Genomic DNA, 129,554 nt, shown 5'->3' with positions numbered 1-129,554 from the left:
GCCAAGAAAAACCCATGATAGATTTGCTTTTGGATCACCATAAGTCGGAAATGACTCCGAGGCCCATAACAAGGATCAGAAACTACTTGAAAACATACAACCAACAATGTTTTTCTGGTGCACAAAGTGGCCTGTCCATATGTGAAACCAGTGGGATTTTTCCCCACATAGAGCCATTTTCTCTCTTGTATGACTTAAAAAAATGGTACTGTGTTTTCGAAGGCTTTCATGGCAGGAATCACCGGGTTGCTGAGTTTTCTGGGCTATATGGCCATGTTCCAGAAGGAAACCATGAAAATGAACAAAATTTGGCTACCAGTATTTAAAAAAACCCTCTAAAATCAGGACAGTAAATAAAGAACAAAATTCAAAAGATGGGAATTCCAGACAATAAACAATCAGGGCCAGTTAACACCTCTCAACAAAGGATTCCCCCAGGCAGGAAGCAGCTAGGGTTTGAAGCTGCAAGGCTATTCAATGCTAATTAAGGTGGCCAACAGCAACATTCACACCTGCCTCAAACAGACAAGAGTTCTTTCTCCCACCCTGGCCTTTCCACAGATATATAAACCCCACTTGTCTAGCTTCCAACATATCTCACAACCTCTGAGGATACCTGCCATAGATGTGGGCAAAACATCTATCAACATTGTCACGAGAGCATGCTTCTGGAACATTGGTGGGGTTCAAGAGTCTCTTTGATTTTAACTGAACTATACATCCCAGCAACTACAACTCCCAGTGTCAAGGTCTATTTTCCCAAACTCCACCAGTGTTCAAATTTGGGTATATTGAGTATTTGTGCCAAGTTTGGTCCAGATCCATCATTGTTTGAATCCACAGTACTCTCTGGATGTAGGTAAACAAAACTCCAAAACTCAAAGTTTCTTCCAGTATTTTCTGTTGGTCTTGGGAGTTCTGTGTGCCAAAATTGGTTCAATTCCATTGTTGGTGGAGTTCAGAATGCTCTTTGATTGTAGGTGAACTATAAATCCCAGCAACTACAACTCCCAAATGACAAAATCACTTCCCCCAACTCCACCAATATTCAAATTTGGGCATATTGAGTATTTGTGCCAAATTTGGTCCAGTCAATGAAAATAGATCCTGCATATCAGATATTTACATTACGATTCATAACAGTAGCAAAATTACAGTTATGAAGTAACCACAAAAACAATTTTATGGTTTTGTGGGTCACCACAACATGAGGAAGTGTATTAAGGGGTTACGGCATTAGGAAGGTTGAGAACCACTGCTCTAGAGATTGCAGTCCAATAAATACATATTTCCAAGTTCTGGGCTCTCAGGCCAATGGCACTAGATCTCTAAACTACAACCTTCCGATCTGAAATCACAACTAGGAGTTAGAAAAGCTTAGCCTACATGAGAAGCATTTTGACCAGCCTTGCACTTGGAAATGACTGCAGAGATGCCAGTGATTCTTCTTATTCACAAGAATCTGCCATTTGGGGATTCAGAGTTTGTTGTTGCTGTGAACTGCCTCTCATTCTTGGTGGCCCTATGAATGACAGACTCCCAAGTCATGAAGAGCCCTTCTACCATACCAAGCATTACTGTTCTTTCTAGGGAGTCATCTCTTCTCAGTCTGAAGGCCTCTGCCATTTGCAGATTGGACGGGGTGTTGATTTCAGAGGACCTGAGACTACAAACTGTTTTAAATTCACCCTTTTGAGGGCATATCCCTGTGACCCCATTGTATAACCGGGGGATTTAGGCCAATACTCTTAGGGATCCTGCATGATTCAAAAGGAGGGTCTTGGTTCAGCTCAAAGTAGTCCATGGCAACTGAATTTTGAATCAGACATCCATGGGTGACCCTATCATTAGGCGGAGTGAGACACTTGTCTCAGGCAGCAGATGGTAGGAAGTGGCAGCAAGCTGTTGGGTGAGATCTGGGTGCCAACCAGCCTCCACGGAAATAAATCCAATCAGACATTATACCTGAAGTGGTGAGGGCACCATTTTTCCCCTTTGCCTCAGGCAGCAAGTGTCTTGGGCCAGTCCTGTGGATTAATACATAGTTGTCAAGGAGAAATACAAAAATAATGGACTTACTGATTTTATTTCCCCTACAGCATGTAAATCAAATTGAAAGGCTACACAGAAGAGAGAATGCAGATTTGATGACTCCAGTCTTTTTTCATCTGCTTTTGAATTTGCATTTAGCAATGTTCACAGGTATTATATTAGGATGCTTGCACAAGTGACAGGCACAATATTATGTACCAGCTTATATAAAGCATATGACAGCATGCTTACTTGGAAGAAAGCCCACTGAACATTTTAATAAATATGCAAATGACCAGGACACAAAAATGTTTTTTTCTTCTGAATTGTACCTCCTATGATTGTCATTCTGAAATTAATTTTATTGGATCTAGACAGAGACATGCTTTTGGGAAACCCACTGGCATTTATAGGACTCAAATTAGTCACTGTGAAAGTCATTCCTATTGTTTCTATTGGAAATACAAATAAGGATTCAGCCCACCAATTTGTATGCAGTTGTGGAAATCCATGAATTCTGCATCCACGGATTAAACCATCCATGTCTGGAAAATATAACCCTTCACCCGCAAAAACATTCCAAAAAGCTAACCTCAATTTTGCCATATCATTTAAGGGACACCATTTTACTAAGTCATTGAAGAGAATACGGTTTTGGTATCTAGGAGTCTTGGAACCAAACTCCAGCAATTACCAAGAGTCCACTGGGCAGATTTTGAAACTATGGCTTAGGAAAAAGAAAAAGTGTAATATAAAATGAGAAAAATGATAATATTAATAGGGAGGTAGAAAATTGGGCATTTTAATTTTTATTTATCATGTCAGAAGCAAAACATGGGTACAGTTATAATGTGTTTAAAAACACAAAGTTAAATGTCCTTTGACCAGTAGCAGGCCACTGTGAGAAAGTCCCCCATTGTGGCAGGACTCAGGCTGCATTATAGTAGGTACAGTACAGTACAGTACAATACAGTCTGTGGTTTGCTCTTCTCGACACTTGTCTGTCGTGGACTCCACTTTGTGGCCCCATTTCTTAAGGTTGGTTCTGCATCTCGTGGTGCCAGAGCTCAGTCTGTTCAGCACCTTCCAAGTCGCCCAGTCTTCTGCTTACCCAGGAGGGAGTCTCTCATTCGGTATCAACCATGGCTTGAGGTTCCGGGTTTTAGCCTGCCACTTTTGGACTCTCACTTGCTGAGGTGCTCCTGCGAGTATCTCTGTAGATCCTAGAAAATGATTTCTTGATTTAAGGCATTGGCATGCTGGCTGATATCCAAACAGAGGATGGGCCAGAGATGTCAATGCCTTGGTCCTTTAATATTGGCTGCTACTTCCCGGCAGATGTCAGGTGGTGCAATACCGGTTAAACAGTATAATTTTTCTAGTGGTGTGAGGCAGAGACATCCTGTGATAATGTGGCATGTCTCATTAAGAGCCACATCTGCTGTTTTAACTTGGTGAGATGTATTCCATGCTGGGCATGCATATTCAGCAGCAGAGTAGCAAAGCGCAATGGCTGGTTGTGATCCCCAGGTTGTGCCAGTCAGTTTTTGTATGATATTATTTCTAGCAGCCACTTTTTGCTTGATATTCAAGGAGTTCTTCTTATAAGTCAGAGCACGGTCCTGGGTAACTCCCAAGTATTTTGGTGTACTGCAATGTTCCAGTGGATTTGTTCCCACATGATCCTCAGAGCTCGAGATGCTTGCCTGTTCTTAAGGTGAAAAGCACATGTTTGTGTTTTAGATGGATTTGGAATCAGCTGGTTTTACCTGTAACAGGCAGTAAGAGCATCTAAAGCTTTGGAGAGCTCCTGTTCAACCATTTCAAAGCTCCCTGATTGAGCGGTGATGGTGCAATCGTCAGCATAGATGAAACTGTCTGTCCCTTCTGGCAGTGGCTGATCATTTGTGTAAATGTTAAACATTGATGGAGAAAGCATGCTCCCCTGAGACAGGCTCTTCTTCTCTTTTTGCCATCTACTTCTTTGGCCCTAGAATTCAACAAAAAGCTCCTGTTTTGTAGCAGATTTCCTATGAAGCGGGTGAGGTGGTAGTCCTTTGTGATATTATAAGTTTTTATCAGGAGAAGGTGATGATTTACAGTGTCATAGGCTGCTGACAGGTCTATGAAGGAAGCTCCTGTAATCTGGTGCCTTGGGGATAATTAAGTTAATTTTTTTTTAAAAAAAATCTACACAATTTATACATGCTATTCAATTACAAGTTGAATAATAAAGGCTTCTGTAAAGGCTTCTGAGAAGTTACTTGAACAAATGAACAATCCTATACAAGTCTTTTACAGTAAATCCACTGAGTTAAATGGGGCTTACTCTTAGCATAGACTTACAGAATGAATATTCTATAGCAGTCCAAAGTCCCCTCAACAGGGAATTCTAGTTCTTTCACTCAGCTGCTTTCAAAATGTTTCAGAAGGGATGGGGTAAGCAAGGCTCCAAGTCCTGATATGGTTCACTTCATTTTCTGAGAAATCTAGAAAGTCAAAGGATTCTCTCTCTCTCTCTCTCTCTCTCTCTCTCTCTCTCTCTCTCTCTCTCTCTCTCTCTCTCTCTCTCTCTCTCTCTCTCTGTGTGCCTGTCTGTTCTGCTGTACTTATGAAAATTACAGGTTCTTTCAAATGAAATCTCCATAACTGGAAACTTGTAAGTAGCTAGAAAGCCATCTGTCAAGATGCTTAGCTCAACTTTCCTGCCTTGAGGCAGTAGCGAGTTGGACTAATACCTTCTGTGTTATTTCCTATGGTTGCATTTACCTAAACAAAAAGCAAACTGCATTAGGTAATTCTTACCAGTTTGCCAAGGAAACTTGTATCTTGTCTGCACTGCTCCCACCCCCTATGTACATAAATGTCATTCCCCAATTTTTACTTGTAGTGAAAAATTGTACTTGTAATTTCAGCAAAGCTTTGAATCAATGTAGTTCACTTTTAGTCAAACATACAATCTGCTTTTCAACCATTCAAAAGGTTGTAGTCATAATAACACAAGACAATACCTTATCCTAAGTCAGGCCATTAATCTGTTTATTCCAAAATGGTTAACTTTGACTAGCAGCACCACTTTCTTCCTAGCCCTCCTTGAATACCCTTGGTGTATATTCCCTGGTAGTTTCCCAGATTATTCAGAAAGCTCACTTGTACTCAAGGTGGCTCACTTACACAGGTTAGCCTCCTGTTGCCCTCCAGATGTTTTGACTTCATTTCCTATTGAAGTAATAGACTAGGTAAGTCAAATTGGATTTTCACCTTTAACAACTCGTTTTTACAGTGGTTGTATAGGTTGGAGTTTTGTTCTGACCATACAGTAACAATATCCCTTCTACAAATGCCTGTCAAGGCACATTCAGCTGAAGGAAAATAGCTGGAAATATCACCACTCATTCCCTACTCTCCAACAACACAGAGGGGACCTGCACTGCTTACAAGATGGAGAGAAGGGGTAACTAACTACATGATCCATATACATATTTCAATGAGGATTTAGCTTTAGTATATGCAAAGACTGAGGTAAGGTAAAGGTAAAGGTTTTCGCCTGACATTGTCTAGTCGTGTCCAACTCTAGAGGTTGGTGCTTATCTTCATTTCTAAGCCGAAGAGACTTTGTTCGCAGACACCTCCAAGGTCATGTGGTTGGCATGACTGCATAAAGTGCCGTTACTTTCCCTCTGGAGAGGTATCTATTTATCTACTCACATATGCATGTTTTCGAACTGCTAGGTTGGCAGGAGCTGGAGCTGACAGTGGGAGCTCACCCCGCTCCTCAGATTCAAATCACTGACCTTTTGGTCAGCAAGTTCAGCAGCTCAGCAGTTTAACCTGCTGCACCATCGGGGGCTCCACACAAAGACTGAAGGGTGAAAAAAATTAATTATATCATTTATAGACATCTTGTAGTGAGTGAATCACTCACGCTTAATGAGAATGGCGCTGAAAGTATTTATTGTTTTTCAACATATGTTGTCTCAGGTAGGTTAACAACATTGTGCAGTGACAGGGCTACCAATGGAAGTGTATGCTCCACAGCTCTACTGATTTACACGTATCTTCTCAAATTACTACAGCAGCAAAGAAAGGCCCACCATAAAATCAGAACTTTTGGCTGATATTATTCCTGACAGGACCAGTACTCCCTTAAGCAGAAGAAAGTGACAGACGCTGGAGCAGGTGTAACACTGGAGTACAAGAGATCTTTTGCTCACAAAAATATAAGGAAACAAAGCGCATGTTTGAGCAAGAAGCTGTCCTAGAGCACCCACTTCGCTTCATTTGGCAGCTTGCAAGTTGCAGACATCATGATTATGATCTTGTCTGATAGGTCTCATGCAGGTGAACTTTCCACATGGTTACTCTAAGGGTATCCGTGCCGTAAGGAGAGGAAATCTAATTGCTCCGGAAATTGCCATCAAATAGTCTGGGGAGTATAGAGAATCATGGTCGGTGGGGCCAACAAAGGGTAATGAAAATAACATTTCTGTTGTGATCCCTTGCAAGCAGCAGAAAAGCAAGAAAGGCATATAGCAGGGGACCATCCCATGGAAAAAAGATCTTCTAAAGTTTTGGTTACCCCTGCTGCAGAATTGAGTCTACTGGGATTTTGCTGGAAATGTGAAGAGCTCTATAAAGGAAGAGATGGTGGAAGAGGGCTGAGTCCATCTTCCACTTGTGGGAGGATAAGTTCACAATGTTGAGATCATCAACACTTGTGAGATGCATCACCAGGAGAAATATGCCCCTCCATATGCACCAATCTTTGAAGGAGAGAATGTGTGTCCCTTGCTTGTTGAGGTAAAAGACTACCGTCATCTTATCTATTGTCACCTGGATGATTCTGTGGCAAAGCAGCCTCTAGAATACATGAAATTATTTTCACATCACAAGCAATTTGAGATTGTTGATATAACACAGTCACTACAAGTGTAAACTTGAGTTGATCTGACACAATATAAGATTTAGTATTGACGTACTCACACCCGGTCAGGTCCAGACTGTGGGCACCCCATCAAACACTGATGTGTATGCCGTGAAGACCAGGGAAAGCATAAGGTGCGTGAAAGGTATGCGTTTAATGATTTGGGAGAAATCCATCCAATGGAGGGTGCAAAGTACTGTGTGAGGCATAGCTTAGATTGTGTTGCTCAAGATCACAGTGATCCAGAAACCATTTGCAAAGACATCACATGTGGAGTCAGACAAAAGGAATGGCCATGGTAGTTGTCGCCATGACCCTGAATGGATCTGGTCTTGATGCAACTTTCTTCTCTGAAAATAGATTGGAGAGTACTGGTAGCTATTTCTTTCAAGATCATCCAATGTGTTTCATGGTTTTTTTAAAAAAAAATAGTCTCCTGTCCCCAAATACAGTGCACTGTCCTTCAGGGTATTACAGAAATGCAATGTGCATTTTTCAGAAAGTTGCATGTGCCAGGCAAACTGTGAGCCAACAGAGTGTCTGGATATAAACACAATGGTATAGGGCAGCATTCAGTTCAAAGTCAGTGATGAAGAAAAATAAATACAGTCATCCTAAGTAAAAAAAAGTTTCTTTTACATATCCTCAAAAGTACCACCAAACCACTAGTCTAGGACTTTGATGTTTATATTGCTTATAAATTTAACACTTAGGAAGGGATTGCAAGTGATCATTATTCATTGGTGAGCAAGCAGTATTCACTCAAATTTCATGAAAAACCTATTTCTCATATAATATGAAATCTCCCTGCACCCTCCATCCAGAGTTAAGATATTCATAATTACTGTGAAATCATTAAAGTCTGAATTTTACCACAGAACCACAATCATACAGTGTTTTATCTCCCCCTCCCCCCCCCCCCCGATTACCTTTTGTCAGGCAGTTGATGCATCCCGTCTCTCCAATTCTAAATAAAAAGGCATATTTAAAATATGCTTCTCTCACTTTAGTTCATCAAAATGTAATTATCCACTTCAATCTATCTCAGATCAATAATGAGTCATCAGATTTATCTCCTAACAGAAGCCATATAGTTCCTTACAGCTGTGCTGTACCATCCCATAAACTTCCCACTTGAGCAAAGGAATATGTCTATTGAATCATTATGTAAATGAAATTGTAATGCAGTTTAATAAATAAGTTGTCACACTGCAAATTGTGTTATGTAAAGGAACATTTGCATATAGATGTTAACATTACATATGTGTATGGAAGAAATTCTATCTGACAAAAGAAAAAAAGAGGAATTCCAGTTAAGGATCAAGAATAAACTATCCTATGTTATAGAAAATATATTTGTTTTTCATTCATGAAGATCAGCATTTCTACAGTTTCTTTGTCATTTGTTCTATGTTTGCAATATTTGCTTGCATCCTGACTTAGTTATGCACAGAGTAGCCTTACAGAAAAGAATGAAACTAAGTTAAACAAACTAAACCCCCTCCAATTTCAGTAAATCTGCTACTAAGCATGACTAGCCATATGGATTCCAGAACATATCCAAATTATCATTCCCAGTAATAGCAAACTCAGTGACCCTGTATAAACAGATATGGAGAGAAAACAGGAGCACTAGAAATAAGATGAAGACACTGGCATGTTCAGGAAAACCTACTTTGCAAAGCTATAATTAAAAACCTAACCCAAAAGGGCACATGTTCCTCCACCACCACCACCATAAAAATACAGCTCACTGTGGCCCAGACATGATTAATAGACATCAGAAACCATGAATATTGATTGTTTCATCTGGGAGCAATAAAACAAAGGGAGAGGTAGCCGGAAAAACAAATTTCCAGACCAGAACTCTGAATAAAATGAAAAATTTTGTTAACAGTGCCCATTTGTCCCTAAGAAAATGCTTGGAAGAAATACCGTATAAGCCAACCAGAACATAAGCCAAGATACCTAATATAAGCTGAGGTACCTCACAACCTCTGAGGATGCCTGCCACAAATGTGGGCAAAATGTCAGGAGAGAAAGCTTCTGGAACAGAGCCATACAGCCTGAAAGACTCACAACAACCCAGTGATTCCAGCCATGAAAGCCTTTGACAACGCACCTAATTTTACCACAAAAAACTCGGAAAACTTGTTGACTCGAGTATAAAATGACAGTGAGAAATTCAGCACCTACTGGTAAATTTAAAAAATAAAAATAAAAATAGATACCAATAAAATTACATTAATTGATGCATTTGTAGGTTAAATGTTTTTGAATATTTACATAAAATAATAATTTAAGATAATAATAAGACTTTAATAAGATAAGACTGTCCAACTCTGATTACCTATATACTCAAGGATAATCCGACCCGAATATAAGCCAGCCAGGATCCTCACTCGAGTATAAGCTGAGGGGATCTTTTTCAGCCCTAAAGGGGGGCTGAAAAACACGGCTTATGTTCAAGTATATACAGAATATCTTTGCTTTGCATGTTTGACACTTAACTTGTTAGTACAATAAGGTTAGTATAAAAAGGTAAGATGAGCCTATTCCTCTGATTACACTCTGCAAAAACAATTCAGACAAAGTAAAGTGTTTCATTTCTCCCTCACCTGAAATCATCATGAGCACTTTGTCTGGGTTATGTTTTCTATTGTTTTGTTTGTACAGGAGCCACCGAACTGAAATGGCTGCAAGACTTCTTGGAGGCCTTAAAGGGTTGGTTCCAGGATCCACTGGCTGAGCTGAAAACCAATGGGCAAATCTGGAAGCTATACCAGGGAGCCCTTCTGGTTTCGGAGTATGCGCTGGAGTTTAAAGCTGTGGCCAGGAAGATCCGAGACTGGTTGGAAGCTGACAAGCTTGAATATTTTAAAATGGGATTATGCTCTGATCTGTTGGAGTGGGCACTACACCATAATAATCCAGACACGGTGGAAGGTTAGATTATCTTAGCAGGAAAGGTGGAGTGTGACCAGGAGCAGGTGAGAAGATGCCCCAGAGACTGAGACCAAGGAAGAGCGCCTTCTTTGGGAGGGGAAAATTCTCGTGTACACATGAAAAGGCACAATATGTAAAAGTGTCCTGCTCTCTCAGTGCATAGTAGAATTTCTCTTCTCCCAAAGGGGGGATTTCTGCAGTGACAGAAGAAGAGAAAGTGCTCCAAGCCTCAGTAATGTTCCACTGTGATCATCAACGATCCTAGAGCTCAGGATCATACATCCTGAATGGGAAATGCATTCAGTAGCTAGGAGGAACAGCTTCTTCATTTTTCACAGCTTCCTTCTGTCACTCCTTGTAAACCCCCTGCCGCAGGTTTCCTGCCTCTTTCTTGCCAATCATTCAATTAGTTGGTGTTCTTCTTCCTTTACTGTGTTATTTTGCAATGATGAAAACTAGTCAATTCACTTGTCAAACAACAGCTGAATTGTGTCTGTACTTTGCATAATTTATTCTGATTCAGAATGTTTAAACTAAAGAATAGAGCTTTGTTGCTCAAGAACCATTAAGGAATTTCACTTTTACATAATCACTACATCACTGAACCTAATGTCGTGATAAAAGCATATGTTGGTAAATACATGAATTTTATTTGCATGATATTAACAATTTTATTTTATTTTGAGGAGATAGGAAGAAAAATCACACAACAAACTGGTTTTCTATAAATGGAGATGTGGCGCAGAACATACCATTCATCATATTAGATATGTGGCATAAAGCTGAATGTATTTTTTACCAAAACCTAGGAACTAGATAGGTCCCAGCAGTTATATCAACTCAACGAACTCAGTGACTTTTGATAATGTTGACCATGTACCCAATTAAAATATTCAACTCTAATAATACCCTAGAAACTGATCAGTTCCAGCAACTACACTAACTAAACTAACTTAATGTCCTTTGACAATGCTAACCATTTAACCAGTTAAAATGTTCAGCTCTAATAAAAGGAATGATATATGTTAAAAACTCATATTGTGGTGCACATAGCATAAAAGCATCTACTGCAGTCTAGGAGATCAAGCCTGAAACAAGTATCAATGTTAAGTTTTATCTTCAATGATACACTTTAAAAAGTGATTGAATTAATATGTTCATGTGAAATATCGTGAAGTTATAATACACCCTGTGATTTTTGCTGAGTTGCAACTACAAATAAGGCAACTACTCAGTACCTATGTCATGTTCTTATTTGGGGGATGTTAATCTGATTACTTTTAGCAGTCTGTCCTGTTAATATAATTTGTCCATGATCATGAAATGTTCCTTCTAATTACTTTATTTATATGAAGCATTTTGTCCTGCTCTTCAGCCAAAACAGATTCCCCTGGTCACTCACAAATAACAGACAAAAGTAACCCAGCTTAGCAAGCTTGGAGTCTAATTCAAACGAAAAGGGGAGCAGGGCACTCGTTCTTAGCTGCACTAGAAGTATGAGATGTGGTGATGGTAGCTCATTTTCCCTCCCACTTTTCCTTCAAAATCTGTTATGTATTCAATCCTCATTCAGCTGTTTTGAAATTTCTTTGCCTTTTTGTTGAGGCTTGGTTTCTCTGAAAGATTTTTGGTATTTCCGCACTAAGTCAGTGGTTCCCAACCTGTGCTCCACAAAGCCCTAAGGGTTCCATGTGCACTTCCCAGGAGCTTTGTGACTGCTCCAGGAAAATAATAAATAAATAAAAATCAAATTAAATTAAAGAATAAGAAACAAAAGTAGAATCAAAATAAGAAAACTAGAAATTATATTCTAAACAGAAATTTGCCAAGTTTAATTTTGTGCCTCCTCTAGCAGTGGGTGCTTGACCATTCTGCTGCCACTGACTCCAAAATTATTTAGTCTGAGACAGTCAGACGATGAGACTGAGCAGTCTGAGCAGGGCTATACATACCAATATCATGTGTATTGGTGGTGATTGCAAATAAATTGAGATATTTATGGAGTTCAACTCCACACTGCCCAAATCTGCAATCCTCAGCGAGGAGGAGCTAGTTAGTTAGTTTAGAATAGGCTGAAAGAAATCCCTTCTCCCCCCTCAACTCCTGAAAGTCAGTTGGAGTGTATCTATTTCTTCTCTTCTCTCTATTTCTGCTCTCATTCTGATTGGTTGTGTAGAATGGATACTTAACAGGTGCGTGCCTTTTATCTTTGACTTTCTATTTCCACATCTTGGTGTGTGCTGTGTTTGTTGAGATCTCTCTCTGCTAGCACGTCAGGAGAAATGTAATGCCTGGAGATTTTTCACTCTCTTTTGAAGACTAGAAGAGATGGAGTTTAGAGTAGCTAGGACCCAGTTCTTTGCTATTAAGAAATGTAGATATTATTTTTGAAAATAAACCTTTTTGTTATTTTGTAGACAGAACTCTGGATCTTTGCCTCCTAAGCTCTAAATTCTTTACAGCCACATGGCACTTCACACTCTGCTTGCTGTGAGCTGAATGCTCAACTATAAGTATCCTGTTTTTGCATATTTTTGGATGCTCTGCTGTTTTTGGGTAATTTTCCCTTCCAACAGACATCACAGACAATCCTAACAATATTATGGTAAATTTCAAAGTTTAAAAAATACAATTTCACTGCATGGACATTGCACAATTGTTTAAGATATCTTTTTATTTTACATTCCCTTACTATCTATCTCCAATTCCTCCTCACGTAACACTATTCCTAAACACCATTAATTTGTAAAACATAGGGCAAGCTTAAGAGGCTCCACCCCAAAAAATGATTCCAAAAAGGGCTCCGTAAGTCAAAAAGTTTGGGAACCACTGCTCTAAGGTTTTCCTCCAAGGTTGCTGACATGGTCCTCTGTTGTATGTGGACAATGTATTAAGATTCTAGAATCCTCACAGATAATTTAGTTAATTCTTAGCATAAAGAACTCAAAGACAAACTTGCTGTTTCTACTGTTAGACTTGATTTACAGCTGCACTTCTATGCTCAGCATGATTATCCTGTGACATAATTATGTTTTATCACTTCGAGAAACTGGCATAAGCCCATAGAGAAAGCTGGCTCATCCTCATGGTGAGAATGAGAACTGTTTTAGTCTCTGGGAATAAAGTGATTACGTGATTTTAAGTGTCATGGCTTAAGTACAGGAATAATAATCCCATTATCAATCAACCAGAGCTCACTGCCTTGTTGTAAGTACTGATGTGGTTTCATGTAATTTATATCCATAGGGTATATTCTGAGATATCAGATAAGAAAGAGCATATGTTAAACATGCCAAAAATGCCTCAGGTTGCTCCCACGCATTACTTGCCTATGATCAGAACCATGCGTTAATTGGTAGCTCAAATCTTGCTGAGGATAATTAATCATATTCCTGACATTGTGAAGGCACTGAAAAATACACAATAAAGCACATTATAATTGAGAGCTTGTACTCTGTATCACTGAAACCAGGGATATCATTACGTACTTGTAACCTCCTTATGCTTACATTAGGAATGAAAGAATATTATTTTATGGTGATATAGTTGGGATCTTACTTCTCCACCTGTTGTATCCTTTATTCATTTATTCCATAACAGTTCTGTAGCAGAAAGTCAATAAACTAACCATAGAAATCTCTTTTTTAGCATGCTGGAATAGCTGATCTTCAGTCTCTTAAGTGATTTGTTCCCTAAGTGCAGATTTATACTATCTGCTCCTCAAAATATGCTGACAGTCTCCATTACAGAAGAACATTTAATGCTGTCGGTGAAATCTCTCTCAAAGATCCTTACCTAGCTATGTTCCTATTGGACTAGGAAATAACATAATCATTAATTACCAGAATTCTGAAAGCTATTTATAAGAAAAATAAATACTGTATAGACTTACTAAGGGATTCAAATTAATTATATCTCACTTATCTGAGACAGTTGGTATCAAGGTCTCCTTGAAATAATATTACTGTCAAGGTCTCAAAGCGGATAGGATAATAAATTATCTTTAACCATAGATTAAGGAAGAAACCACAAACTCTAGGCTGTAGAACTTCTGAATAGTTCTCGCAACATCTGCAATCGCATGAGCAACAACAACAACATTGCTGTAAATCTTGAGGTTTCTAACTGGCATTACCCTCAGACAGACAGAACACAGCAAGGCAACCAGTGAGAGGAGTGGATTGCCAGGCAATCAGAGACAAGACTTTCCATGCTGCAGAAGAGAAGGTTGAAAGGAGACATGATAGCCATGTATAAATAAGTGAAAGGAGGTTGTAAGGAAGAGGGAGCAGGCTTGTTTTCTGCTGCCCTGGAAACTAGGACTTGGAGCAATGGGTTCAAATTACAGGAAAGGAGATTCCACCTGAACGTTAGGAAGAACTTCCTCATGACCACATGAGCTGTTCAACAGTGAAACTCTCTCAGAGTGTGGTGGAAGCTCATTCCTTGGAAACTTTTAAACAGAGGCTGGATGGCCATCTGTTTGGGATACTTTGATTGTGCTTTTCCTGCATGGCAAAGGATTGGACTAGATAGCCCATGTGGTCTCTTCCAACTCAATTATTCTATGATTATTCTAATGTATCTTGGAAGAAAACTAAATTTTATGGCAAAGTAGTGGTCTCAGTGCTGGTGCCATCTGTTTAGAACTGAAGGTGTCTTACAAAAGTAAAAGCAAAAAATACAGTAGAGTCTCACTTATCCAAGCTAAACGGGCCGGCAGAAGCTTGGATAAGCGAATATCTTGGATAATAAGGAGGGATTAAGGAAAAGCCTATTAAACATCAAATTAGGTTATGATTTTACAAATTAAGCACCAAAACATCATGTTATACAACAAATTTGACAGAAAAAGTAGTTCAATGCGCAATAATGTTATGTTGTAATTACTGTATTTACGAATTTAGCACCAAAATATCACGATATATTAAAAACATTGATTACAAAAATGGCTTGGATAATCCAGAAGCTTGGATAAGCGAGGCTTGGATAAGTGAGACTCTACTGTACCTAAAAATCAATCAGACCCCACAAGCCCTGAGAGGGATCTCAAACAGAAGGGTCAATGATTCTTAGTTTGTTCTCCAAGTCTTCTGAACAGATACATACTTGCATCATTAACTCTTTTTCCTAACTATACATTTTGGATTTTTCTTCATGTTTTTGTTTATATAATCATGAGTGACCAATACAGTATATATTTTACAGACTTGTAAAAGTTACCTCTTGAATCTGACTTTACAGTTACATAAATTCCTTAAAATAAAAACAGAAGACTCTATGGAATAGTATATGTGCAAATGTAATCATACTGATGTATTAAAATGAATATTGCTATGTACTCTTTGGCTACTACTGCATGTAAGCTTCTGCAAGGAAATTTTTTCTACTATGTTGTATCTGTGTCCATGCGCAGGTAGGAAATGGAGAAACAGAATTTTTATTCCATAGGAGCATATGAAATGCTGTATTCATGCATTTCCTGACTGCAAATAAATTATTCTGCATTAGTATACACATTTTATTATGCATGGAATTGAATACATGGGGATGGGGAAATCCCAAAATGTAAGGATCACAGCAAAGGTTGTTCATAAACCACTCTAAATAACCAGGAATGTAAATCTTTACCCTAAGGCACCAGATCCCAGCTGATCTTGAAAATTAAGCATGCTCAGTTCTAAGTATTATTGGGATGGAAGATGGCCAACACATACCTGGTGCATGAGGCTATAGTTCAGAGAAAGGAACCAGCAAAATTGCCTCTGAGTGCTCCTTCCCTAAGAATGCAATCGGCAGGTTTTTTTTTTTATGTCAGGAGCGACTTGAGAAACTTCAAGTTGCTTCTGGTGTAGAAGAATTGGCCATCTGCAAGGATATTGCCAGAGAGGACACCCGGATGTTCTGATGTTTTTACCATCCTTGTGGGAGGCTTCTCAAATGGCAAACTGGAGCTGACAGGGGGAGTTCATCCACACTCTCCCCAGATTCGAACCAGCAACCTTCAGGTCAGCAACCGAACCTTCAAGTCAGCAGTCCTGCTGGCACAATGGTTTAACCCATTGTGCCACTGGGGGCTCCTAAAAGCGGTAGGTGACTTGAAGGCACACGCATGCACACACACACACACAAATCTTCAAAAACAAAGAGTTGAAATAGTTTCCTTCTTGTTTAAAAATATTTTGTACACAATCTATTTGTACAATCTATCTGTTGCACTTTCTGAATTTCTATTTCTGAATTTGCAACTAATAATGTGCACTTTGCTTATCCACTATTACAACCTCATTGTTTTTAATTTAATGTTTTAATACTGCGTTTCTGTTTTTTCGGTTATTGGATATATATTATTATTAGTTTTTTGTTATTGTATTTTGATGTTTTGTATTCTGTTATTGTTTTGTATCTGATTTTGCTGTAAGCCACCCCAAGTTCCCTTCGGGGGAGATGGAGGGGGGATATAAATAAACTTTTTTTTTTATAGTCGTTTTTATTGAATTTAAAATTTTTCATACAATAATTGCTTTTGTCACATAGCAGATATTTAATTTATCATACAATACTTGCATCATTCTTTTATATCTACTGTTGATTAATATCTACTACATCATTAACCTTTGTCTATCTATATTTCTTCACCACTGTGTATCCCCCCCTCCCTCCCCGAGCCATTTCTTATGTATGGTCTAACCAAAATCTCATTTCTTCCTGAGGCGGTAGCCCTCCATCCCTTTTTTGGAGTCCTTTCTCAATAAATTTCCCCCATACATCCTCAAAATCATTTTTTTCCATATCCCTCTTTTAACTTTTAATTTACATGTTAGCTTATCATTTATTGCCAATTTCCATACTTCCTTGTACCATTCTTCAATCTGTACATCTATTACTTTTCTCCAGTTCCTTGCTATAAGCAGTCTTGCTACTGTCAATAAATTTGTTATTGCTTCTTTTTCTTTTTTATCTATCTTATTATTATTATATATTGATAATAATGCAATACCAGGGTTTCTTTCCAATTTGATGTTCATTATATCCTCTATCTCTTTAAATATTTTGTACCAAAATTTCCTAACATATTTACAATGCCACCACATATGTATATATGTTCCCACTTCCTGACAGCCTCTCCAGCAATGTTTTGGATGGTTTTTATTAATATTTGACATTTTTAATGGCGTTAAATACCATTTCCAAATTATCTTATAATAATTTTCTTTAACTCTTATTGATAAATTTTTCAAGTGCCTTTGTTTCCACAATTGCGACCATTCCATTTCATTTATTTTCATCTCTAACTCCTCCTCCCATAATTCCTTAAGAGTAATATTTTTTCTCTCTCCTACTTTTATTCCACCCAATATTCTATAGATTCTACCAGTTACACCTTTCATTTTTTTATAATCATCTATATCCCTTCCATTTTGTATTATTTGTTCAAATTGGTTAGGTTCCTTCCCCTCTTTATTATTTTTTACCCAATTCTTATACCATTGCTCTAGCTGAACACCATGGAACCATGTCAATTTTATTTCCCCAAATTCTTCCTTTATCTTTTCCTTCTTCATTCCCCTCTTAATCCAGTCCCCTATTTTGTCTAGGTTTTTTCCCTTAATACTTTATCCAATATATTTTTTAATTTTTTTGGGAACTTCCTTTCCATTATAACTGGGATTATTCTTGAACCCTCCGGTATTAACTTTTTCTTATATTTAATCCATATATCTAATACATTCTTTAACATTGGGTTTCCAATTTCCCTAATTTCCTTTCTCGTGAAATCCTTAAAAAATATATTCCGAATTTCTTCCTCTACTTTTTCAGAATCTATTTTTAACCATTCTATATCATCCTTGTTTATCATTCCTTCAATAACCAGTCTTATTCTATTAGCTTCATAATATTGTTTTATATTTGGGAGTGCTAGTCCCCCTTCCTTTTGCGGTCTGTACCATAATTGTTTGTTTATCCTATTTCTCTTATTACCATTACAATAATTATTTATCATTAGCTGCCATTTATTCAATTCTTTTTCCGTAATTTGGAGTGGTAGCATTCTAAATATAAAATTTATCCTTGGAAGTATTTTCATTTTTATTAATGCAATTTTACCAAACCATGATAAATTTAAATTTTCGTATTCTAATAATTGCTTTTTAACCTTTCCCTTAAGACTATTATATTTTCCTCTTCCATTTCTTTTAAATCCTTGGTTATAATTATTCCCAAATATTTTAATTTATTCTTAATTCTTATTCCCATCTTGCTCTGTTCTATAAAATCCTTTTCTTCCTTTTTTGTGTAATTCAATAGCATCATTTCTGATTTATTCCAATTTATTTGTAAACCTGTTGTCCTTCCAAATGTCTCTAAATAATCTTTTATCTTATCCATTTTATCCACCATATTTTTTATACAAAACAATGTATCATCAGCAAATAAGCTTAATTTTTGTTTTGCCTTTGTTCCTACTCCCTCCAAATTTGTATCTTTCCTAATTACATTTGCGAATAGTTCAATCACCATAGTGAACAAAATTGGTGATAAAGGGCACCCTTGTCTTGTTCCCCGTGTCACTTCAATTTCTTTAGTCACTCCATCATTAATCGCTACTATTGCCGAATTTTTTGAATAATATTGTTCTATTAATCCTTTTATCCTAATTCCCATTCCAAATTTGTTCATAATTTCCTTTAATGTCTGCCATTCCACACAATCAAAAGCTTTGAATATGTCTAATGCTAATATCCCTACTTTTATCTTTTTCCCTTTGAGCCCTCCATATTTTATTTATTACTCTCCCTATCAAATTTGACATTTGTCTCCCCTTTACAAATCCACATCGGTCCATTTTTATGTATTTATCCATACATTTATTTAATCTGTTAGCTATTATAGCTGATAATATTTATGCATCCTGATTTACTAATGATATGGGCCTATATGACCCTGGATCTGTTAAATCTTTGTCTGGTTTAGGTATCAATATTATAAGTGACATTCTCCACGATTCTGGAATTTTCTCACCGTTCATTATTCCATTATACAATTCTAACAATTTTGGTATTAACATTTCACTAAAACTTTTATAATATTCTGTTCCTAGTCCATCCATACCTGGAGCCTTCCCAGCTTTTAAATTCTTAATAACGTCTTCTATTTCCTTCCTCTTAATAGATTGTTCCAATAACTGCTTATCTTTTTCTTCCAATTTACACTCCCAGTTTTCTTCCACATATTTCCTAATTTCCTCAGTACAACCAGCTTTTGTCTGATATAAGTCACTATAAAACTCCTGAAATATTTTTAATTTTTCTTTCATCACTCTACATATTTTACCTGTTTTATCTTTTACCATATTTATAGTATTTTCCATTTTCTTTTTTTGTGTGGAATTGCTAACATTTTGGAATTCTTGCTGAACTCAAAAAATTCCCTTCTTAAGTATATTAGATTTTCTTGTACCTCATCTATTTCCATTTTATCCAGTTCCTCTTTCTTTGCCCTTAGCTTTGTATATAGTTGTATATTTTTCTTTATTACGTATTCCTTTTCCAACTCTCCTATTTCTTTATCCAATTTCCTTTTCCTATCTTCTTGCCTTCTTTTCAAGTTTATTGTTTCTTTTATACACAACCCTCTCGCTACTGATTTCATTGTGTCCCATAATGTACCTTTTGATACTTCCCTGTCATTCAATTCCCAGACTTCTTGCCATTCCGTTTTTATTCTATCCACTATTTCTTTGTAATTTAAAATTTTCGTATTTAATCTCCATCTTCTCATCTTATCATAGTCACATTTTAAAATAATTTCAGTTGATACCATAGCATGATCAGACACCTTAATATTCCCAATATCCACATTCAACAATTTGCTTAACATATTTTTAGAAACAAATATATAATCAATTCTAGTATATACTTTATGTACAGTTGAGTAATATGTGTATTTCCTCTCGTCACCCTTTATCACTCTCCATACATCCTTTAATTGCCATTTATTCATCACTTTGCTTAACTCCGTTGATTCACTGTATTTCCTTTCCGCTTTTTGTGTAGTTTTATCCTTTATATAATCCATACAACAATTACAATCCCCTCCAAATATTATGTATTGTTCATGAAAATTACTTATCTGATCTAATACCTTTTCATAAAATTCTTTTTGTTTTACATTTGGTGCGTATACATTTATTAATACATATTTATCCTCTCCCAATTCGCCGTACATTATTATATATCTGCCTTCATCATCTTTAACTACTTTATTTATTACCAAATTACATTTTTTTGCAATTATTGTTGCCACCCCTCTGGATTTTGACATTCCATATGATTTTTCATAGTGTCTAATCCATTTCGATTTCAGCTCATTTGCTCCTGGTTTACCCTGGTGAGTCTCCTGCAAGAAGATCACGTCTGCTGCTTCTTTCCTCAGTAACGCTTCTATTCTCCTTCTTTTAACCACCGTCCCGAGTCCTCTTGTGTTCAGTGTTAAAATTTTCAATTTACTAGACAACATTACCGTTAAATATATTTCCTTTTTTTGTGGCTCGGACCCCTGTGCTCCATTGACCCTTACCAACCCTTTGTTCCCCACCTTCTTCCCCCCTCCCCCTCCCCTTCTTACCCTTCCCTCTCCACTTCATTTCTTCAGGGCTTTCAGCCCCAACCATGGCCCCCGGCCTTCCCAAGTGGTGAGGTGGTTGCGAGGTCTTCCTGTGGCCCAGAAACTCCCTCCCCCCGAGTGCTCATTTTTTAAAAAAAAATTAAGACAGAAAGAAAGGAACAGAAACAACCATTTTGATTGAAGAACTTCTAGTTTTCCTCTCAGAGCTCGATTCCGCCCACAGCGCCCAATAAGACTTCCATTTCTCCTTCTCCTGCTCCTGCTCCTTCTCCATCAGGTTTCCTTCCTTTTCCAGCTCCTTTCTTTCCATTACCGAACCCCTCTTTGTCCTGTCCTTTTATAATGCTGAGCTCTTCCAATAGCCTTACTCCTTTGTCCAACTCATCAATTCTGTATTTCTTCCCGTTCCACTGGAATTTAAGAAAGATTGGATATCCCCAAGAATATGGGACTCCAGCCTTCATCAATTGAATTGTTATTGGTTTCATCAAAAGTCTCCAATTCTTTGTTTCAGTGCAGTAATCATTATACACTTCCAGTTTTGTTGTTCCCATTTCCAAATTTCCAGGGTTTTTCCTCAAAATGTTCATTAAAGTCTCCTTTTTAGCAAATTGCATAATTCGAACTATTATATTCCTGGGAGCCATTCTGTTTCTTCCTGCTGGGAGACGATGTACACGTTCCAGATCTACTTCTTGCCAATTTAACATTGGTGTGACTTTTTGCAACCATTTCAAAATTTCGGTTTTCAGATTTGTTTTTGCATTTCCTTCTGGAAAATTTCTAATTATTATATTGTTTCTTCTCAGACTGTCCTCCATATATATTAACTTCTTGTCCATATCTGATAGTTTGGTCTCTCTTTCTGCAAATTTCTTTTTAAACAGTTCATGTTCAGATTTGTTCTTTCCAACATCTGATTCAATGGTTTGAATAATATCTTGTAGGGTTTGTAACTTTCCTTGCAAGATCTGGAACTTCTCGTCTGCTCTTTTTCTCTCTATTTCCAGTTGTTCCTTTAACTCTCTGGAGCTGGTTTGTATTTCTGATCTCAATGATTGAAATTCTTTCTTTCTTTCTTCTCTTTCCTTTTCATTCAGTTGCATCATAGTAGTTGTTATCTGATGCAATAGCTGTTCATTGTCCATCCTATCTTGCTTCTCACCCCTCGTAGCTTCACTTATTCCTGCACCAGATGGCAGTGTGCCTGGAGTGATTGTGGAGGGGGGAGAGCTCTGCAGTTTCCCCATTTTGGGCAAGGGTGGACTCCTTCTCGTTATATTTTCAGTGCCTGTTGGGCTTACTCGTTGCAATCTTGCAAACGATTTATCTGATGGTTTTATCCGATTCCAGGAAGGCTGTTGCTGCTGTTTTTTATTCATGCACGCATACAAACTGCCAAAAGTTATCTTTTCTCTTCCAAAAAACTTTCGCCGCCAACTCTTACTTTAAATATAACTTCTCCAATTACTTATAATTGATTTACAATTGTTTTAATACTCAATCCCACCACTTTCTCTCACTTCTCCTTTCTTTCTTCGCTTTTAAAGTCGGTATATTTAACTGCGTAGCTAATTAATGGCGGCTGTTATCTTGTCTCATTCCCTCTGACCTGTTTCCTCTTCTCCATAAATCTCCCAGCTTACCTCATTCACAGGTTTTTAGCTCATTAGATCGGCTGTTTCTTTATCTTTCCCTTCTGAATGCTTTCGATTTCTTTAATCTGTCTTTAAATGTTCATTTTTGCCTTTTCTCTCTCTCTTCACTCGGCCGGCACGGAGGAACGTCCTACTCAGCCATCGGCTTGGCCCCGCCCCTAAACTTATTATTATTATTATTATTATTATTATTATTATTATTATTATTATTATATATGTGGTGACTTTGAGGTTTGTTTGTTTGTTTTTGCATTGTTTGACAGAGACACTCCAAAACAGAAAAAAATGCCACAGTGTTTGAATGCTCCCTCCTACCCAAGAATGAAAAAAAAAATGCATGTATTCTTTATATACTTAAATAATGCAACAAGGAATGCAGAACCCTAATTCTTTAGAACTGGGATCAGAATACCTGTGATTTCCAAAATGTCAGCACAACACAACACACCAAATCAGATTGTTCTATTTAATTTGCAGCTGTTCAAGACAATGCTAATACTGGTATACCCATAGTCCCTTGTTGCTATGGTCATCTCAGTGGAAGGCCAGGAAAGGATAAAACTGAAAGGTTTGTAGAATGAAACGATTAGATTCAAGATAAGAATTATATTTTATAAGACTCAGATACAAGGATATCACATTTTATTGCACATGGACATCTCCCATTCATCAAATGTTGCGTTCTTTTTGGCTCGTGAGTTTTTACAGCTGCTAGAGAAGATGCAGAATCTGGACTGGTACATTTTAAATAGTTTAACATTTTAGCACTGCCATTCTCCCAGAATGATTTGAAGGTTTGTAAGTTTGCTTAGTGATATGATCCAGGAGGAGGAATAACAATTTTGAAAGTATTGTTTTACACACTACCAAACCATTAATTAAAAACCTTTCTGTAAACCTATGTTTGTTTTTAAAGCTACATTTTGCAACGTAACAAAGACACTACTTTGCTAAGACCCACTTTTTATCGGTTTCTCTAATGTGATTTTTGTTTGGAATTTATGGCCAAAATCCAATTGCCAGTCTGAACTAATACAGATTCAATGAATCAACAGTTGACTGCTAAGTCTATACTTATGTAACTCTCACTTATTTAAATTAGACTTTTTAATACTATATATTAGTTTGTAGCACAGAAAATAGCAATCTTTCTCTGTCCCAATGATATTTTTAAAAAAAATCTCTTACCCCTTCATCACATGCATTAAATACTACTGAGCCACCCACTTAAGAAATGACAACCTCCTGTGTTCATCACATGACGTAGGCTTCAAGTGTAGGGTAGAGACATCTTGGCATTTTAAAAAAGGTTGCAAAGGGTTATCTTTTCAGATGCCTTCTAAGCTGGTTGGCAAGTGACTTTTTTGCACATTATCTGGATAGAGATGGGCAAAATGGTCAATTCTGTCATGTGATGGTATTAATCATTCTCAGTTTTAAAATGATGTTTAAAAAGGTAAAGGTTTCCCCTGATGTTAAGTCCAGTCATGTCTGACTCTGGGGGTTGGTGCTCATCTCCATTTCTGTGATGCCTCATGGGCCTTGTAGTCCTGTTCCTAGTGCTATCGTGGCAGATGAAGATGAAAACATGGGGTTTTCGCCGGTTCAACAAGAACCGGAGTCCTTTCACCTGCCGGATGTTGATGTTTGTCCTCAAGAATTCAGTAAAACAGACCTTGGGCATTCCTTGCCTCCGTTTCCCAGGAGGGAATCTTACTCTAGAGACAGAGGAGTCAGAGAAGCAAATCGCAGGAGTTTATGGATCGCTGCCAAACAACAGGCTGATTAGGCCTGCTTCCCTTGGGAAATTCTAAGGAGTCTTGCATCTGGACAGAGTTGGGTTTCGCTTCTCGTTCTCTAGGGAAAGAGATTGTTGGCGGGAAAACGAGACCCAATATAGGTGTTTGACGCGGGAGATTCTTTGCGGAGTCAACAGAGCTGCTTCAGGAGTGAGATCGTGTGTGGACTTCGTAACCCCAGTTCCTTGCTTCCCGGATCAAGAATTCAAGTACTGCCTTGCTTTGCTGTTATCCACGGACCTTGTTCCAAGATTCACTGTTTGCCTTGTTTCTAGTCACGGACCTTGTCAAGAACCAAGTCTATTTCCAGCCTTGTTGTCAAGCTTCCTTGGACTTCTAAGACTCTGACATTTCCCCACACTATTGCTTGGCAATAGTGTGTGTTTCGGTATTGGATAAAGAACTTTGAACTCTAATATCATTTATTGGACAATACATTTTTGGACTATATTTGACCTCATTTGAAAGGTCTGCTTCTGAACTATATTCTTCACTTGATTTTATTGCTTTTATATATTTCCTTAATAAAGATATTAGATAGAGATTGGCCTCCGTGTATGGTTCTTGGTGCCCAGCTGCCAGGGGTCTGACAATTTCTAAGCCAAAGAGCCGGCATTGTCCAGACACCTCCAAGGTCATGTGGCCGGCATAACTACATGGAGCGCCGTTACCTTCCCGCCGGAGTGGTACCTATTGATCTACTCACATTGGCATATTTTCAAATTGCTAGGTTGGCAGAAACTGGAGCTAACAGCGGCCGCTCCCGCCGCTCCCAGGGTTTGAACCTGGGACCTTTCGGTCTGCAAGTTCAGCAGCTCAGTGCTTTAACACACTTCACCACCGGGGTTCCTTTGTGAGAGGAGCCAAAATGCCCCTTTGAGAAAAAGCTTCACCATTACGTTTTGCTCACAGAGGGAAGATCAGCAGTATGTTGTGTTCCTTTCTGCCTCATGCACTTTCTGGGGGCCTTCCTTCCTTCTTTCTGTGTGTTATGTGTGCCATGTGTTACCTCCTCCTCCTCCCCTTCTTTCCCTCCTTCCTTCCTTCCTTCATCATGGGGAAGAAGAGAGAGAGAGAGAGAGAGAGAGAGAGAGAGAGAGAGAGAGAGGATTGCCAGAATGGTGGCGAAGAGAGAGCGCCCAGACGCCTCCTTCCCTCCTCCTTCGGTTGACCACAAGGGCCATCTAGTCTCACCCCTTTTTTCTGCCATGTAGCATAAGCACAATCAAAGTACCCCCAACAGATGGCCATCCTCCCTCTGAATAATAATTATAATAATAAAGAAAATATGATCCTAGTGTGCAGGTCCTTACTTTTACTTCATTTTTGTGCCCACAAACTATGTTAAATTGGTGGAGACTCTGTAAGATATTTATTGTGTCAGAAGCAAATTGAGGGTAAATTTAAAATGTATTTTTTTTTAAAAATTAAATTTGACATTATACTAAATGTCCTTTGACCAGTAGCTGGCCACTTGGAGTGCCTCTGGTGTCGCTGTGAGAAGGTCCTCCATTGTGCATATGGCAGGGCTCAGGCTGCATTGTAGTAAGTGATCAGTGGATTGCTCTTCTCCACACTTGCATGTCGTGAACTCCACTTTGTAGCCCCATTTCTGAAGATTGGCTCTGCACATCGTGGTGCCAGTCTGTTCAATGCCTTCCAAGTCGCCCAGTCTTCTGTGTGCCCAGGAGGGAGTTTCTCATCTAGTATCAGCCATGGGATGAGGTTCCTGATTTTAGCCTTTTGGATTCTTGCTTGCTGAGGTGTTCCTGTGAGTATCTCTATAGATCTTAGAAAGCTATTTCTTGATTGGCATGCTGGCTGATATCTGAACAGAGGATGGAGTTGCCACTGCCTTAGTCCTTTCATTATTGGTTGCTACTTTCTGATGGATGTCAGTAATGCAATACCAGCTAAACAGTATAATTTCTTCAGTGGTGTGGGGTGTAGACATCCTGTGATAATGCAGCATGTCTCATTAAGAGCCACATCCACTGTTTTAACGTGGTGAGATGTGTTTCACACTGGGCATGCGTATTCATACAAGATATTAAATCATTGAGAAACCAGAGCAAAATGTACTATAGCAGGATGTCCCTCCTACAAATACAAAGTTTTTGCAGTTTAATAAACTTTTCCCATGTGTTCATGATAGAACCAATTAGGAAATGACATTTATAACCCAGGAACAAAAATCATAGTTCATGAGAGGAGGTGTTTCTTTTCACAAAGAAAACAGTGGAGGGACAGCAGCCAGGAACAACTCTCTACAGTGTGATGACAAATCAACTGAGAACTCCTAAATAAAATGGATGGTTTGCTAGTGTGTGATAGGAAAATCGTCCATTTAATTTCAAAATGGAGTATACTGAAGTAAACCTACTCTCCTAAACACTTGACCTGTTCTGTGGGATGAAGTCATTAGAATTGTCTAACAGTTTTCAATGAATTGTATTACCTGTTATTCATCACTATCTGGTCATCAATAAATAGTAGATTTGTCTCGGATCTCCACGAGTGAAAAACGACTCAGTAGCACACAACAACAAAACAGCAGCTGATCTTTTCTTAAGTGGGCATGAATTGGGTTATTCCATAGTAGAAAACACTATGTCTTTTAAAGACTCTCACAAACAAAATGTTAGTATTTGAATAGAGGCAATGTGAGTGAGTGCATTTTGTGTCATTGGCCGGATGCAGAAAACCTAAACATTTACAAGTGTAAAATGTTCAAGTGTACAAAAATAGTAAATTCCACTTAAAATGGAGATACATGAAAATATTAACAACTAAGAAAATGCCTCAGCAAAAAAATCTTTAGCTGGCGGTAGAAATGTGCAATGTGGAAGCCCACCTAATTTCTATAGACTGGGGCACAACAATAGCAGGACCCAGACAGCCATCCTTAATAGGGTAACCAAATCAGTCTCACTTGACCATCTCAGATATTCCAGCTCTAGGGCTATGGATATGAAATATATTCAGCCACAACTATCTGGATACACTACAGAAATTATGTGACCATACCACCCTGTCCAATACAACTGCACCAGTAAAATGGAATAGAATTATAAGTAAGGAAAGACATGTATAACTATATCCTATATTCATTTATTATGCTCCTAATAAGGATGCAGGCTGTGGAATTTCTAGCACCAAGCATCCTCATTCCACTGAACTCAATGTAGGAAGATTTTTTTAATGGTGCCCTTAGGTTACAGCTTGTGTGCAATCAGCTGTATGCACAAAGGCCTCCACTCCACAGACACCTGCAGTGAGCATGCAGGTGTGGAGATACTCTTCACAGTATTTGTAATATTGAGGGCACTGCTCAAATCTGCTAATATGTATTTTTAATGATGAATAGGACTTGCCAAAACTTTAATGACACCACAAGGGCACCATAGATGCATAGACCTCAGTCCTGCCAGTCTTTAAAATCTGGGTGACAGGTACCACCCACAACATTACAACATTTCTTCAATTGCCAAAAACCCAGGTTCCACCAAGGAACCTACACCTGTTCCTTTAATCTGTTTTGTGTCCCAGTATGTCCACACTCTAACTATTAATATTACTAACACAAAGGAGTGATAGTTCTCTGAATTGAGCGTTTTCAAAGCCTAAACTGCATCTTGTAGTTTCATAACATTATAATTACACCCAATTACATTGCTCACATTGTATTTTAAGGCTTCAAAACTCCTAATAAATACTTCTGCTATTTTAAAGAGATAAAATTAGCTTCACTAATCTCAACTTGTTTTATTTGAAGCCCTAAGCACAATTTCTCTCACTCATTTATGTGTGGCATACTGCAGAAAGCCTTTAAAAAACAAAACGTATTTTCTATTTCTTTCAGAATCATTTGCACACTACACTACCAAGATGTGCAACAGGTTGTGTCCAAAGGCTGTGGGATCTTGATAGAAGTCATATATAACAATTCTCCACAGAATTGTTAAAATATAAAGTTAAGTAAAAAAAAAAATTAGAAATAGAGAAAAAAAAACAAAAAACCTAAAACCAAATTGACTTCCGCTTCGCCGCCATAGAGATTGCCGTCTACTTCCTCCTGTTTTTCATTCGTCGTCTTCACTCAATTCTTCTATTTCTCATATATGGGTTATTCGCCTGGTGTCCGAGGTGGTCTTCTATTTGTTTATTAATTTGGTTTTGTTCCTACTGTTATTCTTCGTCATCTTCTTCTTATTGTTTTTTTTTTTGTTTTTCTTTCCTTCTCCTTTTTTCTTTCTTATTTTTTTTTCCTGTCTGTTCTTTCTTCCTTTTTTTCCCTTTGTCCACCAATATTTATGTAAACCCATCACCCCATCCCTCACCCCCCTCTCTTTTCAGTTCACCTGAATTTTATTGTATATGATTGAAATTTAATAAATATTATTTTTAAAAAAATAATAATAAAATGGCAGCAATTGGATAAAAAAAATATAAAGTTAAATATCCAGAACTTGCACAAAGATTAAATAATTTCTGATTTAACCATATAATTGTTGGAATTCAACCCCACACTGCCCAAGTCTCCAGTCCTCAATGAGAAGTAGTTAGCTAGCTTAGTATGTTACTTATTGTTTATTTGTTCAGTTGCTTCCAACTCTTTGTGACCTCATGGACCAGCCCACGCCAGAGCTTTCTGTCGCCGTGGCCACCTCCAGCTCCTTCAAGGTCAAGCCAGTCACTTCAAGGATACCATCCATCCATCTTGCCCTTGGTCGGTCCCTCTTCCTTTTTTTTTTGTAAATAAACCTTTTGTAATCTTCAAGATTGGACTCTGCATTTTGCCTCCGGAGCTCTAAATTCTTTATAGCCACATGGCATTTCATGCTCTGCTTGCTGTGAGCTGAATGCTCAACTATAAGTATCCTGTTGTTGCACATTTTTTGCTCTGCTGTTTTTGGGTAGCTTTTCCCTAATACACCCAGAAAATTCTAAAAGAATGTATGTTTTTCTATAGTATCTTTCAAATATGTTCACCTGGTCCATCAGAGAAGGAAATGATAAGTATATAAAGAAATAAAGGCTTGCGCCTAAATAAACTTGAACACAAGGCAAAAAAGAATCATAGCTATTGTATGAACTTGTATGCACTATGCTAGTGTTAGTGGAAGATTTCTTCCAGTGAAATGTCACAGTAGTCATATTCAGGCTTTAACACTTCATGGGATAAACAGTGTGAAGAAAGGGGGAGGTATCTCCTAGCCCCATCTGTGCAGAAAAATGCTGTCCCTTTTAGTAATCTTCCTCCTTCTAGCTAAATGTCTAGATGAGGGACAGACAGCTTGTGGTCCCCCCACTTGCTTTTAGACTGGAATACCCACTACCAGTAACCACCATACCCCATCTCTACTTTATTAGAATAATGCAGAAGTTTACTCTTTTAAATGTTGTTTTTTTTAAAAAAAAACAAGATTTTATCAGTTTATTTACATATTAGAAATCTGAAAGTTTTAGTTATTTTTTCTCACACGCTGATCTTAAATTTTTATTTATTTATTTATTGTACTACGCAGCTTATTCGCGATTTTTAATATTATATTATGGGCAATGTAACATTATTATAGACATAATGATGGAAGAGCACACTTCCACCTATTACGAATAAACTATTATTATATGCCTTAATTGTAACTTGCAAGTACAATGTTGATGACTCAGATCATCACTATCCACCCCCTGAAGCTGCAGGGAGCAGGGCAATTACTGTTGGCAAAGCCCCCCCCCCGCCCCCCAAGTCTACAAAGTCTCCCTGAAGCAAGGGGAGCTGGACAGCACTAAGTGCCCTTGGGCCTCAGGAGGCAGGCAGCAAATGGTAGGAGGCTACACAGGGTATGTCTACACCTTTGTGTAGTGCAGTGATGGCCAACCTATGACACGCGTGTCAGCACTGACACGCCTAGTGTGATGTCTCATGGGCCATGTAGTCCCGTTCCTAGTACTATTGTGGCAGACGAAGAGGAAAACTTTGGTTTCCCACCGTTTCAGCCAGAATTGGAGCCCTTGCACCTGCAGGATGTTTGCCCTCCAGAAGTCAGCCAAACAAGCCTTGGGCAGAATTCTCCCCTGTTCTCTCGTAAGGATAATTATAATCGAGATAGAGGCGCTAGAGAGGCGAATAGCCGAAGCGCCAGAATCGCTGCCAGACAATTAGCTGATTAAGCCTGTTTCCCTTGGGAAATCTTAAGGAGTCATGCATCTGGACACAGTATGGGTTTCACTTCTTGTTCCCCAGGGAAAGTGTTTCTTGGCGGGAAAACAAGATCCTATATAGGTGTTTACCCGCAAGGAGATCCTTGCGGAGTCAATTCGTCAGCTTCAGGAGTGAGATCGTGTGTGGACTACGCTACTCCAGTTCCTTGTTTCCAGGACCTTGCCACGGACCTTGTTCTAATTCCAAGCCTGCCTTGTTCCCCAGACCTCGCCTCGGACCTCGTTCTTGCTTCTTGCTTCTTGTTGCCACGTATCAAGTCTTGTTTGCCAAGAATCTAGTTTGTTTTCCAGCCTTGTTGTCAAGCTCCATTGGACTAAAGGACCCTGTCATGTCCCCACACTTGCTCGGCAAGTGTGTGTTTCGGTTATTGGATTATAACTTTGGACTCTAATATCTCATATTGGACATTGATTTCCTGGACTATATTTGACCTTTCCTGAAAGGTCTACTTCTGAACTTTATTCTTCACTTGTTTTTATTGACTTTATATATTCCTTTAATAAAGATATTAGATAGATTCTGGTCTCTGCGCATGGTTATTGGTGCTCTGCAGCCTGGGTCTTGACACCTAGCCATTTTTGCTGACACGCTGCTGCATGCAGATTGATTGGATGACTATGTCTTTTGTGGCCAAATTCGGTGTGATTTGGTCCAGTGGTTTTGTTGTTTACTCCATGGGAATTATGCACATTACATTATCATTATATCATTCTATTATTATTCTATTATTATTGTAGTATATTATCATACTATTACTATTATATTATTATATTATTCATTATTCATTACTACATTGAAACTAGAATAGAGAGAAATCAGCGTGGAAACTGCAAGAGGTACCCTAGATGGTTGTACATGGAAATAATGGTAGTAAATAGTTTTTGATTTATTAAATACAGTTATATATTACAATTATACATTTTTTTGTTATTTAAACTATACATATTGTGAAATTATGGGTTTTTTTCTCAAAGTGACACCACCCAAGTCATGCAAGGGTTTTTTTTTGGTGAATTTTGACACACCAAGCACAAAAGGTTGCTCATCATTGGTGTAGTGCTTGACACATGACAAAATAAGGTTTGATTTTGAGACTTTTTTCTAACTATTTGTGGTTGGTTGACTCTATGGCTATAGAACCTGTATATATAGATGGCCAACTGTAGCTGAGTTTTTTTTTGTTGTTTACTCGTTTAGTCAATTCCGACTCTTCATGACCTCAAGGACCAGCCCACGCCAGAGCTTCCTGCTGGCCAGCTCCTTCAAGATCGAATCAGTCACTTCAAGGATAACATCCATCCATCTTGCCCTTGGTTGGCCTCTCTTCCTTTTTCCTTCCATTTTCCCCAGCATCATTATTTTCTCCAAAGTATCCTATCTTCTCATTATATGGCCAAAGTATCATTGCCTTTAATATCCTTCCCTCCAGTGAGTAGTTGGGCTTTATTTCCTGGAATATGGAATGTAGTTGAGGGCCCTTCCAGACAAGCCCTATATCTCAGGATCTGATCCCAGGTTTTCTGCTTTAAACTGGATTATATGAGTCTGCACTGCCAGATAGCCGGGGATAAACAGAAAACCTGAAATCAGATCCTGGGATAAAGGGCGTTTCCGGGAGGGCCCTGAGAAGCAGCAGTATATACAGTACTTCCAAACTGACCAAAAATATAACACTACAAACATATAGATCTTTAAGTATTGTTTGAAAAGCAGATCTGATAAGTACTTAGCTGTTTGGTTAATTTCTATTTTCACTCATTTCCAAATATGTTTTTCAACTAATTCAAGAACGAAGACATGTATTGTTATTTTACAAGTAAGATAACATGCATCTGGGAGTTTTGCAATTAGGGCTGAGGGCTTAGGAGTGCTGCCACAAGAACATGATCACAGATAAAAAATAATCTTCACATAAAACAGTATCTAGAACTTACCAGGCAACAGCCTAATGGAATAAAAGTTTTTCCCAACCAGTAAAAGATAAGCCAGAGGGGGAGATGTCCATCTTTCACAGGGCAAAGTGTTGCACAATGTATAGAAATTCATACAACGTAGGTGCTATGCTTAGTCTGCATTCAGGATTCATATATACAGAACTCCTTTAGTTCTTGAATCATTACTCCTGCTGGTCTGCAGATGTTCCTTGGGAATAAAAAATAAAATTTGATATATTTCTCTTTAAAGATGAGTGGTTCAGCTAAGGGAGAATTAATAGACAGAGCAGAGGCAGATTTCTGTTGACCAGAACAGTACAAAGGGTAGAGGTAGGATCCATCTTACCGTGAGGGAAGGTCACCTAAAGCAGGCCTTCTTAAACTTTTTCCTCTCATGACCCCTTTTTGCCCAAGAAATTTTTACATGACTCCAGGTATATAGGTATATAAATCAAACATTTACTGACAATAAATCAGCATTAGCAAGACTTGCTAATCAAGGCTGCCAGGCAGACTTTCCTTTTTATAAAGCACAGCTGAAACATTTTTATAGATGCTCTAAACACCGTATATTGCTGCTAACAGATTTGTGTAATTGGGTTGCATTCAAAAACCTTTTACTGTTGCCAAATTTTTGTGACCCCAGCATTGAGCCAAGGGGACCCCATTTGGGGTTGAGACCCACAGATTAAGAAGCAGTGACCTAAAGGAATGTCTTTCCATAGGGCAGGTTGAGAGGCCATTTAGCCCTTCCCAAACAACCCTTTCACCACTAATGTATAAAACAACCACCCACCATCATCTTGCTTTAAAAACAGGGTGCATCTTATATTCCATAGTACTTTAGATTTGTTGGGGGCTGCGGTGGTTCAGTGGATTAAGCCACTAAACTGCAGAACTTGATGATCGGAAGGCGTAACCACACAAAATAGAGAAAGTGTAAAAACCAACAACATAAAACAATAAACAACAAACATAAACAACACAACTTTGCAATGCCCCCTGGTTAAAATCAATAAAATACACCGATAGCTGCAGGTAAAAACAACAGTAATCAGTCTTGTAAAGTGCTTGATAAAAAAAAAATCTATAGGTCCTCACCTATATTCATTAAAGGAATCTAAATATGGTCAAAGACTTGTAAAAAAACAACAACATGTCTTCAAGTGTACATGGAAAAGTGGGAGCTAGTCTGATCTCCCTCGGAAGGGCATTCCACCACCGAGAAGGCCCCCTCTCTTGTCACCAACAACCACACTTGAGACAGGGGTGGGACTGAGAAGAGGGCCTCCCCAGTAGACCTTAGTGCCCATGCCGGTTCATAGAAAGTGATGCAGTCACAAAGATAGGCTAGACCCAAAGCATATAGGACTTTATAGGTAATCACCTGCACTTTGAATTGGGTCTGGAAACTCATCGGCAACCAGTGGAGCTGCTTTAGAAGGAGTATGGCATTCTCCCTATAACCAGCTCCCATTAGTAATATGGCCACTGACCTTCTCACCAACTGCAGTTTCTGAGCCGTCTTCAAAGGCAGCCCCATGTAGAGTGCATTATAGTAGTCCGTTCTTGATGGGATTAAGGCATGGACCACTGTGGCAGAGTCAGGCTTTTCGAGATACGGTTCCAGCTGGCGCACAAGTTTTAATTGTGCAAAGGTCCTCTCAGCCACCACCGTCACCTTCAAGCTTCAAGAATCAGTGATGGGTCCAGGAAGACCCCCAGACTGTTTCCAATAATAGCTATTTAAATATCTTCTTGCGACACTCCGAAATTCCTTTTGATTTTTCTCCCATTCCCTTTTATGAGGGTTGGAAACAAGAAACCGCTTTGAATCTCCTTTGTGGAGAGAAAAAGCGGTGTATTATTATTATTATTATTATTATTAATAGTGCTACTACCCCTCAAGAACTGTATTTAGGATATTAGGGGTTGTATTTAGGCTATTGGCAAAGTTGCACTGGAGCATATTCAAACAGAAAGGAAAGGCAAAAGGAAGGAGGGACATTTTCATTCTTTTTTGAACTTAATTTCTTTTCTTAACAACAACAAACTTTATTTTGTTGATGAGCATTACATTGATTAGCACTGAATAGCCTTGCAACACCTAACACCTCCCAACAAAGGATTCCGCCAGGCAGGAAGCAGCCAGGCTTTGAAGCTGTCAGGCTATTCAATGCTAATCAAGGTGGCCAACTGCAATATTCACAACATTCTCCCACATTATTCCACAGATATATAAATTCCACTTGACTAATTTCCAACAAACCACACAACCTCTGAGGATGTCTGCCATAGATGTGGCCGAAACGTCAGGAGAAAATTCTTCTGGAACATGGTCATACAGCTCGAAAAACTCACAGCAACCCAGTGATTCCGGCCATGAAAGCCTTCGACAACATATTATGTTATTATGCTTCATTGGCTTGCATATCTTCTATCCAATTTTCTTTGCCTACAGTAGCTCTCAGTCTTAACCGGAACCCGGAAGTCGGTGCAGAAGAGGACTCAGAGTGAGTCTAACCTTTAGTTTATGATTCTCGATAGGCGTTCCGTCGGCCCGGCTACTTCCGGGAAAATGGCGTCGGCCGGGAGAGCGGCTTTGGCGGCGGTTGCCAGGGGCTCCGTCAAGCGAGGGGCGGCTGGGCTGGGCGCTCCCCGGGCCCGCAGGCATAGGGCGGGACCCTGGCTGGCCGCCGCCGCCGCCACCTCCTCCCTCATCGGAGGGGCCGCTTTGTTGGACGCTTCTTTCCGAAGGTGGCGAGGGGGCCCTGGAGGCTTGACAGTCCTGGCTCAGGTAAAGCTGCACGCACACACACACACACACACACATATATATAAACCTGGCACCAAACACAGGTACAACATTGACATATAGTAGCAAGGTAAAGGTAAAGGTTTCCCCTGACGTTAAGTCCAGTCATGTCTGACTCTGGGGGTTAGTGCTAATCTCCATTTCTAAGCCGAAGAGCCGGCGTTGTCCGTAGACACCTCCAAGGTCTTGTGGCCGGCATGACTGCATGGAGCGCCCATACCTTCTAGCCCGAGCGGTACCTATTGATCTACTCACATGGGCATGTTTTTGAACTGCTAGGTTGGCAGAAGCTGGAGCTCACAGCGGGTGCTCACTCTGCTCCCGGGATTTGAACCTGGGACCTTTTGGTCTGCAAGTTCAGCAGCTCGGTGCTTTAACACACTTCGCCACCGGGGCTCCCATTAAGTGGCAACAGACTGTAAATCAAAGGGCATGACTGAAAGTTGACTGAGTGGTTGGTAGGTCTGCCAGATGAGATAATTCCGACAGCTCATTTAGCTGTCAGAGCTCTTCTGGGTGGCCATTCCATATGAATCTACACTAGGCATGGGCAAACTTTGCCCCTCCAGGTGTTTTGGACTTCAACTGCCACAATTCCTAACAGCCGGTAGACTGTTAGGAATTGTGGCAGTTGAAGTCCAAAACACCTGGAGGGCCAAAGTTTGCCCATGCCTGGTCTATACTGCCATATAATATCGTTCAGTGGTTTCCAAGCTTCTTTTGACCTGGGACCACTTTGACCAGGGTCTACTCTCCAGCATTAATACCAACAGGGTTATAAATCAGTTTTTGGTCAACTTTAGATTCAGGTTGGTTATTTAGGGTGCTGATTCAGAAAATTGCATTGGATAGACCGCATCAGCTCTAGTTTCTGATACAGGACATATGCCATCCAGTAGTCGCCATCTACTCGCCCACAGAAAACTATATTTCTAGAGTTGAAATGCAATCCAATGCAATGGTCAGCTTTGCAGAAAGGAGCGGAAATAAAATACAGTAGAGTCTCACTTATCCAAGCCTTACTTTTCCAAGCTTCTGGATTATCCAAGCCATTTTTGTAGTCAATGTTTTCAATATATCGTGATATTTTGGTGCTAAATTCGTAAATACAGTAATTACAACATAACATTATTGCGTATTAAACTATTTTTTTTGTCAAATTTGTTATATAACATGTTTTGGTGCTTAATTTGTAAAATCATAACCTAATTTGATGTTTAATAGGCTTTTCCTTAACCCCTCCATATTATCCAAGATATTCGCTTATCCAAGCTTCTGCCGGCCTGTTTAACTTGGATAAGTGAGACTCTACTGTAGATAAATAAAAAGGAAGGAGGTTCACAGACCAGATTTTTGTTCTCGTGGCCCACTGCTGGGCCGCAGCCCATTGGTTGAGAACCACTGATCTAGTTCAATGCAGTTAATCTGCATTCAGAAACTGGATTATATGGCAGTTTAGATGGGGCCTTATTATCCCCAGTTTCCAACGGTTTGTTGTTGAGGCCCTTCACGTTTTTTCCTCTGGGTACATTTACACCAGGCATGGGCAAACCTGGGCCCTCCAGGTGTTTTGGACTTCAACTCCCAACATTCCTAACAGCTAGTAGGGCCCAAGTTTGCACATGCCTGATCTACACTGTAATGCAGTTTGATATCACTTCAACTACTAATGGCTCAATGCTGTGGGATCCCTGGGAGAGGTAGTTTGGGACCAGCTCTCTTTCCTGAGGGAGGCTAAAGAGTTTGTAAAACTACAACCCTCATGATTCCATAGCAGTGAGTCATGGCAGTTCAAGAACTGCATTAATGCTACAGTGTAAGTGCAGCTGTAGTCCAGTTCTCAAATCACTACACCATAGTGGTTGTACCAAGCCGGAGAGCAAGATGGAAATTCTCTATTTTTGGTGGATTTATTTCCAAGTCAGGAGAAATGCCCAGCTCCACTAGGAGAGCAGTAGCCTGCAAGATCTGACTCCTTGCAGCAACTTGCAAAATCTCCGGTGGTTCTAATGTATGATGAAGAAGTTGAAGAAATGTATTACCTGCCTCTCCTTGTTACTTTATTGAGTTATCTTATTTCTGTCCTTCCAGTTGTGGTATCAAGACTCACTCTTCTGCTTTGTATCCACCTTCTGGGGCCCAGAGTGTGAGATTATTCCCTCTACCACCATGTCGTCTTCTGTGCATGTCTTGGCTTTAGGAGTTTGGCAAGAGTTTGAGCTACTTCTGTTATTGTTTTGTGTCCTCAAGTAACATGAACAAAATCTTGTCTGTAAATCTTCCCAAGAGTCCCTTCTTTTCCATTTGCTTTTTTGCATTATATCTTCTTTTGGATGGGTTTAAAATTTCTGTAGAGTTTGTTAGCCGGTGTGGTATCCACAGGGGTACCTCAAACCAAATGCCAATTGACATCAACTTCAATGTAAACCACATCACAAGATGAAATAAGCTTTGCAGAATGCAAATCGCTGTCCGGACACCCAAAGCCCTCCTCACATGTGTGTGGGGTGGGGTTAAAACACATTCTCTCTCAAGCTGTGGATGCCACAGATTCTAAAACTGGTACAAGGACATATGGGCCTCGAATCAGTTCCAGGATTTTCTGTGTAATCATCTGGACAGCAAAACCATTTTCTTCAGTACCAGGTTGAAACTGACCTAGATGTGCCTTAAGTCACCTAGAACATAATGAGACACACTTCTAGGTAGGCATGTATTATTTATATGCCAAGAGAGAGATTTCCATTTTCAGATACAGAGAACATGTTTCCTGTATATGTGTTAAGCAAAGTACCAGAAAAGTACTTAAGCTTCTTACATTTCTTTGTTGGGCAGTGCCTGTTCCCATGTGCACTGTAGAAGAATATAGATGACTAAATGTCATATTTGTAAATATCTCATATGATCTATCAGCACAGTATATATAGGGACTTTGAAATAGTCATCTCTAGTTATCTCTGCCCAACTGGTTATCTTGGTTCTGTTTGAACTGCATAGCACAGGCATCTATATAGAATTCTAAAAATAAATAAGAGCATATATGATTTTTAAAAGAAAACACTGTTGGAAAGCTTCTTTTTCTGCCTGTCTCTGGACTTATAAAGATAGGATTTTGCGGTTGGTGCCTTGATTTATTTCCTGTTTTTGCCAAAAGCAAGGTAAGAGATGTCCTACCTCTCCAGGAGCACTGTATCTGTTTTTATCAACGCAACAATAGAAGAGTTTGTAGCATAACACCTAAGAGTAGGGTGATGGGATGTTCATGGTTGGAATCTTAACCATGAGTTGGCTAACAGACCTCAGAAAATCTACTGTTTCTCAAACCAAGCACCTGCCTCTGCTAAATGTAGAATATGCTAAGCATTTACTTCCCTGTGGTTCTTATAAGAATCAGCAAAACATTGTGCATGTTTAAACTATGGTGATCTATATGAATGCCATGCTGATGTCAAGAGTCAGATGCCAGCCAGTTAGGTAAATTCAGTTTATTTAGTAATAACTCAAAAAAGCTTAACAAAAGGTCCTGGGAGCTTGCAACACTTTAACTTCAGTGTGATTAAACAGTGTGAAACAAAGAAACCCCAAAAACGCAAACCGGAGTATAATCCGGATTATCTGGAGATATAATCCGGATTAAAACTAGGTTGCTTAAATTCAGCTCAAAATTGCAGCACAGTGTCAAAATAGCAAAACAAACACAAGACAAAGCGCCCCGAAGTTCCAAAACGTTCTGAAACCCAAAATATACGGAAAAGGTCCCAAAACTGAAAGGAAGCCCAAACCGGGCTAGAGTAAACCGCTGAAAGCAGTGTAAACAAACCAAAGCCGAAAACCGCTGAGACAAAAGCGAAGAGTCGGAAGCCGGGCCAGTGTTCAAAGGAACGGAACGTAGTCACAGTAGTCGTAAGCCGGTCCGGAGTCAGGGCAGGAGAGGAATGTCAGGGTCGAGACAAAGCCAACGGTCAGCACAGGAAGCAGCCACGGGGACGGGAATGAAGCCAAGCCAAATTCGGGAGCGAAGAGATCCACCAGGTCATAGTCCAGTCCAGGGTCCAAGGAATGAAGTCGTCACAGTAATGTCCACATCACGGGGTAACACAAAGAGCGAAAACGACGGATGCGAGCAGCAGCTAATGCAAAATAGTAATAACAATGCAGTCCAAAGAGAAAACCCACAAAGTTCCAGCCCTCCATCGTAGAATAACCCGGATCAAACTTACATCGGTTGCAAAGTTCCAAGCCAGTCTTCGGAGTCACGTACAGGAAACCCAATGGTGCCCAACAACACCTTGCCACACACAAGGAACAATGGCCAAAAATCCCCAATTTATTTAGGTTTCCTTGGGCATCCAAACAACCAATGCCTTATGATCAGGCGTCCCAAGTTCCTCATCAGAGCCAGAATCGCCCTGCCCACACCCAACCCTGTCCACACCTGCGGAATTGCCCTCATTCCTCCAGGCAGACCATGTGGGGTCTGCTTCTGAAGAACCCCAAGCTTCTCCTGCGTCCTCAGCATCCATGGACCCAGTTTCCTCCCCGAGATCCTCCGGAGCCTGTGCCCAATCTATGCCAACTCCTTCCGCCGCCACCGGGTCCTCAACAGTCATTTCCACCTCAGGATCTCCTTCCAAATCCCCAAATGAATCCTCATCTGAGGATTCCTCAAGTATCTCCCTGACCCTTTTCCTGTGTAAGTCTTCCAACGAGCCCTCCTCGCGAGGAGTCTTCCTTCCCCTCCTGATCCTACCATTGTCACTAACAGCCTCAGAAGACTCATTCACAACAACTGATGAGACATGGTGCAGTCCACCTCCAAAACTATTTTTTAAGCTTTCTTCATTCTCTTTGTGGAATTTTAAAATACTGTTAAATATGGGTTTTTCAAATTGTAAACAATTTTACAGACTATCTGCTTTTTTATGCTACATCATTCTTTTTTTTAGAATTTAGCATGAAGATAAAACAGTTTTCCTTTGATGGCAACTGGCATTTGGTTCCAAGATCCCCTGCGGATACTAAAATTTTATATAAAATAACAAAATCAAGCTCTGCAATTTATGTTGTTATTATTTTGAATATTTTCAAACCATGGGTGTAGAATTTGCAGACACAAGCTGGAATGTGTCCAGAGGAGGGCAACTAAAATGATCAAGGGTCTGGAGAACAAGCCCTATGAGAAGTGGCTTAAAGAGCTGGGTATATTTAGCCAACAAAGGAGAAGGCTGAGAGGAAATATGATGGTCATGTATAAATATGTGAGAGGAAGTTATAGGGAGGAGGGAGCAAGCTTGTTTTCTGCTTCCCTGGAGACTAGGACATGGAACAGTGGTTTCAAATTACAGGAAAGGCGATTCCACCTGAATATTAGGAAGACCTTTCTAACTGTGAGAGCTGTTCAGCAGTGGAACTCTCTGCCCCAGAGTATGGTGGAGGCTCCTTTTTTGGAGGCTTTTAAGCAGAACCTGGGTGGCTATCTGTTTGGCTGCTTTGAGTGTGATTTTCCTGCTTCTTGGCAGAATGGGGTTGGACTGGATGGCCCACGAAGCAGACTTCTAAAGTACTTGAAATAAACTTTCTTATTCTGTGTGGGCATTGTGTAGCAATTATCACAGTCATTTTCCAGTATTGTTGAATACTGAGCATAGTGATAGTACATAGTTGTATATCTTTAGCACTGTATTTGCAATGTACTGCAGAAGGCTTAGAAATGACATGCTTCTAGCAAACATCTGTTGCTACTTTGACTTAATGTTTATTTTCAGGCAGCTTGCAGTCCTCTGCATTAACTTGCCATTCTTCTATCATTAACATTTTACTGCCCTATAGATACTGAGATATAGGATGGGATATAAATAATTTAACAAATAAAATAACCAAACTACTGTAATTTGGGTTTGGAATGCCTTGCTTTTAAGGGTTTACTTTTGTGGTCCGTAGCCTTGAGCTCAGCCAGGGCTTTTTTGGCAGTGTGATTTATTTTGCATTTAATGCTTCTTCTAAGTGTTCTATGTGCACTCTAGCTTCTGGATAAGAAAAGGTCAGATGATCTCAGTGTGTTTTATAAAGTTTTTGAAAAGTACTGCCTCCATCAGATTAAAAAATCTGACACATGATTCAGAGATGATAGAGCACTTTGGGCTCTGAAAATACTGTATTTTTTCAGTTCTAAGACACTTTTACCCATATAAAAGTGGGTGCGTCTTAGAACCACAGGCAGTAGGAAAAGAGAAAGATCACACCCATATCTAAAATGAGGTGTGTCTTTGAACTACAGGTGTTCTTAATATATATTAATAAAGCTTTTTTCTGTTGGTGGTACTGAAATGAGTGGGCTTCTTAGAATTGGAGAAATATGGTACTGTTAAAAAGATTATCTTGCAAATGAATTTCAGCTAATATGCAGAACATTACATTTTTAGCTGTATCTAAGGTAAAGTGTATTTAATAAATGCAGTCTGTGAATGTCTAAGTTACACGTTCCCAAACAACACTTGGGAGACTAGAAACAGTCACTATAATAGACTCAGTAGGAATTGGTGGTTATTTTTCTTTGAGAAGTTCTGACACTGAGAATGTCCTTCTAATTTTCAACCTTCAAGTTTCCTCTCAACTTATGGCAACCTCATGAATTTCATATAGTTTACTTATATAAGGAATACTTAGAAACAATATTTCCTGTTCAACCCCTATAATATATCCTACAGCACTTGTTAATTGGCAGTCTCCCATGTAATACTAACCGGGGTTGACCCTGCTTAGCTTTCAAGAACCAACAGGATCTGGTGTCTCTAGGGTATTTAGGCCTTAATTTTCATCCTTATTTCAACCTTTCAGTTCAGGTTACTGTTCTGCTGATATCCTAGATCCTTCTTTGCTGTTGCTAGTCTTTAATTTTTGTGTGCCCTAATTCTAGATGTTGCTGCTGCTGCTCAGTCACATAATCATTTCCAACTCTTCATGACCTCATGGACCAGTCCATGCCAGAGCTCCCTGTCGGCCGTCGCCGCCCCCAGTTCCTTCAAGGTCAAGCCAATCACTTCAAGGATACCGTCCATCCATCTCGCCCTTGGTCGGCCTCTCTTCCTTTTTCCTTCCATTTTCCTCAGCATCATGATTTTTTCCAAGCTTTCCTGACTTCTCATGATGTGGCCAAAATACTTCAACTTTGCCTCTAATATCCTTCCCTCCAGTGAGCAGCCGGGCATTATTTCCTGGATGATGGACTGGTTGGATCTTCTTGCGGTCCAAGGCATACTCAGGATTTTCCTTGAGCACCAGAGTTCAAAAGCGTCTATCTTCCTTCGCTCAGCCTTCCTTATGGTCCAGCTCACTAGAAAAAACAATAGTGTTTGGTAGGGAAGTAGGTGGTAGGAAAAGAGAAAGATCACAGTTGGACAGATGCAGTCAAGGAAGGGAGAGCCATGAGTCTGCAAGAACTTAGCAGGTTGGTTGGTGATGGGGTGATTTAAATCTCTCTCATTCATAGGGTTGTTATAGATCAAAATTGACTTAGGCTGTAGCTACACTGCCCTGTATCCCAGGATCTGACCCCAGATTATCTTCTTATCCTAGATTGTCTAGCAGTGTAGACTCATATAATGCAGTTCAAAGCAGATAATCTGGAATCAGATCCTGGGATATAGGGCAGTAGAGATCCAACCTTAATAGTAGTGAACAACAACAGAATTCCAGCTGCGTATTTCAGTACTGTTTATTATCTAAATTTAAAATGATGCTTTGGAACCTAAAATAAAGATGAGAGCCATTGTATTGTAGTGATTTCAACATTGGACTACAACTCTGGAAGCCTAGATTTGAATCTCTTCTCAGACAGGGAAATCCACTGGGTTTTGGGGGGCAAGTCATACTCTCAGTTTCAGAAGAAGGTTAAAACAAATCCCGTCTGAACAAATCCTGCCAATAAAACCATGTGCCAGATTTATCTTGGGGTCACCATAAGTCAGAAACGACATGAAGGCCCACAACACCCAACAAGATGAAGATAGCTTATGCCATTATATATTTCTTGGTCTTTAAGGGCTCGATTTCCCAAGCTGTACTTTAGCCATCTTTGCTTGAACTCCATTAAAGTATTCATTGATTTCCCCCTTGTATTTGTGTTGCAGCAAATAGGGAAGAGTGTTTATGAGGTTGCCTTAGCTTTCTGCCTATGCTCGGTGGTTTCTTTTTAACACTTTGATGGCTGCATTATTTGCAGGAACATGATTAGCATATATTCATAAGGTTATTGACCGAAGCCAGACCATTATAAGTATAAAGATGTCTGTCAAAAATTGCTATTAAAGCATTTAATTTCAACAGCAATTTTTCGAGCAATGTAATAACTGTTGCGTTATCTAAATGATTTCCCCCTCTATATTCTATGGCAGAAAGCAATATCAAGCTTCACAGAACTAGAGGATGTATTTGTGAAGTCTGAAGAAGTGCTTGATACACTGCCAACATCTTCCAACTGATTAATTAATTGACATGATGGGAAAGCTCAGATGTTCCATTTGAACTCAATAAAACATCAACAATTGAGAGAAAAGTTCCGATTTTCTGGTTAGTCCACATCATGGGAAATAAAATTCATTATTTCTTTCAAGCCAATCTCCATATTCTGTTGACCAAAATGAACAAAATTTCCAGCTATGTGCAAATTGTATCATAATGATCTGTGTTTATAACTTGTATTTTCTTATAATAGTATAGTTTTGTTAACATTCCCTTCCTATGAATTATCTATAGGCAATAATGGTATACATTATTAATGTGAGCATTGTTCTCTAGTTTTTGTGTACAAAATTTTAGTAGTAATGTTAACACGGATTGTTTCCTCTTAAACTGAAATGCAACTGAAATTTTTGTCAAATGGTTGTATGTTTTCCTCTGAGGATGCCTGCCATAGATGTGGGCAAAACGTCAGGAGAGAATACTTCTGGAACATGGCCATACAGCCTGGAAAACATGCCACAACCCTGTGATCCCGGCCATGAAAGCCTTCAACAACACATTTTTGTCAAATGTTTGCTTATTGTACATTATAACTGAAGTATATACTGTTTGAATTTTATCAAAAAGTGTTTAGCAGGTTATTCAAGTTTCAGATAGCCATGGTGTTGAATAGCTGGGCCATAACTTGCATTACTGATATAGAAAAATTGTGCTAAGCAACCAAAACAGACAATAATATAGCAAGTATGGAATTTGTAAGGTCATACTGTTAAGTTTAATTTTAGGAATTTATTTTACTTTGCACTTGTTTCACAATGTAGTATCACTTACAGCTTTTTGAATGCAAGATATAAATAACATGAGTCTTTAACTTTGGAAATACCACACAGTACTCATCATGCTTTATGTTCCTTTCAATCTCCAGTACAAAAGTTATTCTACTGTGGTTTGACACTATGATAGGATTTTCTGGTCTTTCTATATTGTCAGTATATTAAAGGGTGTTGGTTTTTCTCTCTCTCTGTAGAAATATATTGGATGTAAATAAATGTATCTCACTGTTTCTTAAACTATGGGTTCCAACCCATAATGGAAGGCCGTTAGCTCAATTTGGCAACAGTAAAGATTTTTTTTAATGTTACCTAGTGGCTGTGTTAGATGTTTGCATGAATCAGCTGTGCAGTTTTTACAGTGAATTCTGAAGAAGATGCTTCAGCTGGGCTTCATAAAAAGGAAAACCAGCCTATTTAGTAAGCTTTGCCAATGCTGATTTCCTATCAGCAAATGCTTGTTTTTATCCTTTTTTATATACCTGAACACCCAGGGTCATGTAGAGATTTCTCAGGTGAAAAGGGGTCATGAGTTTAAAAGTTTAAGAAACCCTGGTCTGTATGGCAAAAGTTTGATAACTTTGTGGTCATTAATTATTTTGCTCCTCACCAAAACAAATTAGTATACCAGGCTATTACTGGGCTACTGAACTAAGTTAATTATTGGCATTCTCAGAGATTATCTACCTTGAGACCTGATATTCTTGAGAGATGCTATGTGACCATTGTTGATGTTTGCAGCAGTGAGCTCTGTACTATCAAGTGCAATCAGTACCCTGTCAATGATTTGGTCCTTTTAGACCGTAATGAGCTGATAGATGTTAGGGAATATAGTGATAGAAACATCATTTAAGGAAGAGTTGTGTTTGTTGTATAAACAGGCATTAAGTTCTTGCGTATATCCGCAAATTGTATATATGGTTACAGATCTCTGTGTGCTATTGATAGAAACATCAGTTAAGAAAGAGTTGTGTTTGTTGTATAAACAGGCATTAAGTTCTTGTCTATATCCGCAGATTGTATTTATGGTTACAGATCTCTTGTGTACTAGAATCATAGAATCATAGAATAGTAGAGTTGGAAGAGACCCCATGGGCCATCCAGTCCAACCCCCTGCTAAGAAGCAGAAAATCGCATTCAAAGCACCCCCGACAGATGGCCATCCAGCCTCTGCTTAAAAGCCTCCAAAGAAGGAGTCTCCACCATGGCCCGGGGGAGAGAGTTCCACTGTCGAACAGCCCTCACAGTGAGGAAGTTCTTCCTGATGATCAAGTGGAATCTCCTTTCCTGTAGTTTGAAGCCATTGTTCCGTGTCCTAGTCTGCAGGGCAGCAGAAAACAAGCTTGCTACTAGTGCTGTTAACCCAATAGTAATATGGTGGCTGGACTTATTCTCACAAAACTTCATTTATTTACTTACTTTATTTATACCCTGCCTTTCTCCCCATGGGGACTGAATACAGCTAACAATCCCACACTTTGGTCATAGTTTTAAAAGTACAATACAAACATTAAAAACAATTGAATAATACAGGTAAAAAACAGATTAAAATACAATAAATACAATAAAAATGCCTTTTATAACACACAACACCCCTCCAAATTTCCCCACAATCTCCTCAGCAATGTGCCCCCTATTCTCCCCCAAAGGCTTGCTGGCAGAAAAAAATCTTGACCTGCTTTCGGAAGACCAGCAGAGATGGGACCTCCCTGGTCTCTCTTGGGAGGGAACCCCACAGTCTGGGAGCAGCCACCGAAAAGGCCCTTGTTCTCACCAAATGCACTTGAGCGTTTGAACTCCCTTTATGGAGGAACCTAGTATGGCCTAAGACTTTCCAGTAATGAAAGGAAAGTTATCCTAAATCCCCAAAACGATTGCATTCCAGTAAACCCCACATCAGTGAGATAGTTGGGTGCCCTCCTTGTAGTTTGTTTTTTAGCAACCTAGCAAATAATTTGATCTACAGATCAATTTCTCCCTCTGGCAGTGTATTACCTTTCCCTGAGACAGTGCTGGAGATCTGCTGTGGTTATTTTATAGCTGAAACAACATCATGATGTTGCATATAGTAACTCCAAAGACATAAAGTCATAACAGTAAAATTACTGCTGTATTGGTGGCAGCAGTGTAGGATCCTATGTTGAGTGAACTACTGGTTCTTCAGTTTACATGTAAGTAATTTACTTTTGTAATATTGAGTATGAAACTATATTATCATAACACATCTCAAGAAATATGAACATGGGCCAAATAGGGACTCAAACTGCAAAAACTGGAAATACTCTATAATAATTATAAAGATGTAAAATTCTTTTTTCATAATGTGTAGGTTTCTGATTGTTACACATAAAATCTGGCCATCTAACCAAAATTATGCATTCTGTTGTTGAAAAATAGGTCCTTAATCACTTGCATGAAATTCTGTCTGAACTTTCTGAACTTTGTGAAAATTGACATTTTAATAAGAAACATCGGAAGTGTATTCTGGTCTGCATTGCTAAAACTGTGAATGTGGGATTACAGTATACCTTTGTTGACAAAGTTTTCCCATTAATATTTTTAAATATAAGGAAAGGTATCCATTAAATTCTATCTGAGTTTATTATTAAGAAAGTGTTTATTTAGTTGTTGGACAGAGAGTATTTTAGTCACTTGAAAACCTCTTTTCTATACCTCTGATGATAGGATGTGTCTAAATGTAAGAAATTATGCCAGCCTTTTTAAAATCCATAAATGTCAGAATGGGATCACAGCTTCTCTGGAGCATAAAATGCAGTGTGCTTTAAATGGCAAAGAAATGTCCTACTGACAAGCAGGTTCAAACAAAATTACTGGAACAGATCAAAATGAAGGTGGTATGGCTAATAAAATAATAGCAGTCTTGAGGCCTGTAATTCCTCCATAGATTAGATACATGATATTTTGTTGGCACGAAGTTCAAACACTTATTCCTATAGTAGTAGTAATTTGACTTCAGTCATGCACAGGCTTGTTGACAGCTATTTACTAGAAATCTCCTGTAAAGTTGGGAAGGTAGACCAGGTATCCTGCTGTGCAACAATCAAGGTATTGGCATACCAGAAGAAATGGCTATTTCCAACTGAAGCTTTAAATTTACAACTACAATAGAGTCTCACTTATCTAAGCCTTGCTTATCCAAGGTTCTGGATTGTCCAAGCCATTTTTGTAGTCAATATTTTCAATATATCGTGCTAAATTTGTAAATAAAGTAATTACTACATAGCATTACTCCGTATTGAACTACTTTTTCTGTCAAATTTGTTGTATAACATGATGTTTTGGTGCTTAATTAGTAAAATCATAACCTAATTTGATGTTTAATGAGCTTTTCCTTAATGCCTCCTTATTATCCAAGATATTCACTTATCCAAGCTTCTGCTGGCCTGTTTAGCTTGGATAAGTGAGACTCTACTGTAACATACCCTTATCCTATGAATGAACACATTCAGGGAAGCCTTTTCAAGCATGTATCAAAATAGTTACAAAGATTACCTCGGTTGTTGTATGTCTTTCGGGCTGTGTGGCCATGTTCCAGAAGTATTCTCTCCTGATGTTTCGCCCACATCTATGGCAGGCATCCTCAGAGGTTGTGAGGAATGGATAAACTAGGCAAGGCAAGGAAAAATATATATCTGTAGAGAGTCCAGGGTGTGGCAAGAGTCTTTTGTCAGTTGGAAGCTAGCATTAATTTTTCAGTTCATCATCCTAATTAGCATTGGAAAGGTTTGTCTCTTGCCTGGGGGCATCCTTTGTTCAGTCATTAGCTGTCCTTGGAGCTCCTCTGTCCTCAGAGTGTTGCTTCCCATCTACTGTTTTGATTTTAGAATTTTTTAATACTGGTAGCCAGATTTTGTTCATTTTCATGGTTTCCTCCCTTCTGTTGAAGTTGTCCACATGCTTGTGGATTTCAATGGCTTCTCTGTGTAGTCTGACATGATAGTTGTTGGAGTGGTCCAGCATTTCTGTGTTCTCAAATAATATACTGTGTCCAGGCTGGTTCATCATGTCCTCTGCTATGGCTGATATCTCTGGTTGAATTAGTCTGCAGTGCCTTTCATGTTCTTTGACTCTTGTTTGGGTGCTGCATTTGGTGGTTCCTATGTATACTTGTCCACAGCTGCATCGTATCTGGTAGACTCCTGCAGAGGAAAGAGGATCCTTCTTGTCTTTCGCTGACCGTAGCATTTGTTGGATTTTCTTTGTGGGTCTGTAGATAGTTTGTAGGTTGTGCTTTTTCATCAGTTTGCCTATGCGGTCAGTGATTCCCTTGATGTATGGTAAGAACACCTTTCCTCTGGGTGTATCTTTGTCTTGACTCTCATGGCTTGTTCTTGGCCTTGAAACTCTTCTGATGTCTGTGGTGGAGTCTCCATTGGCCTATAGAGCCCAGTTTAGGTGGTTTAGTTCACCTTGGAGGAGGTGTGGTTCACAGATTCTTTGTGCACGGTCTGTCAGGGCTTTGATTGTGCTTCTTTTTTGACTTGGGTGATGGTTGGAGTTTTTATGAAGGTATTTATCTGTGTGTGTAGATTTTCTGTAAACTGTGTGGCCCAATTGTTGATTGGGTTTGCAGATGACCAGAACATCTAGAAATAGCAGTTTTCCTTCCTTTTCTTTTTCCATGGTGAATTGGATGTTTGGGTGGATGCTGTTAAGGTGGTCCAGGAACTTGCTGAGTTCTTCCTCTCCATGGCTCCAAATTGTGAAGGTGTCATATACGTATCAGAACCAAACAGTTGGCTTTTTTGGTGCTGTTTCTAGGGCTTGTTTTTCAAAGTGTTCCATATAGAAATTTGCTACTATTGGGCTGAGAGGGCTCCCCATGGCCACTCCATCTTTCTGTTCATAGAATCCATTGTCCCACTGAAAGTAGCTAGTGGTGAGGCAATGGTGAAACAGGGCTGTGATGAAAATGAACAAAATCAGGCTACCAGTATTAAAAAAACTCTAAAATCAAAACAGTCGATGGGAAGCAACACTCTGAGGACAGAGGAGCCCCAGGGATGGCTAATGACTGAACAAAGGATGCCCTTCAGGCAAGAGACAAACCTTTCCAATGCTAATTAGGGTGATTAACTGAAACAGTAATGCTAGCTTCCAACTGACAAAAGACTCTTGCCACACCCTGGACTCTCCACAGATATATTTTTTTTCCATGCCTTGCCTAGTTTATCCATTCCTCACAACCTCTGAGGATGCCTGCCATAGATGTGGGCGAAACGTCAGGAGATAATACTTCTGGAACATGGCCACACAGCCCGAAAGACATACAACAGCCCTGTGATCCCAGCCATGAAAGCCTTCGAAACACAAAGATTACCTCTCTTGATTATCCTTTAACTGATTGCCTTCCCAAGTACTTTCCCCCCATATACAATATATCAAGGATGGTGGAAGAAACACAATAACAACAGTTAACTGAGTTAAAACACATTAGGGTTTTCAGCATGGCCAGAAGCAAAATTGAGCATACTTAGTACATTATTTGAAGCCATCCTTAGATCTGAAGAATTTTCCCTTTTCATTCTAAGTTGGAAATGATTTGAAGGCCCATAACAGCAGCAACTACCCAAGAAAAAGAGTTAAAAAAACCAAATTGTTTTTAAATTGTTACTGTTGCTTATAGCTGGCTTTACCAGAATTGCTTGCTTGATTGCAGTGTGGGAGGTGTAGACTCGGATAATCTGAGTACTGTACATTAATCTGAATGAGGGAAGGGAACATCCAGCTATTAAAACAGGCTGGTGTTTTAATAAGACAAAATAAGGTGCTAACAGCAGTGTGTGAGGTCTGTAAAGCCCATCACCTCTGGCTCACTCAACTGAGTTTGCTGCTAAGTCTAATACGAAATGAGGCAACTGTTAACAACAGAAGACTAAACTTGAGGGTATAGGTAGGTACTGACAAGTCATATAGAAGTTATAGAGGTCAGATATGAGATGGGGCAGAAATAATGGCAGCTGTTCTTGGTGTTTCAAAAAGTACTGATAATCTCCTTAAGGCAGAGGGAAAATGTGAGATTTTAAAGGATTGCTCCAACAAAGGACTGTTATATAGATTAGACCTTCAGGTTGTATGTTCAACACACCAAGTGGTGAAGAAAGAGAAGAAAGGCAGATATCCCAGGGTAAAGAAAATTATTGCACAGAAGACGCTTTACAACCATGGATCACTCCTTTCTCAGAATTTGCAAACCGCCTATTAGCAGACAAGAATTATAGAGTATTTCCTTTGTCATTGTTATTCATAGTGTGGTGAGTTCAATCTTTAGACATCTAATTATAATTTCACAATATTATACAGGAGAGAAATAACTAGTGGGGTTCCACAGAGCTCTGCCCTAGGCCAGTGCTTTTCAACATCTTTATCAATGACTTAGCTGACACAATAGAGGGCATGTTTATCAAATTTGCAGATGAATTTTTCAGGAAGAAATGTAAGGTATTTCACTTAGGTAGAAAAGAATGAAATGGACAGATATAGAATGACCTGACAACAGTACATATGAAAAGGATCTAGGAGTTTGAAAATGCTAGAAGTGGAACATGAGTCTCCTTCAGGAGAGATAAAGCAGGGTATAAATAAACAACAAAAGTCAACAGTGTTATGCAACAGCTGCGAAAGCCAACATGGTTCTTTGCTTCATTGATAGGAGCACAGTGTCTAGATTGAGGAAAATAATATCACTACTCAATTCTGCATTCGCCACACTTGTGTCTAATTCTGGGCACCGCAATTCAGTTAGGATATTGACAAGTTGGAACATGTCCAGAGAAGGGCAACCAAAATTATCCAAGATCTGGAAACTATGCCTTATGAAAAGTGGCTTAGGGAAGCAGGGTAGGTTTAGCCTGGAGAAGAGATGGTTAAGAGATGACATGATAACCATGTTTAAATATTTGAAAGGGTATCCTGTTGAAGATGGAGCCAACTTCTTTTTTGCTGCTCCAGAGATTAGAACAGGGAGCAGCAGATACAGGAAAACAGATTCCACTTAAATATTAGGTCTTTGGGTCTCCTCTTTCATTTCTTGTCATACGCTGAATGCCTCTGCTTGGTAAGCGGAAGGGCAGGGCAGCAAACAAACAACGAATGATCCAGAATCCCAGAAATGCCTGGGCCAATAAATCATGATATAAGCAAGCCAAGATTTGATTTGTAAGACAGCAACTAACTATGGCTTCAAATTTGGATTTGCTGAAAAAAATTATTGTCAACAGAATGCTTAAACTGAATAATTGAAGGTTTAGCTTCAGAAACCATGAAAAGTAATGTGTTGCTCTCCAATGCAGACAGGAATGGTTTGGCTCTCAAACAAGACTGAGGAAATGCCTGCAGGGTAAACCCATTATAGCCCCCATATCTTCATAACTGTGAGATGTTCTACATTATGACTGACCAATCTGCCAGAAAAATATAAGCAATATCTTGGCAGGTAGTATTTACTAAAGCCTACAAAACATCTAAAATTAAACTATTACACTCCCGTTCAAATCTGTATTAATTACATACATAGCTGTGTTTATGAAAATAATATTAACAATAAGAATATAATTTCAGAGTACTGTACTAATATATTTAAATGCAACAGGAGGTTAAATTATAGTGCATTTTAAGACTTTTCCACCAAGGGCAATAAACTTAACAACACGGTTATTAAAATCTTTGTATGAAACATCATAAGAACAATGCAGACTAAACCATTCTTGCATCCGAAAAGCTGGAATGCAAAGAAGTTTTTATTCTTTATTGCCCCAAGTAAAAACTCTGTGGAAACAGATAAGTGATGACAAAGCTTTGATGTTAATAAACCCAAATGGAAGTAAAAAATCAAAGTGTGTAAACGGCTAGGTTATAAAAAGAGAGATGACAGAGTTATACCCTGTAATTAGGTGTAATTTGTGCTTTTGGCACAGCTATTTGTCCTGTATGAATGAGAGGCTGTCTTACATTTTCTTTGCTTGTATAATAGAATTACAGTACTGACACATCTACTTAAACATGTTCAGCTTTTTTTTAAAAAAAAGTATTTGACAACAGCACCCCCTCCTTGTGACGCCTGACTTGTAGATACATAGTTTTAAAAGGGGGGGGGGGGAGAGACACCAAGAAACAGCTTCACTTGGTGCAAATATTTAAGTGGAAAAGGTAGCAGCAGTAGTTTGGGGGTTAATGAAATATAGGAAAACCACGTTTTAGCTTTCTGGCATAAGTTGTAACCGCAGAGGTACTATGAGTTGTCCATGCAGACAAGAAAACAATTGAACAATCCCAATTAAATAATTTTGTGATCTTTCATGTTTAAGAGCTCCATAACTACTGTCTGATCAGGATTTCAAAGTAGCTATGTGCAATGTGATTTATACTGACTATGTATTGGTCTGTTAGGAATTGTGAGAGTTGAAACCCAAAACACATGGAGGGCCCAAGTTTGCCCATTCCTGGCTTAGTCCATCCTAGGAGAACCTAAAAGAAGTCCTGACTTCCACTACTTTCTTTGCTGTGGTGCCATTTCTGGCCTTCTTGAATCTGGGTGGGGAAATGCCAGCAGCCTGGGTGACTGAAGCAGTATTGGTGCTTTCCCTCTTTGCAGAATGATCCTCAAGTTATCCATGGGTCATATCAAACTAACTAATTTTGGCCTTAAATCTGCACTTGGCTTATGCATGAGATCAACTTATACAGTAATACGTACTATAATTATTATTATTATTATTATTATTATTATTATTATTATTATTATTATTATTATACCCCACTTTCTCTCAAAGGGGACTCAAAGCGGCTTGAAAGCATTGGTATCCAATTCAAATACTGAGACTGATTTTTTTAAAAAAAAAACCTAATGACTGGTATTTTGGTTTTTGTTTTATCTATTAAATCTTTACTTCACTTATTAAAAATAATATATTTTAATAAATCCTTATTTATGGGCTTTGTGATACTGGTCATAACATTTCCTACTTTTTAGGTAACAGCATCAGCATTTTAAGAAGCATTTGATCATAGAACTAGTGCATTTGCTTATGCTTGTGTAATTATGCAAAGAGGAGAGAACTATTTCTTGTGGTCGAAATCTGTAAATATTGGCTTAGTCCTACTGTGCAACATATGGGCTAAATAATCATAGTAGGTAGCTAATTAAAAGGACAACAGCCTATCTAGAACTGCCACTGTTTATCCCTGTTAGAAATAGAACCAGATATATCCTGTTCAGTACAGTCAACCCTCCATTTTCACTGGAGTGAGGGGCACATGACAATGGAAACCTGCAAATAAAGAAATTGCTAGTTTTTTTAACCTGAGATAATACCTTACTTGGAATTTCTATATCTTTCCGCATAACCCTATGGTTGACTTCTCTTAGAAAATTACTTAGAATCGCACAGAAGGCCCTAGGGATTTCTGGAGAGGTGTTCTCTGTAGAAATACCTAGGTTTTCCAACATAGAGTCAGTAAGGAAGACCTAGATTCCTATAGAGAACATTTTAATTAAATCCATGAATAGTTAAATCTGCAAAAGTCAGTACCACAAATGTGGAGGGACAACCCTACATGAACTATATTTCTCATACCTGAAGAAGAGTTCTTGTCCTCTCTGCAGATGTTAAAAACCAATGCTTCAATGTATGACAAAAAATTGGAAATGCCCTAAAGAAAATTGTACTGGTCTGTTAAAAATTCAGCATAAGTGTGTGCTCACAGCAAAGAAGTAGCCTCTAGAGTGAGTGCTTTGCAGTATTTCCACACTGTTAGATATGTACTGCTTAAGTATTAGTTAAATGTTTGCCAAACTTTTCTACACAGCCAGTCACCTAATCTGTTCCATGTGGGTCTACCTCTGGTGAAGACAATGATTTGTGTCCTTGCAGTTTTAAAAAACAATTGGCTAAAAGCTAGTGGGATGTATATGTCAATTAAAGAAAAAATGCTTTAATTTAACAGAAACTTAAAAGAGATGAATGCTTGAAATTCTGGCTGCCTTGAGATGTCAGAATATCTGCAGGGGAAGTAAAGAATGCCCTGTGCAATTGCCGGCTATAGCCTTCCTCTTCTGGGCACAAGAAAAGCAGTGAGCAATTGGTCCCTCACCCCCACAAATGTGGAGGACCGATTGCAAATGCTTCTCTGAATAAAGGAACTGTGCCTGTTCTAAGTAAGAAGGCAGCATCTAGATAGCTCCTGAAAAATAAAAATACATATTTTCTGCAATCCATTTTGTGTTGTTTATTTGTTCAGTCGCTTCCGACTCTTTCTGACCTCATGGGCCAGCCGACGCCAGAACTCCCTGTCAGCCGTCGCCACCCCCAGCTCCTTCAAGGTCAAGCCAGTCCCTTCAAGGATACCATCCATCCATCTTGCCCTTGGTCGTCCCCTCTTTCTTTTTCCTTCCATTTTCCCTGGCATCATTGTCTTCTCCAAGCTTTTCTGTCTTCTCATGATGTGGCCAAAGAAGTTCATCTTTGCCTCTAATATCCTTCCCTCCAGTGAACAGCCAGGCATTGTTTCCTGGAGTATGGACTGGTTGGATCTGCTTGCGGTCCAAGGCACTCGCAGAATTTTCCTCCAGCACCACAGTTCAAAAGCGTCTATCTTCCTTCGTTCAGCCTTCCTCATGGTCCTGCTCTCGCATCCATAGGTTACTACGGGGGATACCATTGCTTTAACTATGCAGATCTTTGTTGCCAGTGTAATGTCTCTACTCTTCACTATTTTATCGAGATTGGTCATTGCTCTCTTCCAAAGAAGTAAAGATCTTCTGATTTCCTGGCTGCAGCCTGTGTCAGCAGTAATCTTTGCACCTAGAAATACAAAGTCTGTCACTGCCTCCACGTTTCTCCCTCTGTTTGCCAGTTATCAACAGTAATTTTGGCATTCACGTCTGGTTTGAGGACAGATGCCTTGATCGACTTATGCCAGGAAATATGATTGTGGAAATATAGGCAGAAATTGGACTTGACACTCAAACTTATGAGAGAATGTGGGTATATGTGACTTTAAGTGGCGCAGCTGGCTAGTAACCAACTGCAATAAATCATTACTGACCGAGAGGTCATGAATTCAAAGCCCGGGTCGGGTTAAGCCCCCGACCATTAAGTAGCCCGGCTTGCTGTTTACCTAAGCAGCCCGAAAGACAGTTGCATCTGTCAACTAGGAAATTTAGGTACGCTTTATGCAGGAGGCTAATTTAACTAATTTACATCACCATAAAACTGCCAGCATGTGGAAAGGAATGAGGAAGTACAGCACTCGGTGTCACTCGTGGATGATGAAGCAATTGCTCCTCCTGTGGCCGGAATCGAGCATACCCTCATGAAGCTGGAAATGTTAAAATTGCCTCTGTGTGTGTCTATACTGTATGTTGTTTGTCTGATGGCATTGAATGTTTGCCATATATATGTTCATTGTAATCCTCCCTGAGTCCCCTTTAGGGTGAGAAGGGCGGAATATAAATACTGTAAGTAAATAAATAAATAAGTCACTTTTCGACATAGTGATCCCATGAAGAGACATAATCCAATCAGCAAGCCTCTGACAATTGAACTCCTTTTATGCTCCTCTTTATCATGCTCTGTCTAGCCGGGAATTTAATTTATCCAAATTAACACTGGGAGGATGATGAACAATGGGTAGAGAAACATAGGCTTGACCCGCAGCAAATTTCTTCAACAAAAATAGCAAGAAAGCTTGAGCTGGTATATAATGGTATTCTGCTGTGGCCAAAACAAGTGGGAAAGATAGAAAGCCTCAGCCTCCAGAGTTCCTTACTGATTGTGCATGGTTAGCAAAATGAAGAGAAGAGGGGAGATTGGTTAAGTAATGTGTCTTACCAGCTTAAGCTAACCCCCAGTACATTAGAAATTTCAGTTTACCCCCAACACATTAGAAATGCATCGATCTGTACATCTGGCTGCAAAAAAAATGGCTATCATAAGAGAAGTAGGGACTGGTGAAAGAAAAAATCGTCCCTGGATCTATTTTGGAAGAAGCTTTGTAATGATCTCTTGATGGTTCAAAATGTTTTTGTTTATGATACTAGTCTTACTGATCCTCTTGTTTTATTTCTAATGTGCACATTGCTAATTTTGAATAAATTTGCTGAAATACTTTTTCCCCATTGGTCACAAACCTATCCCTCTTTCCCCATATTACCTACGTAGTACCAAAGTTTCTGTTAAAGAAATATTGCAATACTCGGGAGCATATCTAGTTCATTAACTGTGATATACCTGTATTTTTTAAAGTTTTGCTATTGAAGGATGCTATTATGAATGATCCCTTTTGTACTGCATGTAATATTACACGTGTATGGTTGCTTTGTCCTTATCTAATTTACTCTAAACATTTTATATTAGCCCTCCTCATATTAGAAACATTTTCATATCACTCATCATCATATTAGATTTCACGGTGTTATGCAAGCAGGATTTTGATCCATATGGCTAAAGAAGATTCAAACCCTGTCTGATAGGAAAGTAAAAACAAAATGTGCTTTAAATGAGCCCTTCAAAATGAAGCTGAATTTCATAACTTCATACAATATTTATCACTTCTTTACATTATTTTCTCAGATCAAATTTGATTTGCAAACAACAGTTGGTGTTGGGAATTTGGGACACGCATTTGTAGATATCTAGATATAAAAATAACACATTCCTTTTAAAAACAGCTACAATTAGCTTATTCCTTGCAGCCTTTGTTTTACAGATGGCTTTAGAAAGTATGCTGCATTTAAAATCTAAAAGTAGATTTAGAACGTCTTTAAATGGTTCTTATTGTAGCAGAATAGAAATAGTATGATATGACTACTGATCTGTCTGTCTTAAAAGATGGCAATGCAATGTGTCTAGTGCACTGAAATCAGCCATAAGAAAACTCTTTCAATCTAGCAGTCTATAATAGAAGCAGCAGCATTAATGAAATTGCACTTCAAATTTACTTAGGTTCAATTTACTGTGTATTCATTATTTTAGTGATGTGATGGTAACCATTAATCAAGTATATCCCTACAATATTTGAAGGCTGCATTTGCTTTCTTTACTTTACTTTTTATTATGCTATTTACTACAAATATTTTGCCATATAAATCAAAGTTCATCATTAATTTTGTTGACTATTTGTAAGTGCAAGACAAAGCAGGAAAAGGGCACAATATTCAGTAAAGGTTTGAAAAGCAGACTGTACAGTAAGATGCAGTATGGTTCACAAGGTTATACTGTTGATATCTTACAAGTATTTGAGCCAAGTATTTCTGCAATTATATCAATTGTTTAACTGTCAGTGAATGAAAATTCTATTGATGTCAAAGAATGATATCAGAAAATATTCAGAATAATATTGAAGTCTGAATCCTAGTAGCAGTATGTTCTTTTTGTAACTCCTTTGAAGCTTCTGCCATACCCATACAGACTGGGCCTGTATTGAAGAAAATTGCTTCTCGTTGCTACATCTTGTTACCAATATTTAAAAGAATATAGGAAGATATTATGATAAATCCTTCCATGAGTGAGGTGAAAACTTTGGATCCAACCCATTCGGTTTAGATAGATAAACACTAGTAGAAAATTTGGTCAGTCTGAGAAAAACTATGGATTTTCAAGCTGGATTCCATCACAGAGGCTCTTTTTATTGTGCTGCCAACAATCCTGTCTTAGATAAGTAAATTCTTTTTTAAGATTTAAGTAGTACATTTCTCTTAAATATTTTCAAACCATATGTTTGATTTATAATGTGTACTTGGCTTGTTCCATTTTGCTGCATGAATTTAAAAGATTTGATTGAATCTTCTCAAATAAAACTTTTTAAAGGACTGTTAAAAATTGCAATATTTTTCCACAGCTAAACAAATGGCTTGCTCCCTTTCCTCCCCAATAGGTGGAGCGCAAGCAGAGTGTACTTTTGTGCATCCAGAAGGAATTTGTACTAATGTGCCACTGTGGTAAATGTACAGAGAATTGATAAAAACAATGAATATTGCCAACTGATTGTACAGTTTTTCATAATGCAGCCAAGGTCGCATTTGTTATGAAATAATACCTGGTGGCATTTTACAGAAATGAATGAGCTTTGCAAATCCTTCCCCACTAAATTCTGCCGCTTGCATCCTCAACCAGCTGGTCAGCCCTTCCCGCAGCTGCACAGCATCGCCAAAATGCTGTGTTGCCAGCCACGCCCCCATTGTTGGAAACAAGTGGTTGAGGATGCAAGTGGCAGAATTTAGTAGGGAAGGATTTGCAAAGCTCATTCATCGCTATGGTAAGTGCCTAGATTTGAATGGCGACTACATGAAATGTGGTATTTGGGTGTGGCTTTCAACTGAATATGGTAAATGTTTTCTCCTATACTTTGTTCATTTTTAATTTCAAAACATAATCTACTTTGTGGATAGCCCTCATACATGATTTTTTATAAAATCAAGCTGCCAATCTGCACTTCAAAGTAAGGAACAAATCCCTGGAACTAGGGAGGAGCTTAGGCCTTTGCGCATGTAGCTGAAAAACAAAAAGGGAGGAAGAATTCAAAATTCATATAGTGGACTTTCTGTGAATGGGAAGTTTAGCTATGTACCTTTGGGAGAAGATAGGATCATGTCATCTTATGTCTTCTGCCTGTCTATCTCTCTTTCCTTTGATTTGTATATATTTGTACATTTTTGAATAGAACAAATAGGAAGTGAAATTGCTGTTTTTTAAAAAAAGAGAGATCAGAAAAAGAGAGTTTAGTTTATCAGTAAGAGATTCCTAAGTACCTTATATCTTTATTTCAGAAGAATTATATCTGATGTTAAATTTCAAGACCCTTTTTTGGACAGTGGTAAGTCTTTTTAGGAACCCCCGGTGGTGCAGTGGGTTAAACCGCTGAGCTGCTAAACTTGCTGACCCAAAGGCTGGCGTTTTGAATCCACGAAGTGGGGTGAGCTCCCGCTGTCAGCCCCCGCTTCTGCCAACCTAACAGTTTGAAAATATGCAAATGGGAGTAGATCAATAGGTACCACTCCGGAGGAAAGGTAACAGCGCTCCATGCAGTCATGTCGGCCACATGACCTTGGAGGCATCTACAGACAATGCCGGTTCTTCGGCTTCAAAATTGAGATGAGCACCAGTCCCCAGAGTCAGACATGACTAGACTTAATGTCAGGGGGAAACCTTTACCTTTACCTAAGTTTTTTTACCAGGTGTTTTGCTTTGAAAACTCATTTGTCTGCTGTAATGGATGACAGAAGCAGCGATCTTTAGTTGTTCACTTCTGTGGCTAATGGCTTGTGTGTGAGTGTAGTGTAGTGTGTATGTATACCTAGCAGTGGCTTTGATGTCTGCAAAATCACTATAAAGCTCTTGTTTGAAAAACAAACGTCTTGCCATATGTGTCGAAACAATGAAATAAGGGTCTCTTGAAAGCAGTTACGTTGCTGTAAGGTATCGAAACAAGTGCTCCTCAGAAATCTGAGTTAATTTTAAGGAGAGCTCAGTCGCTTTATTCTTCCTAGAAATTTTGTCCTTGGTGAACCAGCTGTGTGGGCTCACAAAGTTTGCTTCTGTTATTATGAATGACTTGCTAAAATAAAGGGAACTGAAGAGAACTGCATTGGGGTCAAGTGACGGAGTGAAATGCTGAAACATATTAAGACTTTTCTTTGACATATGCAGCATGCAGACTGGTGGGAAATGATCTCTTAAACTGTATCCTTATTCAGACAACCAATTGATTGTCTTCATGAGCAGGATCCTAGTAACTGCTTCATTTAAAACCACATGTTTAACTAAACAGGACAACAGGAAATGCCCCTATCCCTTTTCCCCAGGACAGTTCCTGCACCCCATAAAAATCCTGGGATAGACTGAGGCAAGGTAATGGTGAGACCAGATTTTGTGTTGGTGAACCTACAGTCAAAGTTGGTTTTATCTAATTCTGCCTCTCTGGAATTTAACCTTGTGTAATTATGGAACCCTTTTCTGTCTGGCATACTCTTGTATAGATCTCTTCTTGCTCTTGTTTTGGTAAGGAAACAACTGATTTTAATGACTGAACAAACAGTGCTGTCTTATGAGGAGAACTGCCTAATTCATAGCCAGTTTTTGTAGAGCCAACCAAATACCTATGAAGTTTTGGAATCTCCAAATCTCTTCATGGAAAATATTACAAACAGTAAGTTATGTGTATGTATCCTGATGTGGAAGATATCAGACTCTCAACCATGCCAATTTTTAGAGAGGATCACAATCAGTCCCCTTCCCTTTCTCTTTCTCCTAACAAGTTGATTCTTTCTGTTTGTTTTCCCATTATTTTTTTCATTGTCTTCCACCTCCCAATTTCTGGTGGAATGGCTGAAGGTGATTTGCTTCAGAGTGTTTTTAAACTGAGCTAAAATACATGTAAGATCTTTGTTATAACAGAGCAGAAACTGCGCTTTAACATTGCAGAAACACAGCTTTGCTGCTCCGTATTGTGTTTTAGGCTTGATCTACACTGCCATATAATCCAGTTTCAGAATGCAGATTAACTGCATTGAATTGGATTATATGGCAAAGTAGATTCATATGGCAGAATAGATTCATATAATCCAATTCAATGCATTTAACCTGCATTCTGAAACTGGATTATATGACAGTGTAGATCCAGCCGTAGTATACTTACATTATGGTTGCTATGAAGTGAGGCTGAGCTTGAAAATGACTAGGAGAGAAACAGCCTGTGCTTGTATTCTCAATGGTTTTCAATATTGCAGAAACAAGACTATTGAGTATTGAAATGGTACAAAGGTTTTTCCTTCTGAGGCAGCAATTAAATTTTGTATATTTGAGACAAGGAGTTCCATAGACGCAGTTCTCAATGTTTTTGTGGGGGGAAGAGAGGAGATAACACGTCATTGTTCCGTCATATTCTTACATTACATAAATGATTTATACATTAAAAACTTAAGATGTCTGTCACTGATAAGACATGTGTGCCAAGTAATTGTTTTATTTTGGTTTTTATGCCCTTTGGGCAACATTTAAAATTTTACTTTAGTAGAAATAATAACATACAACTTTACAACCCATCAAATTCATTGAGATTATGGCACTAGTTCTTATATTGCTGTTTTCATAGAATCATAGAATCATAGAGTTGGAAGAGACCCCATGGGCCATCCAGTCCAACCCCCTGCAAGATGCAGACTTGCTGAATTACAAGTATACCTCAGTTAATGAAGTGGATATGTTCTAGGACACAACTTCTTTAACAGAAAATTTGGTACAAAAGGCAAAATAACATGGAAATAATATTTGATATGTTTCAGCAAAAAATTAAAAACTAGCAAATGTATGTGTGCATGTAAAATGAAATACACAGATTGTAGCAAACATTCTGCTATAACCAAACTCACAATATCTGTTTGTGCTGTCCTACTTCATTGTCTTCCTGAAGTGATGCTGCTAAAAAAACTTCTAGATTGAGAACCAGGATATAAAGGGTGAGCAGGTGTTAAAAAACTTTATTAAAAGGAGCCTCTTTATCAGAAGCTTTGTTAAAGTACTTGGCTAAAAGTTTACTAGTCTGATTGTTTTTGTTCAGAAATGGCATACGCAGTATTATTTTTATGCTAATAGCAACAATTCCATCTCTGTTATTTCACGTTTGGGTGAAACTCTGAAATCAGCGTAGTTGCAAAAATTGATATTATAATCCTGATCTACATTGAGCAGAAGCTAGTTCAGCTTTAACGTACTTGGTTTCTCCAGTTTCTCCCACATCAAAGTTGGAAAAGTAGCTTTCACAGATGCAACTGTAGCTCCAGAGTGGACTCTCTCTTAATTTTTGAGCTAAAATATGGTGGTGTGTATAACTGGATAATTTCAGAAGGATACAATCATCTGGAAATGGTCTATAAAGTTTTTTTGCCTAAACATTTGTCACATTAATGTTTTATTGGTGTGCCACAAGGAATGAGACTTAAATATATTACAAGCTGAAGTTGTAGATTAATATTTATGTTAACAGAATAACAGCCACTTTAGATGTTAACAACTAGCATTCAACTATTTTCAGTGGAGTTTCAGGGAGAATCTGTATGTTGGCTCTTTCACGGCAGCAAGGACTCAGATTTGGTGATGAATGCAAGGAAATCCTGGGTTTATTCCCAAAGTGTTCCTAGTTAAACAGATTTAGGATATTGGGGAGTTACTGCAACTTATGTTAATAGAAATAGAAACCTGATAAAAATAGTAACAGATCTAACTCATCTTTTAAAAAAAATTACAGTTTAATGTTGTTTTGGATAGTGCATCAGCACTTGTAAGTTTTCAGTCTAACAGCATTAATACTGGTATGTACAACAGAACACAGCCTACTGTACGTGAAGTTACACCAAAAAACAAACAAACAACTATTTAGTACAGTAGGCTGTTTTCTGTTGTACATACCAGTATTAATGTTGTTAGACTGAAAACTTACAAGTGCTGGTGCACTATCCAAAACAACATTAAACTGTAAAGTTTGTTTAAAAAAAAAAGATGAGCTAGATCTGTTACTATTTTTGTCAGGTTTCTATTTCTACACAAAAAATATATATATGTTATGTATGTGACCTTAAAATGGTTAACTGCAATCCTTTAAGACAGAGGATCCCATACCACAGTATAAATAACGATATAGGTGCCAACCACAAATGAGCAGAAAATAACTTGTCTGACTTTAAAGTCATGTGATTTGATTGCATCACTTTTGAAAAATAGCTGAGAAGGGAAGGGTTGAATTTATGGAATACAGCAGGACTATGTTTGTCTTTAACACCTATGAGTTTGAGAGGGAGGGAATGTTAATGAAAACTCAAGCTTTTTAACAGCTGGGACTTTAAGAAAAAGCACCTGAGATCTTGAAGGTGGCAATAAAATCACACCAGCTTTTAACTAGTCAGTCTTTTAAAAATTAACTGTGGTAAAAACCTGAAGGTAGTTTTGAGAATGAGATAGAAAACCACATCTAATGTACCATTTAGTATAAAGTAGTAACAATTTGGCATAGAGATGCATTGGGAAAATAGCATGTATTGAACAAACAAATAGTGCAATAAAGGAAACATTTCTTCTACATAAAAAATATTTGGGGCCAAAAATAATGATATGAGTGTTTTTCAAAACCTCAATGTTGCCAACGTCTGCTAAAGTACTTTTTTGAAAGCTATAATAGCAGATGTTTTGGCTTTTTCCTACACATATAGGAAATAGGTATATTGTGGACTTGGTGTATTTGTGGAACCAGCAGTGTAACAGTATGATAGAACTGTGGTGGAAAACACGATTCTCTGCATCTTGTTATATTTATATTATCACTCCTATATGGGTTTTTATTATGTGATTTGCATAATCCATTAGAGTTTTATATACACTGCCTCTCTTTATAAAAAAAAGTCTCTATCTGTAATCCTATGATTTAGTTTGTCGAAGAATTAAATATGCACATTGATAAAACTAGGATTGGTGTTTTTTGCTTCTGTTTATTTATTGCTTCCAGATAGTTATTTTAATTTCAACACCTTTCACATTTCTTATTTTTGTTGTGGATGTCAAACATCTATGCATCAAATTTGTTGTAGTAGAGCCTGTGAGTAACGTTACAAACAGTAATATGGGTGCCAGAAGGGGGAAAAGGGTTACTCGGGAGCAGGAATCTGATGATGAGCAGCAGAGAAAGAAGATCCGGGACATACTTACAGCACCTACAGATGAGGAGTCATTTGAAGGATTCTCTGGGGATGATAATGTTGCAGACAGTAGTATGGGTGCCAGAAGGGGGGAAAGGGTTACTTGGAAGCAGGAATCTGATGATGAGCAGCAGAGAAAGAGGATCCAGGACATACTTACAGCACCTACAGATAAGGAGTCGTTTGAAGGATTCTCTGGGGATGATAATGTTGCAGACAGTAGCAGGGCCAGCCTCACCATAGAGGCCACGTGAGGCGGCCGCCTTGGGCTCAGGTCCCCAGGGGGCGCCATCAGGCTTCCCCCGCCCCAGCGGGGACCATGGGCTCGCTCACCAGTGAACAGGAAGGCCTGTTCTGCGACGAGCGAGCTCCACATGCCCGCTGCCGGCTGGGCAAGGCCAGCCAGGCCAGGGTGCACTGGGCGGGAGGCGGGGCACCGTCAGGGCGGGGCACCGCCTCCCGCCCAGTGCGCCCTGACCTGGCTGGCCTTGTGGCCTGGCTGGCCTTGCCCGGCCGGCAGCCGGCCAAGCAAGGCCAGCCAGGCCCGGGCGCACTGGGCGGGAGGTGGGGCACCGTCAGGGCGGTGCCCTGCCTCCCGCCCAGCGTGCTGTGGCCCCGCCTCACGCAGCGTGGGAGGCGGGGTCAGGGCGAGTAGCACGGGAGGCGGGGCCAGGGTTGGCGATTGCGGCCTGGAGGGACCTCCGCTGCAGTCTGGCCAGCTGGAAAAGGCCAGACGGGCGAGGGTGAGTAGCGCGGGAGGCGGGGCCAACCCTGGCCCCACCTCCCGCGCTACTCGCCCTGACCCCGCCTCCCACGCTGCATGAGAGGCGGGGTCAGGGCGAGCAGTGCGGGAGGCGGGGCCAGGGCGCGGGAGGCAGGGCCCGCCAGCACATGGCCTCCCGCGGCGCCGGCGGGGGGGCGCTTTTCCCCACCCCCGCTTAATATTTTAAATTATCTCCGGCCGGCCCTGGACAGTAGTATGGGTGCCAGAAGGGGGGAAGGGGTTACTCGGGAGCAGGAATCTGATGATGAACAGCAGAGAAAGAGGATCCGGGACATACTTACAGCACCTACAGATGAGGAGTCGTTTGAGGGATTCTCTGGGGACGATGGATCAATGAGTGAAGGAGAAGAAGGAGACACCATGGATTGGACTAAGATAAGAGAAGTGCAAGCTATTTGTGAGGCGCCAACAACTATTGATACCTTTATGAGGTTCTCTGGGAGTGAAGACTGGCAATCAGGGGATCCAACTGATTCTTGGGGGGATCCAAGTCTTGACAGGAGATGGAGGAATTGGAGGGAAAGGCAAGGGAATTCACGTGCAGAGCTGGAAGCAGCTGCAGGGGATGGTGATGGGGCGGTGGTCAGTTCATCTTCTGATGATGGTTTGTAGATAAAAGTGGGTTCAGGTGTGAGGGGTCTTTGCAGAAGGCAAAGTGTTGATGTGCGTTCATGTGCTGGGTATTGGTAAAGATTTTTGTAGACTTGCTGCTGCCTGTTTCGTGTTCGGCATTGGATTCGGATCTGCAGTTTAGACCTGGACCAATTTGGCTAAAGACGCTGCTTCTGCGGACACTGGAGCAACGCTGTTTCGGATTTCTCCCACTTCAACGCTGGACTTCAGCTGATGACGCTTCTCTTCCTGCGACTCCTGTTGTTAACCATTTGTGTACTGTGCCTTTTTGTTTTGCCTCAGAGCGCTTTGTTTGACTTGTTGCTCTTTGCATCCAGTTAATCTGGATTATCTTTCTGTTTACCTTTTGGACCAGGTCTGGTTTGGTTTTTTGAGTTTTGACCAGTGGAACTGCATTTTAGTTTCTCTGCGTCCCTTTTCTTTTGCTTTAATAAACTCTGTTTTAAAGCCACTTTTAAGTCTGGCCCTTTAAGGTGTCTGTGATTCCAACAAAGTCTATGCTTGGCTGATCTTTTTCCTTTCTCTTTTGCTGTTGGCATAATGTTCAGTAAGATGTCCTAGAGCAGTGGTTCTCAGCCTGTGAGTCACCATATGTTTTGGCCTTCAACTCCCAGAAATCCTAAAATTGGTAAACTGGTTGGGGTTTCTGGGAGCTGTAGGCCAAAGCATCTGGGGACCCACAGGTTGAGAACCACTGTTCTAGAGTCAGCTTGCTTTAGGCAGAGCACACAAAACTGAAGTGAAATTGGCCCATTCTTTTTCAACTCAAGCTTTATTTTATTGATTACTGCAGACATGCTCCTACAGCCTAACACAAAATTTGTTTGCTCAGTTATCATAACCCTCGGAACTGATGCTTAAAAAACCTTCCAGCTAGCTAGAAAACCAGGACCTTAAGAGGGGTGGGCAAATGCAAAAAGCCTTTATAAAAATGAGCTTCTTTGTGAGAGAGGCTTTGTTAACAGACCGTGTGTGTGTGTGTGTGTGTGTGTGTGTGTGTGTGTGTGTGTGTGTGAAGATAGATATATATATATATATATATATATATATATATATATATATATAGTTTCCATACTTCATCTACAAACTGTATAATGGTAATAGCAGCTGTTAACTTTGGTTACAAGCAGAACTAGAAAATTGGAGACATGGAAAATAGGTAGTAACTTTCAATTATGCTTCAAGGATGGGAATAACAGCTTATTTCAAAATATGCCAGAAAAAATAGAGATGCTGAAACTCTGGTATTTTTAAGGCCTTCACTATCAGAATGAAATCATGCTGCACTTCTGCCACTTTTTATGTCTACAATTATTGCATAATGGACATGTGACACAGAAGAAAATGCAACTTCTTCACAACAATTTTTTTCTTTGGCAAAATTGCTCCAGGAAGAGTAAAGCAGAAACATAATTTATGGTAAAAGCTAAAAATACTACAGTCATTTATAAATAAATAGTTTGACAGCTTTGAGAAATGTAGGAATACCTGAAGTCTTGGGATGTTTGGATACATTTATTAAGCAGGAGGAGATGGCACCAATTTATGTGTAACTTGACTAAACCTGTTTCATGCATAATGTTATCCTTCTTCAAATAAACATTATATAGCAACTATTTTTAAGGGGAAAAAAGATACTGAGATGTGAATAGTGTTGAAAACCTTTAGCAAGGGGTGAAAATAAATTGCTTTGCTTTGAATTCTGGACCTCCCAAGGAAGTTTAATAGAGTATTATCAGTTCACTTCCAAGAATACAGAAGCTCCTGATAAGAACAACTTCAGTACTAAAATCTGGAGGCCTAAAAAGGGGGAAGTTACACATTCCTCCTCAAAAACAGTCCATTAGATTGAATTAAAACTTAAAATTTCTATTATGCCCCATACAGTAACAAAAGTATGTTTCTTCTAACAAGAAGAAGAAACCTATGCATTTTCGAGGGTGAATTGTTCTATAGTGTTGCCCGCCTTAAGCCCTTGTTTTTGACGTTAAAAAGGGGAGGAAACGGCAGGCTGGTATATGTGTTTGTGTCTATGCCGCTAAATTGTTAGTAGTATTTCTACTGTTCTTTCTGCTTGTGATATATCAAAATGTTTTCATTTTTAATGATATGAAATAGTAATGTACCTAGTGAAGGTGAACACAGCTTGACCCATAGGCCACATATTACTCCTGAGCCCCACTTTCATGGTTCCTGAAGCCCCACACCAATCTCCCAAATTATTTTCTAAGAAAATCAGCATATTTTGATGTGTCACCATTTTGAGGAGGACTGCAAAAGAACATGAAAGCATTTGGGCTATGTGCAAGTGCAGAGGGAAGGGAAATGTATCTGTTATTATTATGTAGTTAAATACTAAAAGATATTTCATATTTTAGTTCATTAAAAATGTGAAACCCTTGTGTTTGACTTGGAAATATACATGGAGTATAGATGTCTTACATCCTGTTAATATAACAATTGAATGGAAATTACATATTTATAATTGACTAGCTGTGCCCGGCCACGCGTTGCTGTGGCGAAGTCTGGTGGTCTGGGAAATAAAGTATTGAGGAATTGGTGGTAGTTAAGGTCAAGGGTAAAGGTTTTCCCCAGAGATTAAGTCCAGTCGTGTCTTACTCTGGAGGTTGGTGCTCATCTCCATTTCTAAGCCGAAGAGCCGGCGTTGTCCGTAGACTCCTCCAAGGTCATGTGGGATGACTACATGGAGCGGCGTTACCTTCCCGCCGGAGCAGTACCTATTGATGCACTCACATTTGCATGTTTTCGAACTTCTGGGTTGGCAGAAGCTGGGGCTAACAGTGGGGGCTCTCTCCGCTCCCCCAATTCGGTCCAGAAGTTCAGCAGCTCAGCGCTTTAATACGCTGCGCCATCAGGGGATATTATTTCCTAAAGGTTGTGAATATACAATATTTCTGATTGTTTTTTTTTGTTTGTTGGAGGCAAGTATGAATGCTGCAATTAGGAAAATGATTAGGATGTAATGGCCTTGCAGCTTTAAAGCCTGGCTGTTTCCTCCCTGAGTGAATTTTTTGTTGGGAGGTGTTAGCTGGCCCTGATTGTTTCCTGTCTGGAATTCTCTTGTTTTCAGAGTGGTGATGTTTGCGATATTTTATGTGCTCCTACTGTCTGTGGCCCTGAGAAAACAGAGGATTTTCCAGACTTTGATGATGGGAATACTTTGTTGGGAGGTGTTAGCTGGCCCTGATTGTTTCCTGTCTGGAATTCCCTTGTTTTCAGAGTGGTGTTGTTTGCGATATTTTATGTGTTTCTACTGTCTGTGGCCCTGAGAAAACAGAGGATTTTCCAGACTTTGATGATGGGAATACTTTGTTGGGAGATGTTAGCTGCCCCTGATTCTTTCCTGTTTGGAATTCCCTTGTTTTCAGAGTGGTGTTGTTTGCGATATTTTATGTGCTTCTACTGTCTGTGGCCCTGAGAAAACAGGATTTGCCAGACTTTGATGATGGGAATACTTTATTGGGAGATGTTAGCTGGCTCTGATTGTTTCCTGTGTGGAATTCCCCTGTTTATTTACTGTCCTGGTTTTAGAGATTATATTGTTCTGCATTATTCTATCCCAGTAATTATTTCATATTAAAGAAGAATCTCACTTATCCAACATTCGCTTATACAATGTTCTGGATTATCCAACGCAATCTGCCTTTTCATAATGTTTTTGTAGTCAGTGTTTTAAATTCATTGTGATATTTTAGTGGTAAATTTGTAAATACAGTACAGTAGAGTCTCACTTATCCAACATAAACGGGCCGGCAGAACGTTGGATAAGTGAATATGTTGGATAATGAGGAATTAAGGATAACCCTATTAAACATCAAATTAGGTTATGATTTTACAAATTAAGCACCAAAACATCATGTTATACAACCAATTTGACAGAAAAAGTAGTTCAATACGCAGTAATGCTATATAGTAATTACTGTATTTATGAATTTAGCACCAAAATATCACGATATATTGAAAGCATTGACTACAAAAATGCGTTGGATAATCCAGAATGTTGGATAAGCGAGTGTTGGATAAGTGAGACTCCACTGTAAATACTACATAGCATTACTGCGCATGTAACTACTTTTTCTGTCAAATTTGTTGTATAATATGATGTTTTGGTGCTTAATTTGTATAACGATTACCTAATTTGATGTTTAATTGGCTTTTCCTGAATCCCTTCTTATTATCCAACATATTCACTTATCCTGCCAGCCTGTTTACGTTGGATAAGTGAGACTCTACTGTATATTTCTAATCTTATATTATCTGCTTAGAACTGGATTATATGAGGCCCCTTCTACACAGCTGTATAAAATGCAGACTGAAGCGGATTATATGTAGTGTGGAGTCAAGATAATCCAGTGCAAAGCAGATAATATAAGATTATAAATGGGTTATATAGCTGTGTGGAAGGGCCTTGAGTCTACACTGCCATATAATCCAGTGCAAATTAGATAATCTGTGGAAGAAGTCTAAGTGAGGCCCAAATCTGCCTGTCCCCTAACTGAAACCTGGCTGTCCCTTGGTTGCTAGGAGATGAAGTGGACAGAGATTAGCCCTCTAAACTGGCAGCAATTGGATAAAAAAAATTATTGCTCTCCCTCTAATTAGGACTTTATTTTTCTTTTCTTTTTGTTGTATCAACCTTGAGGCGTGGATGATGGGTTGTGTTGTCAAATTTTGAGGTTGGGGGGCCTGTACTTTTGTTGTTTTGTGAATTGCCGTGATGCCATCACTCTTTTAGATATATAGATATACCTCTCAATCAGTTTTTGAATTTTGAGTATTTAATTATTCATGAACATGATAAAAAAATGTCATGTCTAGGAATCTCTAGTAAAGGTAAAGGTTTACATTAACATTAAGTCTAGTTGTCTGGGAGTTGGTGCTCATCTCTGTTTCTAAGATGAAGAGCTGGTGTCCAAGGTCATGTGGCCAGCATGACTGCATGGAGCGCTGTTACCTTCCCAGCGGAGCGGTACCTATTAATCTACTCACATTTGCATGTTTTCAAACTGCTAGGTTGGCAGAAGCTGAAGCTAACTGCGGGAGCTCACTCCGCTCCCCAGATTTGAACCAACCTTTTGGGTCAGCAAGTTTAGCAGGTCAGCTGTTTAATCTGCTGCACCACTGCTGCATGTTCAGCAGCTCCGTTATATAGAATCTCTAGGTCCTCCTATATTTTTCCTCTTCTTTCTAGGAATCCCAGATCCTCTGGCACAATTCAGTGTGCAACTTTTGACAGAAAAAGCATGATTTAATTCACTGATTTTCCACTTTCGTAGAGGTCCTGTGCCACAACCCCAGTAAATGTAGAGGGCTGTCTCACTTTTGTTACTGTATCAGTAGTAATCCAATCACGCACACCCAAAAAAAAGCCATTTCCAAGATGTGTTCTTAATAACATATGCTTTTACTGTAGGACAAATGGGACACGCTGCTGCTTCATGTCCTGCTTGGGTGTTTCCTAGAAACATCAATCATACAGTTTTTGAAAATAAAATACAAGATTAGGTGGGCTAGATCTAACAAAGGTGCCTTTGTTTTAAAGGACACAAATTGCATTGGAGTACTCTTCAGTTGGAAAATGGATCCCACAAGTAGAAAAAACAAAATCATTGGGTTCACTTTTTTTAACCAGAATATTTGTTTTAACCTGAGAGTAGCAACAACACAAAAACATCTTTCCTTGGCAATCCTTGTGTTTCTAAAACATGTAGTCCAGTTCTAGTTTTTTATATTTTTGTGTTTTTATTTATGTAATTTATTGTATATATTTATGTTTAAATATTTTCTAAATTTGTTGTGCCACGTCTCAAGCCATTAAAAGAGGTGGGTAATAATCTGTTGTTGTTGTTGTTGTTGTTTTTGTTGTTATTGCATAGACCAAATAGGTAGAAACGATGTGTATGACTGGATTGTACCCGCAAATAAAAATGTTTGAAAAATGCCCACCAATCTGCCTTATTTAATGTGAGGAAATGAAATTAAAAGTATACACCAAGAAGAATACAAACCAACATGTAAATAGTAACTTTACAGGAAGCAAAAGGTATTGCAGCACAATATATAACTAGGATATAGTGATAACACTATTGGGATTCCAAGAAACTCAACAAAGTCAACACTGGTCAGTTTTCACAGCCATGTCCACCAGCCTAACTCCACCAGCCTGACCTGTACTAGTGTGGGCATGACTTGTTCATCACTGAACCACATAAGGAAACAGCATCAGAAAATTATTTTGAAATGTTCAGTGAATTTTTAATTAAGATTTATATTCACTTGTATGCTACGCAATCCAGGTGATCTACTCTCCAAAAATACTCTATCATGGATCAAGGACACAGGACAGGAAATCCACTTCCTGTCAGGATGTGGACAAAACAGCAGCTTTGCTGATCTCAACTGAGAAAGAGTATTTCCCTCATTTTTAATGGTCTGAAGTTACAATTTTACAGACACCATATTCTTTTAAAGTTGAGATAACTCTTCTGCAGCTGAAGTCTTTTACATTAAAGAATAAACCAGTAATGCAAACTTGAGGGTAATTTTAAAAGGGAAAATGCAAAGTAATTAAGTGAGTAGTCCTTTTAGCAAAATCCTAAGAATGTGCAGTGCTAATTCATAAAGTTATCCTGCCTTTAATATAGATTGCACAGCAATGTGATGGTCCATCTTTCTTAGGAGAGGAATCTTTGGAATCCTTTTCAACTTTATTATATTTATTTCTCCTGATTTCAAATTCTTCCAGAACCTCTGGGATTCAAAACTGTTAGATTCGCGAAGTGCTAACATCATGAGTTGCTGGCCATGTTTCAGCAGCACCACTGAATCATGACTCATGTGTTATCATAGCATATGTATGCATGAGCACTAATTTGCAATCTATATATGTTTTTCTCTCACACAATCAGCTGGCCACAAGGATATCAGAACTCAAAAGTATTAATGTGTAAATTAATGTATAAGTCTAGAAATTTTAGTTGGAAAATAAACCAAAAAAACCTGGGTCAGCTTATCTACAGGTCAGTGAAAGTACTGTACCTTAACTTTTATCAAAACATGTACCACCCCTTCTCTGAGTGGAGTAGAAAATGGAGAAAGCTTAATCCATCCTGGGAGAACCTAAAGCAGGGGTCCCCAAACTAAGGCCCGGGGGCCGGATGCGGCCCATCAAAGCCATTTATCCGGCCCCCATGGCAGAAGAACATAAGGGGGTTGGGCTAAATGACCCAAGGGGTCTCTTCTCTTACAACCCTTATTATTATTATTATTAACATTAAGGCTGGGTGGCCATCTGTCAGGGGTGCTTTGCTTGTGCTTTTGGTGCATAGAGGCAGAAGGGAGTTGGACTCAATGGCCCAAGAGGTCTCTTCCAACCCTCTTTATTATTATCATTATTATTATTATTATTATTAACATTGAGGCTGGGTGGCCATCTGTCAGCGGTGTTTTGCTTGTGCTTTCGGTGCACAAAGGCAGAAGCGGATTGGACTCAATGGGCCAAGAGGTCTCTTCCAACACTCTTTTTTATTATTATTGCTGTTGTTGTTGTTGTTATTATTATTATTATTATTATTATTAATTGCTCGGTGTCCAACTATAGTCCGGCCCTCCAACGGTCCGAAGGATTGTGAACTGGCCCCCTGTTTAAAAAGTTTGGGGACCCCTGACCTAAAGGATGCACCAACCTCTCTACAGTCTCACCAAGGCACTGCTTCTGGACTTTTTGAATGCTTGGGCCAGAAGCAGTACCATGGGGCAGCTGATCCCTTAGGCAACACTGATGTTTTCTCCTCTCCATGGAATAACTCTCAACTTATCCATGGGCCATATCTCAATCCATGATTCTGGCCCCAAAACCTGTCTTCAAGTTATACATGAGGTTGACTTATACACAAGTATATCTGGCATGCAGAATCTAGTTGAGCTTGAAAGAAAACTGGTTAAAATTGTGAATTACTAGTATACAATCCCCATCGCTAATATGCATTAACAAAGTCATATTTCATTACAATGCAACTACAATCTGATGAGGGATGATAGCTCCTTTTAATTATGAATGTTTACCTGCCTTTATAGCCACAAGGCTGTGCCTTTACCAATGCAGTTTCACTTACTTTCAAGAGCTGGCCCATAGTGTGCATAGTGCTATTACCTCATGTTTGTTGAAAGGATTGAAATGACCATAAGGTAGACAAGAATAGTATGTTGAGTCTCAAGCTTCAATGTAAAACTGGCTATTTTGTTTACTTTTATAAACAGGCTGTTAGGCAGTTACTTAAAGATTATACTTATAATGACATAGTGTGAACCTTAAGACTAAAATTTTAATTGTTAAAATTGACTTTCCAAGTGAAATGTTCATGTCTGATGCAGGGGAAAGGACAACTTACAGTGTAGGTAAAAACAAGGATCAGATTTAGTATAGTATAGTTGCAAAAGATAATGGTTCCTTAGAGGCAAACAAAAAACCAAACAAACAAATAACTGGTGTAATTGGGGCTTTTAACCAGAATACTAAGAACTAAAAGTACCAAGCTGGTAATATGATAGCTTTTATTGATTGAGTTTTCTTTAGTAAGGACTGAACCAACTTCCCAGAACTAGTGTGTACTAAAAATGTATAAATGTCTAAGTCAAAAGTCTTAATTCTCTGTTCTATTTCTTTTTCTTTACAGTATTCCACTTGTTTTTCACATTGTAATGTGAAGTGGTTTCCTGAAAATTAAGAATACTGTTTTTTTCCATCATGTATTGACATGTGTCTGTCTAATGTTCACCTAAAAACACATGTATGTTAATGTAATTATAAGCGAAACTTTGGTACATAAAACTGTAGTTGGAGAAATAGATAAGCTGAATGTTTCCAAGAAACCAACAGCTTTCATGTTAAGATTTTTTTCTAAAGAAAGCATGTTGTTTCTTTTAAGCATGCTTTGGAATCATGTTAAAATAAAATCCTAATCAAACCAAGAAAGAAAACATCTAAATTAAATTCTTAATTTAAAATATTTTGTCTTTTTATAGTTGCATTTTGAATGTTAATGTATTTTTAAGTGTTTGGGTATGGAGATGCAAAACTTTTCTTAGTTAACACATTTTGTGAGGAATTCTGCATATTCAGACACTGTTTAAAATATTTTATTTGTGTGAACATTAGCTATACTGCTTACAAAAACCAGACTTTCAGATAAGAGTTCTGCAAATAACCAGAAGGCATCCAAAGAATGAGTAAAAACATTATAAATGTCCAATGTTGGATACAATAATGATACAACAAACAGCTAACAACAGAGTCAGGCCAGTGCATTTTCTCCAGTCTTAGCCCTCCTTCACAGGACATTCTGCCTTACTGGATTGGTAAGAGGAAGAGCCATCTTCTCTAATGAATTTTAATATAGTACAAATTAATTGGTTACAGCATGGAATTAACATCTGCATTAATCAGACAGTCTCCTGACTTAAATAATTTATTAGTGTTAATAATAATCAAGTTATCAATAAATTAATGATTTGATTATGCCAAATTACAAGATTAAAACCACTTCAGGGGGGTTGTCACGAGGAGAATTGGGTTGTGGTACTCTGTTCTTTATATCTGTTAAATTCAGAGAACTTCAGAAAGTTATAGATTCTCTTGCAGTGCGTATGAAATCAAAGACTACCTTAACACATAATTTCATACAACTTTCTCCTCACTTAAAAAACTCATTTTTTATTCAAACACAGCTCATCAGCTTTCTAAACTAGTAAAATTGAACTGTGCCCAAAAAAAATGCTACACAAAAACAGGGTTGAATAGATTCCCAATAAGGATGCTAGCGAAGTCCCTGCATGAATTGGGAGATTAGTAGCATTTGTAGCCCCTTCCAACTCCATGATTCCATTAAGGGCTGCTTCCAAGAGAGCTGGTATTCCTTGTATCCAGATGATCCTCTGCTACAAAGAGACTCCATATTCACCACATAGAACTGAATTCACAAACTCTTAGCTTTGGTCTTTTCCCTGACATTCACCTGGGATTCAGTAAGCTAACGGAAAAACTCTGAAGCTGAGAATATAAAAGAGGGATAAAAAGGAAAATAAAAGAAAGGGTTTTGGTGAGATGTTTCTCAAATCAAGGTTTTGTTTTGTTTTTTGTTTTTAAATGGAGCTGTTTTTATTCTCTCCAAAGCTTAAAATGGGTGGTAGTGGTGGAATAAAATACTGTAACATGTTAATGATAGACATAATAAAATAGCTTTCTCCTACTAACTTGCCCATCTGGGTCCATGTTGGCACTGAAGTAGCTTATTTTCAGGAGGTAATAGCAGCAAACAAAAGTCTTAAGATATCTTTAAAGAAGCAGGAGGCAGAAGCATTCATTGTCAAGAGCTCGTCTTAGACTAAGATAGCACTCATATGTATATGTGTTCATACATACTGGAACAGAAAATATAAATAATTGGGCCATGAGTTATTAAAGTGCTTCATTATAGTTCTTCATCTATTCCTATATGTGTTTATATGTTAGCTAACCACAACATTTCATCAGATGGATGATGTGTGCACAGAATCTTATGCCATGATAAAAAAAAATTTCTTCAAGGTGCCACAGGAATTCTTTCCTATTGGGGAAAACATTTCTTTTCGGGTGCTGTAACTTCCATTTAGACTTAAGACTTGGTAGCTTTCCTCAAGTAGACATTTCCTAGAGGATGTGTGTGCACAAGAGAGAAAAAACATACCCAGAGGAGAGCTCAGTTCCTTTTTCCATTGTAATATGCACACATTTATCTCTCTGCAAAATGGCCCTAAGCAAATCTGGCTCACTCCTCAAGAACAAACAAAACAGTTGTTTCCTTGCTGTGGATGTATGTGTAGGGCTTTTAAAATAAGTATGTGCAAATAATGATTATTGTAGTGTTGTTTTGAAGGAGTTCAGTGTGATAACTTACAGACTGGGGTGTAAATTTATGACTTGTTAAACAACTCGGCTCCTGGCTTGTTAGAACTTGTAGAACTTCCCTCCCTTTGTCTTTTCTTTGGATGTCTCTTGTTCCCCACCTCCTCTGGTTTATATTTCAGGAAGAATCTGAACCAAGCCAGAGCTTGCTGGATTAAAAAACAAAACAAAACAACTTTGTAAAGCTTTTTAGCAGCCAAAATATAGTACTAATGACACAGACATTCATTCATAATTCAATAGCTTCCAGAATACAGCCTGAACATTATGGTTGCAATTGGAAACTTCCATGTTATAGAACATATGGTCCCCTTTCTCATAGTGATTAGCAGTATTTCTAATATTTTCTATTAACTGTAGAGGGTTCCTTCTTTCACTTGTGGTAAGTTTCAGCTATGTAGTTGTATTCGTCTCTTATAGCATAAAGAAGAGGAAGGAATATGGGGAGGGGAAAAGGAATATGGCAAAACCTTTAAGACTAACTGGCTTTTATTTTAGCATATGCTTTGGTGACTAAAATGTTTCAGACACAGTGTAGAGTGAAATTAAGTCCTCCAGTGTAAAACATATTATACAGTTGAAGGAGTGGAATTGCATATAATAGGACCCAGAAACATGCAAATCATGTCTTTTGCTCCAAATTTTCAAAGAGCTGGGCAAGGTATACAGCAGACCTGGAGAAACTTCGGCCCTCCAGGTGTTTTGGACTTCAGTTCCTACAATTCCTAACAGCCGGTAGGCTGTCAGAAATTGTGGGAGTTTTGCCAGCCTTTTTAGATCTTTATAGTGATCAGTTAGTGTTGATGTTGTAGACAATAAATCCACTTACCAAAAAGCAGTTTACTTGGGCTCAAAACACGGAGAAAATTCCTTTTGTATTAATACATGTAGTGTGCCTTGAAGCCATTGTCTTTGTCCCTATAACAAATAACTCTGCCCTGTTCAACATACCAGTAATAGTGGGGTTTTTTATTATTATTCAAAACCAGAAGTAGAATTCGAGCCAATTTCCAATTTTGTTTTTTGGGCAATTGTTGTGTCCCCCTCCTGCCCTGAAAATTTGCCTCCACACCAATTTCAGTTGCCCACATATGCCCTACATTGAAAGAATGAGCGGAAGAGAGGAAATTGGCTTGTATCTATATTTGAAAAATGTGAAATTGCTTGAATGAAAGAAAATTTCAAAGGGGCTTGTATCTTGAACTCTTTTTTAAGAGTTCTTGAGGCAGTGCTTGTATGTTTTACAGTTTCTAATCCTGTTTGTCACACATACGCAGCCAAGTAAACTGGGAAGAGATAATGTTAAAATCTTCCCCACAACTTGATTCTATACCCTATCAGGCCAGAAAACGAAAATGTGTAAAAAGTCATGGGGAATGCTCCATGGAGGCTGGTACAAAGCATAGCCCTCATTATCTCCAAAGGCAGTAGTAGTATACAGTAGAATCTCACTTATCCAAGCTAAACGGGCCGGCAGAAGCTTGGATAAGCAAATACCTTGGATAATGAGGGATTTAGGAAAAGCCTATTAAACATCAAATTAGGTTATGATTTTACAAATTAAGCACCAAAATATCATGTTATACAACAAATTTGATAGAAAAAGTAGTTCAATGCGCAGTAATGTTATGTTGTAATTACTGTATTTACGAATTTAGCACCAAAATATCACGATATATTGAAAACATTGACTACAAAAATGGCTTGGATAATCCAGAAGCTTGGATAAACGAGGCTTGGATAAGTGAGACTCTACTGTACCACCAAATTGAGCTTCTCAGTGAAAGACTTCCAATGGGGAAGGGGCTTTGGAAGAAGATAAGTTTTGGGCTCATAACCAATGACTTCCACGTCAGTCTGTATTCCCAGCCTTCGCTATAGAGGAAAGGCATAGGTTCAGGGTTTAATGACCTTGGAAGGTTGCAGAAGTGGGACAGTTGTTTCCTTTACCTGTCTTTTCATTAGAAATCTGTCATTTTCCTGGGGCCCCAGCTTACCAGGAATAACGCTGGAGAACTTGAGAAGGATATTCCATTTGAAAAAGCTATTGTTGATTGTTCTGCTTTGTCTACTTTGTCATTTGGAAGTCCTCTGGAGTGCCACCTCACATCTTCAGCTGCCATTTTTTAGGAACAGAAGTGATTTCATGGCATTCCTGGTAGCTTTTAAAAAATATTTTGGGGTGCTCCCCCCCAACAGCATTATTAAGCCTACTCTCCTCTTAAATGTGTTTTTCATTTCTCAAGCCACTCCTGGCATGAGGGAAAAAAAGATAAAAATTACAGGGGTTGAAACATTGATGATTATTGAAACTTGGAGAGACTATGGTTGCCCCAAGGGTTGCTAATCCTTTCTATCTATATACTGCTCTCGGGTGGTTCCATCTGAGTGCTGCATAAATACATTCATACCTATTTATTATTTTGGGGTGTTTTTTTAGATGAAATCCCACCGGTGTTTTAAGTTAAGTAATGAAGGGGGTGTGTTCCAAATGCTTGTGGAACAAACTAGCAAAAATAAAATATTACTGTGAAATTTATTTTTTATGTATTTATTTATATCCCGTTTTTCTCCCATGGGTGGGATTCAAAACGGCATACAATGGTTAAGCAACAAAAATACCTAACCTAAAAATACAACAAAAACATCATATAGGCAAAAACTAAACAGAAGCGCACACTACATAAGCCAAAATTTGACAAATTAATACATTAAAACTTTATACCATTAAAACCATTAAAAAATTCCCTCAGGCCACTAAAGTTCTCCATTAAAAAGTTCCAGGGTTCTAAAAGCTCAATTTCCAACTTTTATACAATATATAGATCAACATGTTTTCTTAAAAGAAAACCCTTGGTTGCATTTGAGAAAGAAATTACAGGACTGACTTGGATGTCCTAGAGTAAAAAGCAGCAGTTCTTCGCCATAGCTTCCCGCAATTTGGTTTTTATATCGTCCAGAAGACCTGCAAGACCCTGGCAGTAGCAGCCTTTTGTAAACAACCCTTGCCAATGAATTAAGTTATAAGATGAAATGTTTTGTGGGAGTAGGGAGTTTTTAAAGGTAGTAAAACATACTGGGCCTAACACAATCAGTTGTTTGCAATCACCAGATGGAATTCTTTTTCAACAATGAGCAGAAAAAAACCTGTATTTTCAAATACAGGCAGTCCCCAAGTTCCAAACATGATAAGTTCTATAGATGTGTTCTTAAATTGAATTTGTATGCAAGTTAGAACAGGTCCATTTTTTAGTGTACCTCCAGCAAAAAATATATATTTGTAAGCTTTGGATAGCATTGAGGAGGGTTAACACTTCTGTGGTGTCTATTTTGCTATCTGTGCCCCTCTTCAGAAGATTTCACTTCACTTTCTATCCCTATGATAATTGGATTTTCCAAAAAAAAAAATAGCTTGTTGCGGAAATAAGGATTGGTGGTAAAGCTTCAATGAAGACACTTTTTATTTATTTGTTTGTTTAAAACATTTATATACCGCCCTTCTCACCCCAAAGGGGACTTAGGGTGGAGCACAACATATATACAGCAAGCATTCCATGCCGGGACATAAAATAATTATAAATATGCACAAACATTAAAAACATGATAACTCTTTCAAGAGTAAATTTCCTTTCCTAGGAGGAGATTTCTCTCACTTCCTGTTGTCTGGCCCCTGTTCTTAACTATGAGTCATTTGTAAGTCAGATGTTTGTAACTCAAGGACTGCCTGTATATGTGTGTAAATGTGTCATTAGAAACAGCTTTCTGGCAGTAACAAAGGATGTGAAAATGTTTTAAAGTGACCAGAAATGACTAGGAATGGGTATTGAGTATAATTAGAAATGTAATTAAAATGTATTAGAAGAGATGGAAAAAGAGAGAAGCAATAGAGATGCAGATTAACATGAGTCAAGGGTGGATATGTCCAAATTCTAGATATTTTCAGTTGTTGTTTGAACATGGATTATACAGGTTTGTGTAAAATGCATTGTTGCAAAACTGGAAAATATTCACAAATGCCACATTCTTAATATCTAACAATGAAATACATTAAGTATGGTTCAAGTTATTTTTTATTTAAGTGGAACACCTTTTTATTTTGTTTCTTTGCTCTCACCAAATGGCCTATGATTAAGAACCATTGTTCTCCCCAGAGATAAATTAAACAGACCTAACAGGAGATTTTGCAGGGGGCAAACATTGTGTGTGTATCATTACAGCTGCCTCAGGCTAGATTTCCTACGCAAACCAACATGGAAGAAAACCATTGTGTGTGCTTTCACATAGAATAAATTAACCTAAGAAGATTTATAGCTCAAATTAAAAAATAGCTTACAGAGAAAAGCCCCAAATTGTATGAAGGTTCAATAGTGTTCAGACATACATTTCTCCCTAGCAGCTGATCAGTTGACACGTCAATGGAAGGGGAAGACTCTTGCGTCACTGGAGATTCCTTTGAAGTCATTCAGGTCTAATTCACCATTAGGCATTATACAATGTCCTATTAACATTAATGGTTGATACTGTTTAAAACCACAAAACAGCTACAGTTCAAAGTTATAGTCTGAAACCTCATCTATGATGCTTTGCCATTGTGGATCTCATGATATTTGGAAACATCCATGTGATAACTACACATAATAAAAATGCTGAATTCTTTCTGTGAAAATTTACGCTTACCATTAACTAAACACATTTCATTGAAGCTGACATGTTTTAGCCTAGAATACTAGTATTGCATTTTTTGTGTCAGAAGTGACTTGAGAAACGGTGAGTCTTGAATTGAACTCTGTGTAAGTTCCCTCATAACTGTGCCTTAGGAAAGTAGTTTTTGTAATACACATTTTGCAAGCAGTCTTCTGAGTAAATTTATCTTTATAGTAAAGGTATGAGCTTTCATGAATTAACATATATTATTAATTCTCAATTCTTTCCAGCTCATATAATCATAGAGTTGAAAGAGACCCCAAGGGCCATCAAGTCCAAACTCTTGCCATGCAGGAACACACAATCAATGCATCCCTGACAGATGGCCATCCAGCCACTGCTTAAAAACCTCCAGGGAAGGAGACTCCGCCATGCTCCAAGGAGGCAGCCTATTCCATTGCCGAACAGCTCTTACTATCAGGAAGTTCTTCCTAATCTTTTTTCCTGCAATTTGAATCTATGTCCCAGTTTCCAGAGCAGCTGAAATCAAGTTTCCTCCTTCCTCAGTGTGGCATCCTTCCAATATTTAAACATGACTTCTTTTCTCAAAGCTAAACATGCCCAACTCCCTCAGCTATTCCTCATAGGGCTTGGCTTCCAAATCTTTGATCATTTTGGCTGACTTTCTCTGAGCATGTTCTAGTTTTTCAATATTCTTCTTGAATTGTGTGTCCCAGAACTGAAAATAGTACTCCAGGTGAGGTCTGACCAAAGCAGAATAGAGTGAGACTATTACTTGTCTGGACCTTGGCACTATACTCATATTGGCTTTTCTAGTTGCCACATTGCACTATTGGCTCATGTTCACCTTGTGGACTACTGAACTGAACATGAGTGAACAGTATGATGCGGCAGCTACAAAAGACAACGCGATTGTAGACTTCATCATTAGGAGCCCTTAGCTTACTTCCTAAAATCCTATGCAGTCAACTTGGTCATCATATTTGCTTCTGCAGTTAGCTATTAGCATTGCCATATGGAGCATTGGCACCAGTATTTCATTTTGAGCAGACTCAGTTCTTCTATTTTATTTATTTATTTACAGTATTTATATTCCACCCTTCTCACCCCAAAAAGGACTCAGGGCGGATCACAAAACACACATACATGACAAACATTCAGTGCCGTTTATACACTAACAAGACAGACAATTGTACATAAATAAAGGTACAGTAGAGTCTCACTCATCCAAGCCTCGCTTATCCAAGCCTCTGGATAATCCAAGCCATTTTTGTAGTCAATGTTTTCAATATATCGTGATATTTTGGTGCTAAATTCATAAATGCAGTAATTACAACATACCATTTTTGCATATTGAACTACTTTTTCTGTCAAATTTGTTGTATAACATGAAGTTTTGGTGCTTAATTTGTAAAATCATAACCTAATTTGATGTTTAATAGGCTTTTCCTTAATCCCTCCTTATTATCCAAGTTATTCGCTTATCCAAGCTTCTGCCGGCCCGTTTAGCTTGGATAAGTGAGACTCTACTGTATATATATTCTATGTACTGTACGTCTATAGCTCATGTCATTCAGATAAACATAATAAAAGCCAGGGTGAGCAATACTCTTATTATATCAAACAGATTGTGAAGAAGTGTATAATTATATTTTGTTTATAGATGACATGTGTATTTGATTTTGTTTGAACAGTCAGGTTTGGCTAAGTTTAAAATGGTGAGTATTTGAATTGATGATGTGTGGGGGAAGGTAGCCATCTTAGAATGCTAGAACAGGTTACCCTAGCAACAGGGGCGGAGCCAACCGCCGCCTGGAAAGGAAAAGGGGAATGTTTTAAAACCCAGCAGGCAGTCTGTGATTTCCATTCACAGTGAAGGAACTGATTCTTGTGTAGAGGATCAGGGTGGCTCAAATAGAAGAGTTTGAGTCAGGTCTAAAATAAAGAGAATTATTTTAGGCAGTCTGTGATTTTCTAGTCACAGTGGAGGAACTGATTCTTCTGAGGAGAATCAGGCTGGCTTAAATAGAAGGATTTGAGTCAGATTTAGGTTGGACCAGACTAGGCAAGTTAGGTGACTTGTCTAGGGTCATTTATAGAGCCTGTGGATTAGGGAAAGTTAATCCCAGGGGATCCAGGAGGATCAAGGTTTAATGTAATCTAGAGAAAGAAATATTTTGAAAGTTTGACCACCTCATATCCGTTTGTAACCATTAAGCGAAGTGCCTTTAACAAGTTATATGAAACCATCAAGCTCTGTACCTGCAATAAACTTGTTTTGATTTTATTCTAACTAAGCCTCTGTCATACTCTTATATTAAGTTAAACAACATCAACATCTGAAGTAAAACAAATAGAGAAAGCTTGAAAGAACCAGTGCCATCTGCCTGACGTCTCCTCCATTGGTGGCAGCGAAGAAGAAGATAGTCAAATAAATAATTAATTAACATCATCTCTCATAAGACATCTTTATTAATTGGTGGTATCTGTGTGTGTGTGTGGGATCAGAGGGATTCCATCTCTGTCACACATTCCTGTCAGACACCTCAGCATCTGTACAAATTGGTGGCAGCGGTGGGATTCAAAAGGGATTCCATTCCCTGTCACCCTCAGTTCTGTACACAGATTATTAAGAGAAATGTCTGTTTACACATCTTGGAGACAAGAAGCTGAATAATAGCTGGTACACTATTTCTATTTGTCAAAAGATTAACTTTTATAGATTTAAGCATCCTTTAGGATAAAAACAACAAGAGATAGGCAATTAATACATTTTTGAAATTTAGTCCGCGTTCCATTTCAACCCTCATTATCTTCTTTTTTAAAGTAATCTGTTATGTTACTGAGGTTTTATTAAATAATCTTACACTTTGTCTTCAGTTATTCAAATGTAACAGCTGCCTTGTATTTACTAAGCAATAAAATGTATTTTAATAACTCATTGAAATATTATTGTGGATGAGTGACAAATACTTTTAAATTGACTTTTGTCTATAGTCTCTATGAAATGCACACATATGGGTCATCTTGCACATGCATAGACAGTTTTGGTACTACCGTATTTAGATATTGGAAATTGAAACATTTTGGTGGTAGCCCCGCCCGCTCTCCCCTTTTAGTATTTAGCCAGTAGGAGGGGCAAATGACTCAGTTCCTTTTGTCCGCTGCAGTAGCAGCAGCCTAGAAATCTCTCTAGCGATTCACTCCTTTTTGCCGGTTTTTGGATCTGCAGCCCCTGTTGAACTCACCTCAGAAGAGGTTGAACCCACATTGGCTTCAAAGGCAAAGAGGCCCAAACTCTCAACCCCAAATGCAGAGAAGACTAAGAACAGAGAAGCATCATGATGCTTTTAAACCCCCGGCAGCCCCATAGAGGCACACAACCCTTCCATCAGCCCATGTGGTGTCTTGTGGCGCAGAGACCTCAGGCCCATCTGCAATTGAACCCGAGCCTCAACAGTTGTTTCTCCCTCCCATGTAGGTTCTACCCATCCCTCCCATGCCCCTTCTTGAGCAGGAGCCTCCAGGAGCATAACGAGGGTGGCACAGGAGGGGGTGGGGCTTCTCCACAGGTTTTTATTACTATATTTTTCATTGAAGACAGACAGCAGTTCAATGAATATGGAGGCCCATAGTGTAGGGTTTGTTTCAAAAAAACCAGTGCTTCAGTTTCAGAACACAGATACTAGAGATTCGCTTGGGGTGCATTTACACTTCAGAATTAAAACAGTTTGACACCCCTTTAACTGCCGTGGCTCAGTTTTCTGGATTAATGGCACTTGTAGTTTGATGAGGTGCCAGCACTATTTGGCAGAGAAGGTGAAAAGCCTTGTAAAACGACAACTTCTATGATTCTATAGTGTAGCTGCATCTCAAGTTAGTATTCATACTTAGCTTAGAGCATATTTCAACAGGAGTAAAGTTATAGAAGTACATGTTGGTGTAGATGCTGTATATCTATATAGCATCACTTTAATTGCTTGGATATGTATCTTGAGTGGGAATCATAGAATCATAGGATAGTAGAGTTGGAAGAGACCTCATGGGCCATCCAGTCCAACCCCCTGCTAAGAAGCAGGAAATCGCATTCAAAGCACCCCCGACAGGTGGCCATCCAGCCTCTGCTTAAAAGCCTCCAAAGAAGGAGCCTCCACCACAGCCCAGGGGAGAGAGTTCCACTGTCGAACAGCTGTCACGGTGAGGAAGTTCTTCCTGATGTTCAGGTGGAATCTCCTTTCCTGTAGTTTGAAGCCATTGTTCCGCGTCCTAGTCTGCAGGGCAGCAGAAAACAAGCTTGCTCCCTCCTCCCTATGACTTCCCCTCACATATTTGTACATGGCTATCATGTCTCCTCTCAGTCTTCTCTTCTGCAGGCTAAACATGCCCAGCTCTTTAAGCCGCTCCTCATAGGGCTTGTTCTCCAGACCTTTGATCATTTTAGTCGCCCTCCTCTGGACGCTTTCCAGCTTGTCAACATCTCCCTTCAACTGCGGTGCCCAAAATTGGACGCAGTATTCCAGGTGTGGTCTGATCAAGGCAGAATAGAGGGGGAGCATGACTTCCCCTAGACGCTATTCCCCTATTGATGCAGGCTAGAATCTGCACATTAATATAAAAGTAGTACTGCAGAGGACCCTGATCTGCTCTTCACTGTATATTTCGGCGCACATCTAATTTGCTTTTCAATGAAATTTACAAGATTTCTGAAATGAGTAAAACTGGGTTAGGAGCAGAACCTGTTGCCCTTCCCCAGGGTCTTAAATTGCAGGTGCAGTTTCCATACACAAGTGAAAATGGGACTGAGGAATGCATGCATGCAGAATATATTTCCGGTATAGCAAAAGCAGGAAAACAAAAATACAAAAGGAGGAATAATAATTACATTATAAAACCTGACCAAATATACGTCCATGTAAAAGTTTTATCTATGCTTCGTTCTTTCAAATATTGGAAGTGTTATTATATCTGTTAGCCATTGGATACTAAATAGAGAAGGATTATCTTTCCAATAAAATAGTGTCAATCTTTTAGTATTCAAAAGGGTGTGAAAATTCACTTTTCTTGGTATTTGATATTCCCATGAAATAGCTAAATAATATAAAAGAACATCCAAACCCTTGAATATCAAGGAACTTTCCAAAACCAACTTCACTTCTGTGATTACTTCCACCAAAATGGTAGCTGCTATGGATCAACTCCAAAACATAAACTTTCATTGTGCTCTAAACAAAAATGGGCAGTCTCAAAAACAATTTGTGAACGTCTGTTTTGTTATACGTAACTATCTATGTTATTGAATCCTAAATGACAGTTGTGAAAGTCTACAAAGTTAATTGCATCTCTGCCTTTTCTCTCCTTTTTTCTCTTTCTTTCTTTGCTTCTTTTAGAAGGAAGAGGGTATAGATGAAGAGATGGCAGAAAGGCTCTCCATACGGAAAAAACGTTTTATGGAGTTTGCTTCCTTGGAGTATGAAGGAGAATATTACATGACTCCAAGAGACTTCCTTTTTTCAGTAATGTTTGACAAATCAGGGCGTAAGTGCTGTTTTTTTCCTATACTGTGTTATTCATTTACAATATAAAAGTGTGTGTATGCATATCTGTTTAATATGCTCGTGTGTGTGTGTGTGTGTGTGTGTGTGTGTGTGTCTATGTATGCATGTATGTATGTAGATTGTGTGTGTATAACAGGAATATTAGAAATTTGTTGGCTGTTCCAGGGCAGGAAACATCCAGAAAAGATAAAAATCAGAAATGGCCAAAGATCATTGTTCTTCCCATTGTGATTAGACAGAACAGTGCAAGGCATGCCACTTGGAAGAGAACATGCCACATAAAAGGATCTAGCTGGTGCTTGGACAAGGACCTGTAAGCTGAAACCTTCTCTCCATGCGAGAGGAAATATGAAATGGGCCCTGGTTTCAGGGAAAAGATGAAGCTTGGGGGTAAGACCACTCCCTGACATCATCCCAGCTGCCAGATTACTCCTGGGAACCAAAACAGTGCCCCGTCCTGCTGATGAAGTGATATAAACATTAATTATAAGATATATTCTCATTCACTCCAGCGCTGATGTTCTTAAGTGACAACCCATATAATATTGAAAGTGGTGTTAGAATCATTTTGAATATTTGTGCAGGGAGAGGACAGAAATGTCTGGTTTTTTTTAAAAGAATGTTGTTAAATACCATATCTGCCTACAGCAAAGTCAAGATAGAAACCGTTGCTTTTTATGGTGAGGGAAACAGCCAGAATGCAGCCATCTCTGATTCTTTTGGCTAGTAACATGATATGCTTCCATTTGGTTGGTGCTTCATGGGTCGGCTGCATATTATTTTGAAATCTGTGTAATGGGATGTCCAAGAAAGGTGGAGATACTCTGAAAAACATTCCGTTTATTCACTGAGCCAAAATTCCATTGCAGGCTTGGAAGAGCTAAGGATTGAAGTTTCCATTCTTTCATGCTTAAAACAATTTTTTAAAAATCAAATTACATTTTAAAGCTACATTTTATTGCAGTTGGTAAGTTTCCTCATATTTTCCCTTCAATTTGCATGAGTGAAAGTAGATGGAGTGAAAACAATAAAAAGTAGAAAAACTGAGTATCCCCAGAAGTATATAAGTTGCCTCCCAATCAGGGTGTGGTAGAATGCCATTATAAAATGGCAGTCCAGATAGCTTTCACACTTTTAGAAAACTGGGATATTGTACAATAAATCTCTATTAGTTGCACTCTTTCAAGAGCTGCACAGATTGAAAGCTTCATGTTGCAGATTGCACTAAATCAGTGGCACTGCTCTTGTTAATATGACTTCAAAGTGCTTATAATCCTTTGAAAAAGGAAGGACAGATTCCCATCTTTTTTTCCTTGTAGAAATGTCTTTTTGTCCATACTTTACTTATCTCTAGGAGTAGAAAATAATGTTCATACAAAGAAAAAATTATTTGAGGGTCATGTAAATCCTCTACTCTTCCTCAATATAGAGTCTTTCCTACTTTCCACTAGAGATTAATCTGTTATATGATTTATATTTTATAGGATTCTAATATGGGGGCATTGGTTGGAGCATCAAATCCAAAGGAAGCTTTAGAAAGCAAAATGACAATCAAAGGGCATGAAATGGTGTTTACAGAGAAGCAGTGTTCAATTAAATGCACAGTCAAGCTTGATTTATATTTTTAGACAGCATTGATTTAGTCTCTGCTGTAGCAGGAGGAAGAGAAAGAGAAGAGGTCCTCTTGCATATATAGAAAGTGATTTCTTTTTATCGTGTCAGAAGTGACTTGAGAACATACTGTAAGTTGCTTCAGGTGTGAGAGAATTGGCCGTCTACAGAGACGTTGCCCAGGGGACACTGGGATGTGTTAGCTTGGAGGCTTTTCTCATATCTCCACAAGCTAGAGCTGACAGATGGGAACTCACTCCATCTCGCAGATTCGAACCAACAACCTTCAGGTCAGCAACCCAACTTTCAGGGTTTAACCCCTTTGCGGCACTACAGCTCTAATGTGAAAGGAGTGAACTGAAAAGAAAAGGATAGACAGGCACATTGGTCACTACTTCATTGTTATACAGTCTTCCTCCTTCAGGAGGGATAGTCTTTCACTATCACTTATTATCTTATGACTTGTTTTGATTATCATGGTTTTAGGCAAAACAAGTAAAGTACTATGAGGTCAGGAGCGATTTGAGAAACTGCAAGTCACTTCTGGTGTGAGAAAATTGGCCGTCTACAAGGACATTACCCAGGGGATGCCCGGATGTTTTGATGTTTTTACCATCCTTGTGGGAGGCTTCTCTCATGTCCCCGCATGGAACTGGAGCTGATAGAGGGAGCTCACCAATAAAAAGTTACAAAGTATCTAAAAGAGATCATTCTTTTTGTTCTTTTTGTTGCAGGAACACTTGAACAGGCTATTTGTATTAGATTTGAATATTGCTTTCCTTTGCATTGTTGGGATTAGACTATTTTGAAGCTGGTAGTTTTGTTCTGCTTTGCATTACTTGCATTCTCCTTATTTAAAGAAATCCAAAGAATTTGATCAAGGTTTTGACTTGTAAAATTATTGAGTAGTGTTTTTTTTTCTTTAACAGGTAAAACTTTGGCCAAGAAACTGTCAAAAAAGGTAAGCAAAGTGCTTCTGCTGATTTTCAAGAGAACTCTTGTACTTTCTGCTACTTGTTTTAATGGATTCCTCTCTCACAACTGACCTGGTGTTTATTTGGCTTTTTTAAAGGAGAGAGATTCTGCACTTGCAAACGTTGCAAAAGCTAAACCAGGGCCAACATTTTTTAGAGACCTCGGAGATAAAGGTAATAGTTTATGCCATTAGTAGAATTTATTTTCTTGGAAAATTCTGTTCATTCTTAAAGAAGAAGCTTCAATTTCCTGAACCTTTGCTGTATGGGACTAAATTAAATTAATTTAAAATATTTCAATTCTTTGTAGGACTAAGAGGTAGATTTTGAAAAGGAATACCCAAAAGATTCCTCAAAAAATTCTAGTTGACAGGATGAAATACTTGCCTGTCAGATATTGTTACTTGATTTGGGGGAGGGAGGTGGCAAAGGAACTATAATAGTGAAGAATGAGAATTTGAAGCATGAAGCTGGAAATGTCTTTATGAAACCATGAGGATCCCTAAGATACTTATTTGTTTGGATCATCTTAAATTGTGTTACATTCCCTTTCCTGGCTGCTGGTACTAGGGAAGATATGAGTAGTTATGGGTCCTCCAAAAGATGGCAAGATCACTATTTTAAGATTTGAGATCTCATGACCTGTGTCTGTACTGCACCTGCATATATAACTGTTATATACAAAGCTGAGTTTATTTTGCAGTTGAGTGAAGTCCATTGGTAGAAGATTTTGAATAGCAATAAATAATGAGAGATTAAAGAGAGATTGGATGATCATTATTACTAAACAGTATGATTAGTTATGTTGGTAATATTCAACAGAGTATCTAGCTTGGAATCTAGTGTATCAAGATGAAGGCAATCACAGAAACACAAAGGGGATATTCCCAGTAATGAGGTAAAGATGCTTGAACACCTACATAAAAGGTATGGCACACATATAAAAGCCCATTCAAAAAGAAGACAGAAGAAGAGGGGAAAGAATATGTCTTACTAGAAAACTAGTCCCATTACCAGTGGACAGAACATTCAGCCATAGGTTCTTTTTAATTCTAGCTTCTGTGCTCTTAAAATGTTTTTGTGAATCTGTGATCTTTGTATAGGCAGGATCATGTCAGATACCTTGATGGATCGCCATTTTATAGAGCTGCTGATTTGACAGGTAGAAACATTGAATCACCTAGTTTCTCACAAGTATGGTTAATTTTCTTAGGCTGTTTGAGTATACAGGCAGTTCCCCAGTTACAAACAAGATAGGTTCTGTAGGTTTGTTCTTCAGTTTGTAAGGCAGAACAGGTACATCTTTAGTGTAACTCCAGCCAAACCTTTTAAAGCTTTGGATAGCATAGGGAAGGGTTAACACCCTTGTGATGTTTGTTTTGCTGTCTGTGCTCCCGTTCAGAAGATTTCATCTCTCTTTCTGTCCCTGTGATCATTGGAAACAAGAATTGGTGATAAAGCTTCAGTTGAGACACCTTTCCCCCATGATAACTCTTTCAGGAGTGAATTTCCCTTCCAAGGGGTAGATTTTTCTCACTTCCTGTTGTCTTACCCATTCTTACCTATGAGTACTTTGTAAGTCTGATGTTTGTAACTCAGGTACTGCCTGTAACTGGGATTTCATCACAACACTTCACTTTTATCTCATAGTTTAATTTCACTATTTGTGTATTGCAGATGTAGAAGCAGAAGTTGATTTTGAGTCCACAGTTTTTAAATACCCTGTTCACAATTCCTTTTCTAAATTCCACAGTTTTTAAATACCCTGTTCACAATTCCTTTTCTAAAGAGTGAACATTCACTTGTTTTGGGTTGAAGACAATTGTGCCTCCTAGTGGGTTCTCTTTAACTCCACTTAATAATAGTATCTACAATTATTGATTTATATACAGGTTGAACAATCCTTATGTGGAATTCTGAAGTCCAAACTACTCCAAAATCTGAAATTCTCCACATGGATGACTTTGCTTTCTGATGATTCAGCATATACAGACTTTGTTTCATGCACAAATATATTAAAAATATTTACCTTCAGGCTTTATTTACAAGTCGATGAAAAACAAAAATGAATTTCATGTTTAGAAGTTTCTGGAACATGGCCATACAGCCTGAAAAACTCACAACAACCTTGTGATTCTGGCCATGAAAGCCTTTGACAACACAAGTACTGTATTCCAAAATGAGGGGGGAAATCTAAAATCTAAAAAAAAAATGTTCCCAAGCATTTCAGATAAGGGATACTCAACCTGGGATACTGGAATGCATATATTTTGCAGTTGTTGGATGTATTTACTTTAAAAGGTTGCCCAGTTGTGTCATGATGTTGTCATCTCACTGTATGCAAATGTGTTTTAAATAAAAGTTACATGTATATGTGATTTCACGTTCAATCCTATTCAGTGTAAGTGAAAGCCATGTGTAGCAGAATGAGGTAAGGAAATGTTAGGATTCTTAGGTTATCAAACTGGCTGAAACTCCCAAACTAAATTAAAAGCATTAACATTATAGGAACACCTTGAGTTCACACTACAGCACTTACGTAATCTTTAAAGGCCTGCAGAAAATGCTGAATCTTGTGAATTAATCATGAAAAAAATAAGAATACCCTTTCTAGATCTGATCCTCCTTAGTCTGAGATGTTTTTCCGTTTAATCCATTTTTTATTCCCACATTGTCCAATCGGATACTCATAAGCATAGCAACTGTCATTACGGAGCGCTGTCCCCTAATGCTGGAGAATAACCTACTTACAATGGCTACCATTTTTCTAGTTCTTCAGTATCCAGTTTGATATGCAATGGCCAGAGTCTACTCAATATGACTTTTCTAAGCATTCCCTACATCCCTTTTCCACAATTGTTGCACCGCGGGTTGGTGGGTCATTGAGCTATGTAGTCCCTATAACTTCCAAGACTCTTGCTTGTCAGTCACTTCCAGGTCAGACCATAAGTAGAGATTATGAATTTTGGAATTTTTTTGTTTTGATTTGCATTTTTATAATTGTTTTCACTGAACTTTATTAGCCATTTTGATTTTCAGCTTTCAATTAATTCTGGATCTCTTATCAGTTTTTCTTTTAAATGATCTAAACATTGCATATCATTTATGAACAGATTAAAAAGCACTGATCTCAATACAATCTCAGATTAATCCTGTAGTTTACATTCCTTCATTCTGAGAATTGCCATTTATTCTTACTCTCTGCTTCCTACGGTAATCTTTTAGTTAGTTTTGAGACCAAACAAAATCTCAAATTCCACTTTCAGGGAGAAAGGTAAAGTAACAACCTAATAAATTGAATGATGACCCTAGAGACCATGTTTACTGACATTTTCAAGGAATTATTGAAGATTTGTGAGACAGAACTTACCTTTGCAGAAGCAATGTCAATTATGCTTCAGAGAAGTTTATCCTTCTACATGAAGGATAAACCTGAGTCCCCCATGGGGTGAGAAGAGCAGGATATAAATGAAGTAAATAAATAAATACATGCAGCAGTAATTTTGACTCCAGTTATGTTTACAACCAATTTATCTAAAACAATCTAGACTTAGAGATGCATCTGTTCTAAGACTAAAATCTCATTTCTTTTTGCTGTTCTTTGCTTCAATTCCTGAATGTCTTTTCCTAAACATGTCATTTCAGGCATGTGTAGCAATATCTTTTACCTCCACCGTCTTCATTAGAAACAGACTGATAATTCATTTAACTTGTCTTGCCTTCCCTTATCCTATGCTTCTTTAACTTGACTGACATCCAGCAATCCAACTTCCTTCCCAGTTGCTTCTCTGCCTTTGAAATATAAAAATATATATTTCAAATCTTAATGTTAATACCAAAACACCTCTCAAAATCTTTATTGTCCATTTGAATTTCTTTTGTGCAAGTTTGTACTTCTTCTGCTTCATTTTTCAGCAAGAATATCATTTTCTGAAGTGCCCGTGGAGTTCTGAGTTTAGAAATGCTTCAGAAGCACTGCGGGAGGATCACACAGAAAAGTGCCTTGAACATTGCTTTAAAGTTTGATATACACCGCGGTCGTACACAGATGTGACCACTTTTATTTATCCTGACATATGAGGTGGCTGAGACTGACTGAAAAATTTCTTGCTGCGTACCATGCAAAGAGTTGTTCAGAATGAGGATAAAGCTCCTAGTGTTTATCTTACAAACCTAAACTGATAAACTGATTTTAGTGGCAGTGTATTTACGCATCCTCAGATTAATATAGGAAATATTTCTGAATGTAGTAGATATTTTCAAATCAGTTATGAATCACCTCTGGCAAACTACTGTCTGGGGAACACTCTGACTATCAATTAGCTAAAGGTAAATCATAAAAATGCTTTCCCTGTGGATAGTGGAGTTCAAACATCTGCTTTCAACACTATCTTCCATTATGCACAATGGATTTGAGTTCACATGTTAAAAGTAGCTTGCATTTCTTTTGTTACTTTTATGATACTCCCGCCCTCCCTCCCTCCCTCCCTCTCCCCCCGCCCATTCTCAAAGTGCTCTTATGGGAGGCATACTTCAGATTCTTTTGTTTGAACAATATTCCTTATATACTTCTCTATCTTTAGCTGGCATTTTGCTATTTTGACACTGTTGCATCTTTGTGTTTGCTGAGTCCCTTTGTCTAAGTCGGCCTTTCAAAGGGAAATGCTGGAATTTTCCTTCAAAAAGGAAGAGAAAAAAACACTTTCACCTTGCAGAAAGGACGTGCTCAGATTTTTTTTCTTCCCTAAGTGTAGCCTCTTCTTGGCTCCAGGCCCAGCAGCCCTATCAGTACAATCTAGCAGCTTGGCAGCTTTGTGTTGCCATATCCCCCTTGAGACTGAGAGAAAATCTGGTCTTCACTTTTCTGAGACCGCCAAAGGATGAAATACTTTGATCCTTCAGAGTAACTTTAGAGTAGCTCTCCTCCCAGGTACTAAATATGACAAAGCACACTTAATTTATTCATCCTTTGTCTAAACACTGAATATTTTTTGTAAAAATTGAAAGATTTAGTGCAGACCTTTTATTAATACCAAATAAACCCAAGTCTCCTAATGAGACATCAGTGTAAAAGGGATTGTGGAAGCGGTTCATTGCCAGAACACAAGAAATGGGAACAAAGTAGTCTGACTTGACTGATAAATAATACCTATTACTTCTTTTAGCTGATACATTCAGATGAAGAATTGTTATGATGAAGTCATATTGTGCAACCTGTGCTTTAAACAGAGCTTCTCGTTGCATGTAATGTTTATATTTTACAACATTCACAATTTTTTGTTTTGTTTTAGGGTTGATATCCTACACAGAGTACCTGTTTTTGCTGACAATACTCACAAGTAAGTATATTGTAGCATTCATACACTGTAGCTTATACATTCAGTTGTTTGAAAAAAGTATGACCCCATATTGCAGTTTCAGAGTTCAGTTAATGAAGAAATGAAGCTGGGTTGTTTTATGTCTTTCGGGCTGTGTGGCCATGTTCCAGAAGTACAGTAGAGTCTCACTTATCCAACGTAAACGGGCCAGCTGAATGTTGGATAAGCGAATATGTTGGATAATAAGGAGAGCTTAAGAAAAAGCCTATTAAACATCAAATTAGGTTATAATTTCACAAATTAAGCACCAAAACATCATGTTATACAACAAAATTGACAGAAAAAGTAGTTCAATACGCAGTAATGCTATGTAGTAATTACTGTATTTACGAATTTAGCACCAAAATATCACAAGGTATTGAAAACATTGACTACAAAAATGCGTTGGATAATCCAGAACGTTGGATAAGCGAGTCCTGGATAAGTGAGACTACTGTATTCTCTCCTGACGTTTCACCCACATCTATGGCAGGCATCCTCAGAGGTTGTGAGGTATGGATAAACTAAGTAAGGAAAGGAAAGAATATATATCTGTGTAGATATCTATCTATCTATCTATCTATCTATCTATCTATCTATCTATCTATCTATCTATCCCTGGACTCTACACAGATATATATTCTTTCCTTTCCTTACTTAGTTTATCCATACCTCACAACCTCTGAGGATGCCTGCCATAGATGTGGGCAAAACGTCAGGAGAGAATACTTCTGGAACATGGCCACACAGCCCGAAAGACATACAACAACCCTGTGATCCCGGCCATGAAAGCCTTCGACAACACAAGAAATGAAGCTGTTAAAATAGTAATTGGCAATGCATACATGAACTAGTTCTCCTGAAATCAGCCTTAACAGTGTTGAACTATTTCCCCTAAAGCTGGAAAATAACTCATGTTCTTCCAAGACAATTTATGTTATTTAGTAAATACAGATTTAACTCAGAAGCATGAAGAAGAGGGAATTTCCTGTCCCTCCAGCAATTTTCCCAGGATCTTGTGCTGTTACAGTAGCAAGCCAAGAGTGCTAACAAATTGATGGAGGGGGATTTGAGGCTGACACGAGGGAGGTATGGAAGCAAGTGAGAATGAGGAGTTCCCAGTTCGAAAGGACTTAGGATCATAATGCTTACTTTCCATATGAACTGCGCATTATGAGCTACCAGTATTCATAATCCAGGCCTGGGGCGGCATCCAGCTGCATCTCTAGTTACAAGAAAAATGTAAGGTAAATGGATCTTGTGTCACTTGACAAAAGTTTGGTCTTAGCATGTCAGTAGGTAATGATGTGGTTGAACAGTCATGACAAGCTGTGGAACAAAAGCAGTCACAATTGAATGGATGTTCCTGTTCAATGGAAGTTTGTAGAATACTTGTGGCAAATGCATTTCTCTGATAAGGAGCTGTTCTTTTGCATTTGCAACATATTTGGAGGCTAAGAGTCCTCTTGAAGAAAATGTTATAAATGTGTTGCATTGATTAAACATATTTCTATGCATGATAATGCTTCCTCATTGTGTGGGAGTAAAGAAATGAGATAGCCAAAAGAGCACTGAAGACATTTATAATATATTGGTTGTATGAATGTCCTCTATTGCCCAATGTAACAACTGATGTTGTCTACATAGTGACTATGTTTTCTTATGACAATGCATTAAAGAATCCTATATTGTATAAGAATTCATAAAATGTTCACCAATGTAAACTGAAACTCAGAATTAGGACCAGCTAAGCCTGATTTGCACATTCTTTGACAAAATTTAGGGAGAAAGCCACAGCTCAGTGTCAGAGGATCTCAGGTTTTGTCTTAAACCAGACAAAAATAGCAGTTAGAAAGTAAAGGAAAAGCCTCTCTGTTTGAGACCCTACAGCAGCAGTTTAAATGTTTACAATAAATGGACTAGATTAATGGTGGACTAGATAGACAAATAGTTTGAAAACATGAGGGAGTTACTATGCCTCTTGCTTCCACTTACAAGTCCACCAAGTATAAAGCTTCTATCATAAACCACATGAGTGGAAGGAAGTGTTAAATGTTAAAATACTTGAGTGTCAATAAGTACAGATATAGTGGTGGCCATATCTGTGGGTAATGTGTTCCTCTCTCTTTAGTCCACCTCTTTGTTTTCCCCTGTATTGTTAAGCCTTCAGCTACTTGACATTGACATGGTTTATAGCATAGAGAGGCCTATTGGTGAATGTAACCGTACTCAGATATGCGAGTTAGCGTCTGGTGAGTTGTGTCTGTGAGTGCTTCTGAAATTATTATTATTATTATTATTATTATTATTATTATTATTATTATTTATTCATTTCTATCCCGCTTTTCTCCCGTGGGTGGGATTCAAAGCAGCGTACAACATATAAAATTCATACAAATACATCAGAAATGAAATAGTCGTAGGGGCTCCTAAGAGCTATTGTTTCTAAGCTGTCTTAGACTCCAACTGTGATTTTAATTACTCCTGAGTCATGTTTTGAAGGTTAGCTGAGTAGCTATAAAAGCTAAGTATCATGTTTTTGTTGGCTTTTAAAAAATGAAAGCTGGGATTCTGGAGACTCATCAAACCAAAATGTGGGGGAAATATGCAACCACACAAACATGTTTTACAAGGGTCTATGAAGCCAATGTATCTAAGAAATATTTTTCCTTTGCCTAAATAATGTTGATCTCCAGGACTGCTCTATCTTGCATTAAGAGAATCCTCTTCTATGTCATGTCAAATTATACCTTCACACTAAACTTATTTACTGGTCTTTTAACTGGATGTCTTAAACATTAACTCCTTGTTCAGGATGTGGTTGGGGGAGAATATGTCATTTGAAGTTGGGTTTGAATCTTGGGGATCTCCACATAATTAACAAAGTAGCTTGTCCTCATCTGCCCCAGACACAATCCTTTTCTAGGATTTCTTCGGCCTCCCTGGAATCAGTTGTCAAAAATGAGAGACAAAATTATGTAGTACAGTAGAGTCTCACTTATCCAAGACTCACTTATCCAAGGTTCTGGATTATCCAAGGCATTTTTGTAGTCAATGTTTTCAATATATCATGATATTTTGGTGCTAAATTCGTAAATGCAGTAATTACAACATAACATTACTGCGTATTGAACTACTTTTTCAGTCAAATTTGTTGTATAACATGATGTTTTGGAGCTTAATTTGTAAAATCATAACCTAATTTGATGTTTAATAGGCTTTTCCTTAATCCCTCCTTATTATCCAAGATATTCGCTTATCCAAGGTTCTGCCAGCCCATTTAGCTTGAATAAGTGAGACTCTACCGTAGTTGTAACACTACAGCCAGACCTTCAAATGACTTCTTTGTTGGTTTTATGTAGATATTAAAAAGCATTGCCAGTGTTTGGGGTGGTAGAATACAAACCGGAGGCATCCCAGTGGTCATGGAACAGAAGCACCAACTTCTAGATAGGTCCTTGTTAAAAGCCATCATAACACCTAAAGAAATAAAGCTGGTTTCCTCCCCCCCTCTCCTTCAAGAAACAACTGAAGACCTACTTTTGCTCACTAGCATATGGAGAGGAGGAGGATTAGATCACGAGAAATCACTACTGGGCCCTGGTTGAGAACTATATCGTAACTGGGCTCTCCTAGTCCACGCCATCCCAAGGACTATCATTTGACTACATAACCAACCCACACCGTTTTATGAACTCTAATTGGCTATTGTAAATTAATGTGGACATTTGTTTAGATTTTATGTCCTTATATAATTTTGTTTTACTGTATGTAGTTTAATTTATTGATGTTAGGTTTAATTTTCTGATGTTAGACTTCAATTTGATGTTAGGTTTTAATGTTATTTTCATATGTGGGGTTTTCTGGGATTTTATGTCAGTATTTGTTTGTTTTATGGAGGCGTTGTATGTTGGAATCCGCCCTGAGTCTCCTTGAGGAGATAGGGCGGAAAACAAATAAAGTTTTATTATTATTATGGCCTTGTCCCCAGTCCTACTCTGGTCAGGCTTCCCAGGGGATATCATGATTCATAGTCACACAAGAATCCAGAGTTGTATTTCCTGGCTGACCGCTGTCTTAAGGATAAGTAAGTTGGGCAAACAAAATAGGCCAGAATTCAAATAGGAGTGGATCAAGCTGATCAGTATCCTCACAGACCACCTGGCTTTCTTCTTCTGTTACAAAGAGTGGTGTGCCACTTTTATGTATAACAGGTTCCACAGAAATATATTTATTTTGCTGCAACACACTAGGATGACTACCTCTTTGAAAAAATTTCAACCTGAGTATACTTGATGAAGGGAAAAATCTGAGACTTATACCTTTTTCTTTGTGTAGACAGGTTTCAGGTATGCATACTAATACATCTCAGTCTCAGATCATCGCCTGTCTATCTAATAATAATAATAATAATAATAATAATAATAATAATAATAATAATAATAATGTATTTCTAACCTGCCCTCTCTCCCCGAAGGGACTCAGGGCAGCTTCCAGATCAATAGACAAACATTTAATGCCACATGCTTAATCATAAAAACACAACGCTCTAGAAATAATAAATAAATAGTAAAATAAAAACATGAATAAAATAGACGCCACAGGGAAGATGGACAATCAGGCCTCATAAAATACATAAACAGTAAATACTATTTAAATATGAGATAAAATAAGATATATATATGAAAGTAGCTCTCAAAATATACAAACCCTTAACAAGGACATTGGTCAAGTCGGAGAAAGATAGCATTACTCATCAACCTCTCCATAAGCTATGGAGCATAAATACGTCTTTAATTGGTTTTTTGAAAGAGCGGAGGGATGGGCTGTTCTAAGTTCAAATGGGAGGGAGATCCAGAGAGAAGGAGCGACCACGGAGAAGACCCTTGATATACCTTGATATTCAACAGCAGCACTGTTAGGAAGTGATCTGCAGTTAATCTGATGGAGTTCTCAGCATTTCAAGGCAGAATTACTGACAGCACAAAGATGCCTGACCTCCCTTACTTTCACTTAGTTCACCAGTTCCCATTATCATAGCTTCCTCAATGGGATTGCAATTTCTTTTTCTCATTTTTGTATACTAAGTATAAACAGCTCATTGCAACATTAATTTACCTATACCATAATTTAAATTCAAAATGGATTGGTAAATGACAATGAAGCTTTGGATTTTTTAGGGTCAATGCAATAAGGTAGCCAATATTCATACACCGAAAAGGAGGAATTTTAAATGGCACCCAGGCAATCTCTTGCCCCCTTTTTTATAGAAAAAGACTGGGTGGGATTATTTCTTTGGTATTTAAAATTGATTGAATGTTCAAAACAAAGAAGGCCTCTGTCTGTGGAGAAAAATCCAGTGCCCCTATTGTTTTGAGTTATCATATCAATCATTTTGAAAGAAAATGTCAACAGGTGCTAGTATCTCCATCTGCATCTAACAGGTTTCATGTTCCTTTCTTGATACACCATAGTTCTGAAGTTTATATTTATGAAATCCTAGTAGTTTATTAGGCACTACTAGATCATTCAAAGCAGCTGCCTGAGTAGCTGTGCTGCTGCTGTTTCTTCTCCTCTACTTTCATGGAACTATAAAATAGATTTATTTGAGTCAGACTTGAACCCCAGTATCTCTCTTCAAAAATGTAACCAGTATCTACCTTAAAATTCAATGAATCTGGCCATAAGGTAGAGCATTCAGCAATTTCCATTTCCTTGAGCTGACACTAATGTGTTTCTCCCCTCTGTCAACGGTGAAGAAGATAAGACAGATGAGGGCCTAGGTTGGTCATGGGAAAGGACTCCTGCTTTTTAGGTACTCTGAATGACAATGTCCTCCCGTCCTGTCAGCATATCACTTAATGAAGAAAATTCATTGTGAGGCTAACAGTGCAATCCTGGGAGCACCAGCAAAACATGGCTTTGATTGTGGGAAGTGGTCAGAGGAGTGATCATAATGTCAGCAATGACAGTGGAGGAGATACCTCCTCAATTATGTAAATTTTTTCACACCAATGCCTTCCTTTCCCATTTCTTTTTTGACTTCTGTTGTGGAAAGATTTAGCTTCTGCAGTAGCTGAACAAAGTTGTAATCCAGGAACAATGCACAAAATATTTGACTCACAAATAGCAATCAGCCTGGAGCTCAGAATTACAAGTATGTACTGTGGGATGGCCCTATGCAGAGTGCAATATTTTATATGTAGGCTACTGTATTTTATTTTTATTTTTTTTCCTTTAAGACCATAATGACGTTTTGACTGGCTTTGCTTCTTTGGACAATTTTTCAATTCTCACTAGTGTTTAAAAGAACTTCATTGGCTTCCTAATTTATTCCCGTCCCCATGTATGCTCATGAGCCTCCAACATTATGTGATTGCCCATTAGCCACTAAGACTGTTTTGGATTTATTAGTATCTCTTTGTTTTCATAGTATTATTTATTTAATGTGTCAGAAGCAAACAGAGGATACAGTTGTATTTAAAAACACAAAGTTAAAAACTTGGTATTATACCAAATGTCCTTTGACTAGTAGCTGGCCACTTGGAGTGCCTCTGATGTTGCTATAAGATTGCTGATTGTATCTAAAAAAAACTGTAGATATGATGTGGGGAAGTTCCTCTCTTCCCAATTTGATCCTTTTCATTTTTCCTGAATTAATTTTTTTCCCTCTTATTTATTATTTATTTATTATTTTTTACAGCATTTATATTCCGCCCTTCTCACCCCGAAGGGGACTCAGGGCGGATCACATTACACATATAGGCAAACATTCAATGCCTTTTAACATAGAACAAAGACAGACAGACAAAGGCTCTGAGCGGGCCTCGAACTCATGACCTCCTGGTCAGAGTGATCAGAGTGATTCATTGCAGTGATACATTGCAGCTGCTCTCCCGCCTGCGCCACAGCCCGAGCCTCTTAACATTCTTGCTTGTATTTAAAATAAACCTTTTCACTTTTGTGCAGGGATTTAAATATAGAGGGTTTCTTTGCACTGCTGTAGAATGATCTGAACAAAGCATGAGCTTATCCTTGAAATGATTGCCATTTGCTTGAGGATCTTTTCTGTTATCAGGAAAAGTTCTGTTCCCACAAGATAGGCTTTCCACCATCTATTAAGACCAGGGGTCCCCAAACTTTTGAAGCAGAGGGCCAGTCCACAATCCTTCAGACTGTTGAGGGGCCGAATTATCATTTGAAAAAAACAAAACAAATTCCTATGCATACTGCACATGTCTTATTTGTAGTGCAACAACAACAACAACGAAAAAACAATACAATATTTAAAAATGAAAACAATTTTAACCAACATAAACCTATCAGGATTTCAGTGGAAAGTGTGGGCCTGCTACTGGCCAATGAGATAGTCAAGTTAATTAGGATTGTTGTTGTTGTGTGCCTTCAAGTCATTTCAGACTTTGGCCGAGCCTAAGTCTAAAATTAATAATTTATTTACTGCATTTATTTACTACATTTATATCCCACCCTTCTCACCCCGAAGGGGACTCAGAGCAGCTGTATGTACATACAATATATTATATTATTAACATAACACAATATTAGCATTATATATTACTATATTGAACTATACCACTATACTATTATATAATATGTAATATATAACATATAATTAATATTATTATATGGTATTACCATTAGTATTATATTGTATAACATAATATTATTATCAATATTATATGTATATACAATATATTATATTATTAAGACTGATATAAAATATTATATTATAAAACTGAGGGCGGGGGCCAGGTAAATGACCTTGGAGGGCTGCATCCGGCCCCCAGGCCTTAGTTTGGGGACCCCTGATTAAGACAAACGAGAAAGATCCCTTCCTTAAGATAGGTGTTTCATTTCTGTATTTAAAAAATGATTAAGGTGTTTTCTGCTCAAAAAGAAATGCCCAGCCACTGGTCACTGTGTAGCTTTGTTTAAAAGTTAATTTGGATTGCCTTGTCAATTCAAGCTGTAGTGCATATATTCACATTTAAGAAGGTTTTTTTTTCTTTTGAAAAGGGAAGCATTCTTTTCATAGATAGTAACCAAATCTTAACATCTATTAACAACCAGCACAGTTTTCAAGTTATTGTCTGGGTAATTAACTGCAAGTGTGTAGTGCTTTTCTTTGAACCCCACTTATTTTATAAATACATACCACTGGAGTTGCATCATATCAGATAAGAGTGCCATCTTGTGAGCTGTATGAACAGCTTTAGCTCCTATGTATTACGTGGGGCTACCTCCTTATCAGTATGTTGCAACAGATGGTATGCATCATTTTAGAACAAATCATTCTGCTTTTATTCTCTAGCAATATAGACTGCATACATAGTTTTACTGACTTAAAATGTTTAGAAAATGCTTAGAATGAAACATTCAGCTGAAAATTAGCTATCATCCTCAGTCCTTCTGAATTTATTTTCCAGGCTTATTAACAGACTGTGACAGTCCTGTTTCTGAAATATTTTCTGATAGATTATGAACATTATGTATTCACAATTGCAGGATCTTGAAAATCATCTAATCAGTCCTTTTAAAAGGACAAGATAGTTCACAAACAACCCCAACAGTTTATAGCATGTTTAATTGTAGCAACGGCATGTAGTTGTAAAACTAAAAAAAACCTATATGCAATATGATTTGGTTCAAGTATTTACAGGTTGAATATCTGTTATCCAAAATGCTTCATAACAGAAATTTTTTGATTTTGGAATTTTAAAACATTGTATTATATGTAATTTGCATATACATACATATGTTTGAGATGGAACCCAAGCCTAAATACGAAATTCATTTATATTTCACACATATCTTGTACATATAGTTTGAGGATAATTTTATACAATAATATAAATAATTTTCTGATGGTACATTGAACCATCAGAAAACAAAGGTGTGATTATCTCACCTGCCAAATGGACAATTTTGGATTTTGAAGGATTTTGGAATTTGGAATTTCAGATAAGGGATGCTCAATATGTATATATATAATACTAAAAGTCTACGTAAATGTCTTCTTTTTCCCATATGCTGCTTTTTAAAAGCAGCCATTTGGATGTTGTGTTTAGTTGAAGTACTGGCATATTGTTGGTGCAGATTGGTTAAGTCTGAATGCTCTAATCCTCAGGCACATTTCAAATGTCTTCTTTTATTTGCTGCAAGCCATTTGCATTTTAATTCCTGTTTATAATAAAGAACAAACTTTTTTAAAGTTCTCAATACTTCTCACTCACTAGTCTAGAATGATTTCAGAATATTTCCCTATATAGCTGGTTGTGACCCCTCTACCTTTATATGAAATTGAAGCATCTGCTTATTTATGTGGAAGTGGAGTAGTAGGCAGTATTACCTTGCATATAAAATATTTCTGAACAAATCTATATGCTATGATTCATTGCAGAACCACAGACTGGATTTCATATTGCTTTTAAAATGTTGGATGCAGATGGGAATGAACAAGTGGAGAAAAAGGAATTCTTTAAGGTATGACCATCATTTTTTAAACAATCTTTTCATTTCTTGTGTTTGGAATTCCATCTCACTACCAAATGAAAGGTGCAGCAGTTTCAAGAATATCCCTTCCTCATCTGCTTTATTCACAAAGATCACATCCTTGCTAGAATTACCAAGGAAATTAAAACCTTCTGCATTTTAAAAGTTCTATGTTAAGCTGAGATCACTCTTTTAACTATAAACTAGATAAGATATTTTTGCATTTGGTTACAGGTGACAAAGAATGTATGACAAAACCTGCCCTTCCTTTTGCTAAATTTAGTTAAGGGTGGTGCTTTATTATTGCAAGCTAAGGTGAAAAGTGTATTTAATTTAAAGGTCCTCAGATTTTTGATAATTTGTGTGTGGAATTTATGCACAATTTTGCACACACAGAACTAAGAGAATCTTTTTATTGTTTCTATTTTTAAAATGCCCGTTTTTATGTTTTTGTTGATTTTTTTTTTTGATGACATGTTTCAATTCAAAACAAAATGCCACCAGTTAGCTTGCATGTGATTTGTATTCTGTATTTAAGACTATCTGGAAAGGTGAAACTGCTTCAATTTTAATATGAAAGAAATGAAGCACATCAAATGTGGTTATTGTATATACTCATAGAAGAGTTGATCTCATGTATAAGTCGAGGACAAGAGATGAGGCCAAAATTATATATAACTTGAGGATAAGTCCAGGATCATTCTGTGGGGAGGGAAAAGTGCCAGTGCTGCCTCAGACCAGTCCCACCAGCAAATCCTGCCTATCTCCCAACACTGTCCCCTCCCTTTTTCCCACCTGAGGGATTTTTGTCCATGTGCCTGCTCTTGCTCTCTCTCAGATACAGATATATGTCTATGTCTGTCTGTCTGTGTGTGTGTGTATACACACACAATATCTATATCCATATATAATTCCAGTTTCGAACTTACAGTCATGTGTGCAGCATCCAGCACTTGGAGAAGGGAAGGGTGGAACAGAGTTAAGGGGATGGGGTGGGAGAAGAGAAAGGGAAGAATGAGAAGTAAGTATGGGATGCAAAGAAAGGAGGAATGAGAACCTCTAAAGTGACTGAGCCATGCTCCTCTCTTCTGGCTCCTGGACAGCAAGATGGCCACAGTGGGCCTGAGGGCTGGTGACAGCAGTGGCCAAGGCAGTTCAGGAGCAGTTCTGCAATGTCACTATCATCCCAGGAGCCAGAGAAAGTGTCGGAGTGGGAGCATGAGCTTGGAGCCTTGTTAGCTGAGGAGGGGACACTTGGGGATGAGAAGCAGCCTGGGCACTTGCTTACTTATGGGTAAACCATCGAGAAGCGAAGACACAGTAGGATAATTGTGGTGCAGAAGGAGATCCTTGGGGATGACACCATGATGTATCATACATGGGTTGGGGATTCTGGAGATTGAAGCAGTGGCAGTCATTTTGATGTCATCCACTCCATCCACACACACTGTGCCCAGGCTTTTAAAAAAGGCCATAAATGGCAGTACTGCAGAGTAAGTACTTACATTGACCACTATATAAGTCAACACAATTTTTGTGGTCATTTTTTTGTGAAAAAATTGTTTCTACTAGTACACATGTATATACAATAAATAAACCTATCCAAAGGCTTACTCTTGGAAGCAGAAGAAAAGTTTGTTCCCAGATTCACATGATAGTTGGACACAACTGACTTAGGGTGGATCTACACTGTAAAACTAATGCAGTTTGAGAACACATTTAGCTTCCATTGCTTAATGCTGTGGAATACTAAGATTTGCTGTTTGGTAAGGCACTACCACCCTTTGATAAAGAAGATTAAAGCACTTGTAAATCTACAGCTCCCATGATTCCATAGAGTTGTGTCATGACAGTTAAAGCGGTGTCAAACTGCATTAATTCTACAGTGTAGATACTCCTCTGGAAAGGCATTCTTGGACCAGAAATCATGTCCCATCATACTACTTAAGATATTACTTTGCCCAGTAAAATATAGTGGCATCCTTTCCACAGGCACAGTTCTAGCACTTATCTCCTCTTACTTTGATTAGCTGTTTTTTAAATAGGGCTAGAAAATTGGGAGGAATGCAGGGCAGAATATCATAACCCAACCTGACTTTCTTAAACAAACAAATTGGGTGGATAATTTTGATCATCTTGAGATTCAGTGTGTACCACTCTATTACTATGACATTGGAGAAGACTAGGTGCAGGCTGTCCAGTGGGAATACTGTACTGCCACATCTCTCCTAACCTGTCCAAATCATGATTTTATCATGGCATGAGGAATTAGAGTGGAGGGTTAACTAGGAGGCAGTGTGAGCCTTGCATAGTTTCATTATTCAAAAAAGGAAAACCATGTACTGCTTGTCTCGCTGTGATAAACATTCTTTTAAAAGCACTTCTCCTAAGCAGCTCTAAATGCTCTGCTTTCGGTCTGAATCCATGCTGTTGTCATAAATAATAAATTCCCTTGTTCTTTCATTTTTGCTGTCCATTTGAGGACTGGTGCTAACATCTCTGAAAGGTAGGTGAGCTTTGCAGTGTGCTATGCTAAATCTCTTGTTAGACACACACAGATCTGTGAGTAATTACAAACGTTTCAGTAAGAGAGGTTGATGCCAGAAGTCTACAGAATGATTTGCGAGAGATTTAGAGTATGCTGCAAATGGGTAAATTTGCCAGAGATCTTTTTCTGGATCTGAACTTGTTAAATGGCAGTAGAGTACAGATTTACCAGATCATATTCTGATTTTTTTTTTAAAAAAAATGGGGGCTTTTATCCACAATTATTAATATGCACTCTTTCTATAATCCTTACAGTAATCTCATAAAGCTGCTTTATTCAGAGCCAAACTACCTTAATTCAGTACTGCCTAGCTGCTGTCTCAGCTCTCCCCAGTTCTGAGGTCTGACACTCTGTAAATTACATGTACAAGTGTGATCATCTAGATTTTTATTTTATTTTCTGGCTTACAAATTACATGAACATTAGCCAGTGGTGAAGTATTATGAGAGCTTAAAGACCAAATTATCGGGGGGGGGGGGGGGGAATAACTGTATCCTACCTGCTTTTACTAGAGATGCCAAGGATTCGGCAGAAGTCTTTACATATGGGCAAAGCATGTAACTTGACTGCTCTGAGCCCTGTAGATCCAACCATGACATATAGGAAGAATTAGATGGAGATAGAAGGCAGAAATGGAAAAAGGAACCTTGCCTAAGGCTTCGACAGAGATCTTCACCAAGATCTCATAGTAGAAGCAAATTTTGAAACAGAGTCTCCTGTCTTGTCTCTTTAGCCATACTGTATTTCACTAGTTCACAATAAACATTGGGGAAGACTCCCTATTGGTTTTCTTTAGATTTCATCCACATATTTGGTTATTTTTGAAAATCTGCAAGATTTCTGATTAAAAACAAGAGGATCGGCATACAATAGGTCCCCATCCCCCCAATACTCTAAAAGCCTCTTCAGAGGGGTGGCAGTATTCCTGTTCAATCTAGGCTGTTTATTGCAATGTTACAAAGAGATCTGGGAAACATTCAGTGAAGAAATTTGAGGAGAGTGGACAAGCAACCATTTCCTGTAACCACATGATCCAACTCCTGGTTACTCAGTTGAAAGTATAATGAGAAGTAATATATATGATCTTAAAGTTGATTTCCATGTCACAATCTACTTTCTACTTTAAGGAATATACTGGGTTAATATGAACCCCCATCATCATTCATTATATGATCCTATATGTTGTCTCTTCATTTGTAGTTTCTGTGCTGAGAATTTCACAGTTCGTATGTACAAACCATGACATGTACTAAACACTGGTAAACAGTGTTTACTTATCAAGTTGCTGTCGACTGATTGAGGCTACGCTAGCTGGAACTAACAGCGTTTATGTCCATATATAGTTGCCCTATGTTACCATCAATATGTGGGTTTCATGTATACACCTACATGCATTTTTATTCTCTCTTTGTGTGAGACTTTGGTAATTATGAGGTAGCTTTAAGAGATGTATACTCTGAAATATAAAGCAAGATGACAATTTACTGAATAATTTTTGTTTCAGCTTCAAAAAATAATTGGAAAACAAGATGAATTTAACCAAATTTCAGGAGAGGAAGCACTAACTTTGGTAAGTCTCCAGAAAACCATTGATTTCCTTCTAAGAAGGATTTTTTTTAAAGAAGACTATTACTCAGGAGACCACCATTCAAATCCCCATTCAGTCTTGGAAAACCAACTGGGAAACCTTGAACAATTCACATTGTCTCTGCCTCAAAGAAGACAATGGTAAATCCCCTCTGAACAAAGTTTGCAAATAAATCCCATAATATGTTGGCCTTAGGGTCAGGAATGTCTTGAAGGCACACAACAACAACTAGCTTATAGTCAATGGCATCCATATTATCTATTCTGATTAATCGAATGATAGTGGCTGATCTTTTGACCTTACATTTGCAGCCGCCTTGAGACTCCTTCGGGGTAGAGAAAGGCAGGGTAGAAATAAGGTAAATTTTTTAAAAAAATTACATAAATAATTCTAGTTGGCTTTTGATCATGCTCTGGTTTTTAAAAGAGCCACATTTATTTCATTTACTTAATAAGTAGTCACACAACCTTAGTATTCATAATAATTTGTTGAATAAACCCTCTAAAACAGTGGTTCTCAACCTGTGGGTCCCCAGATGTTTTGGCCTTCAACTCCCAGAAATCCTAACAGCTGGTAAACTCTCTGGGATTTCTGTGAGTTGTAGGCCAAAACACCTGGGCACCCACAGGTTGAGAACTACTGCTCTAAGATTATGCTTAACTGAACTTAACCAAAGAACAGTAAAAGGGCTACTAGACCAATTTCGGGAGTATTTCTTTGAATGCTACATTGCAATACGCTAATGTTCTTCCACTTTCCAAATGCCAATTGATCCATCAAAAACTTTCTAAGAAATATTTAAGCTGCTGACTCAAACTATAATGTCAAAAAGATTTTTTTTACTCCTTATCAGCATTCCTGAAATTCACATAGATAAAAATACAGTAAGCAAGGAGTGTCTTTCATTTTAAATATGATTTTAAGTTATTTTACAAAGCATTTCTAAAGTACTTTCACCATGTAATTTAAAGATATTAGTAGCATAATCCTGTGCTTATTTATTTAAAATAGGTTTCATTGTATTCACATGTTTTGTTGGAAGAACATTTTTTCTTTTCCATTCTGTCCCCATTGCTATGCTGGTTTCAATTTAAGCTTTATGCAGTATTTGTTATGCTGTTATTCATTGTCATTTGTACATTACTCAGACATATTCATGTAAGTAATGCATCAATATTTTAAGTATATGTAACTGCATATTGCATTAAGTTACATGTCTTACTTCAATTCAAACATAATTCTAACCAAAAACTGGAGTGCTGATAGTGCACTGTGCTAGTGGAACACCACCAACGTAGGCAATGGTGGCAGGAGGAAAAAGACTGTGGGTGCAATAACTGTGAAGGAACTAAGCAATTGGAGAAATGTTGTGCCTGCCTTTGCCACCACTGTAAATTACATAATACTGTCAGGAAAAATTGTGCAACCATCAATGTAATGCGCCAACAGGATTCTCATTAAAGCCTTCGGTTTTGCAAAATATTGAATTCAGTGGGACTTATTCCCAAAGAAACGTAAGAGTGCATGTCTGAAATAACTAATCTGTAGTTCATGGGTGAGGAACCTGTGACTCTTCAGCTGTTGGAGAAGCTGCTGTTTCTCTCATCCCTCAGTATTGATAAAGAAGGCTGTTGCTGATGGGAACTGGGGTCCACCCATATCTGGAGGCCCACAACTTCTCTATGTGATGTAGACTAAATTATTCTGAATCACAAGTTTTGAGGTAATCTATTTTCTACCTCAGATTTAAGTCTGAAGCCTCATTCAATAAATCTATTAAGTCATAACTATATTTGGAAGATTTACAGATGATCAATTGTAGGAAACTAAACTAGAGGTCCTTGAGCCTTCTCCACGAATAAAAAAGTAGAGGCTTAGTCTTTTCTAAAATGAAAGTGCATTATTAAGCAATTGTATAAATCGTCTTACAGACTGGATTAAGAAAAGATTAAACTTTATTAGGAAATAATACTATAATATTTTATTAGAAAACACCTTTGTATGCATCGCATACAAAGGTACACGTTAAGAAGTAAGATTCATCCTCTTAACATGCCAGTAGACTTAATAATGAATTAAATTTGAATCCTAAGGTAGGACAGTTTGATTTACGGAAAAATAATGAGGCCCAATATCCTCAATGTCACCAAATTCCATCTGATCTTAGAATCTAAATGAGGTCATCCCTAAGTAGTACTTAGATGGGAAGCCACCAACAAATACCAGGTGCTGGGCTATACAGTAGAGTCTCACTTATCCAAGCCTCGCTTATCCAAGCTTCTGGATAATCCAAGCCATTTTTGTAGTCAATGTTTCCAATATATCGTGATATTTTGGTGCTAAATTCGTAAATACAGTAATTACAACATAACATGACTGCGTATTGAACTACTTTTTCTGTCAAATTTGTGGTATAACATGATGTTTTGGCGCTTAATTTGTAAAATCATAACCTAATTTGATGTTTAATAGGCGTTTCCTTAATCCCTCCTTATTATCCAAGATATTCGCTTATCCAAGCTTCTGCCGGCCCGTTTAGCTTGGATAAGTGAGACTCTACTGTATTTCAGAAATTAGCAAAACCACATCTGAGTATCCCTTGGCTAAGAAAATTCTGAAAATATCTTGTCAAGAAATCTCATGATGGGTTCACGCTAGCATCGCCACAACTTGAATACAACCTGAATGCACAAAACAACAAACTTATTCAGTTGTGTTATCTAGATATATGTCTTTTAAGAAATTTGTTTAATGAAAGTTGGTAGTAAAGGTAAAGGTTTTTCCTGACATTAAGTCTAGTCGTGTCCAACTCTGGGGGTTGGCACTCATCTCCATTTCTAAGCCGAAGAGCCGGCGTTGTCTGTAGATAACTCCAAAGTCATGTGGCTGGCATGACTGCTTGGAGCACCATTACATTCCCACCAGAGCGGTACCTATTGATCTACTCACATCTGCATGTTGGCAGAAGCTAGGAAATCACCCCGCTCCCCGGATTCAAACTGCTGACTTTTCAGTCAGCAAATTCAGATGCTCAGCGGTTTAACCTGCTGCGCCATCGGGGGTTGGTAGAGATTCCCTTTTTCACCTTAAATGGCTTAGATCTTCAGTGGATAAAAGGACTTAATGGGTGGAAGGTACTTTTGCCGAATTTTCAAAATTTCCAGCTCCAGCCTGCCCGACAAATCACCTGTCCAGCAGGGTGTGCTGACTCTGTGTTTCATCCTGTCAGCATGAATGGGAAAGAGTGATTGGGAAGTCTCATTCCTCCAAACATTTGTAAAAAAATAGGTCCAGTCACCCAATATTATAATAAGAACAACATCAGTAATGACATGCAACAAATCAAGAGTGCAACTTGGGCTTTAAAAGTGTTCTCTTTCAGTAATCATAATTCATCTTGTGCATACTACTGAAACTAAACCACCATTAATATTTAATGTTATGAGTACATGGTTGTCTTTCATCTTGCCTCTATAGCAGAATAAAAGATGTAGCAGCTATTTAGATGTCGTAAGTACAGTACTGTTGAGATTCCTCTGAATTCCATGTTGCTTAGTGGGTAACTATATTAACAGAAATACCACTTAGTCCTAAGTGGTGAAAGACATATGTAGAAACATTGAAATAGTTTACTCTTTATGGTTTTAGGCTTCTGAATGGGTAAATTAACTGGGATAAGTAAAATACATGTTTTGTTTTAAATAGATCTATCTTTTCTGATAGTAAAAAAATTCAACTGTGAGATATATCCACTCAGTCTCTCTTTCATTTGCAGCAAGGTGTTTTGTTCCTACATATGTATACTACACTACACAAAGCAACATGCTGAAGGTTTCTTATTATTACTGCATCTCCCTCCCTCTTGTTCTTTACTTTCTTTTGTGGTTTGCACCACTAATGGCTGCTGATGTCCACCTGAATGAAAAACTCCAGAGAGGACAGCAGAGATGGGAGAGTAACAATAGTAAATGAAATGTTTGTCTCCCATATCATTCACGGGAATGACCTTAAGTTAGATAAAATTTCTTCAGCATTTATATTCCAATCTACTTTTTAAAAAGATACTCACCACAATAATATTTGTATGTTGGTCATATCTCTCAGTGACATGGAAGTCTGCTGATGGGAAGAAAGCTGGACATTCTACTTAACTTCATTGGTCATAACTAAATTTGTTTAGGGGATCTTAACCAAGGTTCACAGCTTTTAAATAATTGCTAACCATTGCCACAAAAACAGACTCCTCTGACACTTTGTAGACTGAATCGTTTTTATAGCATGAGTTTCCATGAACTGTGGTAAATGCTTCTTACACTACGCAGCCCAACAACAACAACAACAGCAACATCTTGGTGACTTGGTTTTTAGGCCTTTTCCTGGTGTTATTTGGGGCACCGGTTCAGAAAATTGCATTGGATAGAACGCATGAGCTCTAGTTTCTTATATATGGCCTTCATAAATAGTGTCTAGAATTGGGGAAGTCATGCTACCCCTCTATTCTGCCTTGGTCAGACCAGACCTGGAACACTGTGTCAAATTCTGGGCACCGCAGTTGAAGGAAGTTGTTGACAAGCTGGAAGGTGTTTATAGGAGAGGGATCAAGGGTCTGGAGAACAAGCCCTATGAGGAGCGGCTTAAAGAGCTGGGCATGTTTAACCTGCAGAAGAGAAGGCTGAAAGGAGACATGATAGCCATGTATAAATATGTGAGGGGAAGTCATAGAGAGGAGGGAGCAAGCTTGTTTTCTGCTGCCCTGGACACTAGGACGTGGAACAATGGCTTCAAACTACAGGAAAGCAGATTCCACCTGAACATTAGGAAGAACTTTCTAACTGTAAGAGCTGTTCAGCAGTGGAACTCTTCCCTGTAGTGTGGTGGAGGCTCCTTCTTTGGAGGCTTTTAAGCAGAGGCTGGAAGGCCATCTGTCGAGGGTGCTTTGAGTGTGATTTTCCTGCTTCTTGGCAGGGGGTTGGACATGATGGGCTGTGAGGTCTCTTCCAGCTCTATGATGCTATGATTCTATGGTTTTCCATGAGCAGGAAGATGGCAACTGGTAGATGCTATATGTTCTGTATCTCAAAAAGTAGAGTTGATGGGGGGAAACTGGTATCATTAGCAGGTCAAATATATACTCAGAAACAGGCTAACATTTGAGGCAACAAAATGTGTGTTGGACAGTGCTATCTGATGTGGTGGACAACCCAATGTGTCAGGGAATGGGCACTATCTTTCTGCTCATTGGCTACAGTTGTTTCTTTCTTTTTTGGAAACTCACCACAGATCACAGTCAGTGGCTCACAGGCTGACACCAGTCCATCAATTGGTTTGAGTAGCACTGAACCATGGCACACTTCATAAAATTAATCCCTGATGTATCTTACAAATATCCTACTGTTTGTATTTAGTTGGAAGTATTTTATCTGTCCTACCAAACCATGATGGATTTCACCTACATTTGGTTGTATCTGATGAAAAGAACTAAAGACCATGTTCTAATATTATACATCATACTGGAGAAGGATTTTAGTAGCACACAATAAGTACTAAATACCATAGGTGTTTCCAGATACACGTCAAGTTGCACTTTTTTAGATCACAAATACATTGGCTCAGTTCTTGAATTAGTTAGATCCTCAGTATAAGTCAAGCATTGTTCAAGCATTTTTTCCTTTGTGGAATCTTCATTGTTAGCTGCAAGTAGAATAATCCTATTATTAAATGGTGAAATTATTTTTTTAAAGACTGGTTCAAATATGTGTTTTTCAGGAGCCGGAATTGGAAGATTGTGGTATTAATACCATGTTACTGGTTCATTTCTTTGGAAGACGAGGGAAAGAAAAGCTTCATTATTGTGAATTCCACAGGTAGAGTTATAAAAGCTGTTATTTAATATCTACCTGTCATCTTGGTTTGGTCTATGTTGTGAAATATTACAGTCTATGGGTTGTGTGAAACCCACATGAATAAAGCCTTACTGACTTTTTAAATATAGTTTTCGTATTCTTCTAATATCCAGACAGATAGCACAGCTGAATGTTGTATATTCATGTTAAATTTGTTCTTTGTGTGTTCACATCTATGGTACTGCAGCCATGAATATCTTCCCCAGAAGAACCTGCTCAATTCTTAAATTTTAATAAGACCTTTGATATTTAGCTATAATTTTATACACAATATCTTAAATAACATTGTGCATAAAGGGTATTCAACTTATATTTTTATTTCATGTTCTACATCACTTTCCGAAATGAAGAAATATCATGCTATTCACTTTAAGTAAAATATTAAGCAGAAAGGGTGTAATGTAATATTATGTAAACATAGTTTCTCATTTTTCAGCTGCCTAGGTTCTCCCCACAAAGATCGCTCCGGAGAGTTTCCTTATTCTCTAAAGCAGGGGTCCCCAAACTTTTTAAGCAGAGGGCCGGTCCACAATCCTCCAGACTGTCGAGGGGCCGAATTATCATTTGAAAAAAAAATACAAACAAATTCCTATGCATACTGCACATGTCTTATTTGTAGTGCAGCAGCAGCAACAACAACAACAATGAAAGAACAATACAATATTTAAAAATGAAAACAATTTTAACCAACATAAACCTATTAGGATTTCAATGGAAAATGTGGGCCTGCTACTGGCCAATGAGATAGTCAAGTTAATTAGGATTGTTGTTGTTGTGTGCCTTCAAGTTATGTCAGACTTTGGCTGAGCCTAAGTCTAAAATTAATAATTTATTTACTGCATTTATTTACTACATTTATATCCCACCCTTCTCACCCCGAAGGGACTCAGAGCAGCATAACACAATATTAGCATTATATATTACTATATTAAACTATACCACTATACTATTATATAATATGTAATGTATAACATATAATTAATATTATTATATGGTATTACTATTAGTATTATATTGTATAATATAAGATTATTATAAATATTATATGTATATACAATATATTATATTATTAAAACTGATATAAAATATATTATAAAACTGAGGGCGGGGGCCAGGTAAATGACCTTGGAGGGCCACATCCGGCCCCCGGGCCTTAGTTTGGGGACCCCTGCTCTAAAGCATATATTGAAAAAGCAAAGAGGGAGGGCTGGCGGAGGAAGTGGAAACCATTCCACCTTAGTTTTGATAAAAAGAAGTCATTCCATGAAAAGAAGGACTTAATGGGATTCTACCCAGGCTATATAGGTTTTAGTGAATTCTTCATTGAATTAGCATAATTTGATATTCAAAAGACTTTTAATCAGTTTTTCAACACTGCTAAAAAGCACATTTAAAAATCATGTATTCACTAAATGAAGGGAAACAGATTTGAAGCTATTCATCTTTCTAGGTAGTTAAGCAAAGAAAATTCCCTAAGAAACAGATAATTAGAACTTGTGTTGCTGTCTTTTTTTTTCTTTTTTTCTTTTTTTGCAGAATTAGCTGCAAGTGAAATATCTGGTTAAGAAATTCTCACAGGGCTATTTTACACTTTAGTTTTATATGTGTGTATTCTCCTATGAATCCGTATTTTACCGCCAAGCAAAAACTAGATGGTATTTTTCTGTATGCTTTCTGTCTGCTCAGACATTTATATTCACTGTTGACCAAACATAAGAGAATCTAAGTATGGTTCACAACAAAACAACCTGACTTGACAGTGACCAATAAGTTAATATTTTCTTTATATTTTGATGATGTGGGCAGACTCTTGAGAGCAGAACCTGTCCCTGGGTGAATGGAGGCATCTTCTGTCCACATGGACTCTGGATCCAACCTCATGCGATCATAAGGGCAAGTAGAGCACAGGACCCCTTGAAGTATGTGGTTCCTTCCTTTATCAGGAAGCAGTTGTTTTGTAGACTCTTCCCAACTAACTTTTTCACCATTCCCATAAACACCTTTCTCTCCACCACTGAAACCCCTTTGTCCTCAAATTGAAGTTCTGGAAAATTCAAGAAAATCCTTACTATTTTATGGTTTTGATTTATTGTAAATATTACCCCATATTTACCTAAGGTCCTAATCCCCCTTATAGATCAATATTGCTACCTACCCTGTTTCCCCGAAAATAAGACATCTTCTGAAAATAAGACCTAATAGAGGTTTTGCTGAATTGCTAAATATAAGGCCTCCCATGAAAGTAAGACCTATCAAAGTTTTTGTTTGGAAGCAAGCCCACCAAACAGAACAGCAGAGCATGCAGGATCGGTAAATGTACATACCATATATTGTTTTACATGAAAATAATGGTAGTAACAAGAAATTCTTGATAGGATTCAGTTTGCCTGGTTATGCTGGTTTGTGTTGACAATTACTGTGCAGTATATAATAAATGTACATTTTTTGTTCAACAATAAATACGAATTCTTCTTCATGGAAAAATAAAACATCCCCTGAGAATAAGACCTAGTGCATCTTTGAGAGCAAAAATTAATATAAGACACTGTCTTATTTTCAGGGAAACACGATATCTTCATTCAGTCAAAACAAAACAGAGGACTTGAGGGGGGTTCAAATTCTGTGAAAATGATTTTCTTCTAGTGGTTCAGGTGCATAGCAGTCTTTAAGAAAATAAGCCTTTGAAGTTCTTCGGAGAACTCTAAATAAGTTTAACACTCCTTTTGCTTGCCTTTCTGTAAATACAGTAGGGCCTCTTAACAAAGGAAAGGCCAGAGTGCACCCATAAAAGGTTGTTTGCGTTTATAGTGTGAACTGGAATGTCTCAGGTAATTAGATAAAATCCTGCATTGACCCAGTGAGGCATAACACTGATAATACTGTGTACCTACTACATTCAACAAATGTAGGTTAAAGACCTTTGTCTACCTCACAGATAGAAACATGTAATCAAAATTGAACTCCCACATTTTGCTTTTAAAGTGTTGGGATAAGCGTAGGGTTTAATACAGGTAATTTTTCAACAGTGGCATTTGCTTTTCGTGCACTTGGAATGCGTCTCCTTATCACTTCCCGTTTATACCCATTCCATCTGCATTGTGACATGGCAGTAAAGTTTGTTTTAATGCACAGAAAGGTGAATGAAAAGATCAGTGTCTCCCTCTGTGGAGATATCACTTTTCACATTATTTTATTTGCAAGTAACTCAAGCACATCATTTCTGGCTTTCTATTGTTCAGGGAAAATGTGATTTCTATCTGATGGCTTTTCACAACATTTTTACCTCACATGGGAAGCCATTGTTGGCTTTCTGATCAAAGTGCAACGATGTTTTTACAAGAGTTGACTGATGAGCTGTACAGACGTAGATAATTGTCAAGGCAGGGGGAAAATGGTGGTGAATGCTTTTATCATTTTCCAAGTTCTTGTTAGAAAGGTTTTCCATTGATCAGTGGAGTAGCTAGAGAAAGCAGGAGTGATTACGTTTGATTAGGCTGCTTTAAAACCTGTCACACAAGCTTTAGATATAGTTACCTGTGTAATTTACATTCCTTCACATGAAGGCAAGGTGGGGGGAAGGATTCATTCATAAGGCTTAATGGCATTTATGTGTTATTAATAAATTCCCCTTTTTTTCCAAAATGCTAAAATAAAATTGCCTAGCATTGCGACTTCTAGTTCATGGACTCATTTGTTATTTGCAACACGTAACTCTAGGCTAGTGTCCAATTTTTGCCTTGTGGAAGCACTGTAAATCATGTCACAGTAGTGGCTAGTGCCCTTTGGAGCTCGGCAGAAAAATTACTAATAGGCGAACCCATTCCATAACAGAATCTTGCATTCTCCACTATCCTCTTTACTTGCAAAATTCCTACATCAACACTATGCATGACAAAAAGCTCAAGATGTAATTAATTTCACACAAAGGCAAATTTGAGGCAAAAGGCAAATCACTTTGTAGAGCTTGGGTTTGATCACCACAATACTCTTTAGCACTCCACTGAAGTGATATTTGGTTTCACGGTTATTTTACTAAAAACTAAAGTTTTACTAAAAACTAAACTAAAGTGTGCAAAGTTGGTAGTGATAAGTGATTGGAACACATAGGTTGGAAACAGAGCAGAATTGAAGATTGTAGTTTAAGAAATTAAGCTGGAAAGCAGCTGTCTAAATTTTTTTAGACCAACAGTCTTTTCATTTCAAGCATATTCTTCAATGGACCAAAGACACTACATCATTTGACAATAAAGAAGCTCTTCTTTTGAAAAACAAGATCACAAGCAGATTGTGGCACAGACCACGAACTGCTAATATCAAAAATTACCATGAAGCTGAAGAATAACACTAAATCAATAATTGTACTAAAATATAACCTAAAGAATATCCTGTTAGAATTTGAAGAAAATATGAAAAACAGATTTGCACTCTAAAACATTGTTCCCAAGAGTCTTCCAGGCATCCCCAGTACATTTTGAAAAGCAACAGGAGTCTACAGGATAGAAGGTAGTTGCCACTTTTGGTGGAAAAAGTTGGCTCCAGATCAGTACCTTTCCACTATTTCCATCTTTTAGAACTGTTCAACCTTCCATCAGATTCTGGAAAGCATTGCAAAAGTTACTAACATTCTCTTCTGCTTTATCTACATTTACTTTTAAATACTGCATTGATGTGCAAATTTTACCTTTCTCTTTGTTAATTCTATTCAAACTGATTTGAAATTAGTATTTATGTAAATAGTTTGTTCTTTGCACTTTTTTTCTTAGTAGCTTCCAAAGCAGATATCTACTAGAAAAGTAACTGCAGTATTCTGATGTATTTTGATAACTCATATTTCTGTCTAGCAAGGCACATTACCAGAATACAATGATTAAAATTTTGCTTTATTGAATGTGCATATTTAGCCCACAAATGTTTTGAGAAACTCACAGCAATTACAATATTAAAATGCATTAACATAAACAGTAAGTGCACCATAAAAACCTTTTGTTTTAGTGGAAAGACAGCACAAATACACAGTAAATCACAACTACACCAATAAATCATATTGGGCAGAATGATGTGCAAAACTCTCTATATTAAAAGTACATATTGATAAAAATGAGGAATATCATTTCTTGTTTTGCTTTCAGCTAATTTTGAATAAGCTCTAGCTGGTGTTCAGGTTATGTTGTGAGTTTGAGAAAGCAAAGCTGCTTAGTTGTTTTATATGGGGGTCCATGGATTTGGGGTCACACTTTCATACATACAAAGTTTATAAAACAATTTGCTGGAATTTGAAAAAATGATAAACTGAAAGAAACTTTATTTTCACTCTAAAATGAACAAATAAAATGATTTTTCTAAAATATGTGTCTGGATTTTGCACGGGATTCATTTTATAAAGTTCCTAAGTATATGTAATATTGGATATAAAAATAAAAAAAAATGGAATATAGGGTGCGTCTATAACAATTCACTTTGTTTGAATTGGAAGCCAGTGGGGCGTAGAGTTTGGACTGGGATTGATAGGTCCAAATCTCCATTGAGCCTTAAAACTCAGCTTGGTGATCTTGGACCAGCTTCTCTCTCAACCAACTTCAGGATATGGTTAAAAGGATAAGTTTGAGAAAAAGAGAACCTTATGTGATGCCTAGTTCATTGGAGAAAAGGCAGGATATAAATGTGCCTCATTAAAAAAAGAACATGAAAGAAAATTGGCCCATAATGTATTAAACATTTCCCAAATAATCTCTATTTTAAGACCACCTGACTTGTTTTATAGTTCTGTGTGATTTCTACCTGGTTGATTACATGGGTTTTACACTGACCTTTATTTTTCACATTGTTGTTCTAGTAATTCTTGAACATACATTCATGTGTATGTGCCTCAAGTTGCCTGTCGACTAATGGCAACCCTACTAATTTCATGAGCTTTTGTTTAACAAAGAATTCTCAGCAATGGTTTGCCATTTGCAGCACTAGTCTTTTTCAGCCCATACCTACAACATCTAATAAATAGTATGTGGATTTAGAGCACCCTAGTGGCAGAACTGCTTAAAAACACATTGGGAAACCTTTTTTTTCATAAAAGTAAAACTATGAGCATTATTAACAGTACAGCTGTAAATATATTTACCCAATGGAAAATATGTACAGAACTACAGTAAGAAAGTTAATAATCGCACATCCATGTTCTTGCTGCTTTTTATATTTAAAAACTTAATTTACATGAGTCAGTAAGTAATAGATTTGTTGCTGCTGCTCAGTCGTTTAGTCATCTCCGACTCTTCGTGACTGCATAGACCAGTCCACGCCAGAGCTCCCTGTCGGCCATCACCACCCCCAGTTCCTTCAAAGTCAACCCAGTCACTTCAAGGATACTGTCCATCCATCTTGCACTTGGTCGGCCTCTCTTCCTTTTTCCTTCCATTTTCCCCAGCATCGTGATCTTTTCCAAGCTTTCCTGTCTCCTCATGATGTGCCCAAAATACTTCAGCTTTGCCTCTAATATCCTTCCCTCCAGTGAGCAGCTGGGCATTATTTCCTGGAGGATGGACTGGTTGGATCTTTTTACGGTCCAAGGCACTCTCAGGATTTTCCTCCGACACCAGAGTTCAAAAGCATCTTATCTTCCTTCGCTCAGCCTTCCTTATGGTCCAGCTCTCGCATCCATAGGTAACTATGGGGAATACCATTGCTTTAACTATGCGGACCTTCGTTGCCAGTGTGATGTCTCTGCTCTTCACTATTTTGTCAAGGTTGGCTATTGCTCTCCTAAGAAGTAAACGTCTTCTGATTTCCTGGCTGCAGTCTGCATCTGCAGTGATCTTTGCACCTAGAAATATAAAGTCTGTCACTGCCTCCACGTTTTCTCCCTCTATTTGCCAGTTATCAATAGGTATAGTTGCCATTATCTTGGTTTTCTTGACGTTTAACTGCAACCCAGCTTTTGCACTTTCTTCTTTCACCTTGATGATAAGGCTCCTCAGCTCCTCCTCGCTTTCGGCCATCAGAGTGGTATCATCTGCATACCTAAGGTTGTTAATGTTTCTTCCAGCAATTTTAACTACGGCCTTGGATTCCTCAAGCCCCGCATGTCGCATGATGTGTACTGCGTACAAGTTGAATAGGTAGGGTGAAAGTATGCAGCCTTGCCGCACTCCTTTCCCAATCTTGAACCAGTCTGTTGTTCCGTGATCTGTTCTTACTGTGGCTACTTGGTCTTCATACAGATTTCTCAGGAGACAGACAAGGTGACTTGGTATCCCCATACCACCAAGAACATGCCATAGTTTATTATGATCCACACAGTCGAAGGCTTTAGAATAGTCAATAAAGCAGAAGTAGATGTTTTTCTGAAACTCCCTGGCTTCCTCCATTATCCAGCGGATATTGGCAATTTGGTCTCTTGTTCCTCTGCCTTTTCTGAACCCAGCTTGGACATCTGGCAACTCTCGCTCCATGTATTGCTGGAGTCAGCCTTGCAGGATCTTGAGCATTACCTTACTGGCATGGGAAATAAGTGCCACTGTACAGAAGTTTGAGCATTCTTTAGCGTTTCCCTTTTTTGGTATGGGGATATAAATTGATTTTTTCCAATCTGATGGCCAATCTTGTATTTTCCATATTTGCTGGCATATGGCATGCATCACCTTGACAGCATCACCTTCCAAGATTTTAAACAGCTCAGCTGGGATCTCGTCGTCTCCTGCTGCCTTGGTGTTAGCAATGCTTCTTCAGGCCCATTCAACCTCACTCCTCAGGATGTCTGGTTCTAATTCACTCACTACACCATCAAAGCTATCCTCTATATTATTATCCTTCCTATACAGATCTTCTGTATATTCTCGCCACCTATTCTTGATCTCTTCAGCTTCTGTTAGGTTTGTTAGGTTCTGTTAGATTGGTTACATTACTTTATATGATTTCTGGTGCTCTGTAATGTTATAGAAGTTGGTATTTCTGCATACCTAGGAGCCAGCACTTCGTATACTGCATTTCTTGCTTTACTCTAATCCATGTTTTGCCACAACAGATGATCCTAAATATAAAGATATAACTTTTTGTGGATTTTGGATCTTGTTTTGCTTTGTTAAAATAATGAACCAAACTGATGTTATTTCTGTATATAGTGATATCAGTATATGCCTGAAATGTGTGAGTTTCCCTTGAATCCGCCCACTAAAATCATTTATATTCTTTGGTATGTGTTGAATGGTGTTGTAATTTTTACTTGTTAGGTTTATGCAGAATTTACAAACAGAGGTGCAAGAAATGGAATTCATTCAGTTTGCTAAAGGTCTAACCTGCATGAGAAAGGAAGATTTCGTAGAGTGGCTGCTGTATTTCACTGAAGAGGAGAACAATGAAATTTACTGGCAAAATGTGAAGGAGAGGATCCAAGCAGGGGAGGTTTGTATAATGTACCTAAATTTAAATTTATTTATTTAAAGTGCAGTTGAAGAACATTCTTAATCAATGTTAAAGGATAATAAAACTATTATTCTCAGTTTGTTGTTGCAATCTTTATGATTTTGTTTGTTATAATCTTTATGATTTGGCTAATTGTTTATTAGTCTGTTAAATCCTTAAGATTATTTTATCTATTGCCTACAAATCACAACTTAAATCTGTTTCTTCTTTTCCAGAGTATCAGTATGGAGGAATTCAAAACATTCTGCCAGTTTACAAACCGCTTAGAAGACTTTTCAATAGCCTTGAAAATGTTTACTATAGCTAGCCGTCCAGTTAAACAGGGTAAGCGCATGAACCCCACAGCTCTAAATTTACAAAGAAAGAAAATGGCATTGGAAGCCCTTTCTCATACGATGCTGTATATAATTATTTTATGCCACTTAGTTTATTTTTAGTCAGTGACTACCAAACTCTTAAGGCATGGAGCACCATGACCAAATCTGGCACCTCAAGGAACGTTCACATTTAGTGCACAAGTTTTAAATATGCAAAGGCACTTCCAGCTATTGCAGAAACCTGGGCCTCTTGGTTCAACATGGAGTCCAGACTATACCCAAACTGCAAACCTGTGTCTTCAGGGGGTGTGTAACTCCATCCAGCACAGACTGAATCCCTGTTCCTGATATGACCAGGAACACCACTATCTTGTCTGGTTTAAGTTTCAGTTTGTTTGGCCTCATCTAGTTTATTATGATGATAGACACTAGTTTAGGACCAGGACCGCCTCCTTGGCTTGGGATGGGAAGGAGTAATCAAACTGAGTTATCTGCATATGGATGGTACTGCACCTCAAAACTCCAGATGATCTCTGCCAATGGTTTCATGTATATGTTAAATAACATGGCCATCTGTCGGAGGTGCTTTGAATGCGATTTCCTGCTTCTTGGCAGGGGGTTGGACTGGATGGCCCATGAGGTCTCTTCCAACTCTACTATTCTATGATTCTATGGGGGACAAGGCAGCCCTGAGGGATCCCACAGGTCAACGGCCAGGGGTTCAATTAAGAGTCCCCCAGCACTGCTTTTTGGGTTTGCCCTTCCAGGAAGGAATAGAGTAAAACACTCCAAAACCTTGCTCAATAACAAAAGGTTGTGCATTGGCTGATAATCTTCCATTATAGAGATGTTCAGGGATTGCATTTTTAATAAAGGCCTCACATCTGCCTCCTTTAGGCAAGCTGGAACTCTGCCTTGTTCTAAGAAGCCATTGACTTCCCCCTTCATCCACTTAGTCAGTTCCTTTCTGGCCTGGAAGTCAGTAAGAGCAAGGATTTAGAACACATGGAGTGGCTCTCACCTCTCCAAGGATCCTGTCAACATCCTCAGGCTCCACAGACAGCATGTTGATCTCCTGTTGTAATCTCTTGTTCTATACCTGTCCTTCTGGTTATGTACATGTATGCCAAGATCCAATTGTGTATTTCCTTAGGAACTCATTGCCTCAGACAGAACTGCCATGTCCCTCCCCTAGCAGTTCCCCATGTGCTCTAAAACATAATCTGGAGTAGATTTTGGGGGGCCTGGGCTTTGCAATAGGAGAGAGGGAGAAGAAGATGTTAGCTACATTGATGCTAGATACTGAATTACATTCATGGTTTCAAATGGGGTTTCATAAACCCCATTTGAATTTCATTTGTGTTACTAAATATGTATAATGTGCTAGATGTAAGCTTTATCCTTCTTTCCATTTTGTTTTTTTCTATATTCTGTGTACTGTTTTTACAAAATGTGAAAGAAATGTACAGAGTGATAACTTGATATTGCAAAAAAAAAATTGAAAAGGAGTCCTGGAGTTCCAGACAAATATAAAATAAGGGGGAAGTGAAAAAAGCCATTTTTCCAGTTCTTTTTAATACTGCAGACACTCAAGAAAAAAACAGCCATGTCATTCAGAAAGACATTATAAAGAAGATAAGAAGTTCATTGTGGTATTGCAGCAATTTTAAAGACTTGTTGAACAAGTCACTGTAACCTAAATTCAAATTCATTTGAAAAAAGGACTGTTCAGACCTAATAATCTTTCTTCTTCTTCAAAGGCCTCATACAATGCTTATAGTCTGGAGTAAAGCAATTTCAGTAGCCCTCATGGATTTATATTTTAATATTTTATTGGCTATCACAGCTCATATTAATGTTGTATATATTCAGGAGGAATAATTTATTTCTTACATATAAAGCATCTTTCCACTGAGTAGTGCCATAAAATTGACCAATAATCTCAGTTGTTATTTTATTGTTATTTTTTTTTCTTTTGCTAGCTGAATTCAAGAGAGCTGTGAAAGTGGTTACAGGGCTGGAACTCTCAGAAAATATTTTGGACACCATCTTCAAAATCTTTGATTTAGATGGAGATAATTGCCTCAGCCACACAGAGTTCCTTGGAGTTCTGAAGAACAGAATGCATCGAGGTTTAAGGGTAACAGAAGCCGTTTCCCTAAAATATTCAGGAAAAATGTTTAGCAATATCAAATAGAGAGATAATGTATAGACCATATAATCTGTCATTTGTAAGTATTTGAAAAGTTTTTGTCAGTTTGTTAGCACATTACATGGTTTTCTATAGACATACGTTAGTTTATTTACTATATTTATATACTGCCTTTCTCACCCCAGGTGGGGTGGGGTGGGGGTGCTCAAGGCAGTTTACAACATATTAATGGCAAAAATTCAATTCCAACATACATATAATAGAAAAAAATCATAATAAGTAAACACTAACATATAACTATAAATTAAAATCATTAAAACCATTAAGCATAGGCATAAACAACATTTAAACACTAAGACAAAGTATTAAAAACATCCTAATATAAATATTAAAATCACATGATCCAAAAAATCAGTTAATCTTCAGTGTGGATCCACCCATCCATATCAATATTCTTGTGTTAAGATGCTTAGAAATATAAAACAGCACTCTCAGATTAGTGTGCATTATTCAAGGCTAAATCCAGTATTCTTGTGTAGAGTAGATCAAAGGGGACTTAAATTAGGAGTATCTGACATTCTCATTTATTTCAAAGGGCCTACCTGAAGGAGGTATGATGTTGCATGTAGGGTTCAGTTTACTCTACCACGAGCAGAAACCAATGCTAGACCAAAACAGAGATTAGTAACACCATAAGAAGTGACACAATGTCAGAGAAGAACACAAAACTGTTTCTCCATTTATTGGAAAATCACCTTCCTAAATCTGAAGAAAAAACACAGATGCCCCATAGAGAGAAGGGTCAGTTGTGTAAAGAATCACAGTTTAACTACGTGTCCTTTATGGTTGTGTGTGCCACTCACTCAGGAATAGCAATTATACCTATTGGTAAGTGGGGGGACACATCAGAACAGAAGAGATGGAGTGCCACTTTTCCCAAAATAACTTCAACTCTAATGTGAACATCAAAGCAATAATGATGGGTGATTGTTGATGTTTTTGACCAAATAGGTGCCTTAAAATGATACAGCTTCTGTGAAATACCCCAGTGACAACCATCCCTCTTGTACAATGGCTGCAAAATTGTTGCATCAACAGTAGTGTAACTAACGAATAAGTCAAAGGAGATAGTTTTCATAGCCCACTTGGGAAAAAAACAGTGAGAAGACACTGGTTCATGTTTTATGGATCCAGAATCTTAGCTGAGAAAAAGCTGCATATTTCTAGAGCAGGAAATAAAGTCTACATACAAGAAGCAGGGCAAGGAGTGCAGGATTCATTAAAAAGAAGTTGAAGGTTTGAATTAGAAGGTCAATAAAAGTATTTCTTATTATCGTCTTTAGGCAAGTTATAAGCCACCTTCGGTTTGTTTGATTTTTAAAATTCAGTTTAGTCACAGTGTAGTCTTATTAAAGCATACAGTTCACTGTCTCTTTTTGCTGTGGCTACAGCCTTAGCAAAGGCTAACTTAGGCTGGATCTGCACTGCCCTATATCTGAGGATCTGATCCCAGATTATCTGCTTTGAACTTGATTATGTGAGTCTGCATGGCCAAATAATCTGATATAAACAGATAATATGGATTAATTCCTGGGATATATGGCAGTGTAGATACAGCCTTAATGAACAGCAATGGCAAATAAGCAGAACCTAGCAGTTTTGTGGGATTTTGCAACAACTATAAAAGAATCACAAGAAATTCTGTGTATACACATCTGTAGATATTGATGCAGAAGACCACACAGAGACCTCTTCATTCCAGAGTACAGAGCTGCATTAGAGTCAGACAGAATTAGGAATGTGGTTTCAGCCAAATCATAGATTTGCTTCATCCCATGTATTCAGCTATAAAAATACAACTTAAACCCAAAGTGATAACCATTGCTTTTTAAAAAACAGGTACCTCAGCAGCAAGGAGTCGAGGGTTACTGGAAATGTGTGAAAAGAGAGACCATTAAAGGAGCAAAGGAAGTCTGGAAGCGAACAGGGAAAAGTCCTTTTTAAACACATCCATAACAATGTCATTTTGCTACCATGAATGTCTGGATTTGCCTCTCTTTTTTGTATTACGTTGATATACAAAGCAATCATTTTATAATACTGTTAAATGTTGAACATTTGTTTTTCTCAATATAATTTCGCTATATCTATCAGTATAATGGAGAAGATGAAGAGTTTTGTGATTTATAGCTTTCATTAAAAGTGTTTGAATTTCAGGTAGTATTGAAATTCTAACCAATGGGTTTTTTAAGATTATTACGAGTATGTTTTTAAAGGTGGCAAGTCTTGTTAACAGCACCAGATGACTCCAAATGCCTTTCCGTCCCTTAAGGAATTAAAGAGAAGAAAAACTCCAATGCCAGAATGAATGTTCTAATGCCAAAACCATTTTGAGACTGTAATTCTCAAACTATGGATTACTGGCCTCATAGGATTCACTAGCACTGAAATGACTGCAAGATATCCACTTTTAAATATCATGTACATTATGAATAAAAAGTGGCTTCCAACTTTTAGGACACATTAATGAGTGTGTGTTTGAAATCTCTGTAGTCTAGAAAATCCTGTTATCACCATCATCATTATATCCTACTTATATTCTTATAATCGTGCATTTTTTAAAGCTTTGTTTGCAATAGAGTTTGCATCTCTCACTCCAATCTGGAAATGCAAAAATGTTTACATAAACTTCAGATGTGCAAATGGTGTGAAAATGAACTTGAAGTTCAGTACAGCTCAAAATTAAAGAAAGCAAGTCTTCCTGTGTATATAAATGAAACTGCTTCTGGCCTTGCTTACTCCTACGCTTCCATCAGGATTTAATGTATACATTTCTGCCTTGGCTTACTACTACAGTATGTGTTTTACCTCATCACAGCCTGGTTATCTCAGGAGTGGGTGTCAGGAGAAAGAAGGACTTCAAAATACTGGAATGTGGGGGAGAGGTGTTACTTCACTGCAAGTAAAAGACTGTGAACTATAAATCCAAATTTTACTGTGCAAAAAACTGGAGGCCCAACATTCACATTCAGTTGATTGTAGGGTTTTATGGGATCCAGAATTGCACAAACTCACCAGCAAAATGTAGCCTAATAAAAAGAACTGCTGACCTAGAGGGAAATTGAACATCACACAAGCAGAAGTCTGTTCATATTGTGAGAGTTCTCCTCTCCTACCCTCTGCAGCCCTCCACTTGCCCTTTGAAATTCTGATCCAGAAGATCACCAAACCCTTCAGAACTGGTTTTGAAAGTGTGCAAGATAGAGGGGGGATTTCCTCCACCCTTTCAGTTCCACTGGCAGAAGCAGCTTTGTCTGGAGTAAAACTATATTGTATTGCATTCCTTCATGTAAGACCAGGTTTGCTCAACATATTTAATACTGTGTTGTCAAAGGCTTTCATGGCCAGAATCACTGGGTTGCTGTGAGGTTTCCGGGCTGTATGGCCATATTCCAGAAACATTATCTCCTGACATTTTGTCCACATCTATGGCAGGCATCCTCAGAGGTTGTGAGATCTGTTGGAAACTAGGCAAGTGGGGTTTATATATCTGTGGAATGTCCAGGGTGGGAGGAAGAACTCTTGTCTGCCCAAGGTAAGTGTGAATGTTGCAATTGGCTACCTTGATTGGCATGGGATGGTACAATATTCAATGCTAATCGAGAATTATGAAGTTTATTTATTACTTCTCGATATGCAGGGTGAGGAGGCTATTCTAAATACTGCATGCTGTACAACTTTGGGTTAGGCTCAGCCAGCTTGTTATTATTGTTAATACTGTATTCTGATCATATAGGTACAGTAGCTCAATTGTATTTTTAAATTAAGCCCCTTCTATACTGTCCTTATATCCCAGGATCTGATCCAAGGTTATCTGCTTTGAATTAGATTATATGAGTCTCCACTGCCATATAATCTCGAATAAGCAGATGCTCTTGGATGAGATACTGGAATATAAGGACAATGTAGAAGCGGCCTTAGAAACACATTTCTTGTTTTACCTTTGATTATCTTTCAGCATTTGCTGCTTGAGAACTCTTTTGAGGGAGTAGCTCTGCAGTACCTCAGTTTCCTTCCATCTGTGCCAGAAAGCATATTTTGAGAAAGTATGTTAAAGGAAAACCAACTCTGCCTGTAAATTCATGATAGGTAGTTGAATATTTGGTAGATTGGTGGGTAACTAATATAAATGCTCTGTCAAATTCCACAGAAGAGATGAGGGTTAGAGAGGGAAAAGACTAAGCAATTGCTTCAGATTTCATTTTTAAAAATGCATTGATCCCAATACTAATCTCACAGTAGTCACCTGAAATGTATTTTGCTTCCATTTCCATGGATTTGGCACCCACAGATTCAACCAGTCACAACTGGAAAATGTTGGCAAATCTTGATTTTCTGTGTGGGAAACAGTACATGGATTTCACAGATCCACAGGCTGTTTCTGACAAATCTGGATTGTTTACCACTTTATGCAAGGGCTGCCATTTTACTGTGCCATTTTATTTAATGAGACTTGAGCATTCATGGATTTTTGGTATCCGTGGAAGGTTTTGGTTCTGTACCACTCTAGAGCTTCCCCTACCCTGGGTGCCCGAACTTTAGAAGTAATAGTTCCAGGCAAG

General features: G+C 38.3%; 1 protein-coding gene across 2 annotated transcripts; it reads left to right on the top strand.

The window, feature by feature from the left end:
- Window positions 1–34,699: 34,699 nt before the first annotated feature.
- micu2 (mitochondrial calcium uptake 2) lies at window positions 34,700–127,459 on the top strand. 2 transcript variants are annotated; one of them, XM_003219270.4, is made up of 12 exons: window positions 34,700–34,944; window positions 86,390–86,537; window positions 89,098–89,129; window positions 89,241–89,316; window positions 94,434–94,481; window positions 103,921–104,003; window positions 108,065–108,130; window positions 113,915–114,012; window positions 122,271–122,442; window positions 122,679–122,787; window positions 124,763–124,920; window positions 126,832–127,459. In XM_003219270.4, exons 1-12 carry the CDS (start codon window positions 34,726–34,728, stop codon window positions 126,934–126,936), a joined length of 1,314 nt encoding a protein of 437 aa, XP_003219318.3. In that variant the 5' UTR covers window positions 34,700–34,725; the 3' UTR covers window positions 126,937–127,459. The 2 variants fall into 2 exon arrangements, with proteins under 2 accessions (XP_003219318.3, XP_008106201.2); XM_008107994.3 differs by lacking the exon at window positions 108,065–108,130.
- The last annotated feature ends 2,095 nt before the right edge of the window (window positions 127,460–129,554 follow it).

Source organism: Anolis carolinensis, chromosome 3 (genome assembly GCF_035594765.1).
Source record: "Anolis carolinensis isolate JA03-04 chromosome 3, rAnoCar3.1.pri, whole genome shotgun sequence".
Lineage (NCBI taxonomy): Eukaryota > Metazoa > Chordata > Lepidosauria > Squamata > Dactyloidae > Anolis > Anolis carolinensis.
The sequence above is the reverse complement of the archived record's forward strand: the minus strand, read 5'-3'. Positions and strand labels throughout refer to the sequence as shown.

Bases quoted from the DNA above. Each gene is read 5' to 3' on its own strand.
- micu2 (XM_003219270.4), top strand. From the start codon at position 34,726: ATGGCGTCGGCCGGGAGAGCGGCTTTGGCGGCGGTTGCCAGGGGCTCC. The intron at 89,130-89,240 runs GTAAGCAAAGTG...GCTTTTTTAAAG, and splicing joins CCAAGAAACTGTCAAAAAAG to GAGAGAGATTCTGCACTTGC. The intron at 104,004-108,064 runs GTATGACCATCA...TTTTTGTTTCAG, and splicing joins AGAAAAAGGAATTCTTTAAG to CTTCAAAAAATAATTGGAAA.